This window comes from Callithrix jacchus, chromosome 16 (genome assembly GCF_049354715.1).
Source record: "Callithrix jacchus isolate 240 chromosome 16, calJac240_pri, whole genome shotgun sequence".
Taxonomy (NCBI): domain Eukaryota; kingdom Metazoa; phylum Chordata; class Mammalia; order Primates; family Cebidae; genus Callithrix; species Callithrix jacchus.
This window is the reverse complement of record NC_133517.1, coordinates 70,008,607-70,143,824: the sequence shown is the minus strand read 5'-3', so window position 1 is coordinate 70,143,824 and position 135,218 is coordinate 70,008,607. Positions and strand designations below refer to the sequence as shown.

Below are 135,218 nucleotides of genomic sequence, written 5' to 3'. Positions count from 1 at the left end.
ATCAGTAGATCAAAAGATGGCATACTAGGTGAGGAAAAGTGATACGGGAATAAGTAAAGCAGGTAAAAAAGGGATGAAGGCCCTCTTTGAAGGAGGCTGCTGTTTAAAATAAGGTGAAGGCAGGCATCTCAAGACAGTTGCATTTCAACAACGGCCTGTAGGAAGTGAAGGGCACTTATTCCCAGCAGAGTAACATTAAGTGCAAAGGTCCTGAGGCCAGGATTGTGGACTTGTTTCAAGGATAGCAAAGGAGGCCAATGTGGATAGAGCACAACAGGGAGGAGCACCTGCAGGTAAAATTGGAGACACAGTGGGAGCTGGCCATTGTAAGAATTTAGACTTTTATCACGAGTAAAAGGAAAAGAACTGAAGGACTGGAGCTGGGTGTGGCATTATAGGATGTACACTATAATGTCATCACTTAGCTGCTGTGTTCGAACTAAACTGTAAGTGAGCCAAAGGCAGAAGCAGAGAGATCAGGTGTCAGGCTATCAAAACAGACAGACAGACAGACAAATAGAAATGATGGTGGCATGGACCAGGGTGGCATTCTAGATGGTGAGTGGTAGGGTGACCCTGGACAGATGTTGAACGCAGAACCAGAAGGATTTGGGAGTGAAGTAGGTGTAAAATGTGAGCAAAAGGAGGAGTTAGGCACTTTTGGTCCAATTGAAGGATGGAGTTGCTAGTTTTTGAGTTCAAGACTGCAGAAGGAGCAAGTTGGGGAGGAAGGAAATGGGGAGTTTGTTTTGAGTAAACTTTTTAAGACATTCAAGCGTAGATGTCAAATGAGTAGCTGCATATGCAATTTTGTTGTATTCACAGGGGAGACACAGATTTGGAAATGCATTTGGGAGTCATCCATGTATAAATGGTATCAAAGCCAAGTGAATATATGGGAGTGAGTATAGACAGAGAAAGGTGATGTTCAAGAACTGAATTCCAGTATACACCAAAGTCTATTGGTTGGGATGCTGGGAAGCAAGAGTAGAGGTGATTGAGATGCAGCAGCCTGTAGGGAATATGAGAATGGTATCCTGGAAGAAATGAGAAAATGTTTTCATGCAGAGGGAGCTGTCATTTGGTCCAGTGTTGCCAGTAGATCAATTAAAAATAGGAATGAGATTTGCAACATGCAGTCCTTTAGAAACATTAGCAAGAGACATTTTTTATGAAGATGGAAGGATATAAGCCTAAACAGAGTGAGCTGCAGAGAGAAAGGGAGAAAGATTTAAGGGATAATGAGGAAAAGCATCTCTTTGGAGAGGATTTGCTAAGAAGGGGAGCAGGGAAATGTGGTATCAAGGAAAGGAGACATTTTGAAGCTGGGAGGAATCACACACACATGCTTCACTTGCAAATAAAAACATTGGTAGGGAGGTAAAGCATGCTTCCTGAAGCACCGTCCTTGAGTTGGTAACAGGGAATGGGTCCTGGTGCAAAAATGCAGAGACTGGCCTTGCACACAAACATGGATTGTTAAATCACACTAACTGAGAAAGAGGCAAATGTGCAGGGCAGATACAGGCAAGGTAGAAGTGATGGGGCGATTGGGAGAAAATCGCCTCCTTCTCCCTTCTCTTCTCCCAGTGAAATAGGAAACAAGATCCAGACACTATAAGTTACCATGCAGTCAGATTTTTTGGATTCAAGGTCCTAGAATTAGTGAGTGAGAGAGTGTGGTGGTAAGAAAGTGAAATACTTGAAACTGAGATTACAGAGTGGCAGTTATTTTAATGCCAAGACCTAGAAAGAAGAGAGAAGAGGTAAAAGGGTTAAGGTCAAGTTACTGGAAAGATTACCTTGACTGCTAGTGATGTAATTAAGTCAGTGAAGTCACCAGTTTAGGATATGAACAGTATGATTATGACTATAAGAACAGGTCATGAGTTAAAAAACTTCAAAGAACACAAGGGAATTCTCTGAATCATGGGTTTGTAGATGCCTGCAATAATGAGGGGTAAGTAATGGTATAGATGGATGAAATAATCTTCAAAGCGGATTTTCAGAGAGAAATCAGGGAGTAGCATCTGGAGGCTAGAATGAGGAAATAGGAGGACACCTATCCAACCTCCAGGCTAGTGATAGAAGCAGGCAGGAAACAAAGAAAGTGACAAACTAGAAGGACTTTGTGAGCAGACAGAGATCCCAGGAGTATTTGAGTTTCCATTAGAGCAAAAAGACAAAAAGGGATTTATAAAGAAGCAGTGCAGGATATAGAGGATTTTGCTGATGACTGATCTGGAATTGTACAAGGGAGGGTGTGGGAATTAGAAAAAGGTGAAGATGGGGTCAGATTAAGTGGTATGCAACATGGTATTGGGGAAGTATATGGGAGATAATTGATGAGCTGGGTGTCTTGGGCTCTTTGCAGTATTTGATGGACATGGAGATCAAGGGAGGATCTTCTGCAAGACACCAGTGATGAGATTGTGAATGTCAGGGGAGGTAGGGTGTGGGGTCTTTCTTGGAGCACCCAGAGCTCTAAAGCACTCTCTTCTGTTTCCTGCCAATGGCAGTATGAAAAGCAAAGAAGAAATAGTGTTACTATAAACAATGAAGCCTGAGCCCCCTCCTCATTCTAGCCACTGTTTTTGCTTTCTTTATTCACTAAACAAATACATTTTGGGGGCCTAGTAAACCTGAATACTAGAAGATAATTGTGAAGAAAATGTCAGTTTCTTCTTTCATGTAGGCTTCAGAGTATTGGAGAAAACTTCATCCCAAAGCCCAAGGCTTATTCATCATTCTATACCGCCTCTTCAGGGGATGCTTAATTATCCAAATCTGAGTATCTGTTACCTCAGAGAAGGGATCTGGGCTGGAAATACAAACCTGAGCCATAATCATGTACAATATAACCTACGGATAGAGTCTGCACTCAAAAGAGAAGGACTTTCAAGAGTCTGAGAAACTGGGGGTAATTGGAGTGGGTCCAGAAAATTAAACCTTGAGAAATGCTTGCTTTTGGACAAGGGAATGTGTTAGTTTTCTAGGGCTGGTATAAAAAAGGACCACAAAGTGATAGCTTATCACATTTATCCTCTCACAGTTCAGGAGGCTTGAAGTCTGAAATCCAGGTGCCAGCAGCATCCGTTCCTTTAGAGAGCTCTCAGACAGAACCTGTTCCCTGTTTCTCTCCTAGCCTCTGGTGGTTGCCAGCAATCCTTTGATTTCCTTGGCTTATAGATGTGTCACTCCAGTCTCTGCCACTATCTTCACACAACATTCTTCCCTATGTCTCTGCATCTTCAAATCTCCCTCCCCTTATAAGGACACCAGGGATTGGATTTAGGGCCCAACTTATCCCAGTATAACCTTATCTTAAACTGATGACATCTGCAAAGACCATATTTTTTATTATTATTATTTTTGGTTGGAGTCTGTGTCACCCAGGCTGGAGGTCAGTGTGCAATCTCAGCTCACTGCAACCTCTGTCTCCCAGGTTCAACCGATTCTCCTGCCTTTGACTCCTAAATAGCTGGGATGACAGGCATGTGCCACCACACCCAGCTAATTTTTGTATTTTTAGTAAAGATGGGATTTCATGAAGTTGGTCAGGCTGGTCTCGACTTCAGGAGATCCACCCACCTTGGCTTCCCAAAGTGCTGGGATTACAGGCATAAGCCACAGTACCCGGCCTGCAAAGACCATATTTCTGAACGGGTCACATTCCCAGGCTCTGGGTGGACATGAATTTTGAGGCGGTACTATAGGACCCACTACAGGAAAAAAAGATAAAATCATGACAAAACAATGTGTCATTCCATGTTGATCATGCGCCAGTAAGTTCCAGGTTTTTTTTTTGTTTTTTTTTGTTTTTTTTTTTTTTATCATTTAATTGGAACTCATCAGCAAAAGTCCCTTTCGTTCTTGTTGGGAATATTTTTGATCTACACGTAGAGTCACTTGGTCACATGTCTCTTGCCAGGTGATCAGTTTCTCTAGGTAAGGAGTCATCATTAAAACAGATGTTGATTCTAACCCCAGGGTTTCTGATTTAGTAGTTCAAGGATGTGGCCTCAAAAGTTGCATTTTTAACAAGTTCCCAAATGATGTTTGTGTTGATGTTGCTAGTCCCAGACAACACTTTGACTTCTAGAAATCGAATTTCTCCAACTTTATACTTAGAGAAAAGAGTTGATAGTTATGTCAGTCATCTGTCTCTGTTTCCTGTGTGTGGTTGATGACTAGGTATGCGAAAAGAACCCTATAGATGCAGGACTGTTGTGCTGAGGTTATTATCATAATATTGATAATTACTCTTTGTATCCCATTACTAGTTGCAAGGCATCTTCCCATATTCTATTTAATGTAACTTTGTTTGTTTGTTTGTTTTTGAAATGGAGTTTTGCTCTGTCACCCAGGCTGCAGTGCAGTGGCATGATCTCAGCTCACTGCAACCTCAACCTCTGCCTCAGAGGTTCAAGCAATTCTCCTGCCTCAGCCTTCCCAGTAGCTGAGACTAGGCACCTGCCACCACGCCCAGCTAATTTTTGTATTTTTAGTAGAGGTGGGGTTTCACCATGTTGGCCAGGATGATCTTGATCTCTTGACCTCGTGATCCACCCCCCTTGACCTCCCAAAGTGCTGGGATTACAAACATGAGCCACTGCACCCAGCCTAATGTAACTTTTGAACCAGGGATAAGTTGGTTACTGTTGCTCCATTTTACCCAGGAAACTAGCTAAGAGGTGTACAGTACCTTGAGACATATCATTACTAGCTGATGGTAGAAGCCCTGTGGCAAATTCCCACCCTTTTATTCTGGAGCCAGTGTAATCCGCCACCCAGCAGCTACTCTATAGCTGTTTGAACCTAAATTTTGATGTGAAATATGTGGGTGGTGCTCTGAAAATCACTGAAAATTAAGACAACACACAGGGTTGTTTCATATTGTATTTGTGCTACCAAGTGTATCATCAAGGTGGTGGTAGTGTTTCTCCTCACTCTTCTTTTCTAATCTTTGTAAAGGGCTTGTCAGTCTAGTTTATCAGAGTTCTTTGCTCTCTGTTGCCTCTGATTGTCCAAATAGCAAGTTTTGTATATGATAAGGTTAACTTCCTAACACTAATTCTCTGAGGTTCATTGATTACTGACCCTTTCTTCTCAGGAACAGAGAAATAAACATAAGGTGGGTATGTTCTGTGCAGGTTGCTTCAACCTTTCCCCTCCATACTTTCTCTCTGCAGCATCACACGTCTGATGAGTGGGAAAGCTGAGATTTGAACCTGTGTAGTCTGTTTTAGATCCTGCCTCTAACCACTTCACACAGCCCTGCTCACTGCCTTCAACAGCGCTTCCTGTTCTAACAGAATCTTGCTGAACTCCAATCTGACATTGCAGGCGCTCAAGCAATTCACCCCACCCATTTGCGTCTTCTGTGTGCCCCAGCCAGGGTGGCTGTTCCTGGAAGAGGAGTTTCCAGTTCATCTCCCACATGTGCTGTGCTCACCTATGCCTCCTACCCTCATGCAGGTGAAAGGTATCTGAGTAGCTAAAAACATAAGCTTTGGACTCGGGCAACTCTGGATATGACTCATCGCTTTTTCTGCTTACTGCATAACCTTGAGCAAGTCACTGATTTTCAGAGCCACTGTTTCTTTATCTGTAAAATGGGTACAAGAATATCAAGTCTGTGCAGTCACTATGGGAATTAAATGGATAGTTTATGCAGCAAGTAGCAACACACTCACTGGAGCTTTTATCATTTGCGTCTGTATTGCCTCTGCCTGGAGCCCCTAATCTACTCCTTTCTGCCTAAGTATTCTTTAAGGTTCATCTCACTCTTTTCTCACACATGAAAATACCCTGACTAGTCATGCCATGATCTCAATGATGTGTTTAATTCTCTGGGAGCCTTAGTGTATTGTACAGCAAGTAGCCTCATGGTGTCATTTCCCAGCCTAATGTGCCTCTTTCACACAATAAACGACTACTTGAAGCCTCTAATTCCTCATTTAACAATAATAATAGCCACCATTTATGGCCCTTAAAATTTGCCAAAAAATTGCGCAGAAGGTAGCAATAAACACCATTGCCCTACGTAGAAGGCACTACTATAATTTCCATTTACAGGAGAGAAACCTGAAGCTCGGTGAGTTTTAGTAGAATTATAGTAGATCAGAGTTGAAAGAAACCCTAAAATCTATTCTGTTTCACTAAGCCCACCCTTGAAATTCCTCCATAACTCCAGTTCTCCTGTGACAAGCACTCACTATCTCTGAGACTAATCTCTCTCTCTCTCTCTCTCTCTGTGTGTGTGTGTGTGTGTGCACGCGTGTGTTAGGCTGGTCTTGAACTCTTGACCTCAAGCAGTCCTCCCTCCTCAGTTTTGTAAAGCATTGAGATTACAGGCATGAGCTACTGCACCCAGCCCAAGCTTGATATTTTTATAACCACTTTACAGATGAAATATGGTGGCTCAGAGATGTCAATGACTTGCTCAAGATTACACAGGAAGGAAAGGAATGGGGAGTCATACCCAGAGTTGCCTGGATTCAAAGCTTGTGTTATTAACTACTTACACACACACACACACACACACACACACACACACACACACACACATATTATCATCATCATCATCATCATCATCACCTCATTTATCTCCTTATGGAAACCGCAACTTTCTTAAACATTTTTAGTCCTCATCAGTCCCAAGCCCTTCAACCAAAATAGAAAGTTTAAAGGTCCTGACTCCTTCCTTCTTTTCTTTCTGCCAGCTGCACCGAACAGACCCTGCATGTAGGGTTTCTCCTCTGGGTATGTATAGTGGTCCCTCAGTATCTGTGGGGGATTGGTGTCAGAACTCCCCCATGAGTACCAAAATACTTAAGTCCCTCATATGATATGGTGTATGTCTGCATATAATCTATGCACATCCTCCTGTATACTTCAAATCATCTCTTGGTTATTTATAGTACCTAATGCAATGTAAATGCTATGATAATACTTGTTATACTGTATTGTTTAGAGAATAATGATAAGAGAAAGAAGTCTCTGCATATTCAGTATGAATGCAACCACGATTTTTCCCTCAAATATATTGACTGTGGTTGTTTGAATTCATGAATGTGGAACACAGAGATAAGGAGGGTCCGCTGTACTTTGCTCACCTATCTTCCCTTCTCCTCCCCACTTGCTGCTTAATCCTAAAGCAGTCTTTTTCTCTCTTTATCCTCTGGGGCTAGGTGAGGAGCTCACAAGCGGAACCATCATGCTGTGGTGCAACTCTCTTTACATACATGTCTCTCTCTCTCTCTCCCAAACTAGGAGCATCTTGAGGACAGAACCTGAGGCTTTGCTCTTTATCTTACCTGCAAGGATCCAGTATAGTTCCTGTATACCGCTGGCTCTCAGGATTTATTGAATAAAGTGAATGCTTCCTGAATTAGTATAAGAATACCAGCTAGGCATGGTGGCTCACACCTGTAATCCCAGCACTTTGGGAGGCTGAGGCAGGCGGATCATGAGGTCAAGAGTTTGAGACCAGCCTGGCTAACATGGTGAAACCCTGTCTTTACTAAGAATACAAAAATTAGGCAGGTGTGATGGCACATGCCTGTAATCCCAGCTACTAGGGAGACTGAGGCCGGAGAATTGCTTGAACCCCAGGAGGCAGAGGTTGCAGTGAGCCGAGATTGCACCACTGCACTCCAGCCTGGAGAGAGAGAGAGAGAGAGAGAGAGAGAGAGAGAGAGACTGACTCCATCTCAAACAAACAAACAAACAAAAAGAATGCCAAGCACCATGGTGAGCACACGGGTGACCCTGCATCACTGCTTGCTGACTTGGTCTTAGTAATTATGACAGTTTGACACTTCTGGGGCTCCTGGTGAATGTCCTGACGAGATGGCTTGGCTTGAATTGAAATCTTGGAGTGCTACATGAAGGCATTGTGAAGCAACTTATGCCAACCACGACTCTCTTTATGGTGCCTAACTGGTGCCATCTTTCTTGCTTTCATTCACATTCTTGAGCTTCTCTCTGGCCAGAGGGGAAATTGCCTTCATGATTAAAATGAACAGGATGTGGGCAAACCTCACCTCTGGATTTTTATCGTTGTGAAGTTGCTACAAGTCAAGCTATTTTGCCGGGAAGTTTCCGTTAATTTGCATGGCTTTCCAGTAAGGTGCAACCAAACACCTGAGGCTTATCACTTCCAGGCATCATCCTTCTCTTCCAATTATCCTTTGGAACATCCCATCCAATTATCCTTTGGATAATTGGAAGAAAGTCTTCTTCCTTTCTATCCCTGGTGCTCTCCTCCACCCACACTGGGAGTTGCCTCTGTGATGCCTTAATAAGCTCATATCACACTGAATCTACCCTGCTTCCAGCCAGCCTCACTACCTGTAAAGCCTGTGCTGGACTTCTAAACTCCTTCTTAACCATGTTCACATTGGTAAGCCTGAGGCAGTTCTCTCGTGCTTCGGGATGAGGAAAATAACACTTGCTTTGCTTTCATTTCCATTCCAGCCACTGGGGCAGCCCTGCTTGGTGACAGGGCTCTGCCTATGAGGCTGCAGGCAGGCACAGTCAGCAAATGACTCATCCTAACACAGTAGGCAATGTTAGTTAAGCTGCCGGGGAAAAAGCACAAAGAAAACAGAAGCATCAACAATTGCACAGTTAGAAATAAAATGCTATTTGGGACAATAGACTAAATCAGAAGATGTTAATTCACCACTCTTCAATAAAGAGGACCTGAGCGAATATAAACAATGAAGAAGACAGGGAGCCTGCCCTTGCTGTGTTTATGGGCTGGCTGGGCACTGGACTCACCCACCTGTGAGCTTGAAGAAGGAATCCATCTCTCCAGGTTTGTGGTTAAAATAGGAAGTCTGACGGAAGTGCTAGTATCTGGCCTTTTTAGTACGAGGAATGTCTCTTTTGTTGCTTTTGCCCAAGGATCCAATGTTTGGAAAGAATCTGATCCAAAAATAAATGATAGCAGTTTTCAGGGTCTTTAATTTATTCTCTCTCTCTCTCTCTCTCTCTCTCTCTCTCTCTCTCTCTCTCTCTTTTGAGACAGAGGAGTTTTGCTCTCGTTACCCAGGCTGGAGTGCAGTGGCATGATCTCGGCTCACCGCAACCTCCGCCTCCTGGGTTCAGGCAATTCTCCTGCCTCAGCCTTCTGAGTAGCTGGGATTACAGGCACGCACCACCATGCCCAGCTAATTTTCTGTACTTTTAGTAGAGACGGGGTTTCACCATGTTGACCAGGATGGTCTTGATCTCTTGACCTCGTGATCCACCCACCTCGGCCTCCCAAAGTGCTGGGATTACAGGCATGAGCCACCGTGCCCGGCCTTGTCTCAGTTTTTTATTGATCAAAGATTTACAAGGCACTAATAAAAACTTCTAATCAACAGGAATCAGAAAGTAATTCTAACTTGAAACACAGTTTATTAAACATTTTAGATAGTTTGGAAAGTATTAACAAATTAAGCCAAGCATAGTGGTTTACCCCTGTAATCCCAGCACTTTGGGAGGACGAGGTGGGTGGATCACTTGAGGTCAGGAGTTCAAGACCAGCCTGGCCAACATGGTGAAACCCTGTCTCTACTAAAAAAAATTAAAATTAGCTGAGTGTGGTGTCACAGGCCTGTAATGCCAGCTTCTTGGGAGGCTGAGGCAGGAGAATCACTTGAACCTCGAAGGCAGAGGCTGCAGGGAGTGGGGGTCACACCACTGCACTCCAACCTAGTTGACAAAGTGAGACTCTGTCTCAAAAAAAAAAAAAAAAAAAACAAACAAACAAAAGCAAAACAAAACCAGTATTAACAAAGTCATGTATAATTTCCTTGGGCTTTTAAAAATATTGAGAATTGCTCATGACGTTGCTTCTCCAACTCCACGGTACCTTTGCTTTGGTTATCAAAGTGTGATATGAATGAGGAGTGATGGGCTGTGCATTTGTTCAGATATTCATGCTGTCCTTTTGCTTCTTACGTGCAAATGATTTCCATTCCATGAACTTAAGCTTTCATACCACCTATTAAGAGAGTTCTTTAAGGTCTACTAAAATTGGGTTATTTAGAAAAATAAATCCTGTGTGTTAACAGTAATTAATGAGGTCTCTTAGTCAGGACTGCCCTGAGTGTTGAACATCACACATGTTAAGATATTGCAAAGCTCCTACTGCAAATGGCTCATGTAACCAACATGATTAGAAAATGTTTCTTTAGAAATTTATTTTGAAAATTAAAATTGAAATTTTAGAAGTTAAAATTATTTTACCACTTAAAAAAGTCTTTCTAGCATAGGTTATACCCTTGAACAGAGGATGTAAACCTATTCAACTTTACCCGTGGCCCTTACTAAATTTACTCTTACTCTGTTTCTTGCACAGAGAGAGAGAGAGAGAAAGTGAGTGAGTGAGAGAGAAAGTGAGACAGAGAGACAGGTTCTGAAAGCCTTATATACTAGAATCCAGCATATCTTTCATTGGCCATTATGTTTCCCCTTTTTCCCAAAACCTGTTTGAAATAGGCTTCAGTCATTTACTACTTGAAAAAGTTACTGATACTCTTCTTGAAGGATATCAGTGCAGTTCAAATTACACCTGAAGGTATTAGGTGAAATAAAACAGCATCTGAAATCTAACACAAAGTTGATGCTAAATAAATTAGACACATTCTTCTGGAGAGATCGTGAACTCGATTTTCTACACATGCTTTTATTTGGCCTGAAGAAAATAAGATCATGACTGACTTATGTTATTCTTTTCTTTTTTTGTGAGATAGGGTCTTGCTTGCTCTGCTGCCCAGACTGGAGTGCAGTGGTACAGTCACGGCTCATTGCGGCCTCAAGCTCTTGGGCTTTGTGTGTTTCTCCCACTGCAGTCCTCCTGAGTTCTGAGACTATTGGCACACACCACCATGCCTGGCTAACTTTAAAACATTGTGTGTTTTTTGTTTCTTTCTTTTTTGTAGAGATGGGAGTCTCGCTGTATTGCCAAGGCTGGTCTTGAACTCCTAGGCTCAAGCAATCCTCTCACCTCGGCCTCTCAAAGTGCTGGGATTACAGGTGTGAGCCACCATGTCCAACCTACTTTCTATTTTTAAAGAGCACTTCAGAGTCTTCAAAATACTTACACAGCTAATATTTTACTTTATCTACAAACACCTCTCTATGTCTTCCAGCTACTTAATAGACTGTTGACCATGTAGCCAAAGCAGAGAGGACAGAGTTTGGAAAGATGTATTCGTAAGGAGAGAGATTTCATTCCATAGGCAAAAAGATGCAGCTATTAAAACATCTCTTGAATGCCTTCTGCGATAGGCCCTCAGACTATAGCAGTGAATAAGACAGGCAAAACCACTGGCTACACAGACAGGAAAATGCACAGACCAAGCAAGGCAGGTTGATTCCACTCAGGGCTAGAGAGAGTGGCAGGCGATTGCCTTTCATCTCCTTCATCTATCTCAGATGAAAACATCGAACTCTGATCAAAGTGAAAGGGATACATTCGGGACAAAACCCTTAAAGCCACTTAAATTAGACTTGGGTCATATAGCTTACTCAACATTTCTAAGCCTCTAGTGGGACTTACCTTCCAAGGTTGCTGGGAAGATCCAGGAAGATGAGGCTTATTATGTAATGTACCTAGTATTCCCAAGTGCTCAGTGAGGGAAAGGATTCTAAATAGAGGAGGACTGAAGGAGTCCACTGCATTTCTCAGAAGTGTCTATTTCTTTTTTTTTTTTTTTCTTTTTGAGAAGGATTGTCACTGTTGCTCAGGCTGGAGTGCAATGGCATGATCTTGGCTCACTGCAACCTCCACCTCCCGGATTCAAGCAATTCTCCTCCCTCAGCCTCCTGAGTAGCTGGGATTATGGGAACACACCATCATGCCTGGCTAATTTATCTATCTATTTATTTATGTATTTTGTATTTTAGTAGAGACGGGTTTCACCTTGTTTCCCAGGCTGGTCACGAACTCCTGAGCTCAGGTAATCCACCACCTGCCTCAGCCTCCCAAAGTCCTGGGATTACAGGTGTAAACCACCACGCCTAGCCTAGAAATGTCTATTTCATATTACACAAGCAGGGCCAAGGCGCTATTCATGTATAACTCATTCATAATTTCAACACCTCCTAAAAATACTACTTCCATCTGCCTATGTCCTCTTTCTCCCTGAGACAGCAAACACACATGACATTTGAGCTTTAATTAGTGTAGAGCTACCATTTCTAAATTCCTCATTTTCTTCTCTGAATATAACATGAAAACAGTTTATGTTTATGTGCTACATTTGTTATAGCTATAAGACATTATTTAGATGTTATTTTTACCTGCACACTTATATTCATCCAGTTTTCAGCAGTATGAAATAGCGTGACAAAGCATATTCTTATGCAGAAAAGGGGACACTTCTTTCACAGTAAATCCTTAGAACAGACCCTTGGGATGGTAGACTTAATTTGTATTAACATCTCTCCAGGATTTGATTATAAAATATTTTTTCAATTACCAAAATCCTTTGGAGAATTTAGGGCGATTGGAGGAATGGGGCTTCTTGTGGAGTGTGAAGTGATTATGTGGAGAGAGAACAAGGCTTTAGTGTGGAATGAGATGTTTTGGGGGAGGGAGCATTGGGAATGACTGTGTGAAGTGGTTGTAGGGGAGATTACTGATGATTATTAACGAGTAAGAAGTGGCTGTTGGCTGGGAGGACTGGAGTTTATCACCACGTGTGAAGGATGTGTCTTGAGGACAGTGTTACTCTGGCATGTAATTAGGCTGTGGGCAGGAGAGGATTAGGATTTGCTGTGGAGTGTAGTCATTTAGGGAGCATGGATAGGGGTTTATTGTGGAGTGGTTTGTGGGGGTGGAAGAACTGAAAATAACTAAAGGGGTTAAAAGTGGATGTTAGCTTACAGAATGAGGATTTGCTCTGGAATGAGAAAGGGATAATGAAGATGAGTGGACTGGGGTTTACCTGGGAATGTGAATTGTTTGTAGAGAGGAAGGATTCGGGATTCATGTGAACTACAAAAGGGCTGGGAGAGGGGAGGATTGGCGTTTACTGTGGAGCGTGAAGCATTTGGGAGAGGAAAGATTGAAGCTTACTGGGGAGTGTGAATTGGCCTTGAGGAAGGGGTTTGGGGCTCCTGCGGAGTCAGAAGGGGATATGAGGGTAGGGGGGCTGCAGTCTATTGTGAGGTGTGAAGCAGTGTTGGGGAGGAGGTTCGAGGTTTCCTGTGGAGGGTGCAGCATTTGTAGAGTGGAAAGATGGGTGATTCATGTGAAGGTAAAAGCAGAGCAGCTGTCCTGTGAGTCTAAGGTATTTGAGGGCCGAATCGGGGTGTATCATGGAGTGCGAAGTGTTGTTGAGAGGAATGATCAGTACTTGATTTCAAATATAAACGGGTTTCATGTAGCGATGACAGGAGCTTTCTGTGGGTGTGAAGCGGGTGGTTGTGAGGGAAGCACTGGTGCCGTCCATGCAGTGTGAAGTGTGGTGGAGGTGGGAGGGCTTTGCTGTGGAGTGTGAACTGGTTATAGGGTGGGGCATTGGAGATTGCTTTAGAGGAGAGAGTGGGGCTCTGTGGTGGGAGGGTTGGATTTACTCTAGAAGGTCAGGTTTATGGTGAGGGAGGATTTGGGTTCCATGTGATGTGTGAAGCAGTTGATAGAGGGAGAACCAGGTTCTTCTTGGAACCTGAGGCTGTGTGGGCAGGGATCAATGAAAATTGCTAGCAAGTGTGAAGTGGCTGTCAGGGTGAGAATTTTCCTATGGGGTGTGAAGCGGTTATGGGGGGGAAGTGTTGTGCCTCATGTGGAAAGGTGAGTTAGTGTGGGGTGGGAGGTTAGGGCTTCCCACCGGAGGTGAGGTGGGAAGGTAAGATGGTGGTTTGTTGTGGAGTGGAAAATGGCTGTTGCGTCGGACAATTGGATGACTGGATTTGCTGCAGAATATGTAGAGATTGTAAGGAGGGACAGTTTTTGCTTGATGTAGAACGTGAATTGGTTGTATCCAAGGAGGATTTGTGTTTATGATGAAGTGTAACATGGTGGTGAGAAGGATTGAGGCTGACTGTGGAGTGTTAAGTAGATACGGCCATGGGAGGATGATGGCTGATTTTGGAATGTGACATGGTATCCTGAGTTATTTTGGGCCTGATTTTTGCTCCCAGTCTTTCCATAAACTATCTCCTAAATCTGACTAAACATGTCCCTCCCTCGGAAGCAACTCAGAATTATGAGAACCCTTCCACCACCCCTACATCCCTCTGCTCCTCCTCTTAGAAGAAATTTATTTGAGCACTTAAATGTACCTGGCCCAGTCCTAGGAGCTGGAAATACAGAAAACACAAGTTTTTCTTTCACAGAGGACTCAGTTTAAAAGCAAATGAGAAGCTCAAGAGCAGAGAAAACAAGTTACTGAGTTTTGAGTCAGCTCTGTACTTCGGAGTGAGTGTCAAGGTCACCTTCAAGTTTCCACCTCAAGAATAATCCATGTCGGTTCTTTAGGAAGAAACAGTCCCCGGCCTTTGAGTGTGCCATGCTCTTCTAGATAATGAACATGGGTCTAGAAGGGACTTTTCCTTTTGGGATCCTGAATACAGCATGTGAGTTACCATGTATCCAGAGATCCTAACCCTGGTGAGCCCTGGGTCCTCTGAGACAAAGGGCTTAGAAGGCAGCATTGAATAACATGGTTAAGGGCAGGGACCCTGGCGTTGGCTAGATCCAGGCTCAGATTTCAGCTCTGCAGTTGTGGTGGGCATCTGCCATTTAGCTTCTGTGAATATCCTCTCCACATTGTGGCAGTCCTCTACAGTGTAAGTCTCTCCATTTAAACATAGAATCCATTTTCCCTTTTTTACATTAGGGCTGACAGATGGCACAGACCCTTCTAATCAGACAAGTTCTGGGAGATATGTTTTGAGGGGTCAGTGATATTCATGGAAAGAGAGGCAGGGTGCAAAGAATTTATTCAGCTGTTGCAGACTAATACAGCTGTATCCTGGTTCTCTAGTCACCAGCTGGTGGCAGCTCCTGGTTCACAGCACCCTGATCATGGCAGGGGCAGTTGATTTCTCAGTGTGTTAGTTCCAAGGTGTGGCTCTGGGAATCCTTCCTGAAATTTTAGTCTGTATATCAGAAAAGCCATTTTATCATTGTGATAGCTATCTACCACCTCTAACAGAACTCTTTCTGCTAAAAATAGCTGCACTGAGTTATGTTCTCTATGTTAAATAAACATGACTGTAACAACTACTACTAAACTTTGAAACCATGAATAAATCAACCTGCACAGGTCCCTTGGCCCACAGAGGGAAGCCAGCCTAATAGTTATGGGCATAAACTTGTGAGCAAGACCATTTAGGTTTGAATTCTGGCTCTGACACAAGTTGTGTAAGCTAGAGTAAGTTATCTCCAGGGGTACCTGTTTTCTCTCCTCCATGAAGTGAGAATAATGTTGCTTACTTCATGAGGTCGTGAGAATTAAATGGATTAATTTACATTAGGTGCTCAGAAAAGTACCTATGTTCTATGAAACACTGAATAAAGAAAGATTAGTCATAACGATCACTCTCTCTGAGCCTCAGTTTCCATTTATAGACTTGAAGTGAAAACATTTACCACATAATTTTAACAATGCATTTGATAATTCACTTCCTTCCTTCATTTCTTCCTTCCTTTCTTCTTTCTTTCCTTCCTTCCTTCCTTCCTTTCCTGCTTCCCCTCTCCCAAAATGAGGAAAGAAGGAAATGGTAATGACAGGAATCTGAGGACCACCTAAGGCAAACTTGACCTACTTACCAATTTTAAAGTGTTTCATCTCCTTTGGGACAGCTAGAATTAGAACTATACTCCAAGAAAAATGCCTTGCTCAGGGAGAGACAGAAAACAACTATGCAGGTTAACTAAACTAAGTTTACTGAGTCAAGCAGTTAACATTTATATAAGTTTCTACTGAGTAAAGACCATTCAGCTAGATTTTCTGTTACTGTTTTTTCATTATAAATTGATAAGTTATAGAAATTATAGAAATATATGAAGTAAAAAGTGATGTTGGCCAGGCAAGGTGGCTTATTCCTGTGATCCCTGTACTTCAGGAGGCCAAGGTGGGCAGATCACTTGAGCTCAGGAGTTCAAGACCAGCCTGGACAATGTGGCAAAACCTTGTCTCGACTAAAAATATTGGGCCTGGTAGTGCACACTTGTGACCCCAGCTACTCAGGAGGCTGAGGTGGGAGGATCACTTGAGCCCGGGAGGTTGCAGTGAGTTGAGATTATGCTGCTGCATTCCGGCCTGGGTGACAGAGAAGGTCTCAAGAAATAAATTAATGTATAAAAATGTATAAAGTAATGTTAATAGTATATAAATACAATCAAGCTAGTTAATGTATTCATCACCTTTAATAATTTTCTATGGTGAAAGCATTTGCAATTTACTCTCTTAGCCGTCTTGAAATGTACAATGCTTTATTATCATGTTTACCACAACACACAGTAGAATTCAGAAAGTGGAAAGAATATATTCCTCCTGTCATTTTATAACATGTGATCATCTCCCCATTTCCCTCACCCTGGCCTCTGTAACAACCATTCTATTCTCTATGTCTATGAGTTTGATTGTTTTAAATTCCGCATATGAGTAAGTATTTCTTCTCATGCAGTGCCTGACTTATTTTACTTACCATAATGTTCTCTAAGTCCATCTATGTTATTGCAAGTAACAGAATTTCCCTCTTTTTAAAGGGAATTATAAACATTGTATGTTTATATCACATCTTCTTTATCCATTTGCCTGTTGATGAATGCTGAGGTGGATTCCATACCTCGTCTATTGTGAATAATGCTACAGTGAACATCAGAGTGCAGACATCTCTATAATAAACATTTGAAATCTTTTGGGTAAAGACCCAGAAGAAGGATTGCTGGATCATGTGGTAATTCTATTTTTTTGTTTTCTGAGAAACCTCTATACAGGTTTTTATACTAGTTATACTAATTGGCATTCCCATCAAAAGCATGCAAAGTTTCCTTTAATCCACATCTTTGTCAACACTTGTTATCTTCTACCTTTTTGATAAAAGCCTTTCTGACAGATGATAGCTCATTGTAGTTTTAATTTGCATTTCCCTAATAATTAGTCATGCTGAGCATTTTCTCATATGTCTGTTCACCATGTATATGTCTTCTATTGAGAAATGTCTATTCACATCTCTTACCCATTTAAAAATCATTTTTTTTGCTATTGAGTTTTTTGAATGTCTTATATATTTTTGATATATTTATCTATTATCAGATGTATGTCTTGCAAATATTTTCTCCCAGTCCATAAGTTGTCTCTACACACTGATAATTGCTTTTTTGTTTTAGTTTGTTTTTGTGCAGAATATTTTTAATTTTATGTAATCCCATTTGTCCATTTTTGCTGTTGTTGCCTGAATTTTTGAAGTCTAGCCCAAAAAATAATCATTGCCCAGACTAATGTCATATAGTTTTTCTTCTAGTAGTTTTAGAATTTTTGGTGTTACATCAAAATCTGTAATGCTTATGAGTTGATTTTTGTATATGTTGTAAGCTAAGGATCCAATTTTATTCTTCTGCTTGTGGAAATCCAGTTTTCCCAATACTTTTTCTTAACAACATTTATTAAAGAGATTTGTCTCTTTCCATCACATAGTTTGGGTACCTTTGTTTAAAATTGGTTAACCATATGCACATGCATCCATTTATGGGCTCTCTATTCTGTTCTGTTGTTGATATGCCCATTTTTTTTGTGAATGCCATGCTGTTTTAATTACTACAGCTATGTAGTATAATTTGAAGTCAGATAGTGTGGTAACTCCAGCTTTTTTGTTTTTGCTCAGTAGTGTCTTAGCTACTCAGAATATTTTGAGGTTTCATATGAATTTTAGATTGTTTCTTATATTTCTATATAGAAAGATGTTGGGATTTTGATAAGGAGTGCACTGATGCTATAGACCAATTTGGGTAATATGGACATTTTAATAATATTTTTTCCAATCCATAAACATGAGCTATATTTTCATTTATTTTTTCTTCTTTAATTTTTTTCATTAACATCTCTAGTTTTGGGGTACAAGTCTTTCACCTCCTTGGATAAATTTATTTCTAAGTATTTTCATATTTTTGTAGCTATTGTAAATAAGATTGTTCATTTCTCTTTCAGGTAGTTCATTGTTAGTGTATAGAAATGCTATACATTTTTGTGTGAGATTTTTGTATCCTGTAACTTTACTATATTCATTTATTAGTTCTAACTTTTTTTTGTAAAGTCTGTAGGGTTTTATATATATGTAAAATGTAATCAGCAAACATTGACATCTTTTCTTTTTCTTTCCTATTTGCATACCTTTTATTTTTATTTATTTGTTTATATAGTTATTTTTGCCTAATTGCTCTGGCAAAGACTTCCCCATATTACACTAATTAAAAGTGGCAAGAGTGGGCATCCTTGTCTGGTTGTAGATCTTAGGGAAAAGGGTTTCAGTTTTTCACCACTGAGTATAATGTTAGCTGTTGGCTTCTAATATATGGCTTTTATTGTGTTATGATACATTTATTCAATACATAATTTGGTGAGAATTTTTATCATGAAAGGATGTAAAATTTTGACAGTGTTTTTTCTGCATCTAATGAGATGATCAAATGCTTTTTATCCTTCATCCTGTTAATATAATTATGGGATTTTTTACTGCCTGGTTTCAAATGAGTTTTATGTTCTTTTTTTGCAATGTTAAAGTTTTTCCCATTTTGTAACTTGAGTAATACGTTTTGATTAAATAGAAGCAGTTTTCCTTTATTCTCAATAAATGTTTTCCACTAAGGAAGGTAAATGATTTAACCGTGAGCTTTTTCCTCAGGCAATTATTAGAACCACTGTAAGCATCCCAGATTTTTGGAGAAAATAGCGAAGAGGCTTTAGATCAGCAAAATAGCCAACACTTGGTCCATTGGTATCTTTCTTTTTCTTTAATGTGAATTTTAGCCTCTATATCAATTAAGTTTTATTATAAGCCATTAAAAACCCAACTCAAATTGTTCAGGGGCCAAGAGGAAGTTGGTGAGAGTTGGCAGTGTTAGCTGCATTGAAAGGTAAGGTGAATGGTAATGGCTACAGCGCTAAGATCTGGAACCAGACAAGGATACTCTTGCTGAAGAGAAAAGAGCTGCTTCAGACCACAGATGGATTTGCCACTTAAAATTCATTTCAGTTCGGACATCCTCCCTTTCCTTATAGTCATGCTGTCTAGAACATACGGCCTCCAGAGTCACCAAGGCAGAGGCTAAGAGGGACAGAGGAGGGTTGTAATTAATTAGCTTACACACATTACTTCCACTCAAGTCCACTGGCCTGCTTTAGTCACATGGCTTTAATCTTAACAATAAGGGAGGCTGAGAAGTATAAGTGAGCAGTGGCTCTTTGGAGAGTCTCTACTGGTTATACCACAACTGTTATTCCTATCTTTTCTGATTTTTATAAGGAGGTATATTAGTCAGTTCTTGAATTGCTATAAAGAACTACCTGAGATCAGGTAATTTATAAAGAAAAGATGTTTAATTGGTTCACACCTCTGCAGGCTATACAGGAAGCATGGCTGGGGAGACCTCAGGAAACTTACAATCATGTTTCATGTTGCAACAGGCAAAGGGGAAGCAAAGCATGTCCTACATGTCTGGAGCATGAGGAAGAGGGAAAAAGGGGAGGCACTACACACTTTTAAATAACCAGATGTCATGAGAACTCACTCACTATCATGATAACAGCAAAGGAAAAATCCACCCTGCTGATCCAGTCACCTCCTACCTGGCCCCTCCTCCAGCATTGGGGATTACAATTTAACATGAGATTTGGGTGGTGACACATTCAAAACATATCAGGAAGAATTTACTCTAAACTCTAAGTATTAGAAGTTTACCTTCCATTGAGAGGAAGAGTGACTTAGCTACTTGGTGCCTTTGGAAGAAGGATCTAAGCTTGTTGGTACAGCCTCTCCATTTTTTCATTCTTTGGAAGGGTACCTGAGAATAAAGAGTAGATTTTGCTCTTCTCCTCCATGCCTCAAGCTTTTCTGAAGAAGGATTCCCCCATCAATACAAGGATGGGGAAACCCTGTAATGACCCAGCCATGCTTGAGATTGGTTGAATAAATTTATTTTATTCTGATATTTGGGGTTAAGAAAGCCATTACTGCTGTTTCCTTTGACTGTAAACCCACAATACTGTTTATCTATAGTGGTGGTGATATTCTGATCCTCATCTGTCTCACTGCACTATCTTTCTCTCAATTGTTTCCGAATTCAGGCAAGGAACAAGAGCCATGCTGATAGACCCTGGAGCCCAACACCAGTTTGTTCAGTTGTAAGATGTGCTCAATAAGCACTCAGTGAATGAATGCACCTGTAAGAAACCGGAAAGATTATCTAGTAAAACCTGCCCTTACAGCAAGATAAGTACAATCCAAAGCAATGTTCTGACCACTCAAAATCACCTATATTGACAACTGATTCCCAAATCCCTGCTCCATCTAACATATATTGCTAATAATATGCCCAGATAGAACACAAAGCCATATTTATTATATGGCAAATTCTCTCCATAATTTTAGAGACTTTTCCATAAGGAAAAAAAGAAATTTTTTTAAAAGAGAGATTAAACTTTTCCAAGTATACTATATACCTTTCTTTTCCCGGAGGTGGGGGGGGGGTAAATTCTTTGCCACACCCCACACCTACCACCCAAACTATTGAATACTTTTGGGTGAATCATTCCCAATCTGAACTGATAATCCTTGAAGAAACCTTTTCTTTCCAGACCATAAAAACACAGCAGTTTGTTAATCATACAACTATTTAACCCAGTCCCTCCCTAGTCCTACAAATGAGCTCCAAGCCCTTAACGTATAATCTACCCACCCACACATATTGAAATGAGATTATTGTTCCCACAGAAAAGAGCCCTGCAGTTACACAAGTCCCAACTTTGTTCCCTAGGGTGATAAAAGGGACAAGGAAAAGGCCTGGAGTTGTTTGATAGGCTTCTAAAGAAGGCTCAGAAAGGATGAAAGATTACCCTCCCAGGTACACAGTGTGGAACAGCGTTCCAGCAAACATCCAGAGGGTTCCCACACTCCACCCAGAAATGCTCCCCAGCTCTTTGATCTAGAAACCATCACGAATTACTGATAGTTACGAGGTGGCCGGAGTGGATGAACCTATCTCCTCTTAATAAGTAAGAGCTGCCAGGAAGGAAAAATACCCACAAAAAGAACACTGTGGCAGGTGAGAATCCAGGCTGAGAAGCAGCTTGCCAGAGCAGAAAAAGAAAAGTTTCAGGGATCCTGTACACCTAGATTCCAGAATCAAACCTGCCGCTTAGAATCTGTGAGAATCAAAAATAAAACTACGGATAGAATTCCCTCTATATGCCAAGAATGATATTAGGCACTCTAGTTATAAATGTCCATAAGACCTCAGTTGGCACGACCATCACCTGTGCTGAGTTAGACCTTTTCACCTTTAAATTGTAGATAATAAAACCAACATCATATAATTATTATACAGAGAGGAGAAAAATGCAGGGGCAATGCCTGATGCACAGTCAGCATGCAGTCAACAGGAGTGTGCTGATTCCTTCTCACTCATTGCGAAGCACTAGTGGCAGAGTATCTTGGAGAAGGGATGCCACTCTTAAGAGTGTCAAAAACCCAGCTGCAACTCTGGAGAGTATCCCAGCTAGAGAAAGTTTCAGGTCAGAAGCCAGGATTTGAGCTTCAACTCTCTTTCCATCCCGGAGACTAGAGGAGCTCCTGGATTAAAATGACACATCTCCGTGAACACTGGGAAAGGATTAAAACAGATTGGACTTCTCAGCTGGCATAATGGAAGTAGTCAAAGACAGACTTGCTGGAAGGTCACTGGAGGTTTGGAGAAAGACAGATGTTCTTTGACATTCTCTGGTTCTTTCTTAAAGAGACAAACATAAACAAAGAATATCGGTTTGTCCTTTGAAGAAGAGGTGCAAGATGGAAAGAGCAAGGCTGTCTTACTCTGTGAATGTTTCCTTGATCCCTCCCCACCGCTCACAGCCAAGCCCAAATCCCTTGGGCACCCCTGCCCTGTAAACAACCCTCTAATGTGCCTGAAGCTCAATTATTAAAATATCTAGCTTCTCCCTAATCTAGACACTCCTCCAGGTCAGAGAGTGTATTGTATATGTGTTGATATTAATTGCCTTACACACTATCTGACAAGGATAAAGGCCAATAATTAAGTGACTACTGTACAACAAACACTTTTTTATTTTGAGACGGACTCTTGCTCTGTCACGAGGCTGGAGTTCAGTGGCATGATCTTGGCTCACTGCAACCTCCAACTCATGGGCTCAAGCAATTCTCCTGCCTTAGCCTCGCAAGTAGCTGGGATTACAGGCATGCTCCACCACACCCAGCTGTTTTTGTATTTTTAGTAGAGATGGGTTTTCACCATGTTGGCCAGGATGGTCGCAATATCCTGACCTTGTGATGTGATCTGCTCACATTGACCTCTCAAAATGCTGGGATTACAGGCGTGAGCCACCAAGCCTGGCCAACAAGCACTTTGAAAATACAGATATATTTATATATTACACATACTTTAAAAATTTAAACTAACGAATATAAATTGTATTTTGTACTTTCTTTTTTCACTTGAAGTTTAGAGTGACAGCCTTGTTTCTTTTAATGCTTATGAATGTTTCCTCATATATATGTATTATAATTAACTTTGGCATTGTGCTACTGATAGATTGTTATGATTTTCCCTGTTCCTTTTGCTTTATCAAATTTACTACTCATAGTCTTTGTCTGCATCAGTGATTACTTCCTAACAGTAGACTCCTAGAAGTAACTGTACTGTCTTGTGTGTAGTGAGACAGTAAGGCATAGAGGTAATAAGCAATAACTCAGGAGCTAAACCACATTAACTATCTGTCTAACCTTAAGTAGGACATTTAACCTTTCTGATTTAGTTTCTTTACTCTAAACCATAAGTGATCATAGTAACCGACTCACAGGGCTGTGGCAAACAGTAAATGAATTAATATATGTAAAGCACATAGAATAGTGCTTGGCACATACTAAGTTCTCTATTTTTGTTAGTATTTACATTTATACAGCTGTGCCCCATAAGACTGGGAGACCCTTGAGGACAGGGGCCATGCCTCACTCATGTACTCCACGCCACTCAGCCTGGCACTGAGAGGAACTCTGTGCATATTTGCTGAATAAATAAGATATGCGAATGAGGAAATCAAACATTGACTTGGTTAAGCTCAATATTCCACAGTACGTACTTCCTTAATTTGAGTTACATTTTTGTCTGTCTATCTATCTGTCTATCCACCCATCCTTATCAGTCTTTCACACCTTAGTTTGGTAAGTTTCTTGCATATTTTCTGGAGACAGGATGTTAAGAGGAAGAAAAAGGACACAAAAGGTCCAGGTGCCCAAGGGAAAAAGCAGAACAGACACCACCAGGGTAACACAGGACACAGGAATGATGCAGTCAGTTCAAAAACAATGTTAGTACCTCCTCAATTTTATCCAGCCTTGGCTCTGCACTTGTGAAATTACATTCAAGTCAGGCTCCTATTCACATAACTGTGGTTGATCATTTCCTCTTCCGTCAACAGAATAAACCTAGAATAGGGAAGCAAACAAGAACAGAAGCAAATGGTTATTGAGTACCTACCATAAACAAACACTTTTAAATAATAATATCACTGATATGTCACACAGGCACCCAGCAGTTCTAGATTATCCCCTTCCCACAAATGATAAAACTGAGATACAGCCATGCTTGGTCATACAGCTAGAAAAGAAACAGAGCAATAATTTAGGCACTGCCCTCTTTACATCTTGGTTCTAACTTTTCTTCCTTGTTTAAGCAGAATGGATCCAAACGGGGCTCATTCCTAAGAAGTGAGGTTGTGCAAGCTTAGCATCCTGGCATTCTGAACCAAGCAGGAAAAGAGAGAGTTCATCAACTCTACATCTCATCCGTAAAACTGCCTATAAGCACAGCCATTTTCCTTTGTTTCTACTTGGGTACCATGGTGGGAGATGAGAAGAAGCAATCTGTACTCAAACAGGTCCAACTAAGCCCTGTCAACAAGTGGGAACTTGTATCATCAGGGAACCAGTAGTGCTGAAGGTTCCGTAGTTGGAGGGGATCCACCAGAGGTTACTATCAGAGGCAGCATTCAAAACGTTACATAAGTATTCTTCAAATCAGCAGCTTCTGCCTTGATTGTAAAAAGTGGAAAGAGGAAATGAAAAAGGTGTTTTGTTCTCATTTTTCGTTTTTTACTTTTTTATCATTTTACATTTGTTTTTATTTTTCATTTTTTACTGGATCAAATTGTGATCCTAGTCAAAGAAGCGTGAAATGATTTAATGTGGCCCCTGTGAGGGTTGGGTGTTTTATAGAGAAAGGTTCGAATATATTTGGAATATATGTGCTGCTTAGGCATATGAATTATTCATGTACTAAGGTAAAATCATAGATTTATTCTCAATTTTACTTCCAAGTATTTCATAACACAAATCTTCTATTATTAACTCACGTGTTATCATCTCTTAATGGGAAAATAAAATGGAGGCCAGAATTTATTTTCTCTATACTGGTAGGAAAACTTAGGAACTAGAATTAAGTAACTACCAAAGCCTGGAAAAATAAAAGATATTTTTTTAAAAATAACAAAAGAAAAAGAAAAACCTACTCACTTAGGGGCCTGGAATAATAGTCACATCTACTGTTGCCATAATGTTGTGGACAATGCAAGGTTCCTTCTGTACTAGGAGATATCCTTGGGGATAGCCATCCAAATCCTGCTTCTGCACATCCAACAAAGGGAATATGTTGTTCCTCTCAGTGGGAACCCATATTTCAAAGAAAATATTCCGCATGAGCAATGCAGATGCGTGGCAGGCACTGAACAGGCCCAGGGAATGCTGGAATCTATCTGCAAGGCACCGTTAATCCCAGGTGGTTAGTGATCAGTGGCATGGCTCAACTGTGGTATAGCGAAGTGTTCAGGAATTTGTTTCTTCAGTAACAGTTATGGATGTGTCTGGTTTAAATGCTGAGTCAAGACCTCATCCTTGCTCATGTTACTAACTTATTTTCATTTTAACCTTCTTATAGGGATAGAATTTGCATGTGTGAGAGTTAGAATGCCAAATATTTATGAAGCATTTCCAGTGCTTTTACTCATGTATTCTTACAGTCACTCTGAAGAAGCATTATTGTCACCATTTTACAAACGTAGAAATTGAGAGCTAAAAATTTGTCCCAGTGGGGAAGCAGAATACCAAAGACACTATCAGTGGTAAGGACTGATCTTGGGATTATATTAGGAACCTTTAAAAATTTGTAATTCTGGTTGATGGATGGTGGTCTATCACAGGGGATGACTTCAGAGCTTGGCTTTGAGGATAAAGGAGAAGAAAGCTTTTCAGATTAAGGGAACAACATCAAGAAAAGACAGGGGCCTTGAAAGAAGATACTGGATTGGCAATACTTCTTAAAGGTGGCTCACCTGACTTTCCAGCCAGGCTCTCTTCATTATACCCTTATACAGAGAAGGTACCTGTGTGTATTGATTGATTGCTTTCTTTGTGATTCAATGTTTGACTTCATTGTGCTTGCATCTAAAAATGGGCCTCCAAGTTCCAAATACAGGGTTAGCTGTTAAAGCCCTCTTCATTGTTATGGGGCTAGGAATGGCATCAGCTAATCTCCCGGCAGGCACCTAGGGGTTTTATTTCATGAGAGAAACTTGAATGGAATACGAGGACTCTCTAATCCCTTCATAACAAATGAAAATATTACTTTTCTTTAGTGGAATCTTACATAACAATTGGAAGATTTTTTTTCATTGTTGTTGTTTGGAGACTATAACCAGCTCCACTTACCAAATGACAATAAGGGGTGAGTGTCAACCCTCAGGGAATCATTCATCTTAAAAAAAAATTTCTCATTTAAATAACTGTGCGTTGGCCCCTGTGTTAATGAAAATTGTGGGATGCACCACCAGGAGTTTCTTGCTGAGAATATATGAGACATTATTTGTAGTAATGCTTGCTGCCTCAAGCCATTAACCCATTCTGAGTTTTAATGAGATCAGCTGTGGTCCTAGAATATTTTAGGGTCGAATGAAAGGAAAGTGGAATCAGAAATGTAGAGTTGGAAAAGCTTAGGGATGGTCTTTTCTAGAGCTTCCAAACTTCTCTTTAGTAATGAAAATCTTTTTTCAGGCAATATTTTAAATGTACCATAGGTAGGCATCTATTCCTTGGTATTGTGTCTCTTTGATACAAGGTACCTAAATTTTATTTGTGAAAATACCCTTTTCACATATATTACATAAGATTGACCCCAATTCAGCTCTAATTTGGGTTGGTGATTGGTGTAAGCCATGCATCTTATATTTCTCTGGCACCGTGACTGCTTTAGGGTAGGCAAGTGATCTCTGCTGATTCAATCAGACTGATTCTTAAAGAATTGCCTGGGACTATTGGGCTAGAAAAACTTCACTGATTGAGAGGATGAGGATATGAAGGCTGGAACTGCCAGGAGCCACGGCTGCTACCATTAGCAGTTCTCGCCTTAGGCCAAAGCCAGCACAGAGGCAAATCTATGAGAAATATAAAGAAACGAGCCTCTAATGTAAATATAGTTAACCTGCTGGATCAAGCTGTTTCCCAAGCCAGTTGCCTCTAGCCTTCTTAGTTAAGTAAATAAATAGATTATCTTCTATGCTTCACCCAGTTTGAGTGGGATTTTCTGTTAGTTGCAAATGAAAGCATTTTTAAAGAATCTAAAACCCCATAATAAGAAATAGATAAAACCAGATTCTTCCAGTTAAGGTGAGGGTAGGAAAATTAGCATCTCACCCACAATGTACTTTCAATTTCTAAAATGTGGTGCAGATGAACTTTACTATATAGTTTAATTTTTTTATTTTGAAAATGGGAAAACCATGATTCACAGTAGAATATTAAATATTGGCAATACATATGAAGGAATACAAACATAGGTACATGTTTGTTTTCTAAAAAAGCAGATTTCAGAAAATTAAACAGAATAAATAGTCCTTAAAAACTGGAAATATTTTATCTAGAGAAATCACAATAATGCAGGATTCAAAATAACAAGAAATAACTCATCAGTAATTACAGTGCAATCCACTTATGTAGTGTAAGCATGTTTCACAATGTCTTAAAAAAAAATCTGTTGCTCTTCAGATATTTGGTCACACTTAAAAATTGTATTAAGATACTCTTTGCTACTTTGACTATGCTTATAAACTTGCCACAGAAATTTCTGGTATGTTCTAATAAAAATACTCTAGGGAGGAGCTGGCTTTATATTACGCCATTTATCTTACCTTTTATTTCAATTCTACACAGCTTTACACTACAATGCATTACTCTGAAACCTCAAGTCTCTTTGACAAACATCACTGTTCCAGGGACTATCTTTATGGCAAAGTAGAAAAAATTCAACAGACAGATGAAAATTTGGGACACATTATAATATTTAGGACACATAGTAGATGATTTGCCATGTAAACTTGTAAAACATCATGATCTAGACAGAAAGTTGTGGACTGGAGGAGTGAGGAAGATGACACTGTAGGACCAACTCAGGATTGCAGCAACCAGTGAAATCACAGAGGGTGAGTGGACACCGAATTTCCAGATGGATCTTTATTGCCCACAGACCAGGAGATTCCCAGGTGGAGGAGCCCCACGGGGCGCAGGTGGCAGTTTGGGCCAGTGCGGCAGTTTTGGCTGGCACGGCTGTTTGGGCCAGGGCCACAGCGCAGCGGCACTCCGTACAAAATACACTGGTTTGGTTGCCCTGTTAAACCAGCAACTGGAGATTTCAGAACACAGATTAGCACATTAAACGGGACTTAAACAGAAAGCCAGGCCAGGAGATTCCCGGGCAGCAACATTGTTTGAGCCGGTGCAGTGGGTCGCTGCACAAGAAATCACACAGATCCCGGCGCCCTTGCAGAAGGTGACTGGAACACCTGGGAGAGAGTAAACCATTCAACTTAAAAAAAAAAAGGGCTCTGAGGCAGGGAGCCAGGTGATCAGGCTTAGCAGGTCCCACCCCCACAAAAACAAACAAAACAACAATTGAAAATGCTTGGGGTTGAGAGTTTCATGGCAAGCACAGCTGAACCCAGGACAGTGCAGCTCGGTGGCGGAGGGGATCCGCCATTACTGAGGCACACAACCCCTAAGGAGGTATTCTGCCATTGCTGACATAGCCTGCCATTGCCAAGGCAACCTGCCATAACAGAGAGAGTCCACCACTACAGAGGCGGGCCACCATCGCCACCACAGTTCTATCCACACCCATATAAACAGGACTACAGGGAATTACACATGGCAGCAGGGCGGAGCTCATGACAGCAGGGCAGAGCCCATGGCAGCAGGGCAGAGCCCGTGGCAACAGGATGGAGCCCATGGCAATAGGGCCGAGCCACTACAGGCAGGCAGTGACTAGACTATGGATACTCATAAATAAAGCCCTAACTCCCCGGGACAGAGCACCTGAGGAAAAAAAAAGGGGGCTTTATGAGTTCTGCTGCAGCAGATTTAAGTATACCTGCCTAGCAGTCCTGAATGAACAACGGAGCTCACAGTTCAGCACTGGAGCTTCTATAAAGTACAGACAGTCTCCTCAAGCAGCTCCCTGACCCCCATATATCCAAAGAGTCACCTCACAAAGGACTTATTAGACTGACATTTGGCGGGCATCATTCAGGGACAAAGATAGCAGAAGAAGAATCTGGTAGCAACCCTCACGATTCCACAGCTGCTACAGGAGTTCCCCAGGCAAGCAGGGCCTGGAGTGGACCTCTGCAGTCCTAAAGCAGAGGGGACAGACTGTTAGAAGGAAAACTAAGAAACAGAAATACTTCATCATCAACAATCTGGATGTCCACTCAGAGATCCAATCGGAAAATCAGCAACTACTCAGATGACCGGTGGATAAATCCACAAAGATGGGAAGAAACCAGCACAAAAAGGAGGAAAACACCCGAAACCAGAACACCTCACCTCCTACAAAGGACCAAAACTCCTCACCAGCAAGGGAACAAAACTAGACGGAGAATGAGTGTGATGAAATGACAGAATCAGACTTCAGAAGGTGAGTGATGAGAAACTTCTGTGAGCTAAAAGAACATGTTCTAAATCAATGCAAAGAAACTAAGAACCTTGAAAAAAGATTTCAGGAAATGATAACAAGAATGGACAACTTAAAGAGGAATATGAGTGAATTGAAGGAGCTGAAAAACACAACACGAGAAATTCACGAAGCATGAACAAGTATCAACAGCTGAATTGACCAAGCAGAAGTAAGGATATCAGAAGTCAAAGATCAACTCAATGAAATAAAATGAGAAGGCAAGATTAGAGAAAAAAGCTCAAAAAGGAATGAGCAAAATCTCCAGGAAATGTGGGACTATGAGAAGAGACCTAATCTACGTTTGATAGGTGTACCTGAATGTGACGAAGAGAATGAATCCAAGCTGAAAAATACTCTTCAGGATATTATCCAGGAAAATTTCACCAACCTAGCAAGGCAGGCCAATATTCAAGTCCAGGAAATATAGAGAACACCACAAAGATATTCCTCAAGAAGAGCAACCCCAAGGCACATAATCGTCAGATTCACCAGGGTTGAAATGGAGGACAAAATGCTAAGAGCAGCCAGAGAGAAAGGTCAGGTCACCTAAAAATGGAAGCCCATCAGACTCACAGCAGATCTCTTGGCAGAAACCCTACAAGCCAGAAGAGAGTAGGGGCCAATATTCAGCATATTTAAAGAAAAGAACTTTCAACCCAGAATTTCATATCCAGCCAAACTGAGCTTCAGAAGTGAAGGAAAAATAAAATCCTTTGTGAACAAGCAAGAACTCAGAGATTTTGTCACCACCAGGCCTGCTTTACAAGAGCTCCTGAAAGAGGCACTACACATAGAAAGGAACAACCAGTACCAGACATTCCAAAAACATACCAAATGCTAAAGAGCATCAACAAAATGAAGAATCTGCATCAACTAACAGGCAAAACAGCCAGCTAGCATCAAAATGGCGGTATCAAATTTACACATAACAATATTAACCCTAAATGTAAATGGGCTAAATGCACCAATCAAATGACACAGACTGACAAATTGGATAAAAAGCCAAAACCCATCAGTGTGCTGTATCCAGGAAACCAATCTCACATGCAAGGATACACAAAGGCTCAAAATAAAGGGATGGAGGAAGATTTACCAAGCAAATGGAGAGCAAAAAAAAAAAAAACCAGGAGTGGCAATTCTCGTCTCTGATAAAATAGACTTTAAAGCAGCAAAGATCAAAAGAGACAAAGAAGGACATTACATAATGGTAAAAGAATCAATACAACAAGAAGAGCTACTGATCCTAAATATATATGGACCCAATACAGGAGCACCCAGATATATAAGGCAAGTTCTTAATGACTTACACATAGACAACCACACAATAATTGTGGGAGACTCTAACACTCCACTATCAATATTAGACAGATCAACCAGACAGAAAATTAACAAGGATATCCAGGGCTTGAACTCAGACCTGGAACAAGCAAACCTGATAGACATTTACAGAACTCTCCACCACAAATCCACAGAATATACATTCTTCTCAGCACCACATTACACCTACTCTAAAATTGACCACATATTTGGAAGTAAAGCACTCCTCAGCAAATACAAAACAACTGAAATCATAACAAACAGTTTCTCAGACCATAGTGCAATCAAGTTAGAACTCAGAATTCAGAAACTAACTCAGAACCACACAGCTTCATGGAAACTGGACAACAGGCTCTTGAATGTTGACTGGATAAACAATGAAATGAAGGCAGAAATAAACAAGTTTTTCGAAACCAACGAGAATGAAGACACAACATGCCAGAATCTCTGGGACACATTTAAAGCAGTCTCTAGAGTAAAATATATAGCAATGAGTGCCCACATGAGAAGGGTGGAGAGATCCAAAATAGACACCCTATCATCAAAATTGAAAGACCTAGAGGAGCAAGATTAAAAAAACTCAAAATCTAGCAGAAGACAAGAAATAACTAAGATCAGAGCAGAACTGAAGGAGATAGAGACACAAAAAACCGTTCAAAAAATCAATAAATCCAAGATCTTTGAAAAGATCAACAAAATAGACAGACTACTAGCCAGACTGATAAAAAAGAAAAGAGAGAATAACCAAATAGATGCAATAAAAAACGATAAAGGGGAAATCACCACAGATTCCACAGAAATTCTAATCATCATCAGAGAATATTACAAACAACTCTGTGCACATAAACTAGTAAACCTGGAAGAAATGAATAAATTCCTAGACACTTGTGTCCTCCCATGCCTAAACCAGGAGGAAGCCAAAACTATGAATAGACCAATAACAAGGTCTGAAGTTGAGGCAACAATTAAGAGCCTACCACACAAAAAAAGCCCAGGCCCAGATGGGTTCACAGCCGAATTCTACCAGACTCACAAAGCGGAGCTGGTACCATTCCTTCTGAAACTATTCCAAATAATCTAAAAAGAGGGAATCCTTCCCAAATCATTTTATGACACCAATATCATCCTGATACCAAAGCCTGGCAGAGACTCAACAGGAAAAGAAAACTTAAGGCCAATATCCATGATGAACATAGATGCAAAAATCATCAATAAAATACTGGCAAGCTGATTGCAACAGCACATCAAAAAGCTTATCCTTCATGATCAAGTAGGATTCATCCCGGGGATGCAAGGCTGGTTCAACATATGCAAGTCTATAAACATAAATCACCACATAAACAGAACCAAAAATGAAAACCACATGATTATCTCAATTGATTCAGAGAAGGTCTCTGACAAAATTCAACAACGCTTTATGCTAAAAACCCTCAATAAACTTGATATTGATGGAACGTATCTCAAAATAATAAAAGCTATTTATGACAAACCAACAGCCAATATCATACTGAATGGGCAAAAACTGGAAGCATTCCCTTTGAAATCCGGCACTAGACAAGGATGCCCTCTTTCACCACTCCTATTCAATATAGTACTGGAAGTTCTAGCCAGAGCAATCAGGCAAGAAAAAGAAATAAAGGGTATTCAAATAGGAAAGGAGGAAGCCAAATTGTCTCTATTTGCAGATGACATGATAGTATATTTAGAAAACCCCATCATCTCAGCCCAAAAACTCCTGAAACTTATAAGCAACTTCAGCAAAGTCTCAGGATATAAAATCAATGTGCAAAAATCACTAGCATTCCTATACATCAATAACAGACTTAAAGAGAGCCAAATCAAGAACAAACTGCCATTCACAATTGCTACAAAAAGAATAAAATACCTAGGAATACAACTTATAAGGAACGAAAGGGATCTTCAAGGAAAACTACAAACCACTGCTCAACGAAATAAGAGAGGACACAAACAGATGGAGAAACACTCCATGTTTATGGTTAGGAAAAATCAATATTGTGAAAATGGTCATACTGCCCAAAGTAATTTACAGGCTCAATGCTATCCCCATCAAGCTACCATCGACTTTCTTCACAGAACTAGAAAAAATCACCTTGAACTTCATATGGAACCAAAAGAGAGCCTGCATCACCAAGTCAATTCTAAGCAAAAAGAACACAGCAGGAGGCATCACACTGCCAGACTTCAAACTATACTACAAGGCTACAGTAATCAAAACAGCATGGTACTGGTACCAAAACAGAGATATAGACCAATGGAACAGAACAGAGGCATCGGAGGTAAAACAACATATCTACAACCATACAATCTTTGATAAACCTGACAAAACAAGCAATGGGGAAGGATTCTCTGTTTAATAAATGGTGTTGGGAAAACTGGCTAGCAATGTGCAGAAAGCAGAAATTGGACCCCTTCCTGACACCTTACACTAAAATTAACTACAGCTGGATTAAAGACTTAAACATAAGACCTGGCACCATAAAAACCCTAGAAGAAAATCTAGGCAAAACCATTCAGGACATAGGAGTAGGCAAAGACTTCATGACCAAAACACCAAAAGCATTGGCAACAAAAGCCAAAATAGACAAATGGGACCTAATCAAACTCCACAGCTTCTGCACAGCAAAAGAAACAGTCACTAGAGTGAATCGGCAACCAACAGAATGGGAAAAAATTTTTGCAGGTTACCCATCTGACAAAGGGCTGATATCCAGAATTTACAAAGAACTCAAACTGATTTACAGGAAAAAAACCAACAAGCCCATTCAAAAAAGGGCAAAGGATATGAACAGACACTTTACAAAAGAAGACATACATGAGGCCAACAAACATATAAAAAAATGCTCATCATCACTGGTCATTAGAGAGATGCAAACCAAAACTACATTGAGATACCATCTCACGCCAGCTAGAATGGCGATCATTAAAAAATCTGGAGACAGATGCTGGAGAGGATGTGGAGAAATAGGAACACTTTTACACTGCTGGTGGGAGTGTAAATTAGTTCAACCATTGTGGAAGACAGTGTGGCAATTCCTCAAGGACCTAGAAATAGAAACTCCATTTGACCCAGCAATCCCATTACTGCGTATATATCCAATGACTATAAATCGTTCTACTATAAGGACACATCCACACAAATGTTCATTGCAGCACTGTTTACAATAGCAAAGACCTGGAACCCACCCAAATGCCCATTGATGATAGACTGGACTGGGACAATGTGGCATATATACACCATGGAATATTATGTAGCAATCAAAAATGATGAATTCATGTCCTTTGTAGGGACATGGATGAATCTGAAGAACATCATTCTCAGCAAACTGACACAAGAACAGAAAATGAAATACTGCATATTCTCACTCATAGGCGGGTGATGAACAATGATAACACATGGACACAGGGAAGGGAGCACTACACACTGGGGTCTATTGGGGGGAATAAGGGAGGGACAGCCGGGGTGGGGGAGCTGGGGAGGGATACCATGGGGAGAAATGCCAGATGTGGGTGAAGGGCAGGAAGGTAGCAAAGCACACTGCCATGTGTGTACCTATGTAACTATCTTGCGTGTTCTGCACATGTAACCCAAAACCTAAAATGCAATTAAAAATAAATAAATAAATCATAATTTATGGAGTTTGAAGACTAACCAAATGTACATAACTGGTCAAAGAGACGGGAAATTAGAAAATTTGTATGAACATTTAAACAACAAATGAATCATTTATTTTTAGCTTAAATAAAATTATCTTTAGAGATATGCTAAATCCACAAACCATACTGCCTTCATTCTTTTTCTAGTGAATAAAAAAGAAAAACAATTTAGTGGTTAGATGAACAAATTTTAAACTAAAATTTCAAAGAGCATTATTATCTTTTGTCTCTTATCTAAAGATCATTACAGAACCCCTTTCCAAAGTTTAAGAAGTATTTTATAGAAATGTGTCTAATTAAAATCTTGGAAATCAACTTAATACAAAAACATTTTTATCCTTCTTGTTGATGAAATGGAAGTAGTACCTGTAATAATGAGGTGGGAGAATAGGGACTGGAGGCAGGAAACTTCATGCTGATTCAAGCTTACTTCCTAGAAATAAAGGGAAAACCCCAATTTTCCATGCCCAAGTAACAAAAGGACCAGAGGCTACTCCTTTGCAACCTCCCCTTTTCTGTGCGTCAGATGAAAAACTGAAAGTACCTCTGATTGGTCCCTTCCCACAACCAATCAGGCTGACCATGGACCAATTCTTCCTTTGTATAGGATTACAACTTTTTAACTTCACTTTAGCCTCTGATTGGTCACTCTTCTCAACCAATCAGATGCTTTCATATGATGTAACTTTGTTTCAGGCTCTGATTGGTACCCTCCTTCAACAAGTCAGACTGATTATGGGCCAGTACTTTATTTACAGAAGGTATACACAAAGTAACCAATAGGACACCTCTAGAGAGTAATTTAAGCCCCAGAAAATTCTGTAACTGGACCCTTGAGGCTCTTGCTTGGGCCACTCCCACTTTTTGGAGTATATTTTTGTTTTCAATCAATCTCTGCTTTCATTGCTTCATCCTTTCCTCGCTTTGTTTATGCATTTTGTCCAATTCTTTGTTCAAAGTGCCAAAAACCTGGAGACCCCCCACCTGGACACCCTCCACCAGTAACAATAACTCATAAATTCTGGTTAAAAGGAGAAATAATCATGAAATTTTGGTTAAGGATAATTAAGAAATAATTATTTTGTATTATTCTTGGTGACCCATATGAGCTCTTTTTATATTATTTTTTTCCATCTATAATGTTTGAGTAAAGGAGAGTTTTTAAAAACTTGATTTGTGATTTGTGACATAGTTGCTGAAGAATTTAAGACACATTTAAGAGACTGGGAATTGGTACACAAAAATATAATGATTTATTTATAAGAATCTGAGGAAGTTATCTTTTCCTCATATATAGAGTGAGCAATTTAGCTACTCAAACCTTTTCATTTTGTTTGGACTATTTTAGGTCAGTAAAAACAACATTACCTAGTTACTAGAGTCATGGTTTATTAAAAATGCCAGCTTGGGTGGGTTTTAGTAAAATTTGAGGTCATGTAGCTTTTCTTAGACCCAGACAGAGAAACTGAGGAATGTACTATCACACAACTGCATGCTGAGAGTAAATTGTTGAACTCCAACCTGCTCCTGCATATATGTGACCTCCAACAAATTACTCATCTTTTTTCAGATGACTTCTTTAGTTTTCTCAACTGTAAAATAAAAATATGTATAGTATTTTAAAGGACTGTTGTAAGAATTAGATGGTTTAAAACTCTTAAGATGATTTCCGGCATATGGTAAACACTTAGCATTATTCTTTATTAGCATATAAGTCTAGTGAACTAATATAATTAGGCAGTTTGTGCCATGAATGTCTTCACCTTGAGGAAAACTAATACAGAGAAACCTGATCTCACCAGCCAGATAAATGTGAGGCTGGTCTCCGGGGTCAGCCTGGATATTCATTGGTTGTGGTGGGAAGACTTCTAAGATGCCCTGAAGATCCCTGTCCCTCTTCTTCAGAGCCTTTATAACCTCTTCCCCATGAACACTAGAAGAATCTTTCATGTGATCCGGTATTACTCTCATGGTCATGTTACTAATCAATTGATTTTGTGTTAACCAAAAGGGAGATTATCAAGGGGGGATTGAGATAATCAGGAGAGCTTTATAAGGGACTGGGCCTTTCCTGGAGTTAGAGAGATTTGAAATGTGAGAAGCTGCACTTAGAGGAAGCTGCATGACAAGGAACTGAAGTAGTCTCCAGAAACTGAGGACAGTCCCTGCCACAAAATGGGAGCCTCAGTCCTACAACCATAAGGAACTGAATTCGTCCAACAGCTATGAGAGCTACAAGGGACTCTTAGCTTGAGAGGAGACTATATGCCTGGTGATACCTTGATTTCATCCTTGTGTCACATTGAGCAGAGAACCTAAGTAGGTCTGCCGGACTCCTGACCTACAGAACTATGAGATATCAAACTGGTATTGCTTTAAGCCACCATTTGTGGTTATTTATCATTATGCAGCAGTAGAAAATGAATGAACTGTTAATGATCCAAAGTTGTACATAATTTGCCTGGCTCATCAGAGGCTACAAGAGTAGACAGTAAGAGCATGTGATTATTATTTTCTTTTTATCTGTCCCAGGAAGGGAAGCACAACTCAACGAATGTTGTGGCCCCAGAGGATGGCTGTATTCATTCTTATGACCTTCTGAAGGAAGTTTACTGTCATCCCCAAATACCTTCCTCAGCAAAGTCCCTAGAAAAGCTTTCCCCTTAAATTTTGTCATCCTTTAGGCTTCTGCTTAGTTGGAATAAAGAAGAACTTCCCCTAATCACTCAATCTAATGTTGTCTACCTTTCAGAGGCCATTCATAGTGCTGGAGGTCTGGGATTGTTTTGTTTATGTGCTTTCTGGCTTGCAACTATGTTAATTTAAAAGTAAGCAACATGAAGGCAAGGGACCTTGTTTATTTTGCTCACTGTTATGTCTCCAGAGCCGGTACAAGTGGCTGGCAATGCTACATGAAAGTATAATAGAGAAAGGTAGCCAGTGCCAAAATCGCAAACACATACTGTTATACACTCATATATCCTGCATTCACACACAGCTCTATTACAAAGTTTTCATAGCACTTTATTTATATTCTTGTCATAAAATTTCTTATGCTAGTTTATGAGATTCTTGAGGACAGAGGTAATGTCTTCTTATATTTGTACCCTTGTGCTAAACACAGTGATCAATGTGTAGTCAATAAATGTGTAGTTCAATAAATGTTTATGGAATATAATGGTGATTGATAATTACACTAAAAATAAAATTATTCTCAATATGAATATATATATATTATACTAAATGTAATTCTTTTTTAAGAAACATACCTATTTTTTAAGCTAGTGAAATCCATTTTGGGAGTCTGGCCTCCTGAACTGTGAGATAATAAACTTTTATTATTTTAAGCTACTAAGTTTGTGGTTATTGGCTATAGCAATAAGAGACTACGGCACATAGGAGAGGGACAGAGCTGTCTTAAGCAGATATCTCCTCCTTATAGAGGTCCCTTTGCATTGCAAGTCTTATTATCAGTGGTTTTTGGTCCCGCCAATAATTGGAACCATAGATTTTACCTTCACTAAATCTTTTTTCATCATCTCTCAAGCCTCCTCTTCAACCTTGTGCCTGGATGTGATATGGCAGAATAGAAAGAACATTAGCTTAAATTTAAATCCCAATACCACCACTTATCAGTAACATAAACTGGGACCACTAGCTCCACCTCTCTGGTTCTGTTTCTTCAGCTTACTTGGAATATTGTCATAAAGATTAGAAGGGAAAAGAATCGTAACAACGAAGGTCATGTTATAATTGATAACCAAAGCAGCTTTCCAAGCAGGTACTCACACTAGGGTGTTTCTGCTCTGGACATTCACAGGACTGCATGGTGGCAGGGCCTGTGGAAAGCTGGGTTCCTTTCATATATTCTAGGGAAAGAAGTTTGGTGCCACCAGTCTCAGCCCTGGGGTGAGGTAAAGGGCAGTAGAGATTGGCTAAGAAAAGAAAAGATGAGACAAATGAATGGCAAAATGCAGCAAATTCTGTACTGTGAACTTCCCTGGCACTTTCAAATCTCCCAGAATTTGTTCTAAATTCACATATTCTCAACATGAGTGTATTTTTTATGGAAACTTTCATCGAAGCTTATTGTTACAACCACTTTGACTTAGTGTAAACAGAGAGAAGATTCAGCCAGAAGGTAATCATGAGAGGGTATAGCCCCTAGAAATAAATAAAAACAAGGAAGAACTTTGGACTTCCATCAATTATGAGACTGAGCCGAGATTACTATCTTCCTGGAAGACAAGGCCAGGGTCCTGATGACAACTCATTGTAGGAATGCCTGGAAAATTGGACAGTCAAATGGTGAGGACTTCAATTTAGGTGGCGTTTTGTATGCTTTCTTCTCTCATTTGAAACATATTGACTTGCCAGTTTGCCTAGACAGATATATGGAAAGCAGTTGACCTAACCAGAAAACAGTGCAGATGGCAGGTGGTAATAACAATCAAGAGGTCCATTGCCCCTTCAGGGCCCAGAATTTATCCTTTTGTTCCCAATCACCCCTCTGCCCTCTAGTCCAATGCTGTCTGCTGGAGAAGACTTAACACAAGAGAGCAGGTGGCTTCACAGGCAGTTCATTTGGGTAATGAGTTGGAACATTTACCTAAAGCCAAGCCCAAGGATCCTCCCAGCTGCTCCACACTGGAAGTTGACACACAGTAACATATATGCATATATGTGTGTGTTTAGGTAGGTTGGGGGATGATTTTTTATAATAAGCAACAAGTTTGTAGCTGTTTCCTGCTTATGTTATAAACCAGGATAAGAGTTTCCTGGATCACTTAATTTTGTGTTGGTAAAAATAATCAAGCCACTCTTTAGGCAGTTAGCTACCTCTTCAAGCCATCAACTTCGTGCACAATTTCCAAGGAACTCCTCCTTGATTTTTCTGAACTGCTATGGGAAATTATTGGAAGAAGACAGCCAAAGGCCAACAATATAGGGTGAGACCCCTGGGCATCCTTCTCAGCTCTGAGGAAGGTTAATGAATTGTACTTGGGGAACAAAGAGAACTTTGACAACAGGGATTCTGACAGTTTCATAAGGCAGGAAATGTGGCCATTATCAACCCAAATTTGGGCGTGCAAACACAATCTATGTGTTTATATACATTCTCCAAGTTTGTGGACATTGTTCAAATGGAAGAGGAAGAAAACACAAGAAGGAAATCCTCTTCCTTTTGGCAAGATACAGACAGAAATTCATGTGCTTGACCTGCATCTGTTGTCTCAAGGAACAACTCACCTTTACTGTGCTGGGTATCACAAAGAGAGTTTGAAAGACAGCATAATCCCTATCAAATCATTCATTCAAAAGCCATTTATTGAGCACTAATTATAGGACAGGTGCCAAGGTTACAATAGCAAGCCAAAAGTCATTGTTCTGTTGCCTCATGGAGCTCCTGATCTAGTCATTGTTGTGGTTCACCTTGTCATCATCCGCATTGCAGACAACACTACTATCTCCCTTCACATCTCTTAGTGTAATTTAAGAAATTAAATATGCTTGTGAAGCACCTAGGGACTGAAAAAAGGGAACATAAAAATATATATTTTTTTAATTTTAAAAAGTGAAAAAGAATTATCTGAGGATTTTATTGAAAGGCAAATTTCAAGGTATATTTGCCATGGTATGCATTAGGAAATCTTGAGAAGAGTCCCAGGACTCAGTATTTTCAAAGTAATCCAGACAGTTGTGATGTACATATTTCATGGTTTATATTTTACAAATATTGTCTTATGTTATAGCCCATTATACATTTTGTCATATTCATTGTGTTTTGAATATCACAATAGTTTAATAAGGTAGATAAAATGGGAAGTATTATCTCCAATTTACTTATGAGGAAAATGGATGCATAAAAATGTGCATTTATCCTAATATAATATAACTGATATCTCATTTGTTCAAGTCTGTGTTTTACAAGTTGCAGAGAAGACTGAGATACTTAATGAGTTTGTATTAGGAGGGAAAAGCAATGCACACAATGTGTCAAATGCTTCACATGCTATATTATTTCTAACTTACTCTAATATATATTAGTAATATATGCATATAAATGCATTACATTAGTCTTAATTTAAACCCTGAGAGTGATACATTTCTTCATTTATTAATTTGCTCATTAACTTGTCTAATATTTGTTGAGCACCGATTATGTTGCTGGCTTTTTGTATTTGACTGCAGTGGTATATAAAACACATTTTAAAAGCCTTCCTGGAACTCATATTTTAGTGCAGAAACAAAGATCAGGAAATCACAGCATAGTGTGATTGGTTCAAATTTGTAGGGATGTATCCAGGAGTTCACACTCTAGATAAAATTGTGGAAGTGCTTAGCAGCACTATCCATGTCTGCATCATAGGGTTTGCTGATTAGCATAAGAATGCCAGAAATAATTCATTGGTGAAATAAATGATATTCCAGATGTGTAGTTGACAAATATTATAAGACAACTCTACTCTTTCATGAATAAAGCAGATGACATTGACAAGCCCTAACATCACTGGCATAATTAGGTCTAGAATTCTATTTGATCATCTTTCTCCTCCAGTTAATGGAGGACTCTGTCATCTAATCTTACTGGATAATTTGCTGAACTTTTATGCACCTCAGAGTAAGGATTGCATGCAAGGTGCTTATTGAAACTAAAAGGATGCAGAGGGAGAAATCACCAAGATTATGGGAATAGGCTGTGTGAATATTTGGGGCCTATTTAATAATAAATGTGTACACAAGTGGCAGAATTTTTTCTGAGACTTGCTTTAATCAAAAAATCTCTTCCACAAGGAAGATTGTTGGGGAACAAATTCACAACCTCACCTTACTGTTATTGTCACAGCCATTGTTTGCCAAAATAATCTGACAATTATAAACAGACAAATTGACATACCAATTTGTAACAGATTGTGTCATTTAATCTCTTACAATGACAAATTGGTGTAGACAATCTTATTATATTCATTTTACAGATTAGGCACTTCAGGTTTAAAGAGGTTAAATAATTTACCGGATACTGCTTTAGATATTGAGTAGCAGAGCAAAGGCTTAAACTGGCTTGTTTCCAAAGCCTGTACTATTTCACTTACCCATTCTGGTTTGAGAAGATCGTAGTGCCACAAAAATCTATGTAAAATTGTCTCTCGACAGTTCTCAGTGACCTTGTGTTTCAGTTGTTCATTCACTTTCACGCTGGCCACATTCAACTTAACTTTGTTTCCCCTTCTGTCCACGAACAGCCAATTTAAATTTCCCTTCTGGAAGAATTTTCCAGTAGTTGACAATTACTTTTTAATCTATGTTAAATCTCTTCTCCCCCAAGTAACTAAATGAAAAGTTTTTTTCAGATGAAATAATACTTTTCTATAGTTTTCTAATACTCCATTGCATCTAGTATGATGCACTACATATAGAAAGCATATAATCATTGTTGCCTCCATAGATAAAATGTAACTGAACAGCTTAGAACATGGTACCTGGCATATAATAGATACTCATGAGTGTTCACTCTTGAAGTTAGAATTTTCACAGGATTCTCGATGATACAGTAGATGTCCCTTTCAGTTTAGATGATCAGAACTAGAAAATCAGTGAGAATTACTTTTGTAATTTAAAAGACTAATTCTAAATAGCTATTATGTACTCATTCCTTTAAATATAAGGCTTAAAGGTCTTGGAACAAGAGGTTCATTCTTAATATACAATGTATGTATCGAAAAGTCTGAGTCAGCAATGAGGTTATCTGAGGACAACCTGAGAAAATATTGATAGAGGGAAGTACTGGATAGTGTGCGCAGAATTGAGATGGAATACCGAATATGAGGAAGGAAAAGTGTGCATGGAGCTGAAGCTTTACATATTAGATTTTCTCCATTGATTATAAACAAATTAGAAGAGAAGGTTGTGCATGCACCATGTATTAAGTTCAAAACAGCATTTTACTTACTTTGGAAACACAAAGCACATTTCACATCTTGTCACTTCTTAATGATTAGTGTGCTCCATACTATTTGATGTCAATTAAAACAGAATGACTTTGCAATTATTGCTTACTTACATGTAGACATGTGATAGAAACATTGCATTTAGTATACCCATGCTCATGTATATAGCTATGTGCAACCTGTTTCCAAATCACATACCAAGCTGAACAATTCAACGGGGAATTTTGTTAATTTATGAATTTTTTTAAATGAATGTTCAATAGTGCAATACAAATTCATCAGTTTTAGGTATATGTATTGAATGAAATTATCTGAAATTGCGACTGTTGCCAAAATAAGAAATACAGTCATTCTGTGAACAACTATGTATAATATAATTATAAAGAAAACTCTGTGAGCTTTATGCAAACTCAAAGAGTAGAAAAATTGTTTCAGTTAAAACTTCAGAGTTTTTATGATACACACACATATGGTAAATACGTATAACATATAGAACTACCAGAAACAGCAATTTTATGATGAAAGCATTAGTTTTAAGGTGACATAGTCTTAGATATGGGTCCCTGTTCTACCAGTTCTAGGTGAATTTTCTTACTATTTCTGAACTTTAGTTTTCTCTTATTTAAACATGGGAGTAGACATGACTGTTCCTAGCTCAAGGAGTAGTCTGAATAAATGAGATCGTATACATGAAAATGCCTGGCACACAAGTGACATACAGTAAAGGTTACTTATCTCCCCTCTTTTCTTGCCTCTGTTGGTATTTATTATGAATCTTGCCATATGTTATTCTCTTTGGAAGGGCCACAAGATACATACAAGAGGACATAGGGAGACATTCTCTTGTGTCTTTCATGCTTTGTATGCAGAAAGTAGACAGTGGAAATTCTGAAAAATGCTGGTTGAGATATTCCCAAGGTTTTTTCCTACTAGACTATGGCCAGCAATTAGAGACAAGGTCTCCAATCAGCCAAAAGCAAGTCAGATGTCAAATTATTGCTATACTGAAAAGATACCTGGAACATAGGAAACCTCCAAGAACCCTTGATGAGCTTCAAGGAGGCAGAAGAAATAACCAGGCACATGCTGAAGGCCAAGGCAGTGCAGAGAGCAAGGCTGTAAGAGTTGAGTGAAAGGAAGCAGCAAAGCACACCAGCAGGAGAGGAAGCCTCCATCTGAGCCCAAGCTACATGGCCCATCCAAGTCCTAAAGCTCATAGATGTTATTATGCACCTGCTGGGCATACCCAGGTGCCAAGCACAGGGCTGGTAAGAAGCATCTTCAATGACATATTCTGATCTAATGAAGCAAGCACTGAACCAGGAGCCAGGAGACCCAGATGCAATTCCTCATTCACTTAGAAGCTCTGTAATATGAAGCAAGTAAATTCCTTCAGTGTCCTGACTTGGAAAGCACTGATAATATTTGCTCTCTTTCATAGGTAGTATGAGATCCAAAAAAGAAGGAACATGAAACAACACAGTTTAGTGGTCAATGATAGAGTGCCTGATTCAAATGCAGATCCTCTACTTACAGCAGCTCTTAATCTTGCTAAGAGTACCTTTATCTCAGTGTGGTCATCTGAGAAAATGGGATAAGATGTCTTTCCCATAGAGTGTTGGCAATAAATGATGCCAGCAGTACATGTGAAGTGTTTTCAACAGAGCCAGACACACAGAAAACATTCAGTAAACGTAATGTAAACTATGATTATTAATGAGAACATTAGTAACCAAATATCACCTGTTTGTGGACAGGTGCTATAGAAAGAAAATAGAACTTTGCTCCAGAATCAGACATACTTAAGCTCTGATTCAAACTTCATAACATAAATATGGGTTGGATTATGTGAAGGAAATCCAACTTAATAAATATAAACTTTATGAAATTTCTTTTTTTTTTTTTCTTTTTTTGAGACGGAGTTTCGCTCTTGTTACCCAGGCTGGAGTGCAATGGCACGATCTCGGCTCACCTCAACCTCCGCCTCCTGGGTTCAGGCAATTCTCCTGCCTCAGCCTCCTGAGTAGCTGGGATTACAGGCACGCGCCACCATGCCCAGCTAACTTTTTGTATTTTTAGTAGAGACGGAGTTTCACTATGTTGACCAGGTTGGTCTCAATCTCTTGACCTCGTGATCCACCCGCCTCGGCGTCCCATACTTTATAAAATTTCTAAACTAGGCATGTTAATTCTCTTTACACTTTGTTCTTGCAAGTATTTGAAATAACCTTTGTCAAGCACATAAAACATGGTATATTTTTGATGAATGGTAATTATGTACAGTTGTAAGGTGATAGACACATTTAGAAAGCATTGGTATTGGAACTGATATTATTATTGCTTCTCAGCCTTTTGGCTAAGATCAAGTGTAGAACTGTTATTATTACAAGTTTTTTCCTGAGCAATGGATGACTTCTCAGATGCTAAGACTGTGACATGATTAAGTCAATGTAAACAAGGTCCCCCAGTGCAGCTGGGAAAGTTGAGAACCTTGTTTAAAACAAGCATAAATGCTTCTTCCTTTATAGACAACCCGATCAGAATAGACATTCAAACAATTCATCTGTCCCCTGTGATTTATATTCACAGTGCATTTTGCCCAGCCCTCTCTCCTCTCTAGTCCCATGTGTTGGTGGGACCAATAAGGAGAATAGCACAATGTCCTGGGACAGAAATGCCACAGGTATCCTGAGGACATGAGCCCTTTGTCCTGTGGGTCTCAGGCATCAACAATGCTGCCACTGTCCTTAGAAAGACTGGAATGTGGATGGAGGCCAGCTGGACTGGACTACCACAAAAGCAGACCAAAGAGTTGCAAATGGGCCAGGAGGAAGGCTAGAAGATGGGCATTTGAGAATGCAGGTTGTGGTGCACTCCCACAGTGCTCTTCAAAGCACTGCGTTCTTCCAAGTTCAATGCGTGCCAAATACCCAAAGGAGCAAGCAACACGCTTCTGATTCCCAGCAGAAAGTTATGGCTTAGAAGACCCGTGACGGGGAAAATTGCCTTACCAATGTTTAAGCTTCTTGTACATGGCAGGTGCTCTATACATTGACCCCATCTGGTCCCCACAGCACCTGTGTCGAGTTTCAATCATCCCAGTGATGCAGGTGCATTGTAACCCTTCAACAAATTTTCGTTATGATTATTGTTGTTGTCATCATTATTATTGGAACTGAAAAGAAAGAGACTCATGGCCGTTAGTCATTTGCCCAAATTTATACAGCTGGTTAGTGACAAAGCTAGGACTCAAACTCAGTGGCCTATCCTCAAATGTGTGTACTTTGCATCAAAGCCTACAGCCTCAATGACTCATTAAACACCTTCCCTGAACCAATGGCCATAGTAGGTACATAGACAGAGATCAAATGCTTTGCTCTCCAAATATACTAATACATGATTTATCATTTTTGGTTGTGAGAATGTTAAAAGTCATTTTTAGCAATTTTGAAATATACAATACATTGTTATTACCTGTGGTCATCATGCAGTGCAATAGATTATTAAAATCTTTTCTCCAAGAAATAACATTTATTTCTCCAATAAATAAAACTTTGTACCCTTCAATCAACATCTTCCTTTTCCTCCTTTCCTTTTGCCTCAGCCTTTGGTAACCACCTATATCTTTTCTCTGTGTCTAGGAGACTGATGTTTTCAGATTCCACCTGCAAGTGAGATCGTATAATATTTGCGTTCCTGTGCCTGGCTTGTTTCCCTTAACATAATGTCCTCCAGTTCCATCCATGCTGGTACAAATATGAGAACTTCCTTATCTTTAAAGCCTGTATAGTATTCCATTGTGTATGTATACTATGCTTTTAGAAAATCCATTTATGTGTTCCTAGATACTTAGATTGCTTCCACAACTTAGTGTGAAAAATGTTGAAATTTACATAAGAATGCAGATATCTCTTTGACATACTGATTTCAATTTTTTGAATACTGATTTCAGTTCTTTTGAATACATACCCATAAGTGGGATTGTGAATTATATGGTAATTTTATTTTTAGTAATTTCTTTTTCTAGGAAACTCCAAATTTCCAAAATTTCTCTGGTAATTTACATTCTCCCTGGCAATGTACAGGTGTCAGGTGTTTCTTTCTCCACCTCCTCATCAACAGTTTTTATCATTTGTCTTTTTAATAGCAGCCATTCTAACAGGTTTAAAGTAATATCCCATTGTGGTATTGTTGCTTTTCCCTCATGATTAAATAGAGTATTTTTCATATATTTGTTGGCCATTAATGTCTCTTATTAATTTTTCTATTTAAAAAAACATTAAAATCATTGAAGGATATTGAAGTATCAAAGTAGGTAGACTAAAACTCAATACATTATTTTAAGATTAAATACTTTATTTATATAAAATGAACTTATTATGATTTTAATTTCCTGTTTTATTGATAAGAAAACTCACTGACATATTCAAAATCAACTTCTTGCTTATCATTTTCATTTGGGGAATTTGCTGTTTGACAACTTCTCTTGACCATATGAAATGGACTTACATAATGATTAGTACAAATCCAGGCTTATTTAAAATATTATGTTCACAATGGAATATTTGCATGAATTTTGATTTTTAAAAGCACCACAACAAAATATTATTTATCTTGGGTGTTTATGTTTTTTTGTTTCCCGCATGCTCTCACATAATTTTGCAGCCAGTCAGGTGCTTTTCTCACCTCACGCTAGTCCCATTACCGAAGAAAACATTGGCGAGAAAAGACAGAACCCTTGTTCTCTAGCTTTTATAATCCAATGGAAGGTCAAAGTAAGTAGACACATACCAGCTAAGATAAGTGTTGTTCTAAGTGCTTTACCCAAATTATTTCATGTAATCCTTCCAGCAATTTTATGAGGCATATACTACTTATAATTTCTTTCACAAGAAAGAACGAAAGAGAGAGAGAAGAGAGAGAGAGAGACAGAGGGAGGGAGAGAGGGAGGGAGGGAAAGGAAGAGAAAGAAAGAAAGAAAAAGAGAAGGAAAGAAAAAGAAGGAAGAAAAGAAGGAAGGAAGGAAAAGAAAGGAAAGGAAGAAAAAGAAAGAACGAGAGGGAGGGAGGGAGGGAAGGGAGGGAATGGGGAGAGAGAGGGAAGGAAGGAGGGAGGGAGGGAAAAAGGAAGGAAGGAAGAAAGGTTGGTTAGGGACAGAACAGTTAAGAATCGAACCCAAGGTCACGCAGGTCTAAGAGCCTATGCCTGTAATTGAACCGAGACAGCCTGGCTCCAAATCCTGGAAAATCAACCATTGAATAGTCTCTAGATCAAGACAGATGGTTGTAGTTTTTGATTTAAAGGATCATCAGCTCAGCTGGAGAAACAAAAAGAGAACATGATATTATGTCATACAGGACTTTAAAACCAACTTAAAAATAATAATTATAATAATTAACACTTTGGATAATCTGTCCCCAGATAGTTCTCCTAAACATGTGATCTTCCTTCCCTGAGCTATATGGTTTTTGTTCCCAAGAAGGATAATAGTAATTCTGTCTACAAATGATTCAGTGAAATCAGAGAATTTCCTTAAGGTGAATAGGCACTCACAAATTGGCATGTTTTGCACAGTAAGTAGCCACACTGAGACCTGCTACACTGTGTCTATGTCTCTGAATATTCCATCTTAATGCATTCTTTGAACAAATATTTATTAAGCACCTACTATGAGTCAATTTTATGTTTAAAGAAACTGTAAAATGTGTTTAAAGCATCAATTCATAAGTCTGTTTTACTCCGAATTTCTTTGGAGACATCCCTGAGGAGGAAGCAGTACTAATGCATAAAGCAATATCCTCAAATATACAACTGTACATAACACACATCTGCATGATGGTTTACGAGTTACAGTGTGTTTTTATGTACATTATTTCATTTGCTATTCATCCTCTGTAATGTCTCAGGAGATAAGTAAAATTAAAATAACACTAATTTAAAATACTCTAATTACAGAAGCCTAAAATGGTAAGCACTAGCAATAGATAAACTCTAATTGTTGCCCCACTGAGGAAGAGCATTTGAAAAAATAGGTCATACGTAATGGTTTTCCCTGATTAAGGAAGGAAGATAAAATGCCTAAGCCCTGCCACTAACCACTAACCACTTGGGTGGTATCAGGTTAAATCATTAAGCTCTCTATTTTAGTTTTGTTACCAATACAATGAGTTTTCAGTCACATGCCAGTTCATCTCATAGAGTGAGATGAGTCTCTCAAGTTCAGATATTGTTCATCTTTTCATCTCTGCAGTTCCCATGCCCAGTACAGTCCTGGTATGCAAAGGGCACCCAACACGTATGTTGAATAGATGAATGGATGGATGGATGAATAAATGGATCAATAGAGGGATCAATGGGTAGACAAATAAATGAATTTCTAATTGAACTGGTTTTCTCTGCTTTTGTCCCTTTCCTTTCATCTGTATCGCTCACCCCTCACTTAAGGCCAGTGGAAGGTGCCAGCTCAACTATGGCATTTTCCTAGGGTCTTTGCACTTGCTGTGGAAGAAGACATGGACATGCTCTTCTATGAATTATTTACCTTCTTCATTCTGTTTGCCATTTGGATTCCAGATCAAATGTGTTTTCTTCAGAGGATTCCTCCCTGATCACCCCTAAATGTTGCCGGCTTAGTCCTATCAGTCACCCTTCTTTACTGTCTTCAGAGCTCTTAGCACTTTTTGAGCGATATTATAAATTTTTACTTTGACATATATGTTCCTTGTTTTCCCCATTGAATGCGAGCTTCATTAGGCCAGGGAATTAGTTTCTCTTATTCACAATCGAACCCTCAGCTTAAAATATAGTGATGGTAGTTAGTAGCATATAATAAATTATTGTTACATGAATGAACTAATTAGCCCCGACAACTCTTTCAAGTACTGATATGACCTAATATTCTTGCTTTAGAAATTATTTTCTGGTGATTGGATCTGGTAATGGGCCTTATAATCTTGGTTGCAACATTTTCTCCAGGTCTACTTTCCCATTTTAGAAACTTCTGGATGGTCACCTATCCTCCTACACTCTGCAGGTCACTAGGACAGTGTCTCATAATGAACAACACTACAGATGATAATGATATATACATAAATTGTATCTTGGAAATTCTCTTTCTATCTATTCCTTTCTTACCCCAGCAACATATGGTTTGGACCTGGGGAAATTCTCCTCATGACTTTTCCAGTTGCCTCTGCTTTGGTGGGCTTCTCTACTTACTTCAGTGTCTCCCACCTCCAACCCATTCCCCATCCCCACCATTCAGCACCTCCCCTCACCAATACCCACATCTTCTCTGGTATAGTCACTCACATCCTCTTATCAGTTCTCCCATTTCCCACTTCTTTAAGTACAGCAGTGTCAATCCTGTCTCCTAAGCCTTTTATTTTACCTTTCTAGATTCAACTCCCATAAACTTGATAATTCACCCTAACTTAATGACTCAGTTCTCTGAAAGAATGAACCTTTTTCCTCATTCCTCAACTTTGTTCTTGCTATTCCTTCTATGATATATTAACGATGGCCACAGACTCCTTGCTATTTCTTCCCTCAGGAGGGGTAGTCTGTGTATCTAGCACAAAGAAAGGACAAATATTTAAGGTTATGGACATTCTAAGTACATTGATTTGATCTTTACAAATTATACAAATGTATTAAATTACCACATGTAACCCCCAGAAAAGAGTGAACATTTTTTAAAACCTGGGTTGGTCTCAGGTACACAACTGATCAATGTAATGCAGTCGAGGTGACATTCTGGGATTTCCAAGGCTAGGTTACCAGGAGTCTTGAAACTTCTTCTCGGGTTTCTTAGAATATATGTTCTCTTTGTCCTGGGTTTCTTGGAATAGATTATTTTTCTTGGAACACTTTCTAATCCCAGCCACTGGGATTCATGCTGTCACAAAGTCCATGCCAGCCATGCAGAGTAGATACAAGATGAAATAAATGCTTGATTAGCCTTCAGCTGTGCTATCCATTATGAAAAAGGCACCAGATGTGTGAGTGAAACCACCTTGAAACCCTGAGATCAGCCCATCTGCAAGCAGAGTGCCACTAAATTACCTTGTGGTTGGTTTTGCTTGGAACACAAGAAAAAGGCACCCTAGTTCTACCTAAATTTTAGATACACACAGTAGAGCATCTGTGACCACCGTAGTTAAGGTGGAAAGGAAAAAGGAAGAAATTCTAGATGCATCTTAAAATGTTCACCCACACAATAGAGATATCTTGAAATGGTTACATTTTAAGTCACTGAGTTTTAAAAATAATTTGAATATAGCTGTAAATAATCAGAATACCCTTCATCAAGGTAGGACTGGGTTCACTAGAAAAATCATAAGAAAATCTCATCTCTGTCTTCTACCTGAGTTTAAAAGACTTTTAGATAAAAATCTATCATTGCAGTTTGATAATCCAGATGGATTTAAGGAATATTTCAAGCATATGATCCTTTTATGTATCTTATTATAGTTGAATGTGTAGAGTTGGCAAGGTATGGGCAAAAGAACATATTGCAATGGTGGTAATATGAGGAAATGGTGATATCAGGTTCGAAGTCCAGGAACAAATATGAATGTTCCCCAAACAGAAACTGTCTGCCTTCAAACAGCCCTACATCTCAGTCCATTTCTTCCTCCTCCTCCTCCTCCTCTTCTTCTTACATCTCAGTCCATTTCTTCCTCCTCCTCCTCCTCCTCCTCCTCTTCTCCTTCTTCTTCTTCTTCTTCTTCTTCTTCTTCTTCTTCTTCTTCTTCTTCTTCTTCTTCTTCTTCTTCTTCTTCCTTCTTCTTCTTCTTCTTCTTCTTCTTCTTCTTCTTCTTCTTCTTCCTCTTCCTCCTCCTCCTCCTCCTCCTCCTCCTCCTCCTCCTCCTCCTCCTCCTCCTCCTCCTCCTCCTCCTTCTTCTTCTTCTTCTTCTTCTTCTTCGTCTTCTTCTTCTTCTTTCTTCTTCTTCTTCTTGATGGAGTTTCGCTCTTGTTACCCAGGCTGGAGTGCAATGGTGAGATCTCAGCTCACTGCAAGCTCTGCCTTCTGGGTTCAGGCAATTCTCCTGCCTCAGTCTCCTGAGTAACTGGGATTACAGGCATGCTTCACCATGCCCAGCTAATTTTTTGTATTTTTAGTAGAGACAGGATTTCACCATGTTGACCAGGATGGTCTCAATTTCTTGACCTCAGGATTCACCCACCTCAGCCTCCCAAAGTGCTGGGATTACAGGCGTGAGCCACCGCGCTGGGCCAGCCCTTTTTTTTTTTTGGTGGAGTTTCGCTCTTGTTACCCAGGCTGGAGTGCAATGGTGTGATCTCGGCTCACCGCAACCTCCGCCTCCTGGGTTCAGGCAATTCTCCTGCCTCAGCCTCCTGAGTAGCTGCAATTACAGGCACACACCACCATGCCCAGCTAATTTTTTGTATTTTTAGCAGAGACGGGGTTTCACCATGTTGACCAGGATGGTCTCGATCTCTTGACCTCAGGATTCACCTACCTCGGCCTCCCAAAGTGCTGGGATTACACCCATTTCTTAAATGAGAAGAGTGTTGCCAGGTAGGAAGGCTTTATCTGGACACTGCAGGTAAGGAGACAGGAGATGAGTCTCAAATCTGTCTGACTAAAATTGGGGATTTATGTAGCAGGGAAGAAATGTAGCTCCATAAAGGAAGGAATTAGAGAGTGGTAAAGAAGCAATCATGGTGAATGAGGGGTCTGAGGTCTTATTATCTGTACATGGTGATCTGGTGAGTTTCAGTCCCTTGCCTGAGAGTCAGTTTCCTGAGAAGAGAATTCAGATGGGGCAAGAGTAAGTTTTAAATTTTTAGACCAGGAGAGTCAATTTTTATATTTATTCAAAAAACCCTTAAACAGTAGTTCTATGAAGCAACTGGACTGGTTTCACTAGTATAGTGTTTGGATATCTTCAGTGCATAACTGAGTAAATAATGGCTCAGTAAATAACTGCTGAATTAAATAAAGGTAGTGATGATGGCCGTGGCTGTAGAGGTGGCACTGGTTAGTAGCCACGATGGTAGTTCTTGGTGGGAATGTTACCGATGGTGGTGATGATACTGATGATAAAGGTAGTTGTACCAATGTTGGTGGGGTTGGTACTGTTGAGTCCTAAATCAGTGCAGGTGTAATAACATTTTGATAATGAAGCAAAACTTGGTGGTGAGCCTGATTGCCAGTCTACGCAACAGTTAGCAGGAGAAAATAGCAGACGTTCCCTGATAGCTTTGGGATCTGATGGCTACATAGCAGAGCCTACTGGGAGAAAGTTTTGTCAGCCTCTGGAGAGGCCTAGCTGATTCTCTAAATGCCTCTTCACTCCAGGATTTAGGTTTTTTAAGGAATTGAGCAATAAATATGAAAGAAGAGAGATAAACAGTCACACCCAGAGTGACTTCCCATTCCTCATTGTCTCATGCAAAGAAAAGACATTATTTAGAAGGGATCCTTCCAAAGAAAACATCCTGAGCACCTAAGTAGCCTACTTGTGCATCCCCAGTAGCCAGCACGCTGACTCACTGATATTTGTGCAGCTCCTATGTGCCAGTGAATTATAATGAGAATATTCTGGACAATCAGATTACTGGAGCTGAAGGGGCTGGTGAAGTAGGGGTTGCCCACATAGGTCGCTTTCTAGAAAGCAGGTTCCAAAAATGTCTTTCTGTGCATTAAGAGTTGGATCTCGCCATTCCAACAGAAAGGATATTTTCTGCCCATAACATGCATAGACTGGAGGAATTAAAATGCAATGAGTTTAGTTGAAAGCCTATTGTGCTTAAAGCTACAAAAATTAGGTACTTTTCAACTTATTTACTCTGTGCTGCATTTAAACCACTTTTCTCCTGCCTTTGTTCTGTAAATAACCATTCCAAAATCCAAACTGCCTACTGAACAACAAAGCAGTGATTCAGTTAATAATTATAAACCCTAACAATTCAGCATGCACCCACTTCTAGAAGAACTAGATATCACTTGCCTGAAATAGTTGACAGTCATACAAGAAAGCAATGGGCTTCTTAAACAACATAGTCATGTTGGGAGCTGTTGGGGAAGGGGTAAGGGCGGGGAGGATTGTTTTTGAATGAAACTTCATCTAAGTGGTTCCAACTGATTCTTTCCCACACAAGCTCAAGTCTACATCTCACCGAGCTATTAGGTCTGTTCACTTCCTTGTACTCTGCTCCAAGAATTAGTGAGTCATGTTTTAAGCACAAATTCTTAACATAGGTGCTACCAGGGAACAAAGGAAAACAAAATGCCTCATTCTTTTATTCATCTTTTGAAAGGAAACTCATGGCGGAAACATTTGTATAACATTCCATTTATATAACCTGAGAAATATCAGCTGAAGGAAAGAACAGTATAGCTGAGGAAGGGGAGTGTGGTGTTTTCTTTTCACAAGTCCATGCCCCTCCTAGACTATGAGTTCATAATGTGTTTCACAGCTCATGGGCCAGCAAGGAAATGTGAGGGCACATCGTGGGAGGCAGAGAGGTGGAGGGGAGCATATCAGGAGAGTCCAGAGAGTCCAGCAGGTATTAGGAAATGGTTGAGGGGAGTGTTTGCAAGCATGGGCTGCAGCGTCAGGCAGATCACTGGCTGTGTGACCCTGGCAGGTAGCTGAACATCTCTGTGGCTTAGCATCATTGTTGGGAAGTATGAGGATAACAATAAAATATACTTCATAGATTATAGAAAACCATGTCTGATATACATAAACCAAGTTTAATAAAGCCTCTTGGGTTCAATTTTAGTTTCTTCTCTCGGACCGGTCATTTTGCTTCTCTTAGTTTTAGTCTCCTCATCTTTCTTTGAATCTTTTATACTTGGGATTGATGGAAAATTTACAGAACTGTTCTGAAAGTGGAAAAATGTCATTATGACCTAGCCATCGCACACAATGAATCCTGAGTGTGAACCAGGAGTCAACCATTTCTGGCCACAAAAGGCAAGGAGGAAAAATACAGGTCTTTCCAGCTCTTTATTGCCCATGCATCTTGGAAATGCTGAAAAACCTTTATTTACTATCTTCAAGTCAGTTTATTAATGCTCTAATGTTTTGTATTTCTGTCATAGTGTGTATATTAGACACCCGAGCTGGAGTGCAGTGGTGCAATTATAGCTCACTGTAGCCTCAAACTCCTGGGCTCATGTGATCCTCCCATCTCAACCTCCCAATTAAATAGGACTACAGATGCATGCCACCATATCTGGCTAACTTTTAAATTTTTTGGAGAGATGGGGGTCTCACTGTGTTTCCTAGGCTGGTTTAAAACTCCTGGCCTCAAGTAATTCTCCCACCTTGGAGACTACAGTTATGCTTCCAGAGTGCTGGGTTATAGGTGTGAGCCCTGATCCCACCCTGGAGTAGTTTTTAAAGTTATTTTTCATTCCAATCAAATACAGACTGTATTTTAAAAATTGTTACTTAGACGTAAGAGAATAGTTAATATTCTCTCTTTGTAGTTCATTGCATATATAAAACACAACCTTATTTAAATGACTCAAATTAAGTGTATCTTTTGGAAATATCTGTCAGGTTTTTCAATCATATTCTGAGACAGGTGAAACTGTTTTTTCTTGCATTTCTGAATTGTTCATCTTACTCTTACATAAGAAGACTCTGATTAGATGCTTCAGGTTTTGAACTTCTCCTTCCCCAATTGAGCAACTCTCTAAGTCTCAGTTTGTCCGTCTATAAAATAGAAGTAATAATATCTGCATTGCAGAGTTGTAAAAGTATACAATGAGAAAAATATTGTGAGATATCCAGCATAGTAGCCATCACACAGTAGACAATAACCTATTTCACTTATCTACCTTCTAGTCTTTAAGCTAGCCGTCTCTTAGCCTCAAGAATGAAATCTTGGGAATGGGAAAAGGCTTCTTAATTTCTATTTAGGGGCCCCAGATCATTGGGATTCTTCTTTCCTCTTAACGACCAGGCTATAGGTTTGAAAGAATCTCTGTTAGAAATATAATAGTGTCATTCTAGACTGAAGAATGGAAAACTAGTGTTCTAAACTGGATCAAAGGGTGTCTTGGGAAATAATGTAGTCATTGTTCTCTATGGCTTTGCTCTAATAGGTCAAGGATATACTGGTATATCAAGGGTAGCTCGGGATCCTGGGATTTCCCCTTTACCACAGAGGAGATGATATAGGTGTGAAATTCCAGGCATCTTGCCCATCTTTTGTAATCCATTCTTCTTTATTTTTTTTTTATTTTTTACTTTAGGTGCATACTATATCTGGCATTTCTCCCAATGTTATCCCTCCCCACCCTCCCCACCCTCCCTACCCCCACTGTCTCTCCCCTACCCCCTGCTGAACTGCCCCCAGTGTGTGATGCTTCTTTCCCTGAGTCCACGTGTTCTCATTGTGCAACATCCACCTATGAGTGAGAACATGCAGTGTTTGGCTTTCTGTTCTTGTGTCAGTTTGCTGAGAATGATGGTTTCCAGATTTATTTTATTTTATTTTAGATGCATATTATATCTGTCATTTCTCCCCATGTTATCCCTTCCCATCTTCCTCACCCTCCCCACCCCCCACTATCTCTCCCCTACCCACCTCAACTGCCTCCAGTGTGTGATGCTCCTCTCCCTGAGTCCACATGTTCTCATTGTTCAAGACCCACCTATGAGTGAGAACATGCAGTGTTTAGCTTTCTGTTCTTGTGTCAGTTTGCTGAGAATGATGATTTCCAGATTCATCCAAGTCCCTACAAAGGACACGAACTCATTGTATTTTTATGGCTGTGTAGGATTCTGTGGTGCATATGTACCACATTTTCTTTGTCCAGTCTATCATTGATGGGCATTTGGGTTGGTTCCAGGTCTTTGCTATTGTACACAGGGCTGCAATGAACATACGTGTACATGTGTCTTTATAGTAGAACCATTTATAGTTCTTTGGGTATATACCCAGTAATGGGATTGCTGGGTCAAATGGAATTTCTATTTCTAGGTACTTGAGGAATTGCCATACTGTCTTCCACAATGGTTGCACTAGTTGGCACTCCCACAAACAGTGTAAAAGTGTTCCTATTTCTCCACATCCTCTCCAGCATCTGTTGTCTCCAGATTTTTTAATGATCGCCATTCTAATTGGTGTGAGATGGTATCTCAATATGGTTTTGATTTGCATCTCTCTAATGACCAGTGATGATGAGCATTTTTTCATATGTTTGTTGGCTTCATATATATCTTCTTTTGGAAAGTATCTGTTCATATCCTTTGCCCACTTTTGAATGGGGTTGTTTTTTCTTGTATATCTGTTTTAGTTCTTTGTAGATTCTGGATATTTGCCCTTTGTCAGATGGGTAGATTGGAAAAATTTTTTCCCATTCTATTGGTTGCCAGTTTGCTCTAATGATGGTATCTTTTGCTGCACAGAAGCTCTGAATTTTAATTAGATCCCATTTGTCTATTTCAGCTTTTATTGCCATTGCTTTTGCTGTTTTAGTCATGAAGTCCTTTCCTATGCCTATGTCCTGTATGGTTTTGCCTACGTTTTCTTCTAGTGTTTTTATGCTGTTAGGTTTTATGTTTAAATCTTTAATATATCTGGAGTTAATTTTAGTGTAAGGTGACAGGTAGTGGTCCAGTTTCTGCTTTCAGCACATTGCTAGCCAGTTTTCCCAACACCATTTATTAAACATGGAGTCCTTTCCCCATTGCTTGTTTTTGTCTTATTTTTCAAAGATCAGATGGTTGTAAATGTGTGGTGTTGATTCTGGGGCCTCTGTTCTGTTCCATTGCTCTATGTCTCTGTTTTGGTAGCAGTACCATGCTGTTTTGATTACTGTAGCCTTGTAATATCATTTGAAGTCCAGCAGTGTGATGCCTGCAGCTTTGTGCTTTTTGCTTAGGATTGACTTGACTATGCAGGCTCTCTTGTGATTCCATATGAAGTTTAAAGTGTTTTTTTCTGGATCTGTGAAAAAGGTCATTGGTAGCTTGATGGGAATAGCATTGAATCTATAGATTACTTTGGGCAGTATGGCCATTTTCACAATATTGATTCTTCCTAACCATGAGCATGGAATGTTTCTCCATCTGTTTGTGTCCTCTCTTATTTCCTTGAGCAGTGTAGTTCTCATTGTAGAGGTCCTTTACATCCTTTGTTAGTTGTCTTCCTAGGTATTTTATTCTGTTTGTAGCAATTGTGAATGGGCGTTCACCCTTGATTTGGCTTTCTGTTAGTCTGCTATTGCTACATAGGAATGCTCATGATTTCTGCACATTGATTTTGTATCCTGAGACTTTGCTGAAGTTCCTTATCAGTATGAGAAGATTTTGGGCTGAGAAGATGGGGTCTTCTAGATATATGATCATGTTGTCTGCAAATAGCGACAGTTTGACTTCCTCCTTTCCTAATCGAGTACCCCTTATTTCTTTTTCTTGCCTGATTGCTCTGGCTAGGACTTCTAATACTATATTGAACAGGAGTGGCGAGAGAGGGCATCCTTGTCTAGGGCCTGATTTCAAAGAGAATTCTTCCAGTTTTTGCCCATTCGGTATGATATTGGCTGTAGGTTTGTCATATATAGCTTTTATCGTTTTATGACATGTTCCGTCAATACCTTGTTTATTGAGAGTTTTCAGCATGAAGGGCTGTTGAACTTTGTCGAAGGCCTTCTCTGCATCTATTGAGATAATCATGTGGTTTTTGTCTTTGGTTCTGTTTATGTGATGGATTATGTTTATGGATTTGTGTATGTTGAACCAGCTCAGTTGCTTCAGGTGCTAACTCTACAGCCCACCTGGCTTAGAGTGCTGATACTTTCTCAAAGCTTCCTCACTAAACTTCCTAGAAGCTATGTTCCAAGGAAGGTAGAATCATTGTTCTGGAAAATGAGCTAAAACTACATTCAATGCTTAACAATATGAGAGAATTCATTTGGGTGACTCACTCAACATATTAACTTTCACATTTTAAATTATATGCTCTTACTTGTTAAACATACACATAGCTTTCTCTCTCTCCTCCTTTTCCCAAAAGTGTTTGCAAAATGTTTTCTTTTTTCTATAAGCTTAAGTATTTCTACAAAGTTATGTCTTTCACGAAAGAGAAATGTTAGTAGCAAGAGGTACAACATTTGCTAAACAGTTCACGCGGCATCTACAAATGTCATCACCCTGAGTTTTCACAAAAAGCTTGATAGAAGATGTCATGTTCACTTTTCTGAAGACAAAACAGAGTCCCAGAGAATCAGCTTACAAAAGGTTTCACAGTTGGCAGATCTAGGAGTCTAAACCATTTCTGTTAGGCTCAAGGCCCATGTTCCATTTGGTTATGCTCTCCTCCCACAAAACTCCCTGAGGTTTTGGAAATTGAAAAATGTATGTGGAGCAATTCCTTGAGGTTCTTCTAGTTAGAATTGATCAATTGAGCCTCGTCTACAGCAATATTAGAGAGGGAGGAACCCCATGAGTCCTCAAATCTTTTTTAAGAGAACCACTGATGGTCTTGAATACTTATATGGTCCAAATGGATGTTTGGTGCTTTTTTTGTTTGTTGTAAGTGAAGCAGCCTTATTGTTTGGGGAAATACTTGGTGTTCATCATCTCATGCCAAGAAACTTAAGGACACAGACGCACATGAGGACTGAGTTTAGGAGCAGAAGTTTGATAGGCAAAAGAAAGAGAAAGGAGAACAGCTCTCTCCCTTGTGAGAGAGAGGGGCTCCCAAAAGGGGAAAAAATGCCCCTTGGTGGACAGCACCAGAATTTATAGGCAGACTTGAGGAGGCAGTGTTGGATTTATGTAGGGCTTACACACTGGTTCAACCAGGTGTGATGTTTACATAGTGCAGGGGGAAAGGCTGGTCGCCCCACCCTAATATTATTATGTAAATGGGGTCTTTGCCTGGCCAGGGCCATATTGTCTTCTCCTTACTCTACATTTGATTTGGCAAAGAGAAGCGAAGATGGAGCCATTATTTTGAACATGCCTAGTCCCAGGTAGACTTTTCCTATTGGCACAACTGCTGGTATTCACTGGTGCAAGCTTCCAGCTTGCTTATCTATGTCTGAAGCTCTCTTGTTAGAAAAGAAAATAATTTGAGGACTGCTTTTCAGTAAAAGGAAAACCTTACCAAGGACTCCTGTATCCTCACTATCTGCCTAAATAATTTATTCTTAACTCCTATATCATGACGATTGACATTCTTCAGAGATAAGGTGTTATGCTGCATGTTGATATTATTTAGCAAATTGAAGGAAGATGTTATGGTAAATAGTCTCCAAAGATAATGCCATGAATTGATTATTTTCCTCCATGGACATGATACTCTGCACACCAAAATTTATAGTCTGCTTCTTATTCTCTTAAACCTGGAGTGGACTTGTGGCTTGTTTTGGTCAGTAAAATGTAGTAGAAATGATGCTATGCCAGTTCTAGGTTTATCCTTTAAGAAGTTTGGCAGCTTCTGCTTTTGTTCTTAAAGCCAGCCACCATCCAAGAAATCTGATTAACCTGAGACTACCATGCTGTGAAAAAACACAAGCCAGCCACATGGAGAGGCCACATGGAAAAGAATGAGGCATTGCCCATGTGAAGGAAGTCTCAGATCTTCCATCTCAGCCCAGGTACTAGCTGGATACAGCCAAAGTGACTCAACTGACACTACTAGACAGAGAAGGGCTACATGCTGAGCCAAAGCAACCTGCAGAATCATGAGAAATACTGTTATTTTGTATTTCATCCATTAAGTTTTAGGGTGTATTATTACACAGCTATGGATAATTGATGGATGTTTAGGTCAAGAATAGATGAAAAAAAAAGGAACCAGGAGTTTGCAACTCTGGCTGTACAACAGAATCACCTGTGAAGGTTTTTAAACTACATGGTCAAAGCCTAATGGAGGCCTTTAAAATGCAAAACTTTGAGGCCTGCACCTTTGCATGATTTTGAATTTCCCCAATATGTATAATGAGCAGTTATTGTACAAACCCACAAAATTAAAGACTCATTTACTTTAAGAAGCTCCTTTTTCAAAATGCAAATTCTTTCTGGGAGTGATAAATCAAGCAGATGGTCACAGGATTACATCTTTAATCAGATTGTTTTCTTAACTCCTGGCTAGGATTAGCAAATGTAGAGTACAGGACAGCTAAATACAAAGCATGCACACACCTGACCGGGGGGGCTATTGATCAAAGTCCCAGAATGATGTCATTAGAATAGCCCAGGGTGAGCTTGAGCATAATAGGCCTCCGGAAATTGGAAGACACGTGCAAAAGGGACAGTGGAAGATTGACAAAGGCTAATCCCAACTATTCTGATGGCAAGTCACTGAAAACCACCCCAGGCCCTTGAAGCTTGTTATTTAGAACTAAGAAGTGATTCTGGAGGTTACTGAAAGGGACCACAGTAAAGACCAAGTCGGCTGGGTACGGTGGCTCACACCTGTAATGCTAAAACTTTGGGTGGCCAAGGCAAGTGGATCACGAGGTCAGGAGTTTGAGACCAGCCTGAACAACATGGTGAAATCCCATTTCTACTAAAGGTATAAAAACTAGCCAGGTGTGGTGGCACGTGCCTATAATCCCAGCTACTCAGAAGGCTGAGGCAGGAGAATCACTTGAACTCGGGAGGTGGAGGTGGCAGTGAGTTGAGATCTCTCCATTGCACTCCAGCCTGGATGACAGTGAGACACCGTCTCTAAATAAATAAATGTTCACGTCAGAGAGCAATGCCTGTGCTCATACTTGACCACTCAGAGGGCCAGGATATGAAGTTGTTCTGATTCCTTTACCCTCATCATATAAATAGAATGTGTCTGAAGATAAGCCCAAGAAGAGTCAGTTCAGTGTTGAGAATGGCGTGTTGAAGAAAGAAGCCTTGTGTTTTGAGCCGGGGAGTTCCTAAGTCTTTGTCTTTTCCTAGGTATTTCCCCCAAGCTGTCCAGACCACCTTCCTCACAAAGCCTCACAGGGTGGTTGCCTCTCCCTGAGGAGTGGTGATTCAGCTCCCTCTGAGAATTTTTCACTTTTACTATGTCTTTCTTACTGATCCTGTACTAAGACACACCTGGGGGTTTTATGTTCCCTAAAGAAAGGAAGTGAAACGTACAGCGTTTCCTCTACAGCTAAACTTTCCTTTCTCAATGTGAAAAGAAAAAGAAACCTGTAGTTCCTGAAATCTCTTTACTTCCTCTGTTGCTGAGTCAATAAGAAGAGAATTAGCATGTACTGAGCATCAACCGTATGCTTTTGCATTACCTGCATCCTCATATCAATTCTCATGCCCTATGACTTATACTTCTTGTGATAGAATTTGTGGTCCCATTTGACAGAATAGCACACGGAGGCTAAGATTTTCAGGTTACTTGCCTAAAATCAAGTATTTAGGAAAGGATGGAAATAGGATTTGAGCCCAGATGTGGTTGACCTAAATCCTATAATTCTAGCCAACAAAGTATCTCTGCCAAGAATGAAAAAACAATCATTATTTCAGGATCTGGAGTGGGACATTTTCAGCAGGTCATTTTGGCATCATATGAACATAGCCTAACCACCTGCTACTCCAGGTGAGAGTCCAAACCCTGCAGTATTGGTCTCACCTGGAAGTATACTCTTGATGCATGCTAAAGCGAACTCTGCTGACAGGCCACATTGACATCATCTGGGAGCTTGCGTGAAATGCAGCATGCCAAGACCTACTCCAGGCCTACTGAATTAGAATCTGCATTTTAACAAAGTCTCCAGATACCTTAGTATGCACATTAAAGTTTGAGAAGCATTGACCTAAATTAATGTGTTCTAATTATTTGAGCCTGATACCTCACTGAATTCCTTTCCTAGACACAGTGCTACTTACACACTTGAATTCCTAGAGACCTCACATCTCACAGCAGGGTGGGGGGCAGGTAATGGGGAGGGCTTGAAACCCAGAGAGGCAAAATAATGGGTTGTAGACACCCCAGGGCTTGAAACCCAGAGAGGCAAAATAATGGGTTGTAGACACCCCAGTAAATTAGCAGCATAGTCAAACCTCAAATAAGTCCTTACCAGATGCTCAATGCCTGTCATTTAGACATCATGTATTAAGTTCTCGATCTACGCCAGGAACCCTGCTAGGTGCTGAGGATTCAGTAGTGAAAGAAATAATTTGTGCCCTCAAAGAACTCCTGATCCATTGAGGGAGACAGATACACACACAAGCAACTATAAAACAAAATGGCAATGAGGAGACAGAGGGGCACAAGGTGACATGAAGCTACCAATGGAAACACTTGGAGTCCCCCAGAGGTGCAGCGTTCCGCAGACCATGTACCACCCACTTCATGATTAACTGACATACCAGCTCCCCCTCTATCCTTCATTGCCCTTTCTCCTTTTCACTCTTCTCCACTCAATTCTCTTTACCATCTCCCCTTGGCCTGGGTCCCTTCTACTTCTCAGATTCCCATGTTTTCCTTCAAGGCTTTTCCTTCCTGTTGACCCTAATCCACAGGTTCTCCTTTCTCTCAACACCCGTAACTTTTTTGTTCACTAGCAGCTTCCAAATCTGACCGTCCACCAACATTGCTTGAGGAGCCTTCAAAACTAAACAGCCTTGTAACAGAGGGAGCTGGTATGTCAGTTAATCATGAAGTGGGTGGTACATGGTCTGGGGAACGCTGCACCTCTGGGGACTCCAAGTGTCTCCATTGGTAGCTTTATGTCACCTTGTGCCCCTCTGTCTCCTCATTGCCATTTTGTTTTATAATTGCTTGTGTATCTGTCTCCCTCAATGGATCAGGAGTTCTTTGAGGGCACAAGTTATTTCTTTCACTACTGCATCCTCAGCACCTAGCAGGGTTCCTGGCATAGACCGAAAGCTTAATACGTGATGTCTAAATGGCAGGTATTGAGCATCTGGTGAGGACTTATCTTAGGTTTGACTATGCTGCTAATTTACTGGGGTGTCTACAACCCACCATTTTGCCGCTTTGGGTCTCAAGGACCCCCCCACTGTGAGACGTGAGGTCTCTAGGAATTCAAGTATGTAAGTAGCACTGTGTCTAGAAAAAGAATTCGATTCAATTCTGGAGATGAGTCCAGGGCATCATTTTTCCCCAGAGCTATGTGTGCAGCAAGGGTTGAGATGAGAATTTTCCCACTCGCCTGCCACCTACCCCTAGAAGCTTGCATTATGGAGAAAGGCAGAGTTTACAAAGGCCTCCACATCCATCATCCCATTTGATTCCCACATCAGTTCTGTAAAATAACAAGTGTGAGATGCTTAGTCCATTTTACAGATGGGAAAACTAAGTCATAGAGCGATGAAGTCACAGGCCCAAGTTGCCCAGATCTTGGACCCACGTCTTCTGGTTTGCCCTGTGCTGTTTGGAGAATATGTGTATGGTTAGAATGAAGGCCTGCCTTTCTCTTTCAGTGCCCCCATTACCCCAGCCTAACACATGCCATCTGCTCAACTCAGAGCTAATAGATACTTGATGGTTGATGGCAACTGCTCATTGAATGAGGCATGAGCTCTCGAAGGCCTCCACCTGAGAAAGAGGAACTAGGAGTTGGTGTAAATCAGAAACCGCATGACCAAACACACTTGAGTACACTCTGTGAGAAAAGGGCAGGATGTAGACAGCCAGAGGTGTTGGAACTTTCCTCAAAATCAATCAGGAGTCATGTTCTGATCAGAAGGGCAGATAAGAGGATCATGAGGACTGAAATGTTCTAGGGTTTGTTCCTTCCCGCCCAGCTGCCACCTGCTATTCTGGCTGAACAGTGCTCTTGTGAATGTGTCTTACCTGTTCTTGCCTAAAAAGCAAACATGGAAACATTATGAAGTTCCCCTCTCTCCTGTTTCTGAAAGCAACCCAGGAAGTAGGACTGATGAAAGGAGCCCTCAGCAAACATGAACTTGGGCAGGAAGGGGTTGGGAGTGAGGACTAGGAAAAAAATTCTTTGGTTTTATCTTTTTTTTGTAATCTCTTCACTAGGGTTTCTCCATGTTCTGCTTCAGAAATAGACTGAATATGTTCTATGTATGTTTTATTCTTCTCATCTCAGGAATAATTTTCAGTTCTTAGAAAAGAGCAAGGCAGGAAACGGGCAGGGGCAGGCTGAACGCCTCCCCGCTGCGAGGAAGGAGGCACAGATAGGGCGCACAGGAGAGCTGACATTACACAATCCGCATATCAGCATTTCTGGGGCAGCCAGGAGGTTATTCCTAAGGGAAGCATGTTCTAAACCAGCAGAAAATAAATGCTGCTTCAAAAATAAGCATTTCAGGCTTTGACTTTCCTGGGTCAGAGAAGTCTTGTTATTTTTCAGAGTAAATCTGCCCCTGCGTGCATGGCTGCTGCACTAAAAGTGCTTATTTCAGGAAGGCACTGGCTCCTCATTTTCATACATAAATAAACCCTCATAGGCCTTTGGAATCTGATTATATTTGGGACAAAACTCCTAAATATAGGGCCATTGTCTGAAACCATGTGACCAACCCCAGTCTTTTAACTTAATTGTATCTATTAAAGAATGGCATGCTTCCAGGACTGGGATTAGGCCATAAACTGATTCTCAATAAATATCATGGGTTCTTTTTTGCTGTTTGAAGGGGAAGTGGGGACAGATGACTTTCTCCTGATTAGACAAACTAACACTTTTATTTCCACCAAGAAAAAATAAAACTCTTCATTGGTGTTTGTCATTTTTCTTGGCTAGGACAAAAATCCTATTCTCAGAGAAAAGCTAATGCACACATCCATCCTCTGTGTCACTGACTGGTGGAGACATTTCTTTCTATCTTAGTGTCTTTTGTTAACTGACCCACTCCCAATTTTACTACTATTATCAATTATTACTATTAATTAATAATTATTATTATTATTTTGAGACAAGAGTCTTGCTCTGTTGTTCAGGCTGGAGTGTAGTGGTGCAATCTTGGCTCACCGCAACCTCCACCTCCTGGGTTCAAACAATTCTCCTGCCTCAGCCTCCTGAGTAGCTGGGATTACAAGCACCTGCCATTATGCCTGGCTAACTTTTGTATGTTTAATACAGATGGGGTTTCACCATGTTGGGCAGGCTGGTCTCAAACTCCTGACCTCATATAATCTGCCCACAGCAGCCTCCCAAAGTGCTGGGATTACAGACGTGAGCTACCACACCCAGATCCAACTTGATTATTTTAATTTAGATGAGTGAAGTCAACTCTATTCATTCACCAGAAGACTATCTACTAGTGTGGACCAAGTCTGAGGAAACACTTGGTCTATAGAACAGATGGCTGTCTTGCCTTTATGAAGCTGCCTGTTTAATGGGTAGGAAGACATTAATAAATAATCACACCATACGCCATCTAATTTTATTGGAATATGTTTCTTGAAAAACGGCTGTGAAGACATAGGCCTGGACCTTGAAGCATAGGCTGGGGGTTCAGGAATGGCTTTTCTGAGGAAATAACATTTCAAGTGACACTTCAGGAATAAGAATGGGCTGGGGTAGAGAAGCCGGGATGGCAGGTGTTCTTGGCAGGGGGGATGGCCAATGCGAGTGTCCTGAAAGAAGGCCAGCTTTTGCCCCTATGCCCTGCCTGGAGACTAGGCAGGTAGCATGGTAAATGCCTGGCATGTGATTGGGACGCATAACAGGGATACCAGAGTCAAAAAGGCTTCCTGGAGGGGGCACATCTGAGCCAGGTGAAGGAAACCAAGATGAGGTACATTCCTGAAAGAGGAGATTTGGCAAGGTCACAGAGGCAACAGGGACATGGGGAGTGAAATGAAGCAAAACTCGACTCTTATTGCAGGGGTAGGAAGCTGGGGAAGTGTGGGCAGAGATTTGAAACCACCACATGGAGCTGTGGAGGGTGTGGGAGCACTGGAGGGCCAATGGGGTGTTGTTGGAACAACGTCAAATTGAAATTTTTGGATGACAGCTTCAAGTGAAGCAAAATTAGAAATAGGGCTCCTCATAGGAGGCTACTGAAGACTCACACCTCAGACTTGCTCCAGGTTGAATTTTATTTACAAAAGCAGGTGGCAGTCGACTCGATTCAGCCCATGGGCTGTGGTTTGCCTACTTCTGCTCTAAACGGTAGACAGAGGCTCAGGGAAAAGCATAGGGTATATACTAACCATGGTGCAAATCTCTTTTGGAGATGAATGCATTAAGTGAAACCATCTTGCTGGCATCTTTTTCTGTGCTGCTTGATTTCTTGTGGTTTAGAAGTGAGTAAGTCAGGGCCAAGCGCGGTGGCTCACACTTGTAATCCCAGTACTTTGGGAGGCCGAGGTGGGTGGGTCACAAGGTCAAGAGATCGAGACCATCCTGGTCAACAAGGTGAAACCCCGTCTCTACTAAAAATACAAAAATTAGCTGGGCATGGTGGTGTGTGCCTGTAGTCCCAGCTACTCAGGAGGCTGAGGCAGGAGAATTGCTTGAACCCAGAAGGCGGAGGTTGCAGTGAGCCAAGATGGTGCCATTGTACTCTAGTCTGGGTAACAACATCGAAACTCCATCTCAAAAAAAAAAAAAAAAGTGAGTAAGTCAGTCAACAACTCTTGCACAAGAGTCTTCTAAGTTCCAGGTCTGTGCTGGGATCCAGAGATCAGTGAGAACAAAATGGAAGGACATCTTTGTGCCCATTCAGTGAGCTTGTGCATGTTGATTGTCCATTATGAGCCAGGCTCTCTGCAAACACCTTGAGATTCAGCACTGAACAAGTCTAGTGGCACATCTATCCCTCCATCTATCCATCCATCCACCCAGCTACTCAACAAGCATGTCATGAACTTCTGCTAACATAAGTCATGTTGGCAGAACTCTGTGGGATTTACTGGTAACCCAGTCATGACTCCTGCCTCCAACTTGCCTATGTTCTATAGAGAGATAAGCCACGTGCATGAAATATCCAAGGTTTGAGGTGGACAGGGAAAGGTGCTGTCAGCAAAGTACAGATGGGGGTGGGGTGGGTACTCAGAGCAGAATAAGATGACTTTCAGCTGGAAGATATCAGGAAGGCTGACAAGATGACATCTAGTTTCCTGTTAACCCTTTAAAGTGACATAGGAGTCGGTGCAGAGATTACAAGCAGATTGGAAAAGACAATGCTCTTTTGTACATGCTATTAGCCCTCAGGTCCCATCAGGGCAAACCTTGTGATTTCAGAGTCCAGGAGATGACTCCTTTCTCCTACCAGCAAATTTATCTCACCCAGCACAGTTTGTCTGTTTGCTAGGAATTTTCATGCTTGTCAGCTCTTGAGTTGGGCACCAAAGGAAATTGTTAATAGAAAGAAAGAAAAATAATAATTCTTGCAACAACTCTGTGTGGTGCAATTTCTATCTATTTTAAAGATGGGGTCGCTGAGGCTAAGAGGATTAAGTAGCTTGCCTGGTATTACAGAAGAGAAGAAAGCAAGCACAGAACCTGTATCTCTTGACTCTCAGATTATTTTCTCTTTAGCAAACTCTCTGTTTGTCAGTCTTCAGATTATTAGCCTATAATTTGCTTTGCCTTCTTCCTCCATTCAGGTCAGCACCCTGCTTGACATTTCCTTCTCCACTCCACTTCTCAGAGACGGCTCTTCCTGCCTTACTCTCACAACCTCTGCACCAGCTCCATGCTCATCATTCACTGGGTCAACAAACATGTGTTTTCTGGCCACAGGGGATCACAGTCTATTATCCTGGATTTTTCTGTGTAATAAATTGGCCTTCTCACTTTTGACTTTCCCCTTTCAAATCTGCCAATCAGATACCAATAATAAGTCATCTCCTTAGTGTAATGTAAGACACATTCACTGATTATCTAACTTGTGTCAGGCATTGTTCTGGGTCCTGGGGAAGAAAAATCACAAATTAACAAATCTCATAGTTTACAAAGCATTTTACTGAAGCTGCATAGGCTTTCAGATAAATAGCAAACTTCATTTGAATTGGCCATAGGGAGTCTGGGCAAAAGAAACATTCTGGACACAGAAAGAAAGATGGGCTTTCTGAAAGAAAGAAAAAGCTTGTGCGGTATTTGGCACCCCCAGCCAACAGAACAGAGGAAAGGGAGAAAGAGCACCTCATTCCCAATTGTAGGGTAAGAACAGATTCAGTACAGCTACATAAGGAGCCAAGACTAAATTAGATGAGTAGGGAGGATGTCCTGTTACCTGATCCCAAAAGTTTAACACCATTTAATCACTTTCCATCTATAGAGACCACTCAGCAAAGGTCGTTGGTTATGATAATTAAACTTTTTTTTTAATAGAGGCAGTTCCAAGAAGGCAGGTTGACCTTTGGGAGAATTTCTAGCAGCAATCACTTTGTGATTGATTGGAAATTTCTGCAAATACACGTGTCCTGAGAGGTGAATGAGAAATGTGTGCAGTTGCTGTTTTTCCAATGAGTCTGTCCTTGGAGAACAGTTTAGGGGAGAGTAGCACTGAGGAAACAAGAATGGCCCAGAGATCTTAGAAGCTCTACCCATGAATATATTCCACGGTTCTAGGATTTAGGGGATTGGAGAGGGATGTGGAAAGCATAGACAGAAGGCACTGCAGAAGAAGAGAGTAAATGACTTTAGGTCATTGAAGTGATTTTTTGATAGAAATAAAGTTAAGAAAAATAGAAGTCAACAGTACTAAGTTTGAACTTTATCTTTCTAAAGCTGCTTCTGTGGGCAGAGTTCATATGCTAGAGGAATGAATCATAATGACACCCCTTGGTATGACCCTGGGGAAAATAAATGTGACTTAGTTGAGGTTTCTGAGGATTCTCTTTTGACATTCAGAAAGAAAACAAGAGGAGAGGGAAATACCCTTCTCCCTGTCACACTGTCAGGCTCGAAACTCACTTTAGGGCCACAGTCTATGACAAATACGCTCATGCAAATTCTGTGCTCGCTTCCACGCTCCATTTCTTTGCCAACTATGTAGCTAAGCAAAATGGAACAAGAAATAGTGTCTTGGGAGAAATAAAATTGCTGGATTAGATACAGGCCACCTTTATATAAAGAAAAAAAGTTAAATTATGCTACTGGTAAAATGAGTCCATTTGGGTTATTGTGGAATTTTATGTGAGACTGAGATAGCTGATTAAGATGATGATGCTTGAGTATTATCATTTTAGTCATAAATATTTCCTAAATCAAAGTGAATAATGTATAGGGAAGAAGGAGGCAAACTGCAGCCATGGGCCAGCAGCCTGGTTTCTTGTTTTGTTTTGCTTTATGGCTCTTGAGCTAAGAATAATTTTTACATTTCCAAGTGGCTTCATTTTATTTATTTTATTTTTTTTAAACTAATCTAGTGAATACATTTCAAATGCTTGTACCAGCCCTGAAGTGATAGCCTCAATTTTGCCTGTTGGCTCACAAAATCTGTAATATTAATTATCTCTATCTTCTAAGAAATTGTTTGTCAGACCAATAAATAGTAGATAAGAATGTATAGCCTCCTGGGTCAAAGAGATGTGAGTTTGGATTCTGCCTGGATACATCATTAATTCATTTCAAAATTACTTATCAAGTAGGTATTCATTCTTCACTTGGCTTCCAAGATGTCCCCCTCTCCTAACTTTACTCCTTCCTCACTCACCAATTCTTATCAATCTTATTTGCCAGTTGGCCCCAGTCTTCCTGGTCTCTCAGCACCAAAGCCACAGTTCGGGCTTTGGCAATACTCCTCATTTCCATTTGTGCTCACCACGTGCTTGTGCTGAGAGTTCATTCTTCCCATTTACTTACTGACTTCCGAATGTATACTTTGGCCTGAAACTTTCCCTTAAACTCCACAGTCATAAAGCCACTGTCTTCTGTAATATCTCCATTTGATGATGAACATATATCTCAAACTTAACGTACAAAATGGAACTTCTGATCCTCATCCCCAAACCTGATTTTTGTAGAGTCTTCCTTGTATTGGTAAATGACAACGTCTTTCTCCCTGTTACTTTGTCAGTTTCTTCATTTGAAAATGGGCACGGCACCTGACTTAGAGCTGATATAAAGAATAAATGAGATAATATATTGTTACTGCTTCTCATAATGGCTGCCACAGTCAGCATTCAATAAGAGTGAGGAGAGGAGAGTATAACCTTTCAATTCTTTCATCTAATGGCTCTGTTCTTTCCTTCTCTTTCAGACCCTTACTATCTTATCCTAGAACCATTACCAAAATTTATTAACTGGTAGCCTTGATTTAGTAGTAAAGTGGTAATTATAGAAAATTTTCTTCACCCCATTTAAAGATGAGGAAAATGAAACAGTCCAGATGCCCTAGGTGTCATAGCTTAGCAAGCACCAAAGTTGGAATTTAAACACCAGCCAACTGAAGAGCCAGTGTTCTTCAGGCTCATCCTCTGCAACGCAGCCTTCACCAGCTTACTCCCATTTTCAAATGAAGAAACTGACATAGTAACAGGGAGAAAGACACTGTCATTTACCAATACAAGGAAGACTCTAGAAAAATCAGGTTTGGGGATGAGGATCAGAAGTGCCATTTTGTACATATAAAGTTTGAGATATATGTTCATCATCAAATGGAGATATTAAAGAAGACAGTGGCTTTATGACTGTGGAGTTTAAAGCAAAGTTTCAGGCTAAAAGTGTAAATTTGGCAGTCATCAGCACGTTGGTGTCAGAAATACAATGGGAACCCTACAAGGCTAAATATGGTAACAACACAGGGTAACTGGACTATGGGAGATAAAAGCAGGGGTTCCTCAAATGAGCTAATATATCAGAATTCTCTGCAATTTTTATGTAGGTTTCTGAGATTTGCACCGGAACTACTAAATCAGGTTGGGCCCAAAAATGGATAAATATTTAAAGCTCCAAAGGCATTTTGAGCAGTTAGATTTAAAAAAAGAATTACAAAAGAAGAAGCAAAATGGCTAACAGAAATATTTCAACTTATAATACAAACTTCTAAATGTTAATAAAATGTCATTTTTTAGCTACCAAATCAGCCAAGTTTTTTTCAATACAAATACAGTATTCCTGTGAGTATGTGATAAGATGGGCATTTTCATAAACTATTGAGAAAACAAATATTGTAGCGTCACTTTAAAAAGCAATTTGGTAGCATGTACCAAAGTCCTGGAAATGTCAGTAGTCTTTAATTCAGAAACTCCCTTATATAAATATATCCAATAAAATAACTCAAAGGGAATGAAAAAAATATATGCTGCACCTGAAAGATATTTATAATAATCATTTACAAAAGCAAAATAAATAAAAATAAGTGAAATGTTCAACAAGAGAAAATGTGAATTATTCAGCATCATTGTATTATAAAGCAGTTATCAAGTCTTTCAGAATGCACTGTATTATTTCATTTTACACAAATATATAAATATATATGCCAGGGGAAAAGGTTTGAATGTCCTCATACCAAATTGTAAACAACAGAGTCTGTGAGTGGAGCATCGTCTTCTTCTACCCATATATGTTTGTTCAGACAAATTATGCCAAATCCATGACTCAAAATAGGATGTTTCTTATTTTTAGGTTCTACCCAGCTTTCTATGCTAGTAAAATATTTTTGTTTTGAGAGCTAATGAAAGTGTCATCTCCCCTAGAATATCTAAGTGTTTCTTACCCAAGCAGTGACCCATTTATCCCCTTTATTTGTTAGCATAGATTACGTTTATTTTAGCACTTACTTGCTATTCAAAAATTACCTGTTGCTGTATTTATTCCTCCTAGCAAACTGTGAGCTGCTTGAAGGTAAATTATTTCTTTTGGCCAATTAGACTCCCTTTTAAAATGGGAATGTTTAATCAATGCCTGTATCTCCATTGTATCTTGGTAGTAAATAACTTATTTTGATTTTACAGGCTCATAGGTGAAAGGATATAAGTCTCAGATGAGCCTAAGGACTTTGGACTTGATGTTGGAAAGAGCTAAGACTTTGGGGGACTCTTGGGAAAAGTTGATTGTATTTTGTAATGTGGGAAGTACATGAGATTTGGGGGCCAGAGATGACATGGTTTGAATGTTTGTCCCCTCCAAATCTCATGTTGAAATCTAATCCCTAGTTTTGGAAGTGGAATCTGGTGGGAGGTTTTTGAATTATACGAGCAGATCCCTCATGAATGGCTTAGGGTCATCCCTTTTATAACGAGTGAGTTCACATGAGATCTGGTTGTTTAAAAGTGAGTGGCACCTTCTCCCTCTCGCTTGCTCTCACTCTCACCATGTGACATATTGGCTCCCTGTCATCGTCTGTCATAATTGTATGATTCCTGAAACCTCACCAGAAGCAGATGCCAGCACCTTGCTTCCTGTAAACCCTGCAGAACAGTGAGCCGGTTAAACTTCTTTTTATAAAATGAATTCCCTAGTCTCATGTATTTCTTTATAGCAATGCAAGAATGCCAAAATACCATAAGTATATCAATAACAAATCTCAAACCGAGCTTAATTTCTGACTGAAATGACTCAAACCAAAGAGTATCCTCCCCCAAAAATCCTGGCATAATTCACAGTATACCCAATTGATGCATAAAAATTATCTCTCTCATTCTCAATTGCCATATAATAGTATTATGAGGTATACAAAGAAATAAGACAGAAAGAAATAAAACATAATGTCAAGGGACAGAGGACTCAATGGAACCAGATTCAGAAATGAAATAGATGTTGACAATGTCAGTCAGGGAATTTTAAACAGCTGATTAAGATGTTAAAGACTCTAGTGAAAAAGATACATAAGTTGCATGATCAGGTGAATGAATTTAGCAAAGAGATTGAAATTTTAGGAAAGAATTAATTGAAAATGTTATATAAATAAATGGAGATGAAGCATGCCATTGATAGGCTCATCAGTAGATCTGATGCAACTAAAAAAAGAATTAGAGAACTTGAAGCTAAGTAATTAGAAATTATACAATCTGAAATACAAACACACAAACGGGACAAGGAATGGGGGGAAAATAATAGATCATCCAAGAGCTATTTAAAATATCAAACTATTGAACATTCAGTACATATCTGTGGAATTCCAGAGAAGACAGAGAATGGGATAAAAGAAATCTTTTAAGAGATAATGACTAAAAAGTTTCCAAAATTATGAAAGGCATTAAATTATATATCCAGAAAGCTCGGAGAATATAAAACAGGATAAACACAAACACACACCACGATATACATATATATACACACATACCATATTTGAACTGCTGTAGACCAAAGGCAGAAATAAAATATTGAAGGCAGCAAAACTAAAGAAATGACATATTACATAACTAAAGAAATGACATATTACATAAACAAACACAAAGACGTTTTGTCAGAAGCTATGTAAGCCAGAAGATAATGAAGTAACATCTTTAAAGTCTTGAGAAGAAGAAAAAAAATACTGTGAAGCAAAACTCTATCCATGGTGAAAATAAAACTTTTTAATGAAGGAATAACAAAACTTTTTTAGTCAAACAAGAACTGATAGAATTAGTTGCCAGTGCGCCTGCAGTACAAAGGAAGTTCTTTGGGCAGAAGGAATTAACCAGACAGAAATGTGGGTCTATGCAAAGAAATCAAAAATCCTAAATATCACACATAAGAAATTGCATATAAAACTTTTAAAATTTGTTTTTAATGATTCTAAAGGATCATTTGCAAATCTACAGCAAACTAATAGCAATATGTATATTCTATGTATGCCATGTATAAAAGTAAAATGACTGACAGTAGCACAAATTTTGGGAGGAAGGAACCAGAATTCACTCTCATTTAAGCTACTTACACTACACTTGAAGTAGTATCATTTTATTTCTTCTTTCTTTTTTTTTTTTGAAACAGAATCTCACTCTGTTGCTCAGGCTGGAGTGCAGTAGCATGATCATAGCTCACTGCAGCCTTGAACTCCTAGGCTCACGTGACCCTTGCACCTCAGCCTCCCAAGTAGCCAGGACTGGAGGCGTGTGCCACCACATTTGGCTAACTTTATTTAGTTAGTTAGTTTTAGAGATGAGTTCTCACAGTGTTGCCCAGGCTGGTCTCAAATTTCTGGCCTCAAACAATCCTCCTACTTTGGCCTCCCAAACAGCTGGGATTATAGATGTGAGCCATCATGACCTGTTTGTATTTGAAGATATATTAACGCTGATTAATCAAAGTTGCAAGCTATAAACCCCACAGCTACCACTGAAGACATGTTTAAAAAGAGATATAAATACCTAAGCCAAAAGTGGAGATACAATGGGAATATTAATACTCAATTATAAAGAAATTAGAAAGTAAGAAAAATATACTGAAAGGAGAAATAGACAGATCTATAATTAAAGTTGAAGTCTTCAACACTTGCCTCTCTGTAATTGATAGAACAAGTATTAACAAGAAAGTCAATAAACATACAGAAGAGCTGAACAACACCATCAGCCAGCTTATCCCAATAGACCCTTACAGAGTGTTCCACCCAACGACAGCAGTATACACATTCTTTCAACGTGCATGGAAAATTTACCAAGATAGACCAAATTCTAGTCCATCAAAGAGCAAATCGAAAATAGCTAGCAAAATAGCAGATATTAATCTAAGCATATCAAATAATTAGAGTAACAATAATCAAAACACACATAGGTGTATCAAAAGATGGAGATTATCAGACTAAATTAAAAAGCAAAATGCAATGTTGTTTACCATCCCTTCAGATAGAAAGACACACTAAGGTTTAAAGTAGAAGGATGGGAAAAGATAAAACATTCATGCATTAATTTTAAAAATGTAAGTAACTATACTGCATCAGACCAAGTAGGCTTCAAAAGAGGAAATATTACCAGGCATAAAAAAGAGCATTAAATGAATTTATTCTCCAAGAAGACGTAACAATCCTAAATGTTTAATCATCTAACAATAGAGCTTTCAAATATATTAATAAAAACTGATAGAACTGAAAGGAGAAATAGACATATCTACAATTGAAGTCTTCAACACTTGCCTCTCAGTAATTGATAGAGCAAGTATTATTAAGAAAGTCAGTAAACATAGAGAAGAGATGAACAACACCATCAGTCAACTTGTCCCAATAGATCCTTACAGAGCATTCCACCCAACAGCAGAATATACATTCTCTTCAACGTGCATGGAAAATTTACCAAGATAGACCAAATTCTAGGCCATCCAAAGATGTTATTTGCTTTTCACGTATGTGTCTACAGAGAGATTAAATTTGGATTGTAAAGCAAAGATCTTTCTAATATATGGATATATCAGAAACTAAAATAAGCAGTCTCACTGTGTCACTAGTTCCCCACCAGCAGAGAGATTAGAGGAAGCTATGATGACTCCACCCAGATATCATAAGTAGGAGAGTGACTTTCTAACTTTTAGTACATTATTCAAATTAAACCATATAGAGAAGCCTAAAATACATGCCAGATAAAAGGAGAACCAGTATAAGTAAGCGTCCAGGTGATGTGCCCTCAGGCTCTACAGTGGGCCTGAGATACGACCACAAGTTATCTAAGATTCTACTGACCATGATTTTAAACTACCAGAAGAGGGAATTTACATAGGTTGTGTATATTAATATAACTTTATCTGGAATTGTCTTGAGTCATTATTCCCCGTACCTCTAGCTGACTGTGCCTTCACTGTCCTAAAACGTCTATAGTCTTTGTTCTATAAACCAAGTTGACTCTACATAACAAGATTGGTCCTTGAATAAGCATGCCTGTGTTTAATTTTCTCTATATGATTTACATAGTAAATTATGCCCAGAAAATAACTTTTCAGTCTCTGTTACTTGACATGAAAAGTGGGGATGCCAAGAACATCTATCACAAAAGATTTTCTTTCAGTGAAGTTTTCATAACTTTTTTATTCAAATGAAGAAATGAGTTAATATGAAACAGAACAGTGTCTGCCATATAGCAAAAGTCTGATAATATTAGCTTTTACTTTTATCAGTCATCAGCAGCTTTTTGGTGTGCAAAAAGAAAAGGGCTTTGAAAGTAGATAGATACGGGCCCAAGTTCAGCACTGCCAATTAATAGCTTTGTGAGCACAGGCAATTAACCTCCAGATTTTTACTTATTTGTCCTTATTATTTCTTCCAAACCCATTGAGGGAGCTCCTACCATAAGCTTGCTACTCTTCCTAGTTCCTTTTGTACAAAATTCAGGTAAAGAGGATTCAAGGAGCTAAAGGATGCAAGTAGATTACTTGAGAGTGAATTGGAGGGTGCCAAAAAAATTAATATTGCCTAGGTCATCTCTAGGTCCTAGGTCCAAGATATAAAACTATCCTTTCTGAATGTAATATTTTGTATGTTATTCTATCCCTTGAGCTTAGAAGACAACCTGAGACATAATTAGTATCAATAACTACTTGCTGATAAAAATGTTATTGCCATCCAAATTGTGGTAATTGAACATGTGGGAATTTTGATGTTCTTTGTGGGACCCAATGAACTATGAGCACATCTGTTCATGGTACAGTCAGAAATAGGACCCTCTTATACACACTGCAGGTCTTCACATCTCAAGACCTAGCATAAAATCTGCATTTTTATATTTATTACCATTCATTCATTTGGATATGTACTTGCTAGAAAAAAAGTTGAAGAAGGTGCAAAAAAAAAGTATGAGGGAAAACTTCTACATTTAAAAAAGATGTTTAAATTTGTTTATTCTCTTTCCTGTAAACTTGGAAAAGATCATGATGAAGCATAGCCAAAGACAACCCTGAATAAATTTTCAAATAAGCTGCTGTGCAAAGATAAAGTCTGAGAGCCACCGCTGGATCTAAGGTCAGCAGCTTTGAGCATTTGATTGACAACAGTGAATGTTTCCCATGTGTGATGTCTCATAGTTAAACCCTCTGTCAAAAGATTATGTGTGCTACAGCCCTCTTCTTTTTGAATAATAAGTATTTCTCAACCTAGAGGCCTCTCCTCTCCAGACTATTTTGGGCAGTTCATACCACTTGACCTTTCTGATTATCCTTGTCCCTCAACAACAGTTTTAAGATACAAACCTCCCTCTCTCATACTGCTCCTCTTTCAATCCTTACGAATGTGCCATTTTCAATATTACCTTGAGTTAGCTGGATATCTCTTTGCATCTCTTATCCTAACTGCATTAAGTGTGAAACTTGTTGAGACTTTAAAAATGTGGTTTTAATAGGCTAACAATTGTTCCTAGTCATCCTGAGCACTCAGCATTCCCCAAAGGTGTCATGTGCTCACTCTCATATCTGGGCAGCCCTGAACATGCTCTTTTTCTGCTCATCATTCTCCATTTCACCTGCCCTGGGTGGTGAACGCACCACATCCCTCACAACTTGGTTCAAGCATCTGTTCTCTGCAATGACTTTCTTTCTTAATATGTCAGTGACAGTGCTGGATGGCTTTGTCAACAGTCTCTGTGGTAGGCAGAATAACGCTCCTCCAAAGTCATCCAGGTACAAATTCCAAGAACCTGTGAATGTGTCAGCTTACATGACAAAATAGATTCTGCAGATATTGTTATATTAGGAATCATGAAATAGAAAGACTTTTCTGAATTATTAAGATGGGCCAAATGTAATCACAAGGGCCTCATAAGGCAAAGAAGTAGGCGAGAGAGTAAGAAATGATGGAAGCAGAGTTAGAGTAATGCACTTTGAAGATGGAGGAAGGTGCCACAACATGAACAGGAATGTTGTAGTCTCTGGAAGCTGAAAAATGCAAGGAAACAGTCTCCCTAGGGCCTCCAAAAGGAAAACAATGCTGCCAACAGCCTGCATTTAGCCCAGCAACATCAGGCATCTGACCTCCAGGACTAAGACAATAAATATGTCTTGGCTTAAGCCAAATTTTTCATAACTTGTTACAGCAGCATTAAAAAAATCAGAAGGGCTGAGTGTGGTGGCTCACACCTGTAATCCCAGCACTTTGGGAGGCTGAAGAGGGCAGATCAAGAGGTCAGGAGCTCAAGACCAGCTTCGCCAATGTGGTGAAACCCCATCTCTACTAAATATATACAAATTAGCTGGGCGTGGTGGGGCATGCCTGTAGTCCCAGCTACTTGAGGGGGCTGAGGAAGAAGAATGGCTTGAACCTGGGAGGCGGAGGTTGCAGTGAGCCAAGATCGTGACACCGCACTCCAGCCTGGGTGACAGAGTGAGACTCCGTCTCGAAAACCAAAACCAGAAACAAACCAAAAGAATCTCAAAAAAAAAAACCTGATTGTTTGTAGGGAATGAAGACCATTCTTGTATGGTCTTTTCTTTCGAGTTAAATTTCTATTTTCCTTAACTACTAGTACAGGGTAAAATAAGGGCTTAGTAAATTAATATGAACAACAAATAAATACAGGGATGATTCACTAGACAGTTGTTCTAAGAATAATCAGAAGTTGGATGGAACAGTGGACAGGGTTACTGACTTAGGGTCAGAAACATGAATTACAATTTTAACTCTGCCACCTGCATAGAGATTAATCATTTCACCTTTGAATCTAAGCTTCTTTACCTACAAAAGGAAATCAAGATATTCTTTGGTCCCCAAGGTACCTTTCAGCCACAAGACTATGTGACCATATGCCAGGGAATTTTTGGAAGACATGCCTGAACTGGGTTAGGGGTTGGACTGATGACCTCAGAGGTCTCTTCCAGCTCAAAGATTCAATGACATAGACACAGCAGGATGCATCTTGTGTAGAAAGTATTTCTAAGACAACTGATTTTTCTGAGTCTCCTGGGAGGAGGGGATGTCCTCTGGGAGCAAACAAAGGCACCAGTAGCTTTGGGTCAAGCCCTGCTTCAGATTTGGGCCAAAGACAACGAGAATGCCACAAAGAACATCAAAGGGCAGAATTTGGCCCTGAAACAAGAAGACGGATGGAGGGGAAGTCATGAGCTGCAGTAAAATAAATAAATAATCTTTAAAATCACATCTGCAGACACTCTAACGTTCTTAAATGCTTTCCAATAAGCTTCGCTGGTAGCTTGCCACAAAGCCTGTCCAAGAGGATTTACAACAGATGGAGGCGGGGAATACTGACCTAGCCTGATGCTGCTACTAACCAATTGGGTGACCTTGGGACCATCATTTCACTTCACTGGCCTGTGAGTTTTTTATTTTAAAGTGAGAGGACTAAATTAGATGACTTCTGACCTCCCATCTAGCCTCAAAATCTTACCACCTCCCAGCCCAAGCAGTAATCATGGATTCTCAAAAGCACAGTGGTTAGTTTTGCATTAAACAAGCAGTCATTTGCAGGAAAGGAAGAAAGGGAGGGAGAAATGGAGGGCTATAGGGCTATAGTTTCTTCTTCTTCTTCTTCAATAATTTCCTTATTGCTTCCTCTCGTTTTTAAAAATGCTTACAGTTAGCAATGACCACTATCCTTTTAAATGACCCTGCTCTAGCTAAAGTTGTATAGCTTAGGCTGTGAGCTGCTGCTCTCTGTCTGTTCTTAGGCAGAACTTCAGGTGCAGGCCTCCCAAGCATAAAACCCCAATCCCATGATAATGCTTAGAACACTTAATCCTCCTTTGTCCTTGGCTTTCCAGTGTGGGAATCCAGCAAGATGTAGCACTGAGCTATCTCTTAGATTTCCGATTTTAGGACAGGTCTTGGAATAGTTTATGAAGTAACTATTTCCATTGAATTTACTTCAGACCATCTCCTATCTAAGCCAAGATTATTACAGCAAGAATTTTAGTTTTTTGAAAAAGGCCCAAACAAAAATTAAAAAGGGGGAATGGTTTATATTTGCCAGATGTTAAAAGGTGTTCTGAGTTTAAACGTCAATAAGTTTCTAATTTTACCACACCCAGTCCTCCAACAGCTCCCCAGACGTCACATAAACACATAGCCAACTGTGCCCATGGGATCATTTTTAGTTCCTAGACACCAGGATATGGTTACCAGGGAAGAATGGAGGAGAATTGTAAGGATAATAAAGTTTGTTCAAAGAGATAATTGTAAGCAACTCCATATATTTGTAGAGTGCTTTAGAGCAGTGTTTCCCCAAATATGGTGTATATCCATGTGGTATTATACAATAGGCAAAATAATTTTGGGTGGAACATATTGACTGTCCCACCCAAGACTGATACCTTGACTTTTCTTATCACTTGCTGATGGGCATCCCTGCCCTCAGAGTTTAATCCCAGGAAGAAATGCTATAAAACTTAAAATGAGGAAGACACATATTCCATTACCACGTTTCCTGAAAGATCTGTCCCTTCCAAACTGGAGTGCTAGCTTACTCCGCTGCAGTGCACCATGACTTCACCTACATGGTAGTTTCCATTCCCTAAATCCTATTAATCATCCCTAACTTTCCAAGCATCACCCCATTTGCAAACCAGCTTTAGATCTCCTCAAGCGCTCCCAGTTTTTCAACTTTGACCCTTATACGGTGTCCTTAAATTAAATGTTTATTGAAACCCCTAGGTCTAGTTGCTCAGTCACAGCTTCTCTCTAGCTGCAGTGCCCCATCCTACCACTCAATCAGAAGCCTCCATCCCATTCTACTCCAACCTTCCTTCTCAGATTGGAGTTTACCTCTTTCAATGAGTCAATGTGCTGCCTTGGATCTTCCTCTCCCTTACTCATTCCATTCATGTCATTCCAATTTCTTGAGCCAAAACAACAGAAAACTGGTCCAAGATCCAGTCCTGCCTGCTCTTCCTGAACACATCCATGAGCAACACTTTCTCTCTAGGGCTGTGATACTGCCTATATTTTGCTCCTGTCTTTTTTCCCCCTTTCCAATAATGTCCCTTTATAAATAAATGTATTTAAGCAAAATGAAAGTAAATTGACTTAAGAAAAAGATATTTACTAATTACTAAATAATAGTGAAAGTGATATGTGAATGTGGTCCAAATTTTGATGATTGTAAATGAATGAGAGATTAATGAAGACTGTCTTAGAATTACAGAATAGTCTCTTGCTTTTTAAAATTTGTTTTTGTGCTATCCTGTTATGGCAAGTAGGATGGGAATAATTAATCCACTGTTCAGGCAAGAAAGCTAAAACTCAGAGTTTGTACAAATTTCTAATGTCAGCTGATAGATGCAGGACTAAAGTGAGAGCCTACTGACTCCAGATCCAGTGACTCTATGCACATGTCCTTAAATAAATTCCTTCTTAGTTGAAAATACAGATTGGAGACGTAGACTCTAGGAAAGGGTACTTCCCAGAAGTAAATATGCATAAAATAAATATTAATATTCATTTCAGATAGTTTGAACATGTGTCAACGTAAGAAGCAATATGATTGATAGCCAAGAAAAAGATAGCAAATCACTGAAATGTAGATAAGCTTCCCTTATAGAATATGGCAGAAATATAGAACATGAATATAACTCCAGGAAAATAATGTAAGACTCCTATGAATTCAAATATTAGATATTTAAAAGGATATGTTGCCAAAAGATGAAAAAACCAGGTCAAAGTAACCCAGGTTATATTCCAGCCCCTTCGCCTACCTGCTAAGTGATGATAGCAATAGGCCTAACATCTGTGTTTCTTTACCTTTAAGAAGGTGGCAGTAACAGTATCTAGATCCTAGGGCTGCTGTGAGGATTGAGTGAGATAATTCTCCTAAGAACAGGAGCACAGAAAAAGCCCAGTTAGACATGGCAACTTGAATCTATGCTTTTACTCTGTTCTTTTAGGCAAACCAATAAAATGATTGTAAAGGAATAAAAAAAGATATTAACTTACAAGAACAAAGAGGACGGAAAGGTAATGACATCAATTGTGAGATGTCAACTAAATTGTTAACTATGGGAAACAAAAAGATAGAGGTAGCCCACTTATCAGAGCACAGCAAGCTGAAAACTAAGTCCAAATCGGGGATGTCAAAAGCTAGTTAATATCAGAAGACCCAGAAAAGATCATGGCTTACTGGCATCCAGTATAATTGAAAGGGGAAAAAAAGGAGGGTTGATTGAAAACATCTAAGGAGGAGTTAGAACCATAGATTCACTGTCCAGCTCTAATAGCCAAACAACTACTGCTTCCTCAGTGCTTACTCTCTACAGAGGCTCTATTAGAGAAGACCAGAACATGGCGACACCAGACCTAGCTGAGAGTGGATACCAGAAGATGGATAAAAAATGTAAACATTAAGTCAAAATTTACAATTTGAAAGTGCTATTTATGATTTCCCCCTAACACTGCCATTCAGACCTCTATTCCCCAACTATGACACTGGAGAATTCTACTCCATGGAGATTGTTTCTCTCAGGAGAAAAAAAAAATGCAGATACTATTACAGTAAAATGGCAGATCCTCTACTGATCACTTTGTGGTGAGGTCCACCAGTGGACAGCCCCAATCACATACAAAGGTCTCTAATTAACTTTCTAGTGCTCCATTCTAGTTATTAGTGGAGTGCCAAAAATAAAATAATTGAGGAAAATCTTGAACATGCAAAACAGAAAACAAAGTAAGCATTTACAAAAGAAAAAATGTCCTTGGAATTGTTGTGAAAGCAAACATTAAAATGTAAAAGAAAAATGGAGGATAATAGGAATAGGAATACAAAGTTGAAAAACTCTTCAGAAATTTGAAAAATAAAAGTTGATGAAATAGAAATACTGAAAAAAGTATGGAAAATAGACAATCGGAGCTAATCTCTTAAAAATATTAGTTCAGAAAAAAGAAAATGACAGAGAGATTAGATTAGAGGAAATTATCTGGGAGTTTATTTTAATTTGTTAAAAATATAGACAGAACCAAGATATATGGGTTTCTAGAATAAAGGTATTTAAGAAGTATCCTATATCATGAAAAAAGAAAGACCCAATCATGGGGCATCATGACAATATTTAAAATGCCAAAAATAAACATATTAAGTGATGCAATAGTAGAATAAGAAATTACCTCTACAGATCAATGAGACAGAAAATTAACAAGGATATCCAGGACTTGAACTCAGATCTAGACCAAGCAGACTTAAAAGACATCTACAGAACTCTCCACCCCAAATCCACAGAATATACATTCTTCTCAGCACCACATTACACCTACTCCAAAATTGACCACATAATTAGAAGTAAATCACTCCTCAGCAAATGCAAAAGAACGGAAATCATAACGAACACTATTTCAGACCACAGGGCAGTCAAATTAGAACTCAGGATTAAGAAACTAATTCAGAACCACACAACTTCATGGGAACTGAATAACTGGCTCCTGAACATCGACTGGCTAAACAATGAAATGAAGGGAGAAATAAAGATTCTCTTTGAAACCAACGAGAACAAAGACACAATGTACCAGAATCTCTGGGACACATTTAAAGCAGTGTCTAGAGGAAAATTTATGGCAATAAAGGCCCACATGAGAAATGAGGAAAGATCTAAAATCGACAACCTATCGTCAAAATTGAAAGAGATAGAGGAGCAAGTTCAAAAAACTTAAAAGCTAGCAGAAGACAAGAAATAACTAATATCAAAGCAGAACTGAAGGAGATAGAGACACAAAAAACCCTTCAAAAAATCAATAAATCCAGGAGGTGGTTTTCTGAAAAGATCAACAAAATAGACCACTAGCCAGATTAATTAAAAAAAAGGGAGAAGAATCAAATAGATGCAGTAAAAAACAATAAAGAGGAAATCACCACTGCTTCCACAGAAACACAAACTGTCATCAGAGATTACTACAAACAACTCTATTCACATGAACCAGTAAACCTGGAAGAAGTTGATAAATTCCTAGACGCTTGTACCCTCCCAAGCCTAAACCAGGAAGAAGTTGAAACCTTGAACAGACCAATAACAAGAGCTGAAGTTGAGGCAGCAATTAATAGCCTACCAACCAAAAAAGTCCAGGTCCATACGATTCACTGCTGAATTCTACCAGATGTACAAATAGGAGCTGGTACCATTCCTTCTGAAACTATTACAAACAATACAAAAAGAAGTAATCCTTCCTAAATCATTTTATGAGACCAATATCATCCTGATATGAAAACCTGGCATAGACTCAACAAAAAAAAGAAAACTTCAGGACAATATCCATGATGAACATAGATGCAAAAATCTTCAATAAAATACTGACAAACCAATTACAACAGTACATCAAAAAGCTTATCCATCATGATCAAATAGGCTTCATCATGGGGATGCAAGGCTGGTTCAACATACGCAAGTCTATAAACATAATCCAGCACATAAACAGAACCAAAGACAAAAACCATATGATATCTCCATAGATGCAGAGAAGGCCTTTGACAAAATTCAACAGCCCTTTATGCTAAAACTCTCAATAAACTAGGTATTGGAGGAACATATCTCAAAATAATAAAAGCTATTTTTGACAAACCCACAGCCAATATTATACTGAATGGGCAAAAACTGGAAGAATTCCCTTTGAAATCTGGCACTAGGCAAGGATGCCCTCTCTCACCACTCCTGTTCAATATAGTACTGGAAGTTCTAGTCAGAGCAATTAGGCAAGAAAAAAAAATAATAAAGGATATTCAATTAGGAAAGGAGGAAGTCGAATTGTCTCTATTTGCAGATGACATGACTGTATATTTAGAAGACTCCATCTTCTCAGCCCAAAATCTCCTCAAACTGATAAGCAACTTCAGCAAAGTCTCAGGATACAAAATTAATGTGCAGAAATCACAAGCACTCCTATACACCAATAACAGACTAACAGAAAGCCAAATCTTGAGTGAACTCCCATTCACAATTGCTACAAAGAGAATAAAATACCTAGGAAGACAACTAACAAAGGATGTAAAGAACCTCTTCAAGAAGAACTACAAACCACTGCTCAAGGAAATAAGAGAGGACACAAACAGATGGAGAAACATTCCATGCTCATGGTTAGAAAGAATCAATATTGTGAAAATGGCAATACTGCCCAAAGTAATTTATAGATTCAATGCTATCCCCATCAAGTTACCAATGACCTTCTTCACAGAACTGGAAAAAACCACCTTAAACTTCATAGTGGGAAAAGAGAGAGCCCACACAGTGAAGACAATGCTAAGCAAAAAGAACAAAGCTGGAGGCATCACACTACCTGACTTCAAACTATACTACAAGGCTACAGTAATTAAAACAGCATGATACTGGTACCAACACAGAGATATAAACCATAGAACAGGAGAGAGGCCTCGGAGGCAATGCCACACATCTACAACCATCTTATCTTTGACAAACAGGACAACAACAAGCAATGGGGAAAGGATTCCCTGTTTAATAAATGGTGTTGGGAAAACTGGCTAGCCATGTGCAGAAAGCAGAAACTAGGCCCCTTTCTAACACCTTACACTAAAATTCACTCCAAATGGATTAAAGACTTAAACATAAGACCTAACACCATAAAAACCCTAGAAGAAAACCTAGGCAAAATCACTCAGGACATAGGCATATGCAGGGACTTCAAGATGAAAACAGCAAAAGCATTGGCAACAAAAGCCAAAATAGACACATGGGACCTAATTAAACTCCAGAGCTTCTGCACAGCAAAAGAAACAATCATTAGAGTGAACCAGTAATCAACAGAATGGGAAAAAATTTTTGCAAGCTACCCATCTGACAAAGGGCTAATATCCAGAATCTACAAAGAACTAAAATAGATTTACAAGAAAAAAGCAAACAAACCATTCAAAAGTGGGCAAAGAATATGAAAAGATACTTTTCAAAAGAAGACATATATGAGGCCAATAAACATACGAAAAAATGCTCATCACCACTGGTCATTGAAGAAATGCAAATCAAAACTACATTGATATACCATTTCACACCAGTTAGAATGGCGATCATTAAAAAATTTGAAGACAACAGATGCTGAAGAGAAAGTGGAGAAATAGGAACACTTTTACACTGCTGGTAGGAGTGTAAATTAGTTCAACCATTGTGGAAGACAGTGTGGCGATTCCTCAAGGACCTATAAATAGAAATTCCATTTGACCCAGCAATCCCATTACTGGGTATATATCCGAAGGATTATAAATCATTCTATTATAAAGACACATGCACCTGTATGTTTATTGTGGCACTGTTTACAATAGCAAAGACCCATAACCAACCCAAATGCCCATTGGTGATAGACTGGACAAGGAAAATGTGGCACATATACACCACGGAAGGATTAGTTTGTGTCCTTTGTAGGGACACTGATGAATCTGGAAACCATCATTCTCAGCAAACTGACACAAGAACAGAAAATCAAACACTGCATGTTCTCACTCATAGGCAGGTGTTGAACAATGAGAACACATGGACACAGGGAGGGAAGCATTACACACTGGGGTCTGTTGGAGGACCCAGAGGAGGCACAGCATGGGGATGGGGAGGTTGCAGAGGGTAAACATGCGGAGAAATGCCAGATATAGGTGATGGGAGGAGGGAGGCAACAAACCACATTGCCATGTATGTACTTATGCAACAATCCTGCATGGTCTGCACATGTACCCCATAAACTAAATACAATTTAAAAAAAAAAGAAATTACCTTTAAAGGATGAAGAGTTAAAAACTAGAAGATAACAGAATAATATTTTCAAACACCTGAGCAAAAATGATTTCCAACCTAGAATCCCAATCCAATGTATAAGGAGATAACAAAGATATTTTTGGACACTCAAGTTTCCCCAAACTGTTGTTTATCAGACAGCCTTACTCAGAAAACTGCTGGGAATCATACACCATCCAAGCAGGTCTGCTAGGGAACAGATCTAGAAAACAGGAGATCATTCCCTAGTATGGACAGTTCACCAACATTGCTAACTTTTGGGGTACTGCACACTCCCATGTTTATTTCTCCAAAACTTTACATAGAGTCCATTTGTAAAACTCTCCTCCATTAACCAGTGTAAGTGTATCTGTCTGCTGCATGACTGATATATATGTGATATGCATAATAATTACATATTTAACAAAGTGTAACAAAACTAAGCAGTTTGGGGGGTTGTCAATGAGTGCAGTTTTTCATGATCTCCATTGCTTTGGAGTGATTTGCTTGAATAGGGAGTATTCTGTCAGTCCATAGGGAAGGACTTCCAGGTGCCAGAAAGCCCCAGTGAGATTCTCTCATGCTCCTAATTACCCAGAAACTCCAGGTAGGCAAATATTCTGTACTTGTTTTCTATTACTCTAAGACAGATTCACACAAATTTGGCACTTTAAAATGACACCTATTTGTTAGTTCACAGTTTACTTGAGTCAGAAGTCTGGGCATGGCCTAGCTAGTTTCTCTGTTTAGGGTCTCACAAGGTCAGAATCATAGTGTTCAGCAAACTTACACTCATCTCATCGGGAAGGAGGGTCCTCTCCCCAGTTCATTCAGTGTGTTGGCAGAATTCAGTTCCTTATTGCTATAGGACAGAGGTTCCCATTTCCTTGCTGACTGTCATCTGCAACTGCCACTCTTAGTCACTAAAAGACACTATTTGTTGCCACAAGTCCACCCCCGCCCCAACGCGTGTCTTAACCAGCAGAGGAGAGTCTCTGTCATGTTGAATATCTCTCATGCTTTGAGTCTCTGACTTCCTTTGCTCTGATCCGTAGATACAGATTTCAAGGGCTCCTGTAATTAGGTCAGGTCCACCTGAATGATCTCTCTTTTGATGAACTCAACTGATTAGGGCTCCTTATTACCTCTACAAAATCCTTTTTGCCATGTATCATCATATTAACAGGGTCATTTCACACTCAACAGGAGGGGGTAATAAAAGGGTGTAGGTCATTAGGTTATCTTCAAATTCTGCCTACTGTACATTGCCTTTAGCAAGCCATGTTGGCTGGCTCCAACACCAAGGATCCAGGTCCCACACTGCCAGTGCCATCTTGCTGCATTGTGTAGAGGTTAGTGAATTGGGCAGCACAAATGTGCAGTCACATTGCAACTAAGTTCATGATGATGACTGGGCTGTGAGCATGGGCAGTGGTTGAAGACCTGAGAAGCGCTGGGGAGAGTAGGACAGAACATAGCCACTTTTTTCTTTTTTTTTTTAAATTTTTTATTGCATTTTAGGTTTGGGGGTACATGTGCAGAACATGCAAGACAGTTGCATAGGTACACACATGGCAGTGTGTTTTGCTTCCTTTCTCCCCTTCACCCACATTTGGCATTTCTCCCCAGGCTATCCCTCCCCACCACCCCCTCCCACTGGCCCTCCCCATTCACCCCCAAAAGACCCCAGTGTTTAGTACTCTCCTCTCTGTGTCCATGTGGTCTCATTTTTCATCACCCACCTATGAGTGAGAATATGCGGTGTTTCGTTTTCTGTTTTTGTGTCAGTTTGCTGAGGATGATGTTCTCCAGATTCATCCATGTCCCTACAAATGACACAAACTCATCATTTCTGATTGCTGCATAATATTCCATGGTGTATATGTGCCACATTTTTCCAATCCAGTCTATCATCAATGGGCATTTGGGTTGATTCCAAGTCTTTGCTATTGTAAACAGTGCTGCAATGAACATTCGTGTACATGTGTCCTTATAGTAGAATGACTTATAGTCTTTTGGATATATACCCAGTAATGGGATTGCTTGGTCAAATGGAATTTCAATTTCTAAGGCCTTGAGGAATCGCCACACTGTCTTCCACAATGGTTGAACTAATTTACACTCCCACCAACAGTGTAAAAGTGTTCCTTTTTCTCCACATCCTCTCCAGCATCTGTTGTCTCCAGATTTTTTAATGATCGCCATTCTAACTGGCATGAGATGGTATCTCAATGTGGTTTTGATTTGCATCTCTCTGATGACCAGTGACGATGAGCATTTTTTCATATGATTGTTGGCCTCATATATGTCTTCTTTCGTAAAGTGTCTGTTCATATCCTTTTCCCACTTTTGAATGGGCTTGTTTGTTTTTTTCCTGTAAATCCGTTTGAGTTCTTTGTAAATTCTGGATATCAGCCCTTTGTCAGATGGGTAAACTGCAAAAATGTCTTCCCATTCTGTTGGTTGCCGATTCACTCTATTGGCTGTTTCTTTTGCCGTGCAGAAGCTGTGGAGTTTGATTAGGTCCCATTTGTCTATTTTGGCTTTTGTTTCCAATGCTTTTGGTGTTTTGGTCATGAAGTCCTTGCCTACTCCTATGTCCTGGATAGTTTTACCTAGATTTCCTTCTAGGGTTTTTATTGTGCCACGTCTTATGTTTAAAGTCTTTAATCCATCTGGAGTTAATTTTAGTGTAAGGTGTCAGGAAGGGGTCCAGTTTCTGCTTTCTGCACATGGCTAGCCAGTTTTCCCAACACCATTTGTTGAACAGGGAATCCTTTCCCCGTTGCTTGTTTTTGACAGGTTTATCAAAGATTGTATGGTTGTAGATATGTTGTGTTGCCTCTGTTGCCTCTGTTCTGTTCCATTGGTCTATATCTCTGTTTTGGTGCTGTTTTGATTACTGTAGCCTTGTAGTATAGTTTGAAATCCAGTAGTGTGATGCCCCCCGCTGTGTTCTTTTTGCTTAGAATTGACTTGGCTATGTGGGCTCTCTTTTGGTTCCATATGAAGTTCGTGGTGGTTTTCTCCAGTTCTGTGAAAAAAGTCAGTGGTAGCTTGATGGGTATAGCATTGATTCTGTAAATTACTTTGGGCAGTATAGCCATTTTTATGATATTAATTCTTCCTAACCATGAACATGGAATGTTTCTCCATCTGTTTGTGTCCTCTCTGACTTCGTTGAGCAGTGGTTTGTAGTTTTCCTTGAAGAGGTCCCTTACATTCCTTGTGAGTTGTATTCCAAGGTATTTTATTCTTTTTGTAGCAATTGTGAATGGCAGTTCGTTCTTGATTTGGCTTTCTTTAAGTCTGTTATTGGTGTAGAGGAAGGCTTGTGATTTTTGCACATTGATTTTATATCCTGAGACTTTGCTGAAGTTGCTTATCAGTTTCAGGAGTTTTTGGGCTGAGGTGATGGGGTCTTCTAGGTATACTATCATGTCGTCTGCAAATAGAGACAATTTGGCTTCCTCCTTTCCTATTTGAAAACCCTTTATTTCTTTTTCTTGCCTGATTGCTATGGCTAGAACTTCCAGTACTATATTGAATAGGAGTGGTGAGAGAGGGCATCCTTGTCTAGTGCTGGATTTCAAAGTGAATGCTTCCAGTTTTTGCCCATTCAGTATGATATTGGCTGTTGGTTTGTCATAAATAGCTTTTATTACTTTGAGATACGTTCCATCGATACCGAGTTTATTGAGGGTTTTTAGCATAAAGGGCTGTTGAATTTTGTCAAATGCCTTCTCTGAGTCAATTGAGGTAATCATGTCGTTTTTGTTTTTGGTTCTGTTTATGTGGTGAATTACGTTTATAGACTTGCGTATGTTGAACCAGCCTTGCATCCCCGAGATGAATCCTACTTGATCATGATGAATAAGTTTCTTGGTTTGCTGTTGCAATCGGCTTGCCAATATTTTATTGAAGATTTTTGCATCTATGTTCATCATGGATATTGGCCTGAAGTTTTCTTTTCTTGTTGGGTCTCTGCCGGGTTTTGGTATCAGGATGATATTGGTCTCATAGAATCATTTGGAAAGGATTCCTTCTTTTTGGATTATTTGGAATAGTTTCAGAAGGAATGGTACCAGCTCCTCTTTGTGTGTCTGGTAGAATTCGGCTGTGAACCCGTCTGGACCTGGGCTTTTTTTGTGTGGTAGGCTCTTAATTGCTGCCTCGACTTCTGACCTTGTTATTGGTTTATTCATAGTTTCAGCTTCCTCCTGGTTTAGGCTTGGGAGGACATGCATCCAGGAATTTATCCATTTCTTCCTGGTTTGCTAGCTTATGTGCGTAGAGTTGTTTCTAATATTCTCTGATGATGGTTTGAATTTCTGTGGAATCTGTGGTGATTTCCCCTTTATCATTCTTTATTGCATCTATTTGGTTGTTCTCTCTTTTATTTTTAATCAGTCTGGCTAGTTGTCTGTCTATTTTGTTGATCTTTTCAAAAAACCAGCTCTTGGATTTATTGATTTTTTGGAGGGTTTTTCATGTCTCAATCTCCTTCGGTTCAGCTCTGATCTTAGTTATTTCTTGTCTTCTGCTGAGTTTTGAGTTTTTTTTGATCTTGCTCCTCTAGCTCTTTCAATTTTGACGATAGGGTGTCAATTTTGGATCTCTCCATTCTCCTCATGTGGGCACTTATTGCTATATATTTTCCTCTAGAGACTGCTTTAAATGTGTCCCAGAGATTCTGGTATGTTGTGTCTTCGTTCTCATTGGTTTCGAAGAACTTCTTTATTTCTGCCTTCATTTCGTTGTTTATCCAGTCAACATTCAAGAGCCAGTTGTTCAGTTTCCATGAAGCTGTGTGGTTCTGGGTTGGTTTCTGAATTCTGAGTTCTAACTTGATTGCACTATGGTCTGAGAGGCTGTTTGTTATGATTTCAGTTGTTTTGCATTTGCTGAGCAGTGCTTTACTTCCAATTCTGTGGTCAATTTTAGAGTAGGTGTCATGTGGTGCTGAGAAGAATGTATATTCTGTGAATTTGGGGTGGACAGTTCTGTAGATGTCTATCAGGTTTGCTTGCTCCAGGTCTGAGTTCAAGCCCTGGATATCCCTGTTGATTTTCTGTGTGTTTGATCTGTCTGATATTGACAGTGGGGTGTTAAAGTCTCCCACTATAATTGTGTGGGAGTCTAAGTCTCTTTGTAAGTCTTTAAGAACTTGCCTTATGTATCTGGGTGCTCCTTTGTTGGGTCCATATATGTTTAGGATCGTTAGCTCTTCTTGTTGTATTGATCCTTTTACCATTATGTAATGGCCTTCTTTGTCTCTTTTGATCTTTGTTGCTTTAAAGTCTATTTTATCAGAGATGAGAATTGCAACTCCTGCTTTCTTTTGCTCTCCATTTGCTTGGTAAATCTTCCTACATCCCTTTATTTTGAGCCTTTGTGTATCCTTGCATGTGAGATGGGTTTCCTGGATACAGCACACTGATGGGTTTTAGATTTTTATCCAATTTGCCAGTCTGTGTCTTTTGATTGGTGCATTTAGTCCATTTACATTTAGGGTTAGTATTGTTATATGTGAATTTGATGCTGCCATTTTGATGCTAGCTGGCTGTTTTGCCCATTAGTTGTTGTATATTCTTCATTATGTTGATGCTTTTTAGCAATTAGTGTGATTTTGGAATGGCTGGTACTGGTTGTTCCTTTCTATGTGTAGTGCCTCTTTCAGGAGCTCTTGTAAAGCAGGCCTGGTGGTGACAAAATCTCTGAGTACTTGCTTGTTCACAAAGGATTTTATTTTTCTTCACTTCTGAAGCTCAGTTTGGCTGGATATGAAATTCTGGGTTGAAAGTTCTTTTCTTTAAGGATGTTGAATATTGGCCCCCACTCTCTTCTGGCTTGCAGAGTTTCTGCCGAGAGATCTGCTGTAAGTCTGATGGGCTTCCCTTTGTGGGTTACCCGACCTTTCTCTCTGGCTGCCCTTAGTATTTTCTCCTTTATTCCAACCTTGTTGAATCTGACGATTATGTGCCTTGGGGTTGCTCTTCTTGCGGAATATCTTTGTGGTGTTCTCTGTATTTCCTGCAATTGAGTGTTGGCCTGTCTTGCTAGGTGGGGGAAATTTTCCTGGATAATGTCCTGAAGAGTATTTTCCAACTTGGATTCATTCTCTTCGTCACATTCTGGTATGCCTATCAAACGTAGGTTAAGTCTCTTCACATAGTCCCACATTTCTTGGAGACTTTGTTCATTCCTTTTTGTGCTTTTTTCTCTGATCTTGGTTTCTCATTTTATTTCATTTAGTTGATCTTCGACTTCTGAAATTCTTTCTTCTGCTTGGTCAATTCGGCTATTGAAACTTGTGCATGCTTCGCGAAGTTCTCATATTGTGTTTTTCATCTCCTTTAATTCATTCATATTCCTGTCTAAGTTATCCATTCTTGTTATCATTTCCTCGAATCTTTTTTCAAGGTTGTTAGTTTCTTTGCATTGATTTGAAACATGTTCTTTTAGCTCACAAAAGTTTCTCATTATCCACCTTCTGAAGTCTAATTCCGTCATTTCGTCACAGTCATTCTCCGTCCAGCTTTGTTCCCTTGCTGGTGAGGAGTTTTGGTCCTTTCTAGGAGGCGAGGTGTTCTGGTTTCGGGTGTTTTCCTCCTTTTTGCCCTGGTTTCTTCCCATCTTTGTGGATTTATCCACCTGTCGTCTGTGTAGTTGCTGACTTTTCGATTGGGTCTCTGGGTGGACACCCAGATTGTTGATGATGAAGTATTTCTGTTACTTGGTTTTCTTTCTACCAGTCTAGCCCCTTCGCTGTACAACTGCAGAGGTCCACTCCAGGCCCTGCTTGTCTGGGGTACACCTATAGCAGCTGCGGAACAGTAGGGATGCTACCAGTTTCTTTTTCTGCTATCTTTGTCCCAGAATGATGCCTGCCAAATGTCAGTCTTTTGGATATAGAGGGGTCAGGGAGCTGCTTGAGGAGACAGTCTGTACTTTATGGGAGCTGAAGTGCTGAGCTGTGAGTTCTGATGTTCATTCAGGGCTGTTAGGCTGCTATGTTTAATTCTGCTGCAACAGAACTCATAAAAAAGCCCTTTTTTTCTCAGCTGCTCTTTCTGAAGGGGTTGGGGCTTTATTTTTGAGTGTCTGCCGGGTTGTCCTGCCCAGCTAGGAGGCAGTCTTGTCCTGCCGAGGCTCCGCCCTGCTGGTGTGAGGTTCACCCTGTTTCTGCAGGCTCTGCCCTTCTGCTGTGGGCTCCGCCCTGCAGCCGCGGGCTCCGCCCTGTGGGGGAGTTTCTCTGTTGTACTGGGTTGCCTCGGCAATGGCAGGCTGCGTCAGCAATGGGCGTGTACCTCAGTAGGGGCTGACTGCCTCGGTAATGGCGGACGCCCCTCTCACACGGAGCTGCGCTTTAAGGTAACCTCCTAACAGCGAGCGTTTGGACTCGCTGTTTTGTTTGTCACACTGGGCTACCCCTAACTCTTTGTCCTGGGCTGGCTCACTGTTCAAGTCCCGTTCAGTCTCAAGTTCAGCCCTCTCATGTCTCAGGTTGCCAGTTCAACAGGGCACCCGGAACAGTGCACTTTTGTGTGGACCTCTGTGGAGCGCCTCTGCGCTCCGGCGCGGGCCACAGCTGCACCGGCTGCTGGCTACACCAGTCAAGATCTCTGGCTGGCGTCCCGTGTTTGTTTTATATCTGGGAATTTCCCCGTTCTGTGGGCAACAAAGGTCCATCTGGAAATGCGTCCCTGACTCACCTTCTCCGTGCATCCAGCGAGAGCCTCAATCCTGGGTTGTTCTCACAGCACCATCTTGAGTCCTCCCCCACTTTTTTCTTTATGGAGAACTTAGAGCAATAGTTTCCATGCATAGCCCCCTCCCTAGTACAAACTTATATTGTACCCATGATTATTTCCACCTCACTAATGAGAAAACCGAGGTGCTGCAGGATTGGGCCAGTGTCCAGAGTTACCCAGCAAGAGCTGGTAAGCTAGGATTCAAGTCAAGATATGTAACATTCCAAAGCCCTGGCTCTCAGTGACTAAGTTCTAAGACCACCCAGAGAGCTCTGCCTTCCCTTCAACAGTCCTTCATTGCCATTGGCCTAAACTTGAGCTACTTGACTGAACTTTTCCTTAAGATGAGCTCTTTCCCAGAAATGTGGAATGACTGCTATTTCATGCAAATTGTGCTCAGGTCCTCCAGAGATAATTGAAGAGGTATGGGTCTTTACACAGGGACACTGCTCAGCAAAGAGGCTATCATCACATAGACCATCATTCATGCTCATCAATGTGACTGCACATTAAAATTAGTGTAATTTCAGCTAATATTAAAGAACCTTGAAATTTAATTAGCATGTGCAACCTAATTATTGATAAATGTGTTGGACTTTTCAAATATTTAAAATAGCTCAAATCTTTTATTACTTTGACAGACATTTAAGAACCAAAATAATCCATGATAGGAAACAATGCTCTATTTAAAGATAATCATTTTAAATTTGCAATTGTCTCAATAGAAACCTTTGCTTAGAATTGAACTCCACATCCCAATCCTAGAATAAAGAACCGAATATATTTTGGAAAATTACCACAAGGCTTAAGATTCACAGTAAAATTATACTGAGCAGATTGTGAGTGTGTGCAGCATTGAATCAGGTAGATGAATATTTTTTTCTAAGTTAATCAATAAGTGGGCTACTCTTTAAAACTCTGAGTAAATTTGAGATTGACTAGGTTTTCCATCTCATCATGTTAGTTCTATCATAAATTTTTTTATGTTTTGTTTTTACTGAATAAAATTGTATACCCATAGTAAGGACATAAGGATACTTGTGGCTTGGCTCTTACCTAATTCTCCAGTTTCATCTCCTGAATTTCCTTTCTTCCATTATTTAATGAACCTCCATTTATTAGCTACCTGCAGTGAGTTAAAGATATAAAGGCAAGCAGGACAGTCACCTGAGTGTTCCTCTTTGATGTGCCTTTCTGGACACAGAAACCCCCATGCCTGTGGTTTCCAGAATATGCAGCTTATTGTACACTTGTCTGGCCATGTGTGTGCCTCCCTGATGTACTTTTCTCATTCCTCCATTCCCATTCTTCTGGTGACTTCTAAGCATTCTTTATTTCTGAGCCTCAATATTGCTGCTTCTGGAAAGTGTTTCTTGAATTTCATTACTCCAGCTTCAGCAGCTTCCCTTTCCTGGGCATGGCCTCCTTTGTTCATAACTGTACATCAGCACTTACCACATTTCTATAAGTGGCTTCTACTGGCCTTCAAGCTTACCTCATGCCATGCTCTCCATTCAATCCATACCAGCCTCCTTTCATTTCTCTAGTGCACCAAGTCCTTCATGGCCTCAGATGACCTACAAATGGTACTTCCCTAGCCTGGACAGTTCTCCTCCCACACTTCACTTACTCTGACTCACCTTTCAGGTCTCAGCTTAAATGTCACTTCTTCAGAAAGTCCTTCATTGACTACCCAATCTTACTTGATTCTCTTCTCTTACAGCTTTCACGACACTTTTTGCTTAATTCACAATGCATATCACAATTTTAATTCATTTTGTATTTTTCATTCATCTATCTATTCCATGAATATTTATTAAGCTCATATCATGTGCCATGCACAACTCTAAAGGTGAGATATTGTGGAGTGACTATCTTCTCAGCTATGAAGAGAGACAGATAATGAACATATACACAGATAAGTAAATTAAATAATTATAAGTAGTGACAAATGCAATGGAGAGGATAATATAGGGTGATATTTCTGAGAGTAAACAGGAAGAGAATACTATTTTAGTGCAGAGGCGTGAACCAAGCAGAAATGAGGGGAGGTATTCCAAGCAGGCAGTATCATGAACAAAGTCCAGGGACAGAAATGAGTTTGAACTGTTCAAGGTACAAAAGAAAGTTCATTGTTTATGGACATTAGTGAATGAGCGGGGACAGAAGAGAGAGAGGGGTCATAGAAGTCAGCAGTCAAGGCCAAGTCATGTAAGGTCATTCAGATCACGATCGTAAGTCTGGATCTTATCCTGAAAGCGGCGAGAGCTCTGGCAGATTTAAAGAAGGGAGATAGCTTACACTTCAGAAAAAGTACTCTGACTGCAAGGTAAAGACTGGACTATCAAAAGTGAGCTCAGGCAACCCTGATAAGAAGCTATTTCAGAAGCTCAGGCAAGGAGAGACCGTGTCTTGCACGCTAGGTACAGCAGCGGAGGTGGCGAAAAATGTTTGGATTTGGAATCCATTGGAGACATAATTGATAAGACTTATCGATGGATTGAATGTGGGATATAAGAACTGAGAAAACTCAAGGTTTTAGATTATTTTGCCTGTGAAGCAGGGTGGATTGTGGTACTCTTAAATTCGTCAGAGAAGTCTGTGGAGAGGGAGGTTTCTTTGAGAGACTTCAGGGGTGGGGATCGTCGTCATCATTGTGGCCATGTGAAATGTGATATGCCCGTTAGAGTCCAAGTGAAGGTATCTACTGGGTAGTTATGTGAATGTGTGTAACTTAGAATGTGAGTTTTGGCTGGAGATATAAATCTGAAAGTCAATAATACATATAGACGATATCTCAAGCTATGAGCTAGATTAGATCCTAAGGTAAAAGGGGGCAGAGAAAAGAAAGAGATTAGGATAAGGCCTTGGGATACTTTAAAATATAGACATCTATTCAATTTGAGGAAGAGCTAGTAGAGGCACTGAGAATGAACAGCCAGAAAAATATGAGAAAAACCAAGAGATTATTATAGCAGAGAAATAGAGCTGTGGCTAGAAGACGAGCTTACCAGGCAGGATTCTAATAGAATTTAGAAGGCACAGTCAAATTAAAATAATTCTGGGAAGGTTTATTCATCAAAGAACTGCATATGAAGATACGTGCAGGGCATGGGCAACCTTAAGAGATGGCACACTCTGTGGTTTGACCGCAGTTTCTAGGGGAATAAATACTTGGATGCTATTCTCTTCTCCTCCTCCAATCTCCTGAAGGAGTTGCTTATTTAGCAAATTCAACCCGAAATCTGAGTGCATGGAAACTACTTTTTTTTTTTTTTGAGACAGAGTGTCGCTCGTCACCAGGAGCCAGGCTGGAGTGCAGTGGCGCAATCTCGGTTCAGTGCAACCTCCACCTCCTGGGTTCAAGCAATTCTCCTGCCTCAGCCTCCCCAGTAGCTGGGACTACAGGCACGTGCCACTGGGCCCAGCTAAGTTTTTTATTTTTAGTAGAGACGGGGTTTCACCATGTTGAACAAGATGGTCTCAATCTCTTGTCCTTGTGATCTGCCCGCCTTGACCTCCCAAAGTGCTGGGATTACAGGTGTGAGCCACCATGCCCAGCCATGCATGGAAGCTACTGATGCAGTATCCAAGGTGGAGAAAGGTTGGAGTGGATCCAGAGGAGCCAAGAGAAAATGTCCAGTGTGGTGACCTCGGCTCAAGTCAAGGTCCTTATTTCCCTTGTAAGATCAAGGATCCTAACACATGTTTGAGTGCTGATGAAATTGATCCCTTAGAGAGAAAAAGGTTGACAGTACTGGGGAAAAGGGGGATAATTTTAAGAATGAGATATTTTAAAGTATTAGAAGAGTTAGATTTAAAGAGTAAGAGGAGTGGCTTGTCTTAGAGAGGAGTCGAGAGAGATCTTCAGTTATCATGGTAAGGAATGTACAGAATGGATCTAGGGGCCTGGAATCAGTGGAAGGAATTGAAGATAATGTCTATTTCATCTAATTTTTCAGTAAAGTATGAAAATGAAACATCAGCTCATGAGGAGAGGTTCTTGAAACTTAAGGACAAAGAAGATAGGCAATGATTATCTAAGACAATGGAAAAGTGAATCTACTATAGAAGTGTTAGATTATCTGAAACCTGAGTTAGATTACCTGGCAACCAAGTGCACATGCCGAGTCCTGTGAGTAATATTGTGATATTTCAACTTCTCAGGCGCAAGCTCAGACTAAGTGATTGTTTGGATTTATCCAGTATTTCTCTAGTCAAGAATAGCAAAAGGAGAAAAAGGAAATATAAGTGGCTTTTCAAGGCATTGATCTTAATGATGGGTCATAAAGTATAAGCTGGAAGGTGAGAGAAGTGAAGAAGAGAAGGGAAACATACATACAGAGAAAGCTGTCAAAGGGCGAGTGGATTGGAGGTAATGATGTCAGTCTCCAGAGGGAAGATGCTGGGGTGAATAGGCTACCAGGAGAGAAAAGAACTTTATGCAAGTGGGATGTTCTGAAAGCAAGATTTTGGAGATGATACAGTTGCTGGAGAAGACAAAGCCTAGGGCATGACTGTGTGAGTAGGTGGCAGAGGTGGGTGGAGGAAGAAATGGCCAGAGCTACTAAACCGAAGAGCTAAACGGTTAGAGTCATAGAGGTTCCACCTTCATGAATGCTGAATTTGCCAAGAATGATATCAGACAGAGAGGAGGAGAGGAAGAAGTAAGCTAGATATTCAAGTTATCAGTCAGTTAATAACAACAAAATAATTAGAACACTTATATGGCACTTAAAATACGCCAAACACCATTCAACGTACTTCATGTGTATTACTTCACTTAATTCTCACATCTACCCTATTCTTATTCTAAAGATGAACAACCTGAGTCCCAAGGACATTAACTAACCTTTTTTACTGTCATAACTAGTAAATGGCAGAGACTGAACCCAACCTTGGCAATCTGGTTTCAGGGTCCATGATTTTAGAGTCATAGAGGTTCCACCTTCATGAATGCTGAATTTGCCAAGAATGATATCAGACAGAGAGGAGGAGAGGAAGAAGTAAGCTAGATATTCAAGTTATCAGTCAGTTAATAACAACAAAATAATTAGAACACTTATATGGCACTTAAAATACGCCAAACACCATTCAACGTACTTCATGTGTATTACTTCACTTAATTCTCACATCTACCCTATTCTTATTCTAAAGATGAACAACCTGAGTCCCAAGGACATTAACTAACCTTTTTTACTGTCATAACTAGTAAATGGCAGAGACTGAACCCAACCTTGGCAATCTGGTTTCAGGGTCCATGATCTTGACCATGAGTTTCCTCTACTGCTCTAAAAAACAAAAATTAAATATATAACTAAAGCCAATACTTTTCTTTATCCCAAGTTATTTTGGATAACAAAGTCTAATGATGGGCTTCACAGATGCTAAAATTTCTGAAGCAGGGAGAGACAACAGAGAGAAAGGCTGTAGCCTCCTCACGCTTATGTCCTAAGTTATCTGAGATATGAGAGATGAAACAGTCACCAATGACAGGGGAAGCTGCTTTATCAGGGACAGAAAGTCTTCATTTCCATCAGGGAGGTGATGAGACCAAGAAACTGTGGAATATATGGGGGTTTATTCATGACTCATTGTGAATTCCAGTGCCCAGAGAAAGATGGGGATTGATTCAGATTTGATTCACTGTGAATTCCAGGAGTGAGGAACAGGGATTTGGGAGGGTAGATAGAGATGGGGATAGAGTCATATATGGGAAGCCTAGAGGCATGTCTATTGATGAGAGATTAGATGGGGCCTTGACCTCTGATGGTGACTAAGAGGGGAGAAATAAAAAGTGTAATGGTTATGTGATAAGTCCTAGCAGTCCAGAAGCATCAGTGATAGAAGTCCAGTGTTGGGGAGGGAGATTTACCTGAATATACTGAGACCTGAGGGGCTTGCCATTGCTGAGATACAGTGACAACTGACAATATGCAATGAGATAAAGTCCTCAGGGCAATATATCTGGTCCATAAAAATGGTTTATGGCCTTTACACCCCCAGTACCCAGCAAGGTTCCCAGCACACAGTTGGTGCCTGTACTATTTACGCAGGTAGCGATGTCAACATTATCTAGCCCCTTCCTACCTTAAGTTACTATCCTCCATGCTCTCCCACTTGCCACACTGGGCTCAGTTGCATTTCCAAGCCTACCAAGCTCCCTCTCATCTGAGAATTTATGTAGTTATTAGCCCATCTACATGTACACCTCCAGCCCTACTCAGCCAGTTCCTCATATGCCTGGCTCTTTCTTATCACTTAAACCTCTGCTCAAATGCTTCTTTTTCAGAGACGACTCACCTGGCCTCTTACCTTAAGCATCACATTGCATCAACCTCATCATCATATTTTATTTCTTTTAGAGCAGTTATCAACAATCACTTGTGTATCTGTTTAGTGTATGTGTGTGTGTGTGTGTGTGTGTGTGTGTGTGTGTGTGTCAGAGTCTTGCATTATCACCAGGCTGGAGTGCAGTGTGATCTTGGCTTACTGCAACCTACGCCTCCCAGGTTCAAGCAATTCTCCTGCCTCAGCCTCCTGAGTAGCTGGGACTACAGGCGTGTGCCACCATGCCCGGCTGATTTTTGTATTTTTTGTAGAGATGGTGTTTCAGCATGTTGGCCAGGATGGTCTCAGTCTCTTGACCTCATGATCTGCCCACCTCAGCCTCCCAAAGTGTGAGGTGTGAGCCACCACTTTTCCTGTACATTTTCTGTCTGTCTGCACTAGAATGCCTGTGAAGGCAGAAGCATAATGTGTTTGTCTTATCTTCAGGTTCTAACACTTAAAATGGTAAATGCAGAAAATATTCACTGAAAAAAATTTTTAATGAATTACTCGCTGTTGAAAAACTATTTTGTTTCAATATCTTCAACATTTTCAAGCACAACGACCATTGCACATTGAAAAAGCCTCCCTAGTGTGTGAATAACCAATCTCCGTAGTCTGGCAAGATCAGGATCTGGCTCAGGATTCCCATGATAGCTCATCATACTACATCGGCAGCTAACCGTGTGGTTTCAGTGGCCGAAGCTGAATGGCTCACAAGGGGAGTAAGCAAGTATTTGGCAGGGTCATTTGCCAAAGAGTTATTGCCCCTGATTAAAAAGCAATTAATTATGGGAATTAAGGAAAGGAAATGCTCTTCATGTCCCTAGGCCACCTTTTCTGAATGACTCCGGCGGCCCAGGGCAAGTCAGGACATAAAAGTAAAAATAAGCCCTGTGCTCTGAAGCCACACTGAGGCTTTGACAATAAAACTGATGAGATGGCAGGTCACAGATAAGGTGACCGAGTGTGGAAGATATTAAAGAACATGCCTTTAAAAGTAAAGAGAACAGAGGAAGAAAATGATTTTTATCATTAAAATGTAAAGAAAAAATACTGATTAATAAACCAAAATAACTTAGCATGGGTTAAAAAGAGATAAGGGTTACGGCACTGGGAAAACCAAAGAAAACAGTGCAAAGCGTTGTCATGGGACTGAGCAATTGAGATAAGCCCTTTCCAGCTCGAATAGAGGGTATTAGTTTGAAGGCAAAGTGGGCTTTGTCTCTGCCACTTGGTCCATTTGATTTGTATTTTCTGGTCAACTTGACCTTTGAGTCTTACTCAAGTGATTTTTGACCTAGTGTGGCATGAGAGCCTGAAGCTCTATAAAACAGTAGTTATTTGATTACATTGCTCAGCCACTGTAAGATTCCTTCATTTTTTCTCTATTTTTGAAAATGTTTTCTCACCTCAGCTAAACAAAACTGGGCTTTTCAGTTTATGGTTACAGGCAATAGCTTGTATTGTTTTAGTACCTTCTATAGTTAAGAAATGAATTTATCAATCGTTCAGTTAATTCCCAACTCTCTGCCCATTTTATAGGTGAGCAAAGCCCTAGAATGGTGAAGGACCTGGCTCAAGAGCAGAGATACCTGGTGTCAGGTTACAGGACAGAAAACCCAGCTGTTGAGCCAGGGAGACCTATGTTTGAATCTATCTCCAATATTCACTACCTGTGTGAAGGGACCATAACTTCTGTATCTGCAACAAACAAGACTATTTCTCCTAAATGAACCTCCGTTTCCTCATCTATAATATGGGGAAAAGTTTATGAATTCTGTAAGCATTTATAATGCAGAAGCACTATCCCAGGATCAAGGAATGTAGATACAATAAAAAAAATGGACACATGGAATTCACTCTCTTGATAAATTGGTAACTATGAATCTCATTAAAAGAAAGCAGAATGGGGATATCCTGAGTAGAGGGCTTAAGGGAGAAATAAGAGTGATTTCTCCTATCTGCTGCTAAGGACATGAAGATACGACACCAAGAAGTGGAGTAGGCTTGTCCAGGTCCATGTTCTAGGCTCTATTGAAAAGGATCTTAGCTGTCTCTCCTTCACACCTTCAGATTCTATGTACAGGCAATGTTCTCCATGCCTTGGTGTATAATATTCTAGAATAATGACTTCTACTCAGTAGGAGTTTGACACAGACATTTTTCATGTCATAGTTTATATGAAAAATTTAGTCATAGAAACCTATAGCCCAACACAGAGATAGGTAAATGTTTCTATGAATGACCAGATGGTAAATATTTTTGGCTGTGTGAATCATATAGTTTCTGCAGCTGCTCAGCTCTGCTACAATAGCCCATCAGAAGCCATAGACAATGTGGCCAAGGATAAGGATGGCTAAGTTTCCATAAAATTTGATTTACAAAAACAGACTATGGCATGGATTTGGCCCACTGACTGTTTGCTAACTGCTGGCCTATCACAAAGTTAATAATAAATATTAATAGTCATTCATTAAATCAACAACACATTTACTGAGCACCTTCTGTGTGCTCACTTTATCCCCAGGTCCTATCCTGGGGTAAGGGATAAAGTGTTCAGTGACAGGACACAGTTCTTGCCCTCATTAAGCTTACAGTCTTCTTCCTAAATAAGTCATTATAAAATACGCAGTGATATGAAGGAAACAACTGTGGTTTTCAGATAAATGACAATCAGAAACCCAGATCTTCTGACATCAAAGGGCACATTCTTATATTGCTTATAAGTTATTTGGGGATGAGAAATAAATCTATTCCTATAATATCATACTGATTATATTGTACTGATAAGCACAGTTCTGGGCACACATTCATCATGTCACAGAAAATGTGCTGACTTTAATCTCATAGTAGGGAATTTGGGTTGCAGTGGATATGCAGACCTTTGTATATGTGCCTTTTTCCATCTTTACAACCTCCTTTCACTTTGCAGATGCAGTAAAAACTGCCTGGCTAAATGATGTAAGTGATACATCACTGGGCCCAAGGCCATGGGCAATACCAAAGCAACCTGTTTAAATCCCGAATCTCAAATGACTTTCAACAAAATTGTGGACTAAAAGCAGTAAATCATCCCAAGAACTTATCTTAACCTAAATTCCCCCTAAAAAGTAGGCCCTGGGATAGGGACTTGCAGAGAGTTTATTTCGGAAAAGTTATTTCAAGAAATGGGGGGTGGGAGTTGTGAAGAATGAAATGGGGGATGGACAGGTGCACTATGGAGCTAACACCACTGTGAGCATCTGGGGCTCAGTCCCACTTAGGTACCCTCCGAGAAGGCTTGTAGGATGCTCTGTAGAATTGCTACCTCGAGGATAGAAGAGGGGAGTATTTATCCACCACCTCACCTTCACCAGTCAAGGGTTATCCCAGGAGATGCTACCTCTTCTGTACTCTTACAGTTGCGTATGCATCAAAATGAGCATGTTCCTTTAAGTACTGCATATTAGCTATGTCATAAAAACCCCAGGGCAGAAAGCAAGACTTATAGGTACATCCAAAGCTAGATGCTGTTGGTTTGACCTGCATGGTCACTGGTTACTGTAGCAATGACAGTAGAGCATGTAAACCAAGAAGATGTAAAGGAACACAAGAGCTGTCCAGCTCAGTATACACATTCTGCCGAAGCAGTATGTAGGATATTATAGTATTCACAATACAGTAGTATTCAGGGATATAGAAGTATTCAGGGGTGCATCAAAGAAAGTTCTGTGCTTTATTTGGAGTGAACAACCAACCATATGCCTACCACCAAGTCTCACTTCCAACCTTCCTTCCTCAGTTGAGATAATGATAATAATCCACCTCACATTTCTGCACAAGACTCTCACAGAAATCTTGTGGTGTAGCTAAGGTCTAAATATTATTCTTCCCTTTCTCTACATAAGAAGGCCAAGCTCAGACAAGTTAAGAGAATTAATTGCCTAAAGCATCACTGTCCAATGGAATTGTCTATGATAATGAAAATGTTCCACACATTGTCCAACACAGTAGCCATTAGCCACATGTAGCCGTTGAGCCCTTGAAATGCAGTTCATGTGACTAAAGAACTGAATTTTTAATTTCATTTAATTTTAATTAATTATGATTTAAATTTTAATGGCCACATGTCATTAGTAAGAAAAGCAGTAGCAGACACTTTAACTGTCTTTTTCATATTGTATTCAAAATATTTTTCACTTTTGAAGTGCAATGCAAGAAATGTATTGACTTTCTTCATATTGCATTCTTTACATATTCAGTTATAAAGTTCTCTTGTTTTCTTGCTATCACCTGGTTGCTTTCCAGCATTAACTATAATGTTAAAAGGAGGGAATTACCCAGAAGTAGCACTGAATAACTAATGCCAGCTAAACCAGCTTCATGGGAATAGAAGAAACACAAAGGATGGCTACCCTTTCTCCCTCCACCCACTTGTATTCTTGTTTTTAGTTTGCACCTGGACATAAGGCCATTTTGTACTTCCACACATAGAGCAAAAATGTTCCCTACACCTAAAATTATAGTGTGTATCTTGTGGAACAATGCATCTAAAATACAATTTGCATAAGGTGAGATTGCATAACTTGGAGTTATTTGAGATTTAAGACTCTATTTCAAATCTTCTGAGTTTTAAGTTTAGGACTTTTAAGTCTAGGATTTTTTATTTCATATTTTACCACTTCTTAATTCAAGTCTAATCAGCATATCAAATTCATGTTCATTCAATAAATGATTCACAAGCTACTAACTTACACTACAATAGTTTTTTAAATATTTATGTGTTGTTTGGAGGGAAAGAGGCATTTTAAATCTAAAGACAGTAGTAGATCATCCATCCTGAGTTGTTAGAGAATGAGGCACCTCATATTCTTGTATTTTCAGAAGAATGAAGCTTATTTTAACCCTTACAGAATGAGCTTTAAAATCCTATCCATGGTTTTTTTTTTTTTTTTTGCTGGAAATATTTCTGCAAAAAGTCTTTTACTTTCTTCAACAGAGTACTTCAAACAGTTTTATCATAAATTGATAATTTATAATTGTAGAATTCTATTTTTCATTTTTGAGGAACCTCCATACTGGATTTTATAATAGCTGTAATCATCAAAAGTGTACAAAGGTTCCCTTTTCTCCCTATCCTTACCAACATTTTATCTTTGTTTTTTTGACATAAGCCACTCTGAAAAGTGTGAGTGGTATCTCGTTATGGTTTTGTCTTTCCTTTACGATTAACCATGTTAAGCATTTTTTTTGAAACTGTATCTGTGACCATTTGTCTTCTTTTAAGAAATGTCTATTCAGATCCCATTTTTTAATTGTTTTTGTTGTTGTTTTCTTGCTATTGAATTGCAAGACCATGTACATGTGAGTTTATTTATAGACTTTCTATTCTATTACATTGGTCTATGTTTCTACCCTTTTGCCAATACCATTCTGTTTTAATTACTGCAGCTCTGTAGTATAGCTTGAAATTAGAAGGTGTGATGCCTCCACAAACATTTGTAATCCATTCACTTATACATTCATTTATTACTTCAACACATATAAAACAAATACTACCCACAGGCCATGCACTGAGAAGGTCTGGGGCAGACCAAGCAAATAAATCCATTCTGCTTTCAAGAAACTCAGAAATCTTGAACTAACTACCAGTATCCCATTCAGTCATTATTATTCAGAATAGTCCAAATATTCTGGCAGCCATGTTTTTAAAAGAGTGAAAGAAACAAGTGTAATCAAGTTTAATACTATATTTTAACTAACTATACCCTAAATTTTATCATTTCAACATGTATTCAATATTTAAAAATTGTTAACAAGGTATTTTACATTTTTTTTCTATTTAGTCTACAAAGTTCCACGTGCATTTTATATGTACAGAACATTTCAATTCATATCAGACATTTTTCGAGTGCTTACTAGTTACATGTGGCTAGTGGCTTTTCTACTGGACATTGCAAATTTAGAGCCAAACATGTATTGATGATTCATCACTAATTCACTACACAGAAGCAGATACTTAAATATTTCAACTTTGTATGTCTGTTAACTTCATATATTCATATGTCATATAAATATTTTAAGTTCATATGGTTTCTCATTCTTCCCCCTCACTCTTGGGCAGCCTGATTTCCTCCATTATTGTTTCAAATTTGCTTATCTCTAGCAAATGCCAGTGCCTCCTATTTGTCATTTATTATTATAGCCTGATATAAACTAGAAAAAATTGGTAGTAAAAATTGTGTTGTATTATTCAAAACAGAGTAAATGGGCTCTAAGTAGGGGCTAAAGAGGCATTTTTATGAATAAAGCATACAAGTATTAATGTATAAGATTTCTAACAGAGGTTTGACTCCTCAGAAGCCTCTTCTCTCCTTCAGTCTTCTTGGTCCTTGGTCCTCCAAGTGTTGCCCTCAGCCCCACAGCAGCAGCAGCACCCAGGGAGTTGTTAGAGACTAAACATCTTAGTCCCTACACCAGACCCACTGAATCAGAAACTCTGTGGGTGAAGTATATAACAACATATGTTTATAAGCCCTCTGGGTGATGCTGGTGCCCCCTAAAGTTTGAGAACCATTGTTCCAATATGCTCAGACTGCTATATACATGAACTTGAGATGACTACATATTCCTTTACTACTTTTAAATTCAGTATTTTGATTACTTGAAGAGGTAACAAAATAAAGAGGTCTGTTTTTCTCTTTGAAACATGGTAGTAAAGTTATGTCAGTTAATGTGTGTACATATTCCTTTCCTACTGCTGCTGTAGTGAATTACTAAAAATTTACCCGCCTAAAACAGGAAAAAATAATTTTCTTTTAGTTCTGGAAATCAGAAGCCCCAAAGGGGTCTCACTGGGCTAAAATCAAGGAGTCAGCAGAACCGCTTTCCTTCTTGGAGGCTTTAAGGGGGAATTTATTTCCTTGTCTTGGCAGCATCTAGAGGACACCCATATTCCTTGGCTCATGGTCTCCCTCGCTTCAAAGCCAAAAACATCTGATGAAGTCACTGTCAGGTCACAGCTCTCTGGTTCTCCTTATTCTGCTTCCCTCTTCTACTTTTAAGGGGCTTTGTGATTACATTGGACCCACCTGGCTAATCCAAGCTCACCACCTCATCTCACATTCAACTGATTAGCAACATTAATTCCATCTGCAATCTTAATGCCTCTCTGCCATGGACCCTAACATACTCACAGGTTCCAGGAATTAGGACATTGGTATCTCTGTGAATCTTTATTAATTAGTTGGTGATATGCTCTAATGCGAAATTTTTAAAAATTATTTACCCTTGCACATTTTCAAGTTGACATCTAGTATTTTTCACTAGAGTTGCAAAGGATGTAGTTTCTTGCATTTTGTAAATCTCAATATTTACATCACTCTTAAAAATATCTACATGTATTCAAATGAGATGGCAGTTTGATATAGTTATTATCCATTTAATTTGTTTTTCTATACAGTTGTAAACTCCTTTCTGACAGTTTGAAATTGTATAGCCTTCCTTTTTTTTAATAGCAAACGTATTCCCATTTTCTTTCCCCAGAGAGTATGATGTGGATATATTTTCCACACTTTAGGGTCTTTCACTGATCACCGCAACACACATCTCTACAACAAAATTACACACATAATGTACATATAATCATGCACATACATAAGTGTGTGTACATTCAATTTTCTGTGCTCAGAAATTTTTATGAGTTTAAATTTTTTCTTCATACCTATATAAGTGTTAATGCAATTAATATGAACAGACCATTGAGCTAGAGGTATTATCAATTTTATAAATATTTTAACTAAAAAAATAAATTTCATTAGACATACACCTCTTTGTTATATATGGGGGTAGGGAGAGAGCAAATTATGGCATCTTGATTAGATTGAGTTTTTTGAACAATATTTCAAATAGTCCCTCTGATGTTTTCACATCTCAGCACAACCCTCTGTAGTATGATTCTGTGTGTGAGAGACAAGGCTTAATTTGGTAAAGTGAGACAGGGACAACAGTGAAAGGCAAGTGGTTGTGAAGAAAGTCAGGATGCCCAGTCAATGCAGAGCAGCTCTTCTCATGGGATGTGCAGACTGTGCAGCAGATACAATTATAAATGCATCCTGCATTATTTTCTTCTTCGAGGGCAATCACAAAATAGAACATATCAGCAGTCCAGTGTTGATAGGGCACACACCTCTAGCAGTACTAAAAATAGCACTGCTGTTTTTAGTACTGTGAGTGAGGTAATATGTTTTATGCATCCCAACTATCAATAATAAACACCAAATTCCAGTCAACTATGCTAGAGAAAAGACTGACTTAACTTCTGATTCCCTCTAAAGAAAATGATATTGAGACACCGGTGTCATCTGACAGGGAGATCAAAAAACAGACAGCCCAAAAACGTTGTAAAAAAGGTTTATACAATGTGTTTAAAAATAATTAAAATATTATTATTTAGATTTTTCTGACATTAATTATGTTTGTTAGTTTTAATTCATTGTGCAACTTGTGATTTCTTTTCTTAGTCTAAGTAAATATTCATTTTCACAACTAATTCTGTATTTGTAATTGGTATTTCTTTTAAAAGAAAACCTCCATTATTTTAATTTAAAAATATAACTCAATAAGTGATTATCAAGCCAAATTGAATGGAATTGTTTTTGTTTTTTGTTTTGTTTTGTTTTGAGATGGACTCTTGCGCTGTCGCCTGGGCTAGAGTGCAATGGTGTGATCTCAGCTCACTATAACCTCCATCTCCTGAATTCATGTGATTCTCCTGTCTCAGCCTCCTGAGTAGTTGGGGTTACAGGTGCACACCACCACACCTGGCTTTTTTTTTTTTAAGTAAAGACAGGGTTTCACTATGTTGGTCAGGCTGGTCTCAAACTCCTGAACTTGTGATCCACCCACCTCAGCCTCCCAAAGTGCTAGGATTACAGGCATGAGCCCCCATGCCTGGCCATGGAATTCATTTAAGCAAATGAAAAAAAAATCACTATTCATTGATTCCTGGTGCATGCCAGCCACTCTGTTTAGACTGTTTGGAAATGGTGTTTTATTTACTTATCAAAAAACAAGTGACCAAGTACAAGTATGCAGAACCTTATATGTGTATATAATTGCCCATGTTTCACTGCGTAGGAAAAGTTAAGTAGAATATTCACAGTCCCACAGCTAGTCAAACAACCCAGGATTAGATACTAGAATATTTTGGCAATAAGTAGTAGCAATCATTAAGTCATTCTTCATACACTTAAGGGGTCAGCTCACAGTAGGTGCAACATAAAGCTAAGAAAGTGGGAAAGAGAGCTCAGCATGGTTGTGGTGGCAATGGTGTTGGAAACCAAGTACAACTTTAAATAGGGTGTTTGGGAAAGGCATCATCAATAGGGCAACCCTTGAGAAGAAACTCAAGAGACAAGAGGACTCAGTCATGTCAATATCTGAGGAGTGAGCATTTTAAGAGCAAATGCAAATGTTTACGGGTATTCTGGTGTTTGATGAACAAAACAAAAGCCAGTAAATAAAAGTGGCAAACAGTGACAACTGAAGCTGGGGTTGGGTGTGGTTTACAGCCCACAGAGGCTTTGCAAGCCTTTGTTAGGTTTTCAGCTTCTCCTATAAGCAAATTGCAAAGCTACTGTGGGAGGATGCAGAGTTACTGATCTAACTTACATTCTCCAATCTGACTGTAGCTGCTAGGTGGAGACTAGGCTAAAAGTTGGGGAGGGTGGAGCAAGGGGAACCAGGTAGGAGGCTACTGCAGTAATCCAAATGAGGCAATGATGCTGCAGAGGTGGTGAGAAATGATCCAATCACAGACATATTTTGAAGACAGAGCCACAGGATCTGCTGATGGTATCTGGGAAGTATGAGAGAGAAAGGTCAAAAATGACTCCAGTTGTTTTTTTAGCCTGACACAACTGCAAGACGGAAGTTTCCATTTATTCTAGGGCAATTATTGTGCTGGGTTTTAATTCAAATTATCTGTAATTTTCATGGCACCCCAACACTTCAGGCAAGATGGCAGAAGCAATGATAGAAACAAAACTCTGCCTGTCCCAAAGCCCTCTGCATCACACAGAAGCAGCTCCATGATCTGGGGCAATAATCGCTTTTAAGAAAGATTGGCATGTGGTAGGCACAATGCTAAACCTTCCTACATTAATTTTTCGATTTAATCCTCAAAACAACTTGATCTGGAAAGAATTCTTTATCCAAGTTTTTAGACAAGGAAACTGAGGCACAGAAAGGATGAGTTGTGTACAGCTACAGAGTGAGGAGGTAGTATAGCTCAGATGGGGAAGTAGCAACATATATTTCCCTACATTAGAACACCTCAATTCTCAGCTTGAATTGCCTCATCTATATGCCGGAAATTACATCTGCCTCTTAACTTAATTACCTGGCATGCAGTAGACACCCAATATCAAGGTCTCTTTATCAATGTCACATATGCATGATGCCATGCGATTAGCACATAATGCCAATCTGCTACTCCTATTGACAAATCCAAGTGTCTGAATGTCATCAAAGGCATTTGTTCCAAGAGTGTCATGGTCAGATCTGCCTTTCCAAAGATCATTCTCAGTGTCCCAGAGAAGATAGGAGGTTGAGCTGTGAAAGGAACTCCACTGGGAGAAAAAAGGGCTGAAGTAGGGCAGTGGAGGGGTGTGGGGGGGGAGGGGCAAGTTTGAATGAGATAACATATGTAAAATTACTTTGAAACGTATAGAATCTTAATAGAAAATCTAGGTGTTATTCTTGTTTCTCTTCATTTCTCGCCGCTATGCTAACAGCAGCCCCATCCCAAGTAGGCAGGTATCCAAATCAACTTCAGGATCTAGGTCTTGCATACTTTTCTCTATTCCTCCTGAAATACATTTGCAGACATTTAAACACGAGGCTTTTCAAATCCTATCTGGTTCAGTCAATATCTTTTCTATTAACTATATCATCATACAGTCTGGGCATTACTCCTTCCAGAGCTCAAGCCCTATTAAGGGAAGCTTGTTGGCCAGAGCTGTTGGACCTCCAAATGACTTCTTGGACAAGATCTGGAGTCCTACAGTGTGGATCAGGATTAAGCCTGGCTCTGTCATTTAGTGGCCTCAAAATGTCATGTCAATTCTCATTTTCCTAATCTGTATATTTCACTGAATCACCTTTTGCAGTTTCCCAAAGTCTTTCATTTTCATGAATAGATTGGCCTTTTTCAGAAGCCAAAGGATTGTTATGTCCACATTACAAAAGAGGAAATTGAGACAAAAAGGCAGGGAATGATTTCAGTTTGCTCACAAGGCTAGAATAATAAAGTTGGGACTGGAATCAGATGTGTCCAGCTATCCAGTTCATTCTATCCTAAGCCACAGAGTGGTAGTAAGATGGCCAGGATTCTCTGTTGGGGATGGGGAAGAGTTGTGTTGAGGAAAGAGTTAGGGGCCCTGTACTCAAGCTAGTGAAGAATGATAAGGCAGAGTTCTGAGCCCCTCCCCAGGCCCAAGGTGGCAGTTATCCTCATTTGGAATCTATGTCTAGAGGCTTCCTTACTTATAGCCTTCCTCTATCATAGGCAGTGTTTGAGCCACAGGAGATGCTTCTGCTTCATTTTCATATTTTTCCTTCCTTCTCTTTCTTTTCCTGATGTACTTCCTGGAATCCACTGTCCTCACCATCCCTATTCATTGGCTTAATTTGTTTATAAAGACACCCACTAAGAAGTGCCTCCTTCTCATCCTTTCCCCTTTTCTGTCTTTTGATCCTATCCCTCCATGTACCTGTGTCAGCTGCAGGGGGAAATAAACAAACTTGCCTGCATTATGCACATAGGGAATTAAAATTTAATGTATTTTCCTTTTATCCATGACAAAACACTTTAATTATACTGAGACAAGGTGAGTGCTGAAGGCAACATCATATTGACAGAAACCAGAGCAAACACATTCTTTTCCCAAGCTGGATAGAGTGGAAACAGCTTTCTGTAGAGCAAGGGCATGGGGATGAAAGACAGAAAGACCTGAGTGCTACAGCCAGTATCACCACCTCTTTCCAAATCTGTGACATTGCACAAATAATCATCTTGTCTCCCAGAAAAGCTGTGCTGATCTTGACATACTGACGTACTGACACATACGTTTTTCCCCTTTTAGGAATGAGACAAATTGTGACTGTATTTCCTTTTAGCTCTATCACGAAGCTCATTGGTTTGTCTGGGGCTAAATTTAAATACACAAATGATATCTTGAAACCACCTTTACAAAGATTATAGCAGTGAAAGAAATCTAGCATGGCTGACTCCATCTTACTTCTAGCCTAAGAGGCTGGTTGTCCTCACCTGTTCTTGGGCATAGGACAATCTAACTGTGGGAGCAATTTAGTTTACAGTTTAACTTGGAAGCAAGGATAATAATCGTTCTTCCATAAAACTAAGCCCCTCCTTGGTCAAGAACCAAAAACGAGTAAAATGCCATGAAGTTAGAATTATGAGAGGAACCTGAATTCTGCTGATTCAGAATAGGCATAGTTTCTATGAATCCCTTACTACTCAGGAGTCATGTGGCCAGAGGTCACAAGATTTGCAACTTCCCCAATTGCTCTTGTAGATAATATTGTTCTTGTAGAGTCTAAGATTGTTCTTTTGAGATGTTTTTTAGGCTTTTGCATTCTGGCAACTGATTGACTCCATTCAGTCCCATGACTCATGACTCGAGTAGTCCTGTGGCCCCCTCCTGGAGGCAGACTCAGTGCACAAGGACTGTTTTCCATACCCCTATGATTTCATAACCAACAGCATTATCCAATCCCTAGCCTCCTGCCAACCAAATTATCAATAAAAACCAGGCCTCTGCATTCTCAGGAACATTGATTTGAGTAATAACTCCAGTCCTTCCACTTGCCTAGTCTTGCCTTAATTAAACTCTTTCTCTACTGCAACACCACAGTCTCAGTGAATTGGCTTTGTCTGTACAATGGGCAAGAAGAACCTGCCAGGTGATTACATCTACGTCATTCCCAACTTATTCTCTGGTTTTTATTTTTCCCACATCCCTATTTTCCATGATTCTGACTTTTTATGTTTGTATTCATATTTTGTTTCTACTTTTATTAAGTGAACAAGTATATTCATGTTATTGAATTTCTATACATAAAGACAGGTTATAAATAAATAATCTCTTCATGCTTCCATTTTTACACCTATAAATGGTCTATATTAACAACTACCACATAGCATTGTTATAAGGCCAAAATGAGGCAAAGCATATAAAAATTTTAGTATAACCCTGCATACGGAAGCTGCCTATTAAATGTGAGTGTTATCATTTCCTCTCTGGAATGGAAGAGTTGGCTGCCATTTGTGGCTCATTGAAAATGTTTTCAATCAGATATGTCAGAGCTGAGGAATAGGACTATGTAGCCAAGGCTAAAATAGTCCACAGATATGAGCATCCTCCAGCATGTTTGATAGCTGGGTGCTGAGACTACAGTTACCTTACAGTCTTCAAGGTTCTCTCAGCCTTCACTGCAATAAATGCAATTTTATGCAGTGTTGGTGTTCAATAGTCCATGATCTTGGGCAAGTTATTAGCCTCTCTAAAGACTCAGTTCACTTACCTATAGAACAGAAATAATAACATTATCTCTCTCTCTTTAGACTTTAATGAAGATTATGTGAAATGAAACATGTAAATTGTTTATATCATGCTAAGTGCTTAATGTTAGCCATTAACTCGAAGCCCAATAATTAGTACTATTGTCATTCCTTGTACTTTTATTTTGCATCATGCTGTCTCATCTAATCTTTCTAAGTTAGAAAAGCAGGTATTATATTATTATCTCCATTTTGCAGATAAGGAAATTGAGGCTCAGAAATGTTTCATGACTCCACAATTTTAAAAATGATGAATATAAGTAGAAATTTTTGGATATAAAGGATTTAGAGTCATCTAAAGTTATAGAATAAACTAGGGCAGTAACTTCAGATTCAGTCTATACCAAATTTGAGTCTTAACACTTTTAAAAAATGTTGAGTTGGAAGACCATTAGGCTGACATCCAGTGCTTTGGGTTCTGTATTAGCCCATTCTTGCATTGGTATAAAGAAATAGCTGAGACTGGGTAATGTATAAAGAAAAGTGATTTCATTGGCTCATAGTTCTGCAGGTTGTACAGGAAGCATAGTGGCTTCTGGAGAGGCCTCAGGAAACTGACAATCATAGCAGAAGGCAAAGAGGAAGCAGGGACATCTCACATAGTTGGAGCAGGAGGAAGAGAGAGAGAAGGCAGAGGTTCCACAAACTTTTATGCAACCAGATCTCATGGGAACTAATTCATTCTACAGTACCAAGAGCAGGCGATACTAAACCATTGATGGAGGATCCACTCCATGATCCAATGACTTCCTACCTGGCCTTCCTCCAATATTGGGGATTACAACTGAATATGAGATTTGGGTAGGGACATACATCCAAACCATATTAGGTTCCTAGGTAAGCAAAGTGAAGTCCAATGTAAACACTAAAAAGAACTTAAGTTTAGCCAATCTGAAATCACCAAATAACCTCTAACTAGAGACTTCCTACCAGATTGTACTTAAACAAGGCAAAAGGCCTATCTGTAGCCAATCAAGCAATTTCTTTCCTTGGCTTTTATATTGACTCTCCAGAAGCCTGCTGCTCATGCTGCTGAAGCAGAGCTCTCTGAACCTTATCCAATTTAGAGTTCTGCCTGATTCATGCTCAAATAAACTTTATTAAATTAATTTTGTCTAAATGTTTTTAACAACATATATAGGACTAGAAAGAAATGTCCATCTCTTAGCATAACACCAAGCTTATTTCAGGGATTTTAGAACTGCTTTTTAAATAAATGAATGAATAAAGATTCACAGAAGCATAATTGATATACAAAGATCCACACATATTTAATAAGTGACATTCATTACAATTTGATGAGTTTGGATATACACAAACAGCTTCAGCACAATTAAGGTAATGAACACACTCATCACCTCTGGTTTCCTTGTGTCTCTTTTTGCTGTGTTGGTGGTAAGAATGTGTAACATGAGATCTACCCTCTTAAATTTTGTGGTGCACAATACCGTATTAACAGTAGATAATATGTTTTATAGAAGACCTCTAGAATTTATTAATCTAGTGTGACTGAAACGTTACACTCATTGAACAGCAGCTTCCCATTTTCCACTCCTTGACAACCACTACTGTGGTCCCTGCTTCTATGATTTTGACCATTATAGACATGTCGTAAAAGTGGAATCATGCAGTATTTGTCCTTCTGTGCCTAATGTCTCCCAGGTTCATCCATGTTGGCACAAATGGAAAGATTTTTTTTCTTTTTATGGCTAAAGAACATTCCATTTTGTATATATACCACATTTTCTTTATCCATTCATCTGTTGATGGACATTTGCGTTGTTTCCATATCTTGGCTATTGTGAATAATGCTTTGATGAACATGGGAGTACAGATATAAATGAAGGCTTCAATGTGTAAGTAAAAACAATGGATAAATGTAAAGCCACACTTGGGAGACAAACCTATTTTAAGTTGAGAAGAAGATGATATCCCCATCAGTTTACTCTTTCCTGGAGCTGTCTGTGGCTCTCTAAAGGCAGAGCGTTGGACGTGCTGAGATTGCTTCAGTGTGGGAGCTTTGGTGCCAAAACTGATCTGGACTCAAATCTTGGGTTTTAGTATTGTTAATATATTAAGTCTTTGGTATTCTAAGGAATGTCTACTATTTTAAAAAGATATTAGTAACCTAACTACTCCAATCATAAACTTGAGGCCAGTTGAAGTTTTGAGTAAAGTAAAAAAAGACTTACACATCAAAGAATCTGAAATATTTTCTTGTGAATGTAAGACAATTTTCAAGGCAAGTACTGCAAGATTCACTTTATTTATAGAGAGAAACCTGGGACAGTAGGGAAAAAATGTGTTTTCTGACAAAGAAGGGTCTAGTCCATTTTGCATCTATCTCATTCATTCATTTTATCCATTTCTATTCATCAAACCACCATATTTTTCTCTCTTTAAAATATTTAATTCATTTCATGCAGAATCGGTTCTTTTTTTTTTTTTTTTTTTTCTTTTGAGACAGAGTTTTGCTCTTGTTACTCAAGCTGGAGTGCAATGGCGCGATCTCGGCTCACCGCAATCTCTGCCTCCCAGGTTCAGGTAATTAATTCTACTGCCTCAGCCTCCCGAGTAGCTGGGGTTACAGGCACGCACCACCATGTCCAGCTAATTTTTGGTATCTTTAGTAGAGACATGGTTTCACCATGTTGACCAGGATGGTCTCGATCTCTTGACCTCGTGATCCACCCCCCTCGGCCTCCCAAAGTGCTGGGATTACAGGCATGAGCCACCGCGCCCGGCCAGAATCGGTTCTAATATGAGCTACCCTGTAACATCAGGGAGATATCCTAAGTATTATGTTAACTTCCATTTCTACACATTTTTCATAGGTATTCTCATATTACCTACTCCTTAGAGATTTAAAAGGTTTGCAGTGCCTTCATACACCCTAAAAACTCAGCATGATTTGTTCAAAATTTTACTAGTCAGCATTGAAATTTTAAAAAATGGTACATCATGCACAATGATAAACTACCCCATGTGGTTTGGATAAATTAAATACTTTAAGCTTTCAGTCTCCCTAATGATTTGGAAATGAAGAAGCTGTGATTTATGACTCCAGCTGATAGGCTAGATCTGAAGTTTACACTTTGAAAAATGCCATATTTAAATTCCCCTATAAATAAAAAATAATATTGCTTTAAAAGCTGAGCCTAAGATATCTATGTAATAAATTAGAGATGCTCATATTGGGTGGGGAAATCTCCAAGACTGATGACTTTCTCCCTTGAAAAAACACACTGAATGAACCAGATGTAGGTCTGTGTCTATCTGCTCCCACTTAATCACCAGTTCCTATCCCTTTCTCTCCAGTCATTTATTTGCTCATCCTAATGACCACTGTTAGAACCACTTGCACCAGTTCAGTTGTAAAAATTATCCCATGTGGTTTTTTTTTTAAGTTCAAATCAACTATTTTTTTTCAGGTAGTTTCAAAAGTCTTGATACTAATATCATTCTTTGCTCCTTGTGTTCTTTGCTCGCTTATTTGTTTATTCCAATGACATGACCACTCTTGGCCTCTGATTTGCTTTCCCAAAAAGCAATAGAACTGAAGCAGGTAATCAACATGACACACAGTAGTAGGGAAAAAAAAACCTTGGAGAGGAGTCAGCTGACCAGGGTGCAGTTTGGCTTCTGCTCCTCTCTACCTTGTAGTTATTCACAAATTTCTTATTCTCTCTGGGATCTTTATATTGCAAGGAATTGGCTTATTTGACTCCTAACCTACCTTCTGTCTCAACAACCCTATAGACCAATGTTTAGTGTGCAGCAAGCCTAAGTCCAAATTCTTTAACAAGTTACGAAATTCCCTCTGGGTTCCAGTTTTCCCAGGTAGAATCTGGGGATAAACAGCCCCACTACACAACATTGTCATGAAGATTAAACAGGATACTGTATAGACAATACAGTAGTTTCTGGTGCATTGTAAGCACTCTAAATAATAGCTGCCATTATTATTTTTATAATTTTCATTAACAATATTTTCATGATTCTGCTAGATAATAACCAGACATAAAGGGAGAAAAGGCGAATAAGCTACAGAGAGAAGATGGCATCAAAGCAAGGGCCTTCTCTCACTTGTTTCATAGCCACAGCAGTGTCAAAAAGAATTAAGACAAATGCCAAGTCTTCATGACCCCCAACACTCACCGAAAGCTACCTAAGGCCTCACACATGTAGACCTGAATTCCTTCTCTGCCACTTACAAGTGCTTGGTGTTGGGCAAGTCACATCACCTTGTTGAGCTCAGTTTTTACATCTACAAAGTGCAGCAGTAGCCCTTACTGTATATGGTGGTAGTGAGCGTGAAGTAAAACTGAATATTAAGCACTTTAGTTTTTACCCAGTCCACAGGAAGTAGATTAAAAAATAAAAGTTGCTACTATTACTATTATTATCATTATTTCCATTATCATTATGATTTTTCTGGTACTGCTTCTCTGCCTCTGCTAAAGTCACAGCCACTCAGTTCCTGGTGTTTTCAGGTTTCCTTCGAGGTCCCATCACTTGCTTTCTCATTTACTTACGTTATCACATTTGACAGGTTCCACTCTTTCGCCCTTCTTCCTCTTTCTCTGCTTAGTTTTTACAGAAGTCCTCGGCTTGCTGAGAAGGGCTCTTGTCTCATTTATGATTCATGAAGTACTGAGTATACAGATGGCATTATATAAATGTTTAATAATTGCCATATGGTTCCCCCGGAAATGCTGTCACTCAACAAGGAATACAGACTTAAGGCTTCTCACACGTGAAATAAAGAAAAGAGAGCCCTCCACTTTCCTGTTCCCCTTTACTGCTACAGCTTCAGAAAACAAACAGAAACAGTTCATCCCAGGCTGCTAGGTGTTTAGAGATCACCAAATTTGGGAGCAGTAAAATAATAAAAATGAATGTCAGATATTACTGTTCTGTGTTAATGACAGACAGCTCAGTTGGTGCTACAAAATTCCAATGTCTATGTTAATTATTATATCACGAGGCACTGTTTTAAGTGGCTGAGTGGCCATGGGGTTTTCAATTGGATCCACTTCCATCATGATCTCGTTTCTCCCAGTGAGTTTCTTAAAGGGCTTTGCAGCATCCATTTATTTATGAGGTTCTGCACTTTGGGTGGAGGTGCATATGTAATGGGGAGAAACTGCACATTTGATAAATGGGAATCATGATTGTCTAACCTACTGACAGTTGTTGATGTGCTTTCCTGACCTGTAAATGTTGCAGCTGACTGATTGCAGTAATTGATTGAGAAAACATTTGCCAATAGCCTTCTAATGAAAGAGAGCAGGGAGGAAGAGATTGCTGGAGTGCTTAAGAGATGGGTTTTACTGAATGAAGGAGCACTGACCCATGTTATAGACAATCACAGAATTTCATATCCCCATCTGTAAAATGAAAACACAATACATCTCATCAACACTTGTAAAGCACCATGTGCTAGGTCAGAGATCATAAACTGGTGATATGTAAGTGGAATATGACCCTCAGTCTGTGTGTTCTATGCAGTCAATCTGCACCAGCCTTTGTTAAAATTGCAAGGAAATTGATATCATTTAAAATCTGAATATTTCAGATGAAATCTAGGTTTCTAGCATCTCAGAAAAATCATTATTTGGCAGCATTGGGCCAGAATTTCTGCAGAGCAACTGTTGTTCTGACTTGGGTGGCTGGTGGAAATGGAAGGATACGCCTAAGTTTGTCCCCACTGCCACCACTCTGTTTCCTCATTCTTTACTGTTCACTGTCTTGACTCTGTGGGATTTTCAGGCTGAGATTCATATTTTAAGTTCTGAAGACACTAACACACACACAGAAGAATGATTTCAAGTCCTGCCTTGAATGTACTCATGATGCTATAAGTTTTTATGACAGTAAATAGTAAGTATCTAGCAAATAAGGAAAAATATGCCTTCTGCTCTATTAAAGACTCTGCTTGGTGAAGCCAGCCCACATCTATCATGATGGCTGCCATATGCAAGAAACTATTTTAAAAATCTTGATAATACCCTGTCTTTGGTGGTAGCTGGAATTGTAGATAAAGGAAAGCTGCACTTGTAAGTAGTGGACTTGGGCAGGGTTTTCAGTAATGTCACCTGATTGCTGGTGACCCAGAATGAGTCCTTCACTTCCTCGGAAATCTTATTCCTCCAGAGCCAACAGAGTAGTAGGTTGAAAAGTATGCTATAAACTGTAATGCGCTATACCAGGGGCAGTAATCTATGGCCACTAGTTTTTGCAAACAAAATTTTATTGGAATACAGCTACACCCATTCAGAATATAAAGTCCAGAGCAGTTATTTTCAACGTATAGTCTCCAGGCCACTTGGTTCATAAATGCCTGGGCCTTGCTACTACTACAGATTCTAAGGCTCCTCTGCAGACTTCCTAGAACAGAATCTTAGGGTGGAAGAAGAATACCAGACTCTGTTTTAACAAGAGCCCTAGATTATTTTGATGAGTCCTAAAATTTGAGCGCTTCAACACTAGGGATTGCAGCCACCTCTTTCTGCCCTATATGGCACATACAGATTTGGAAGGAGACAGAAAATTTGTGTCCAACACAATGCATGACAGGCATGATGAGAGCTAGCAGCATGAATTATGAATCTCTTCTTGCCAGGGAAAACCCTTCAGGAAAGAGAGACCTGCGCTGGCTTTTAATGGAGTTGAGATATCCTGGGTAACCCCAAGAGTTCCTCCTTTGGACAGCTGCCTCATGAGGGAGCTCTCAGAATCACTTCCTGCTCCAATGCCCAGACCCACACTTGGGCTAATTTAGTCCAGATGGACTCCCGCCTACCATTCATTACATATGTGGGTGTTAGCCCAGTATAACTTTAGTTCCTCTCTTATGAGTCCTCTTTTAGTGGATGAAGGCATATGTGTAATGAGAACTCTGAACACACAAAACTCATAGGGCTTAGTCATGTAACTAGTTTTATTTATTTATTTATTTGTTCTCGACTGCCCTTTTAAACCTACTAGCGAGGATAATCTTTCCCCAACCATTGGGTGAAAATTCAGGTTGTCCCAAGGCTTTCTGGACCGCTTTTATAAGTCTTGAATGCCTAATCTCCAATCATAAGTCGAAATATTCAGTCAAATACATGAATGAAAACCCCTATCTGTATTCGAGGGTAAGATCTTCCTTTCCCCTGGTCCACCCTAACTGCTAGAGCATGTGGTAGGCAGATAGCCTGCCTTGGGGAAGAATCACATCTCACATTCTCACGTGACACTTTCTCCACCGACTAATTACTGTTTCTGATCCTTGGTTTCATTCAGATGAGGGTGCAAGAGTTGAGAAAAAGAGGTAAGGGAAATAAGAAAGGCCTTACTTTCTTATTTGCTGTACTGTTTTGAACCAGCTCTGCTCTCTCTGGGCCCAGCAGGTGAACCCTACAGACAGAACACTTTTCAGCAGGTCAGCCTCAAAAGGAGCTAAATGTTTTTGCTGAACTTACCTACAAAATGAGCTACAAGATCTTGTTAAGCCCACCTACTGCAGACTCAGTTATACAGCGCATGGATTCACCCAGGCCCATGGATAAAGTTCTCGACCTACCCAACATGTCCCTTGACGCACACACCCAGGGAGTCCCATGGGTAGAAGGCAAAGGAGCTTGGCTCTTACCCCTGTGTGCTCGCATCTGGTCCAGAGGACACTCACACATTCTAATTTCTTTCTGCATTTGCTATGTGCCAGGAGGAGTCATCTCTTTGTCTTTTGGCCACCAAGCAGCTCCCCAGCCTTTCCCTCTTGCTCAGTAGCGTCTCTGGAAGGGAGTCAAACATCAATCCACTACTCACTCCCAGACCCTAGATGCACACATTATGGTCTCACAGAAGCACCTCTCTCGCTTGGCTTGAAGTGAGGGACAGACATCCCCAGATACCCACTTAGAGAAAGACTCAATGCCTGTCATCAGCTCCTCCAAGAAATTAACCCAAATAGTCTTCTCTCTGTTGGCTACCAAACCCTTTATATTCCACATGGGATAGAGTTTTTTTTTTTTTTAATTAATAATACTGGTTTTCTAGTAATAGAGTTTTTTTTTTAAATCAATAAAACTGGTTTTCTGGTATCTTCTCTGAATTTTTCTATGCTGATACCTAATATCTACTCAATTTTAACTTTATTAGTTGAAACTTGGAATATACTAATCTTTGGTTATGTTATCATTATGTCATCTTCAGGATTAGATATGAGAAAATTACTTCCATGAATAAAACATGTGAAAGAATAAAATCACCTAAGAAAGTCATATAGGATACGGCAATTAGCTTGGGTTTCCAGCTTGGGCTCAACCTCAGCAAACTTCTAGAAGAGATAGCAACATCTATAGAAAACTGGATTCCCATTATCTTCAGTAGGCTGGCTCTGTGGTGGACAAAATGCTCTTCCCACAATGATGCTGTGTCCTCTCTGTGTTAACATTCTGCACTGTGACTGTGTGCTACCATTTCCTCATACATTGAAAATGTCTTGAAAACATACTTCTATCTTATTCATCTCTATTTCTCCAATGCTAGCAAAGGTTCAACACTTAGAAGACACTAAATAGATGTTAACTGAGTGGAATGAAAATATTTCTCCCTTCCCAAACTTACCTGTGATCAGCACGCTCAGCCACACTGAGGTAGAAATGACTGATAACAGCTGAAAGCACTATATATTCCAGGCAGATCTGTGAACATATCAAAACCCTAAGGAAACAGTTGGTAGTGACCAAAAGCCCTCCACTCATGCTGTGCTTTTGCAGCGTTTTGTTCATCCTTTGAGCAAAGCATTTACCATGCTCTTTCATGGTGAATTCACAAATATCCATCCTTTCAAGACTCAGAGCTCCTTGCAGGGAGGAATTTTTGTATTGTCACAGAAATCAGTGAGCCTAAAACACATAATTTTTTTAAAGGGTGGATGTTAATGATTGTTGGATGATAGGAAGGTGGATGGATGGGTGGATGAATGGGTGGATGAGTTAATCTCTTGCACATTTACCATGTGGAAATTAGAATTACATGATGTCTCTGGATCCTTTCAAAGCCAAAGGGTAATCAGGAAGAATCTGGAAGTAATACTATTCTCTATCCTTAACAGCAGCAGCAATATCTCATGATGGCATGATATATCAAAATGCACAAGAAGAATTTTTATGTTGACTTTCCTTTAAGACTAGAATGCAAACTATATGTGAGAATATTTATCCATAGTGTATGAGAAAATCTTTTTTGTGATGTAAAAAAGTATTGCATTTTCTATTTAAGACATATTTAAGTAAATTATCTGAATAGATTCTGATTAGAATCAGATTAGATTAGAGTATCTGTCATGTTTTGCTACCAGCACCCAAAAGTGCTTCACATAACCATACTCTGATAGTTTTCCAGTAAACCACCTGTCCCAACAGCCTCAGCCCATGTGCCTTGATTCAAGTGTCACCACTGGCCAAAGCCACTGACAGTATTTATTCTTCCTGACCCTAGTTGCTCGGTTTAAGGATAGACATCTGTTCCAATCAGAGCCAGTGTAATAGTATGAGACTTTTGCTTAGACTTCGGGGAAACTCTCTTTCTGCTTACCTAAACCTCAGAGAATATGAAATCTGGTTCCTCAGCAGCTATCTTCCTATCATAAGGAGGGCAATTTGTCTGAGAAGGAGATTACCTAAGACTAGAAAATGAAAGACAGAGAGACTGGGCCATGGCAACAGTATTTAAGTCTCTGAATAATGCTGTATCTTAACAATACTTCTCGACTACCTTTTACTGTGTGTGCATATTTTATATTTATTCGTGTTTATATATCATGATGCAAACAAATATATTTCCTCCTTAAGTGGGTCAGAATATTTTTTGCATTTGCAATCCTAAGTCCTAACAAATTTATTGCTCTTTTCAAAATTAGATCCTAGTATAAGTTTTTGTGACTCCTATTATACACTGGATAAAATCAACTTTACTCTTGTGGGAAGTCTATGTATGGACTCAGGTGTTTCACAAATAATAAAGTGTACTTACTCATCCAGGTCTGTGCCAGATTCTTGAAAGACAAAAATTACATTTTGTATCTCAAGTTGCTCATACTTTTAATAGGAATTAGATTGTCAACAACTAATTACAATATAATATATGTGAATACAGTATTAATATAAGTGAATATAGTGTAAAAGGAAAAAGCAATTTCTCCTGATTTTTAAACAGCATTTTAAATTTATAATCACAAAATAAGTTAGTATAAGTGGGTGAATGAGTAAGAAGGAAGATATTTTCCAAATATTGTAAGGCTTTGTATATAGGGAGCTTTTAAATGGTTCTGATGCTGACACCCCTAACCCAGAGCAACTTAGAGCAGACTCTCTTAGGTCCCAGGCCTAAATACTAGAAGATATTAATATCTTCTAGTATTTCTAGAAGCTCCAGAGGTGATTCCAATTTTCAGCCAGGGTTGCCAATCACCTTTTGTAAGTTGCCAATGACAGCAGTGATGTTTAACCTCCTTGTGCATCCAAATCACCCTGCGCAGTTTATGAAAAATTCCCATCCTCAGTCTCCTCACTCATGCACATTCTGGGTAAAGGATTCAGTGTGTGCACATTCTGATGCAGCTGGTCTAGGGTGTGAATCAGGTGTCAGTGGGTTTCAGAGCTCCCCAGATTACTCTAATATTCAGCCAAGATTAAAAACCACAAATTTATAGGAAACTCATCATTTTGGAGGTGCCAACAAAGTGCAAATTTTTAACCTCAGCATTTATGTATTCATTTCTTGTGAGTCAGTCTGTTTTTCTTTCAACAAACACTTTGTGTCTTTTATTAAGTGTGTGGCTTACCTCCCAGAATGCAAAGCATCTCCACAAAGAGGCCACCTATCTCGTTAGGAACACAACCATGTGGACCTATGTGTGAAAGAAAAATCCCTGTTTGATGAACCATCTTTAAGCCACCCCCAGTACCTCAGGCTGCAAATACAGTTTGGTTATTCCAATCTGTTTGCTCTGGACAAAACACAGTCCTAGCGACTTCAAAGAAGGGCAAGCCATATTAATCATACTGTGAGAAGTCACTTTTAGATCACTAACTCGAAAGGCAAGTGACATGCAAACACATCTGATCTTACTGTAGTCAAATGACTGCAGGGAGAGTGACAGGTAGGGTTTCCTGTGGGGAAAGGAGCGCCTGGGAGAGAGACAGAAGGGTAAAGGTAGTCTTGGTGTGAGAAACAAGATTTGCCTCCTGGGTACAAGGAAAAGCTCTCTTTGTCTTTCTTAGTCCCAAGAACAACCTGCCCTTTGTGATCAAACCTGCCAGCAATTTCTGCCTGAAGGACTGGAAGAGCCTGTCATCTCAGCAGACAAAGGAGGCCTCCAGCCCCGGAGGCAGTGCAGCCAGTGAAGGAGAAGAGGACAGCTACCTTTCCTTCCCCTCACCTTGATGGCCTCCTGTTACAGGTGCTTCCCTGCCATTTCGGAGATGCATGCCATCCTGCCATCTGCTCTGAGAATGTTAGAATTCAAGAAATTCTATGCTCATCTTGTTGTCCACACACTGAATCCTTTGACCAGCTTGGAGCAATTTAATTCCAACCTACATTTTCAGCTTCATCGCCTACTGCTACCCACAGCTAGTGACCCTTTGGTGTAGTCACCCCAGGCCCCTGACATTTTGGCCTTCTCTCACAAAGTTCCTTCCCTGCTGCTGAAATTCTCTTCTCCCTTCCTTCTCTTAGAAAACTCCTGCCTACATAGTTGTTTGCCCTACTAAGAAGACTTCCTATTGTGCTGGTGAACAAAGTCACCTTTGTAATTTTTGATAAAACAATATTTTCTTTACTTCTATAATTCCAATATTATACTCATCTTAGGGGCTTCAAGGTAAATAGTCTTTACATGCTCAGCTCAGTTGTAACCTCCTCCGGGAAGTCATCCTCGAGGACCCACTTCTTATTCTTAGCCCTCATCCATGCTCCCATAATGCTATACTAGAAGCTCTCCAATGTTAGTTATATCAGAATAACTTGAAGAACTTGTTAAAATGCAGGTCTGGGGGCCTCATTCCCAGTTACTGACTCGGTAGATTCAGCATGAAGCCTAGGAATTTGCATTTTTATTACATTTTCAGTAATGTTGATACTGCTGGCCCAAGGATCACCCTTTGAGAACCACTAGTCTGTACTTAAACATAATTCTCTCATTGTACTTAGAATATGTGTAGCAAATCCTTTATCTATGATTCCATCTTCCGAGCTCACTACATCAGTCAATAAGGAAATTTCAGAAAAATGTAAAGCATTAGAGACTCAAGAGTATACTGATTATCTATTGTGCAATAAACTACCCCAAAGCTTAGTTCAAAACAACAAATATTTATTATTGCATCATTTCTGTAAGTCAGAAATCAGGAATTGGTTCTGGCTCAAGATCTTTCACGAGGTTGCATTCAAGCTGTTGAAAAGGGCTGCAGCCTCATCTGAAAGATTAGCTGGGAAAGGAACCTCTTCCGAGCTCACACCAGTGGTTGTTAGCAGGTCTCAATTTTCCACTGGTGGTTGCTAGAAACTTCATATCCTTCCTACATGGACCTCTCCGTCAGATGCACTAATATTCTCAAAACACGGCAGCTGTCTTTGGCTTTCCCCATAGCAAGTAACACAAAAGAGGTAGAAAACACCCAAGATGGAAGTCACAGTCATTTATAACCTAATCTTAGAAATTATCGCTTCTGCCATGTGCAGGTGGTAAAACAAACCAACCCTAGAGCAGTAAAAGATGGGAGCACATGAGGCTGTCACCGTAAATGCTGGCTATCACACAGGACAGTCACAGAGAATGGAGATGACCCTTTTATGTAGGGTGTCTACGGAAAACCTTTCTGGGAAAACGCTATGAAAACAAAGACCTAAATGAACAAAGATAGCCAACTGTATAAAGACTTAGGGTAGAGAATTCCAGGCAGAGGAATAAATAAATAACAAAGGCTCTAAGGTAGAGATGAGCTCAGTGTATTTGAAGAAGAGAAAGTGGGCCGGTAGCAGAGCCAGCAAGGGGCTGGAGGGGTAGCCCTTAACACTAACATCAAAAACATTGTTAAAGCATCTGTGATGCTCAGGATCTTATCAGCCATATGAATAAGAAAATACACATCATTTCTAACTTCAAGAAACTGACCTTCCAGTTGAAGAAACATTTCGTGCTTTTTAATTAGTGTAATCAGAAAGTCTAGATAATTTAGCTTCAATACATTCCCATTACCACACCCACATTTTTTATTATATGAGTTTCAATTATGTTTAATCAACTCAGGAGCAAGAATTTGAGAAAAAAAAAGTGCCAATTAGTTGAGTGAAGCTAAGACTATGCCTTATATTTGTCAAATTTAATGAGCCAGGACCCTTCCAATCTTGGAGAATATACAACCTGAAATCTTGAAAAAGCTGGAAGAGATTTCAGAGACCATTCCATCCTTCTCTCTTCATCTCCAACTTGTTTTCTAAAGAAACGGAAACCAGTGAGCTAGAGAAACCAGCCCAAGATCTCAAAGATTGTTAGACAGTCCTCCATCCACTCATTGGGTTAACGAGCTTAATGAGAACACATCCTATGCAAGGTGCTCAGAGTAGCAGAAGAATGACTAAACTCCCATCTCAGGATTTCCAGATCAGCCTGTGTTCCACAGCAGAGATAATCCAGAGGCTGCCTTAGGTGTGGGAAGGAGCAGAGAAAGAGGAAGAAAGAGGCTAGGACGCAACCTCCAGGCTCTCCTCTGCCCAACCACAGCAGAGACACTTTCATCTAATTTATAGGTAGGAGTTTATAAATGTCTCTGCTAAAACAAAATTGAAAGCCACTTTATAACACCATTCTTTTTTCTCTGATAGTAAAGCCTAGCAGTCAGGAAACCTCACCTCCTAAGCCTGGTCTAGCCCACTGCTTCTATTTATGTGACCTGTGATCCAGAAATGGCTTTTGCATTTTCAAATGGTCAACAAAAAAATCAAAACATAAGTAATATTTTGTCACATATTAAAAAGTAGATGAAATTTGAATCTTGGTGTGTGTCCATAAATACGGTTTAGAACACAGCTACACCCATTTATTTAAGTATCATCTCGGGCTGCTTTTGTACTACTGTCACAAAGCTGGGTACTTGTGACAGACCATCTGGCCTGCAACCTAAAATATTCACTATGGGACCTTCATAGAATGCCTGCCGACCCCTGGTATAGCCAAGTGTCCAATAGAAACCTTAATCCTTCCTTCACATCTTCCTTCTGTTATTTCTTCTGCTTCCCAGAAAAACTTCATTCTATGTTGGTGTTCAGAATATAGTTTACTGGGACTTACAGGTCTGCCTTTGATGCTAGCGTATTTGGGGTACACTTAACACGAGAGTATCAGCTTCCTGATTTAAACCATCCATACCCCATCTGCTTTTTTTGATAACATCCCGTAGTCAGCACTGCGGAAAGAGTTTGAGTGATCACCTCCCCACTCTTATCCCCCAGCCAATGAAGCATCTGCTAATGATATGAGCTATTCTTTCTTGTCCCTGTGGTCCATAAAAGCCTGGGTTATAGAAAGAACAGAGCTTAAGTGTATAGACGACTCCACCACCCACAGCTACTTGAGCTCCTAAATAGCTCACTAGAAGGGCAGAAACAGGAGGAGGAGTCTGGGAGACATGTTGCTTATTCTTGTTGAAGGTGTGGCTTGCTAGCAAAAGGTTCATTGCCAGAGATAACCTGGGTCAGAGGAAGCAGAGGCCAATAGTTTTTACATACATCGGGAGTGTTAGACAATAAGATGCAGTGTAAAGGTGTTTGTTTTCACTACTAACCAAAGACAGGCAAATTAAGACTATGAAAGTATCGGTTTTATACCCACTAAGATAATTTTAGAGAAATTTAAAATTGCAAAGCTCAGTGCTAGTAAGACTGTAGGGAAAAAGAAACACACACACACATCGGAAAAATTATTTTGGAGACCAAATTAGTAAATAAAGAGCCGATACAATCAGCCCTTTGACAAAGGAATTCTCCTGGCTTCATCTAAAGGCATAAATTAAAAACAAAACAACAATAGCGACAACAAATTTGTACAAAGAAATTCATTGCAAGATATTTACAGTGTGGTCTTTAAAGTAACATAAAAGTCCCCAAATTCTAAATGTTTGATAATACATTTTGATGTGTTAAATTATGATAAACCAACCCAAGGGAAATATCTTGTAGTCATTAAAATGACCATGTTGTAATGTACAAATTCCTTTAAAAATAATATAAAAGTAGAAAGGTAGAACAGAGAACATTTTATATGTACTGCAATTAATGTAAAAATATGCATGCATCTGACTAAAAATGAGATATGAAGTTTCTGACACTTCTTTTCTGTTAGCCAGGGGGAGAATAGGGATGAATATTTTTTCTGTTTTAACTTTCATAAAAGTTGTTGTAATAAGTAAAAGGCTTTGTTTTACTTACAAGCATATATTTAAATAAAAGAAGACAAGAAAAAGGAAGAATCTCCTTTATACCATTATTTTTTGGGGACACTGAGAAGCAGTATTACATTTGAGAGAGCTGGGTCATAACCCGCTGTGGGTACCCCTCAGGACCGCGGCGCAGGGATCCAAGAGGGAAGGAAGCTGTGATCTACCCACGAAGTCTGGTAATCGTGACATCGGTAGAGACAGATGCCCCTGATGGGAGGCAGAGACAGGGCCACTGAGAAAGTGACTCAGCAGGGCCAGATGGTATTTATTCAAGAGCTCATTTATTTGGATCAACTAAAGTATGAAATAGCGGGGATTCTGACAAGGACATGCGATACCTCATTTCCTTGAAGATTAAGGAGCTGCAAAGGAAGTATCTATCCTCCAAAGAGAGCCTAAGGAAGACAGAATGAGGCTCAGAGGTGGCCGAGCCCTGAGCAGAGCCCAGCTTCCATGAAATTGACAGAGAGAGAAAGATGTTTGCCTTGAATTATGGGTTGAACTGTATCTCCCACTTCTCCTCTTCCCTTCCCCAAAAGATATGTTGAAATCTTAACCTCCAATACTTTAGAATGTGACCTTATTTGGAAATAAGGTCATTGCAGATGTAACTGGTTTAGTGAGGCTTGACTGGCGTGGGCCCCTAACCCAATACAACTCGTGTCCTCTTAGGAAGAGGAGAGCACACAGAGACACACACAGGGAGAGCAGCACATGAAAACACAGACGGAGACACGTGCAAAGGGAGTGTCCTGTGAGAGAGAAACACACATGGAGTGATGCATCTGAAAGTCAAGGAACATCAAAGATTGCTGGGCATTACCAGAAGCTAAGAAGGATCAAGAAGGATTCCCCTATAGGTTTCAGAAGGAGTGTGATCCTATTGAGCGCCTGATTGTAGACTTTCAGTCTCCAGAACTGTGAGGCAATACAATTTCTGTTGTTTTAAGCCATCTAGTTTGGAGTAGGGTTTGCAGATGCCCCTACTAGGAAACAGGCATATTCTGAAAGCTTCTGTGGTCAGCTGAGTGAGTCTGAGCCAGTTGCTTTGCCTTGCTTATCTTTCGGATCGCTGCAACTGGTTACAACTTGGGTCTTACCGATACAGACACCAATAAGAAATAACCTGGCAGTTGGAGACCCAACGTTGGCCAAAAGGAGGGTACAGAAAGCAGAAGTGTGGGTTCTGAGCCAGGCACCATCTCCCCACAGCAGCATGCAAGCATTTAATAGCGGGGGGGTGGAGTAAAATGGAGGAACAGTGGGGAGCAGAATGTGGTGCCCAGACAGTAACATGTAGTATGTGGTATATACAGTGAGTGAGCAAGCACCTGGATTCAGAGTTCCAGTCCCAGTTACACCACCTAACTAGTGGTGATCCTTTAAGTTACTTAACCTCCCTGTGGCTCAGTTGTCTTATCTATAAAATGGGACTAATAGTAGTTCCTACCTCACTATGGTCACTGTTGGTAGCATAGAATAGTTGACAGAATAGCAGTGAAGGCATTCACGGACAGGTGGATGTGATATTTACCATTAACACACTACCTGCTGGGCTCAGTTCTATGCAAGTTCTAGTTATTAAGTTACTTACCCCTATCACCATAGCCATTACCAGAAGCACTCAACAGGGTCATACTCTTTCTGAAAGCTAAGGACAGCCGGACAGTGAAGAAAGGATACACTATGGAGCCAGGTCATCTGGCTTCCAGTTTGGCTTGCTTACCAGAAAGTTCCTTTCATCTCACATTCCTGCTTTGTCCTCCATTGGTCCTTCTTGCCACAGCTCAAGTCACCAATTGCCAATGTGCTTTATTTTGTGAACGTTCTTTAACCTATTTCCTTTAACCTCTTAAGCCTCAGTTTCTCTATCTACTCGTAACTTAATAAAATTGGCAGCCTAGAGTAGTCAACAGAATAGCAGTGAAGGCATACACGGAGAGGTGGAGGTGACATTTGCCATGAACACGCTATGCACTGGGCTCAGTTCTATGCAAGTTCCAGGTATTAAGTCACTTACCCCTCACCATAGCCATTACCAGAAGCTAAGAAGGGTCTAGAATCAGGCACTCAACAGGGTCATACTCCTTCTGAAACCTATAGGAAAATCATTCTTTGACCCTTCTTAGCTTCTGGTAATGGCTATGGTGAGGGGTAAGTGACTTAATACCTAGAACTTGCATAGAACTGAGCCCAGTGCATAGTGTGTTCATGGTAAACGTCACCTCCACCTCTCCATGTATGCCTTCAGGTACTTTCTGGTAAGCAGGTCAAACTGGAAGCCAGATGACCTGGCTCCATAGTGTATCCTTTCTTCACCTCTTCACTGTCCGGCTGTTCTAAGTTTTGTCCCGTTTCCTGCACAGCCTTCAGTAAGTCACTTGCATTTCTTAACCTACATCAATGTTTCTCAATCTCAGCACTGCTGATATTTCACATCGTATCATTATTTATTGTAGGAAAGTGTCCTTTGTATTGAAGATATAGTAGCATTTCTGACCCGTACACACTAGACACCAGTAGCATCTTTCCCACATGATAATAAAACGTGTCCCCAGACATTACCAAATAGCCCCTGGAAGGGAAAATTGTCCCCAGCTGAAAATTATTGACCTACATGATAGGATTAAGGTACCTGTGAAACTGCCTAATTGAGCCATTCTGAGGAGAAAATTTGATAAATATGTTTTTAATCTTTAAAAAACAACAAAGTATTGCTAATATGAGATATTGTAAGATAAATAAAATATTTGTTAGATGTCACTTACCACATGCAAAAAGGAAAATGGATAACAGCTCTCTCCTTTCAAAAAAATTACAACCTAGGAGGGAAGGAAAGAAAAGTACAAAAGCAAAGAGCATCGTTGGGGGTCAAAGGCCTCGGAGGAAATCACCCTCAATTGAGTCAATAGGGGATTTTATAAAGGAAATAGGACATAAGCCACTTATTGAAGGATGAGAACAATTTCTGCAGGCAGAGACGAAATCTCCCTTAGAGAGAGGGAGATGCATACAAAGTCATCACACAGCAGGAGCCAAGTGAGAAACCAACAAGAGACTAAGCTGGTGAGGACTCCTGAAATAACTTGTTTTGAAGGCCTCTCCCATCTTCACAAACCAAATCATCCTCATCTTTGAAGACTCAGTTCAGATGCTTCCTCCTCCAAGGCTTTTCTGAACTCCCAGATTTGGCAAGATACCGCTTTGCTTTGTTCCTCTTTGCTCCCAGTAGTAACCCCCATTAGTTTCTCTAACAGGGCTGCCGTTGGCAGTGGGATGGGTTAGTTCTTCTTCAAGTGATTGAAAAGGATTGCTTTATGCGTTGGAGAAAGTTTAGCATTCTTAACTTTCACTCCCTGCATATCAGTGATATTCCTTATCATAGTGATGACCAAAAATCTCCATGGCACCCAAATATCTCTAAGTAGCAATAAAAACCACATCACGATTAAAAACACATCTTAATACCTCTTGCCTGACACCATGTGTCTGTCTCCTCCTGTCAACAGTAAGCCCCTCAAGGACAGACAGTTGATCTCAACCATATCTGCATCACTAGGACCTACTCCAGTTCCTATTTTACAACTGGCTTCTGATAAATATTCAGTGACCTATTAAGGCAGATATTTTATCTAAGGGAAAAGTGTAAATTCAGAATTGGAAGATAAATTGGGGCCAGATGGTAAAGGACTTTAAATATGCTGAGAAACATGAATTTTATTCTCTTAGGTGAAATCATGTGAAGTTATCATTTTTGCAGGTCAAAATGGTCAGTTTTCAGCGACTGCATATAGTCTTTTCTAATGTAAGCCAGGGTAATTTTTTTTAAATTGTAATATTTTTCTGGCTTAAATACCTTAATTTTTTGGTCTTATTATGATTAGACACCAATATTCATGCAATAATAGATTTTATGCGGTAATTTTTTAATTAAAACATCAAAATAATGTTGATCCTTAGCAATTAATGATCATTTACTCACCTCCTAACATTACATTATGTGCCACAAGTAGAGACAGGTACTGCTGTAGGAGACTGTGCTGTAAACAATGGGGATGAATCCACCGCAGTATGAGGATAAAACTGGTGATAATGAAAGAAGGGTGGGGAGTGTTCTAAAAAGAAAGGAGGAGAAGAGAGGAGGAAGAAACTACAGCGAACAAGGAAAATGTGGAGAAAAAAGAGAAGGAAAAATAACAAAGTAGGAAGAGAAAAGAGAAGAAAGAGAAGGAAGAAAGAAAAGGCTGCAGGAGATGATTACTACAAGCTCACATTTGTTTCTCCCTTTGTTTCCAGTTCCACTCCAGTGCTGCAGTACAGTCAGCTCAGAGTCTGATTATCATGGCTGACACAGCACAGCGCCTGCTTATTTTTAGAGGAAATTAATCATTTTCATGTGTTATTTTTGGTTTAGATAATAGCTCAAGTACACAGCAGCTTCTTCATTTGCTGCCAGCAAGAATGTAAACAAGGTTGCATCTCTCCTTGGCAGGTTCTATATTCAGCTCTGCCATGAAGAAGCTGCATTCCTGCAGAAACTGAGAAAGCTGCCTCTCCTGCAGCCCATGAGGGATTGCAGAGGGGGGTGTGACCAGTCATAAGAGGAGCTGGATGGAAAGGAGCTGGCACTTCTTTGATTCCAGTGCTCTCTTTATTCAGTTTCTTTTAAGTCAGGAGTTGTCAGCATAATTGGCATTTGCATTGGATAATTCTTTGTTGGGGCCAGAGGCGCTTTCCTACACTTTGTAGGTGTTTAGCAGCCTTTAGCCAATAGATGCCAGTAACATCCCCACCGTTATCCAACAGTGTCTCCAGACATGGCCAATTGTCCCCTGAGGACATATTTCAAGACATCCCCAGTTGAGAGCCACTGATTTAAATCAATAAATTGAATCCATAATAGTAACCCAAATTATGGTGGAACAGACTCCCAACCACTTTATTGCAGAAATTAACATTTCCAGGGCTGTCTTGTCTATATGAAAGAACAGAATGCTCATATATGTCTCCTCCTGCCTCCGGGTTGCTAGCGGGGATCCTTAAGAGACAACTGCTCCAGTGGGCACAGACTCCAGGCTTTCCACTGGTGGCCACTGCTGCTACTGCCCCGTCTGGTCTTGGAAGATGCCTCGGCTCACTCCTTCCTTGCTTCATACAATGAACGCACCATGTCTTCCTCTTTAACTCCACACAGCAGAAAAAACAACCAAATTTAACTGTTTCTTAAGGTTTTTTTAAAGGCTCAGGGACACTGGCAGGGAATTTTAACAGGATAAGCATGATCCCTGCTCTGGCCTTCCCTAGCCAGTGCTGGGCTGGCTTGTCATTACACTCCTAGCTTCTCTCCATGGGGCTAGACATAGCATGCTCTTTCCACTGGAACCTCTCTAGTTAAATCCATTGCATTTAAATGCAGACAAACCATGACCCCTCCTTGCATGCAATACCCATAAAAGAAG

General features: G+C 39.8%; 1 long non-coding RNA gene and 1 pseudogene across 1 annotated transcript; one reads left to right on the top strand and one right to left on the bottom strand.

The window, feature by feature from the left end:
- Nucleotides 1-23,563: 23,563 nt before the first annotated feature.
- LOC128929911 (uncharacterized) lies at nucleotides 23,564-134,049 on the bottom strand. The gene is made up of 2 exons (XR_008477223.2): nucleotides 133,742-134,049; nucleotides 23,564-23,673 (listed from the first exon to the last, which is right to left on the bottom strand). It is a non-coding gene; the product is annotated as an uncharacterized LOC128929911 (long non-coding RNA).
- Nucleotides 44,523-44,604, top strand: LOC118148740 (U2 spliceosomal RNA; annotated as a pseudogene).
- Nucleotides 134,050-135,218: the final 1,169 nt, after the last annotated feature.